This window comes from Thamnophis elegans, chromosome 1 (genome assembly GCF_009769535.1).
Source record: "Thamnophis elegans isolate rThaEle1 chromosome 1, rThaEle1.pri, whole genome shotgun sequence".
NCBI classification, from domain to species: domain Eukaryota; kingdom Metazoa; phylum Chordata; class Lepidosauria; order Squamata; family Colubridae; genus Thamnophis; species Thamnophis elegans.
Window position 1 is genome coordinate 64,500,347 of NC_045541.1, and position 142,638 is coordinate 64,642,984.

Genomic DNA, 142,638 nt, shown 5'->3' on the forward strand with positions numbered 1-142,638 from the left:
ATATCCAAACTCTCACAATGAGGATCATTTGACCTAAGTGCTCACACTCACTGTGTCCACTGCACTCAAAATAAATGTTGTATTTCAACTACTGTACATGGTTAAAGTGATTAAAATGGCATTTGAAGTGGCATGTCATGGTGAGTTGAAATCCTGGCTAAAATGTACACTTTGCAGGTGGCTAACATAACTCTCTTCCATTTCTAATTTAAACTTGGGTGTAATGGATAATCCCACACAAATGGCCAGACCCCTCAAAGAAGAAAACACCTCCTTTATTCAGTAGATACGGCACTGTACAGGAAGCTGGACAATCAGCTCTGCTTTACAAACCACTTGCATTATTCACATACAAACTGGCCTCCCTAATGCCACAAATAATCGTGGAGGTAGAAGGTGGCCATTCCATGCAGATGCAGATGGAGCAAAGATAAGAAGAATACATGACTGATAGTATTTCCTGCCCCACTAACCTTTTGGCTAAGCTATGTCAAGATGGATGCTGAAGAAGCATCCATACTTAACCAGCACAATTCAAAGCAGCAATCTGCAAAGTGATTCTGCTTTCTACAGGGATATGTCAATATTGCTGGATTTCTCCATATACTAATAAGGAGTAGGCATAATGCTGATCCTAGCTGTATCTGTAGTGTTAAACCATCCTGATCCAATTTGGAGCACTAAACCACAGCCACACAAAGGTGCATGAGTTGTGCATTATAGAAAGGCACCATGACAAGGGTGGGGGTTATGGGAGCAGTAGTATCCCAGTGCCACACTGCAGGCAATTGGGTTGGAGGACGAAGTTCTTTTAGTTACTATTCTGCGCATGTGCGCATGTGCTGTAGAAGAAAAGGGAAACTAAAGCACTGGGAAACCACTGACATGATTTGATGTTCTGGTGGTAAAAATCTTTTTGCACAAAGGCACCTTACAGCAGGGTTTCCCAACCTTGGCAACTTGAAGATGTCCGGACTTCAACTCCCAGAATTCCCCAGCCAGCATTCGCTCTGGAAGTTGAAGTCCGGACATCTTCAAGTTGCCAAGGTTGGGAAACCCTGCCTTACAGGTCAATGGTAGTCGTACTCCAGACATCTGGACTACAGCTCTAATCAGCCCAGGAAACAGCACCTGCAGGGTAGCTATTGGAAGTTTTTATTTCTTGGCAGACAACACACTGCAGTTGCAGCTCAACAACATTTCCCCTATCCCATAGATACTTGATAAAACTACTGGGAAAGAAATGATGATGAGTACAGGAAAATACTGAGCCATGAACTAGAAACAAGTCTGTGGAAACTGAGGATATATTATCTGTTTTTGTTTTCCTTCAACCCACTCCCCCCCCCCCCCCGGGGTCTGGCTTTTGTAAACATGAAACATCCCTAGAAAAATCAGCTATGGGATCCTAGACAGCCTAGTCTGGGAAAAATGAAAACAGAATATATAATCTGGGATAATTTACTTCCTTAACACAAGGTAGTGGTTGTCAGCGATCATTACCTAAAAGGCTAAGGCGAAATTAAAATATGGCGTATTGTGACGATGGGCGTCCCACTCCCCCACAAAAAAATCAGAAAAAAATAGTGCTTAAAGAAAAAAAAAACCACAATAGTTTCTACTACTTAACTAGGCCCAGCTAGCCTAAAAATAATATAGAAAGGACAGAAGACCAAGGGCAAGAATGGAAAACCAGTGTTTCTGCAGACAGTTTGAAATAGGGCTTTATCAGTTGAATTGTGAGCTTAACTCTTTTTGTAAAAACATGAAAGTCATCCCTTCTTGAGTTTTTTAAGATAGCTTTTTTTGGCATACAAAATGTAGTATTTCCATGAGAGCTGCATAATTACCATCAAGGCACCCAAAGACAAAACAAAAAGAAAATCGCAAATGGGGCAGCACCAATTTGGAGACGCCAAGCAGGATATTAAGAAGTACTGTACTTAAATATGATATGCCTATCATGCCTCTGATAAGCACTGGTAATCTCCACTCCCCCCTCCCCCCCCCCTCTCTCTCTCTCTCTCTCCTCTCTCTCTCTCTCTCTCTCTCTCTCTCTCTCTCACACACACACACACACACACACACACACACACACACACACACACACACACAAAGTCTTATTCTTGATTCTGGGTCTCAGCAGGAGAACCGAGGGCTTTTAGAGCAGAATTTCTTTCAAAGCTTTTAGGCCTGGCATTATTTCATAAAGCTGACTTAGATCACTTCAGATCCTGGCTCAGGCAAACATTACCATGATAAACCTGTGATCTGATATAGGGGTAGGACATGAAATGAATATAGCCCCCAAGCGATGAGAAATCAATTATGCCCAAAGAAAGGCAAATCCTGTGATAGAAATGATGGCACTGCGAGGGGGTTCTTTTCTTCTAGTCTGGCATCAATGTGGAATGGAAAAATCAAAGATGTATTCCCTTGCTATGTGCGACCGCTTCAGTTGAGTCAGGCTCTGTCAGTGGGTGGAGGAAGCCTGGCCCTCAATTCCTGTTACAAAAATAATCTTTCACAGCCCTTCTTTTCCTGAGTCCAAATCTACATCCTGATTGCATCTTTAATCATGTTGCAGTTTAGACAATGGAGCAGCTCTTCTGGCTGCTGAACAAGATCCACAAGCAGGTCCTTTTCCCAACTGAAGAACATTTCATCAGGCAGGGTGAGCATTGCTTGTCTCTCCCATCTCGTGTGTGCTCTGTGGCATTCTGTGCAGGTCTTGGATGGTTCTCCAACACAGACAACACGTATGTAGATACAGACAATATATGTAAATACACACACACCCAGCCTATGCACAGCGAATGTGTCACCGGTATGATGCATGTCTGGATAGAGTTCTGCCCACCCCAAAGACACCACTGACACCATCACATCGGTTACCCTTGGATTCTGATGTCTAGGCCATGGATCCTTGAGCTAACCCGTATCTTCTAGGGCAGTGTAACTCATTGCTCCACCAGCCGAGACAGGCCCCAGGTCTGGAACCCCCATTGGATCTTCAGCCTTCACAGTTACACCTGAAGTGATGGGGGGAATGTTAAAGCAGAGGTAGTTATTTTGACAGGAAGGATACTGATTTAGTCAGAAACAGAACCCAGTATACACACCCTTCTAAGGTCGATGGCACACCCATTTCTGTATCTACCTCGAAATCAATTAATATATTCCATGACAAAACAGTTCTTGATAGTAACATGCAGCACTGCATTACCACTGGGTGTGTGTGTGTCTTCAATTATGTGAAATCGGCAGCTACATCCAATTGAAGCATCACTCTTTTTCATGAACATGGAATGTGTTTGGGTGCATGTCAATAAGGGATGGGTGGGTTTTGATACATGGTCATTCCTGCTATTTTGCTGTCCTTGACCTTCCTGTTAATGGGACTTAGACTTATATACAGCTTTACAGTGCTTTACAGCCTTCTCTAAGCAGTTTACAGAATCAGCATATTGCCCCCCACAATCTGGGTCCTCATGTCCCCAGTAACTACTTATTTAAGATATGGGAGATTTCTTTTTTTTGGCAGATAACACACCACACCCACTGCTAATACCAGAGAATAAAACAAGCTGCACCTTGTGTAGCTGAGGTGGCAACTCATCTTCTGAGCTCTCTTCCGGGACTGGCTCTGGGTGTCGAGCAGCTTGGCCATCTTCTGCCCAGCCCCCAAGTGGCAGCCGAGCAAAGTGTGATGGAGCCCTATTCACTGGACCAGGATCTGTAGCAGGACAGAAGGAATGGAATGGAACTCACCCATTGCTTGAAGAAAGCATTGTAACTTATTAAGAAAAGAAAATAAGACTAAAAATTACAGAAAAAAATTACCTTTCAATTACAAATGCAGTAAAGGGAAACATTTGGGGAACTTTTCAAGCTTACGATGGTATCATTGTTACTCTTGGCTAGTATTCTGTACGTGATCCTGTTCACCTATAGTTCACATTTCTTAACAAGAAACAAAAGCTAAGAAGCTGACAAGGAGTCTCAGCGCAGCCTCATCTTATGATAAGGAGTGCATCTTGATGTATTTGCCATATTATTACGTCTAAAGAAGTTTTCTATAGGATTTAGCATTTAAAATAACTCCTACCCTTAGTAATCTGGGAGTAATAAAATAACAAGACCCTAATGTATAATTGATAAACAATGGAGTTAATGCAAGTCCTACTAACTGTGGTTTGCAAATCATGGTTCATTGTATCATGTGAACAATTTTCAGTGGTGGCTTATTCAAAAGCCATTTCAGCCCTACTGGCTGAAGAATGCAGGCTGACCAATGATTTACCAGACTTTATACATACCCGAGACACCACCATAACGGCGCTGGAAGCCTGCCTGTAGAGCAGATGCCTCATCACCAACTTGGCGTGGGGAGGCAAAAGGATAGCTGGCTGAGCGAGGCATGGTGCTGCTAGGGGTGTTCCTCTGGGCCTCTGGGTCTTCCTGGGCACTCTCACCACTCTCATCACTCTCCTGCCGGTGCCACAAGTGTCGTTCAAGGTCCAACTGGGCATGCTGCTTGTGTAGCTAAGAAAATAAGTTAATAAACAATGTAGAACTGTGTTTAGTCAAGATTATTGAAAGGCCTCAAGTAAATCTAATTTCAGACCTGAAATTAGTTGCCCTGCAGTCCTACGTATATGTGTTGAGTCCCCACCTCTACATACAGAAGGATCAGTTCTATTCTGTTATCCAAAATGCAAATGTAAGTGCAGCTAGGTTCACTGTATGATGCAGTTTTGCCTGAAGTTTTCCAATATGATCCAGCTTGATTTCTTATGATGTGTTAACTATTTCTCAGATCCCAAGTTCAGTTTGATACTTCAGGATAAAACAAGCTCAATTCCCTATGCTAGCATTTTATAGAAAATTTGAGTTTATAGCAAAACTCACAATCTATGTCCACAATTATAAAAGCACCCCACCAGAAATGTGGATACAGTTTTAAAAGTTGCAGAAATGACTTGAGAAACATTATTTAAATACATGAGTAATCATCAGAGCTATGCAATGATTTGGCTGTGACTGAGAAGTTCTTTGAAAGCATGATTGAACACCCATCTGTGACTCACTAAAACAGCCACACTTGGATCTAGGACAAGATAGCTACGGCAGAAGCTCTCCTGCACCAGTTGGGAATCCTGAAACAGATGTGCCTGTTGTGACTTCCCAGATGAATCCAAAGTGCTGCACAGCTCTAATAACAATATAAATCAGGCTGAAGCTAACTTTTAAAATTAAGATTAAATATAAAATAAATCCCATAGAGTTTATGTTTTCACCATTATATCTTTTACTGTTCTGCCTCCATTTCCTTTTTGTAATGCAGAGCTAATATACAAAGATTTTTCTGGCCTCAAGCCAAGACTTCATAATCATTGGCATCTCCAGCAAACTAGATGCCAAGGTGTCAACATGCCATGTGTACTTTTTATCTTTATTATTATGCATTGTGTTGTTACATGTTATGAGCCACCAAATCTACTTATGATTGGAGCAGGATATTAATGTGCCTTACAAATTAATAAATAAAACATGAACATAACAATAGATATTCACATATTTTAGATTTATATATATTTACATATTAATATATATATATATATTTATGCTGCAATGCCTTAGGCAAACTTACAAGTGGCCACATGTATACAATGACATCTTCACACCACTGTCATTTTTTTCACTTCCTCCTCTCCCCTTCCCCACAAACAGCCCCTGCATAAGTCATTATGATCATATTACCTCATGCATATAGAGAGCATGCAGGCTCATCTCAGTAGAGGCATATTCTGAAAGAATTAGGCTCTGGAGCTGACCTTCCCAAGCACTACTTCCAGAGCTTGCTGTCCTGGCATCCACCCTGCAGCCAAAAGTGAAAGAACGAATCAAGATGTGGTGTTGGGGAAAACAGGCCACTGATGTTCAGAAAGACTGTCTCCCCTTCCAATACTCATATGCTAAATAAATCAACCTTTTATCAATCATATGTGTGTGCTTTGCAGCTCTATTCTAGCTGGGTACACAATCATGGCTTATGATTCTACATCATCCAGAATGGGACTGCAAAACACACGTTTGAAATACAAAGCAGTTTTTGTGAAGCCTTGGAGAAGTGACCAACTTTATGCAGCTTCAATCATACAAAAAAAAAATCTAGATGGTTCAGGAAGGGACAATTAAAGGCTTTAAAATGTTCAGTTTAGAGGGGGAAATGACATTGCCCTCCCCTCCTCTCTACCAGAAAAAGTATCAAGTAAAATTACTCCTCAGAATATACTCTCAAAGCATCCCAGATAAAATATTGATGAAATGGATGATGTCTAAGAATTTTTCCAGCAGATGCTTACTACATACTATTTCTTACCCCGAGCTTGTCATTATACCATGTCCCCGAAGCTGGGCACCATCAGCATGGGAACTACCATGTATTGTCTGGGTAGACTGAAGAGGGGAGAAGGAACGCAAAGCAGATGCCACCTCAGAGACAGCAGACAGATGCCTTGAAGTCTGTGCATCACGAATTGTCTGGTAACCAAGTGCCGAGGAGCCAGCAATCACGTTGGCAATCAGACTGTGTGGCTGCAGACAGAAGAGAAGAGGGATTTTAATTCTGCAGGAAGGGGATTCTCTCCCCATGTTTGTCACTAGAACTTCACCTTTCCAGTTTTAGCTCTGAACCTGCAGTGGGCAGAGCTGGAATCTCTCACTTTCCCATTCTGGAAGCTAATCCATTCACTTAAACCCAACCCTAGAAGGCACGTAGGATTTTCAGGAAGAGATTAAATCTAGATAGTTGACTCTTTACATAGAGAAAAGGAAAGCAAGAGATTCACAATGAGATTCGATGGGAAACCATTATAGAAATTCTACAAAAGGCACCTGAAATTTGTACGAGAATGTCAGTAACAGAAATAACGTGAGGACTGGGGTTGGCTATTTCTAAAGTATTTGGGACAAGGACTTTGTGATTTTCTGAGAGCCACATGAGGCCATTCAACAATGTCACTAGAAGATATATAGCAAAAATGTTTTATTTTTTTCATGCTTTTGAAAATAGGGTGAAAATCATCTGGAAACAAAAACAAATTGCTATGTTTTTATGCTTAAACTCCTAAAAAGGGGGGGGCAAAATGACAGTGTCAGAATTTGGGAATATTACTGAATTGAGGCTGAATTATTCTGGACTGCTAGAAGATGTTGCAGCTCCTAAATCGCCTGATGCTGTTTTAAGAAGTGCAAATGAAAGATGGAATACAAGAAACTCAAAGCAGGGCATGGAAGATTTCAGCCTATACAATGGTTCTCGCAACGAAGGTGGCTTCTTGTGAACTGAGTTAATGCTACTCTGGTGAAAAGAGTGCCAAAGGTGTGAGGAAAGCCCTTATGCAGAACTGGTCAAGTCTTCTTAGAATACATGGAAGTGTTTGGGAGCTGTAGTCCACTGGAGCCACTGCACAGAGCAAATGACTATGCATTGTTGGCATTGTTCCTCAGTTCTTCTCAGCCTAACCAAAAAGAACACTATTCTTGGCTTAGATTCCCAAACAGTTCCCCCATTATCAAAGCCCTATAAAGTGGCACCAATTTTCTCCTGAGATGCAGGACATCTCACAAAAGTAGCTTTGCCATTTGTTAGTTCTCATCATTTTCTATGTGGGTACCTCAGATTCAGACTGTAGTGACTGGATAGAGGTGAACAGGGCATTGTCAGGCAAGACAGCCTGCTGGGCCAATGCCAGGCTGCTATCACGGTGCACCCGCTCCTTTAGCAAGCCAATGAAAGCTGTGCTCTCCCGAGGCGGTTGCCAGTGTGGATTGGTGATGGCAAAATGCATGAGGGACAGCTCTGTCTTGCCATCCTCAGCCTGCTGATAAATGGAGGCTTCTGTCTTCCCAGCTGACATCCACTGCAAAACATAATAGAGCAGAGCTCAGAAAAAATATCAGACTTAAATGTTCCTGCATCCTTACTTACTTGATTTTTTGCAAGTAAAAAACAACAACAAAGGCTTCTCCTTTGAATCATTATTTGTTCCAATATAAGTATTCCTTTTAAGAAACTACAAACAGGGTACATCTGATTTGTAAATCACATTTCATATTGTGAAAATGAAATTATCAAGTATACTACATGGCTAAAATAGTGATTTGGCTTTTACAGTAATTTAAGGTTACAGTAGGAAAATACTATTTCGTACCTTGATAACTTAGCTGACAGTGTGAAAGCTATTACCATCACATGTGAATTGCATTTTACTATTTGATCTCCTCAGTTCTGTGCTCTATGACTTAAACCACTTTTCAGATATACTTTCATTCAATTAATATCCTACTGAAGAATGCAAAGTAAATGGCCTTTTCTGAATTCCTAATTAATTTCCAATTTTTTTCATTTATGCTGGGACTTACTGCAGGATGCCCATGCTGGCGCACATCCATTTGGGCAAAGGAGCAAGTGTCTCCCACACCCACCACCTCCACTGTAAAGTTGCGGAAGAAGTCGATGATCTCCAAAGCTTTGGGCCTCAGACAGAAAATGAGAATCAAGGGCGTCACAATGGGACTAAGCAGCTCTTCCAGAATGAACACCTTTGATGAACAAAGAAAACAAACCATTAAGAATTAGAAAACACCACAGTGAATATTACCAACATAGCTCAGGATGACAACAGGCAAGACTGCTGTTCCAAATGTTCTATACTTAGGCAAGTATATTTCTGGAGATTCCCATATAAACATCTTGTTTATAACTAATAACTTATCAGGACTACTCTTGATTGACAGTGGCCTCCCACCCTCTAACCCCATGATGGCGAAACTATGGCACGCAGAGCCTTCTCTGCAGGCATGTGAGCGATCATCCCAGCTCTGCTCCATTGCGCATGCGCACACACCTCCCACCAGCCAGCTGGTTTCCGGGTCTCTGCTGCGCATGTGCGGGGATCACGTGCTCAGGGGAGTTATATGCACGGGTCACATGTGCACATGCAAGGTGCATGTGGGAGGGTCATGTGTGCATGTGTGGGCCACGCAGGGGGGTGCATTGCATTATGGGAGCGCACACACACTTTTGGCACACGATGACAAAAAGGTTAGCCATCACTGCTCTAAACTATACTATCTTACCGCCTTGTACTGGAAGAGTTGAGCGAATTCATCTCTGGTTTCATAACGATGGGCATTTCCTTGCCAGTGATCAGGCATGTAATGAATGTGTGCCAGAATCACTCGAAGCAGCTGTTCTGGGCAGAAAACCAGGTGTTGGTCGGGAATGAAGGACCTGCAGGGACAGATAGGGTGCGCAAGTCACATAAACTGGAGCCAAGGAGCTCTGCATCCCTTGAGAAGCAGCAGCAGGCAGGAAGTAGCTTGTTGGCAAAGGGTGCATATTGCTATTGTCTACACTTCTTTTTTTTACAGTAAAGGACAGACTACAGATAAAGATTCTATAGGAACTCTTAGTTCAGATACAGCACAGGCAGCTCTAATCCATGTATTCATTGTGAAGGAAGGCAATTAATCTTACAAATTTTCATACCACATTATATTCTAGTTTGAAGACTTTCAGGCTGTATTTCTTTTCTTTCAAAAAGTTTTTATAAAGTGCAATGTTAGTTTACATGTAGGGCAATCTTGTAATAATTCCTCCAATGCCAATTGTTAATTGACACGACATTGGCTGCAGATTACATCTCTCCAGAATCCTTTTCATCCTTTGAACAACTTTATATTTTAAATCATAAAATGTCAGGTTGATTTAAATGCTGATCCATAAACAACAATGTAAAAGAGAAATCTTCAACTTCAATTATTTATACCAATAAAGGAGAACATTTGTAGCTCACGGTTGGAATAAGGGGTCCCTGGTACTCTCTGATTGCTTCCTTGTAGACATTTCATTACCCAAACTAGGTAACCTCAATGCTAATAAGGAGTGGGGTTTGCTCTCTGTTTATAGCAAGTCACTAGAATATAATCTCAGAGCAAACCCCACTTATTACTAGCAGTGATGATGTTACCCAGTTTGGGTAATGAAACATGTACAAGAAAACAACCAAGCTCAAAGAGCACCAAGGACCCCTCAATTATTTATATCCTGTTGGTTTCTTGCTATTTTATCTCTTTATTTGCTCACTCTTCCACTTTCTTTCTCCGCTTCAATTTCCTTAAGAAAACTGGTGACTTGATCACTAGTACTTTTTTCCTCTCAGCTATAAATTTACAGTGTCTGTGCACTTTATAGACAGTGAACAACTGTACCCCTGTAAGATTCGGTAAAAAACCCAATAACACGTGACAAGTAAATCTAAGATTCCTGAAAAACCAGATTTTGTCTCCTGACCTCTCAAAGCTTTATGACGCAAGCTTTAGAATGAATTCAACTTCAAAGCATCCTGCCATCATGATTAATGAATTAGGAAAGGCCTTTGGTTAACTGAACTGAAATACATGAATTGTGAAGCTTAGTTAAGTCTCAAACTTATGGTACTCTAAAACAGGGGTCTCCAACCTTCGCAACTTTACCATGGAGGACTTCAACTCCCAGAATTCTCCAGTTAGCAAGCTGCCTGGGAAATTCTGGGAGCTGCAGTCCTCCAAGCTTAAAATTGCCAAGGTTGGAGATCCCTGCTCTAAAATGTCCTAGACATAAATCAGATAGGGACCAAAAATAAGAGCACTTGCTGTTTAATTTTTTTTTTAAAAAAAAAATAATAGATTGCTTTTAATTACTACCTACATAGTAACAATTATTATCCTCCAAACATAAAGAAAGCCTCCTAAACATGAAAGCTTCAATCCAACCATTCCCACTCACCTACAGACAGTGACAGCCACTCCCAGGATGGTGACAGTTGTGAGAACATGTTCTACAGCTAGTACATCTTCATCATAAATTGTGAGGGCAATGAGGACAGCAAGGATAGAACCAGCAAAGAAGGCCACGTTCTTCGCCACAATAGTAAACAGGGGAGAAATGAAACAGTTCATGTACTTGGAAGCTGGCTTATAGCCTTTGCTGAGTCTCGAGTGCAACTCATGGTCAAGCTCATTAAAATGTCGCAGGTAGCAGCGGCCATAAAGAGACCAGCAACGGGCACCCAGGCTGCCTGGTTCTCTCTTGAGAATTTCAGTGTAACTGAAGAAAGCATAAAGAATCTGCCATATAAGTATAAGTGGACAAAGGAGAAAATTAGCAATGCCAATCCATAAGATACGGGTGCCCAGTTTGTCAGCCAGCTCCATGCGATTGCTACCACGCTTGTACTCAGCCTTCAGACTCCATTCGTTCTCAAAGAGTGAGCCAGGGCCCCAAAAGAAAATGAGTTCAAAGTTGTACTTGAGACCACGGGTATAGAAGACAGTATCTCCCAGGAGGGGAAGATGGAAGCGCACAGGCAGGAGTGACTTGTTCACTATGGCTACCATGTAGTTCTTGAAGCGCAAGATGCGGTGGTAGATGTCCAGTTCTGTCAGCTCCTTCTTATGAATGCAGATCTGGTGCTCCTTTTGGATTTGTATAATCCGTGCTTGTACCTCCTGCCAGGTATAGTAGGGCAAATTGGACTGCAAGTAAGTAGACAGAGGGTGTAAGTGATATGATAAGGGCAATGGGATAACTTTCCCTGAATTGACTGGAAGAAGGCAATAATTTTACCACTTCCTATGCTATTCCAAAAAACCCCAACATAGCCAAGCTTCAGTGAATCATCCAGTCTGAGAATTATTGACTAGATGCAGAACAAGTATTTTTAGTCTTGCATCTAGTCAATTCTTCTGCCTTCTTCCTATATCCCATAGTAAAAATAACACTTATTCTTTATAGAGATCTGCTCCTAAAATGCCAACCACTTCAGAATCATGTAATTCCAAAACCTCTTGTATATCTCATGGAACTTCAGTCCACTTTCTTTTGAACTGTCAGATTTAACTATGTGAAAAAAAACAGTGCAGATTCCCTCCCACAAGTATGTAAAACAAAGGCATCTACAGTAATTTTAAACTTGAAAGGATGACATCATGCACAGCAGCAAAGAAAAAAATTATACGGAGAGCTTTTCTGCATTAATTCATTTGCTTGCTTGTTCCTCTAATTCTGACATTACACAATTAAGCTGAACATTCCCTGGGGAAAGAGAAGCAAATGCTTAATAAAGAGACTCAGCTTCTAAGAGAGCTGGCCAAGGGTCTAGAAATAGATACTGGCAAACCCAGAAAGGCAGCTGCAGTGTATAACAGCCCTGCCACTCAACTAAGTAAATCAGAAGAGCAAGTTGGATCAATGGGCAGAACTAAGCTTCCACCGGATTGTCACCAGACTGGAAAAATCAGCAACACTGCACACAACTGCAAGGAAAGGTCAGTAAGGAACAACACATAGCAAGTAAGGCATTTGGGGAGAGGAAGGGTTTTAAAACATGGAGCAAGTTCTTATCCCCTCTTTATTGCTTTGGCAAGAATCATATATCTACTAACTGATTATAACATATTTACAACAATATTGGCTGATAAACTAAAAAAAAGATTTTTACATGAAGATCAATTGCACCCAAAAGACAATTAAAAGATAATGTGAAAATTGTATTAGATGTAGTAAAGCAGAGGTCCTGAACCTTTCCGGCTCGGTGGACCAGCAGCAGCGGGAAGTGGCGGGGGGGGAGGGGTGGTAGTTTCGTGCATGTGTTCTGCTTGCACAAATGAAGCTTTGCGCACTCTTGTCCGCTGCTTACACGGGGCGGTTTCCAACAGGCTGCAGCCTGGCACATGGCTGCAGACCTGGGGGTGGGGGACCCCTGTAATAGAGTATTTGCAACAGCATAATGAGAAGGAAGTGGCATTGATTTTTCTTGAAGAGGAGCAAACTTTTGATAACTTGGTCTTTTGTGTTCAAAATTTTAGAAGATCTGGACTTTGGGGAGAATTTTATCCAAGGGATAAACTAGTTACATCTCAAAAGACACCTATTATTGTTAATGGTGATCTAACTAAATCATCTGAAATACCGAAGGGGCAAGCCATGGATGTCCTTTGTCATCTTTTTATTTTAGTTTCAGAAGTGTTAATTGAAGATATTAGGATGAGAACATAACAGGGTTGAAAACCAAAAAAAGAGACTTATACACTGAAGGCTTTTGACTTGGTTTTGCAAGAACCTCAGAATAGTACTGAGCACTTCATGAAATGAGGAAACTGAGAGACTTTGGGGCATTAGATGGATATAAGTAAATCCAAAAGTTTTGTCTTTAAAATAAAAAAAATATTAGCACACAAGACCAAGAGATTCTGATGAAAAATATGGCGTCTAAAATTGAGAAGGTTAAATATCTGGGAGGTTACATTGACCAATGTGAATTGTATGCAGTTTCGAATAACTATGTTAAGGTATGGAATGATATTTTTAAAAAAACGTACTGAGGTAGGACAAACAACAATTGTCAGTGTTGGGTAGAATTTGACTGTTTAAGATGAATATTTCACTTAGAATGTTATTTCTATTTCAGACAATATTGGTATTGATGACTGATGTACCACTTAACAATGGCAAAAAAAAAATAAATCAAATCTTTTGGATTGGATTATTAGAATTGTTTATGATTATAGAAGTATTGTGCATTATAGTTAATCTTATAATAAAAGATTGTTGTATTTATACTTGTAAAAAAAAAGAATATATCTACTACCTTGCTGGTAAGTAGAGTAGGATTGTTAACCCAGCATTTTTCCCCCACTGATTAGCAAGATGACCCTGGGATGCCTGCAGAAAGACACTGCACTCTCTGGTAATCATAAGGCCTCTAAACAAAAAAGTCTCATTAAGGCACCTTTTCACTTGTGAATGAACTGTTAGTGAAGTGAATCTCAATAGCTTACCATGGGAATCTTGAGCGCATTCACATAAAAAGAATGTATTTCCCAGTAGCAGCAAATGTTGTAAATGAATTTAATCAGCCGGTGAATCCAAAAGACCCCTGCAATCACTAGGATGGAGAGAAGAAATCCATTGGCCTGGATTCTAGGAGTCAGAGAGGGAAAGAGAGATATGGAGTCAAGCCAGATGTGAAAGAATAGCTCCTGCCTTTATGCTTTAGAAATATGAATAAACTCTTTCTTCTTCCATTACCAGAATTCAGGCAACTCTAACAAATTCTGGAGAATGTGTAATGTTAAGATATCAATTACCAAAACAACTGGGCTGGCAAGACTAATGGGAAAAATATCAAGGACATCATCACATAAACAAAACAAAGCTCTATTAATCATATGACATTACCTACTCACTCCCAGTCAAACCGGTCCTTGATGATTCAAAACATAAATCAAAATATAAATAAAGCTATAATTTATAATTATAAAATATTTTTAAAAATGAATGTACATCCAGATAAACAATACTGCATACATTCAAGTTTAAAAAGATGAACGTGGTCTTTTCAAAGTGGATTTTCTCCCCCTCTGCAGGTGGCTAGTCCATTTACTTGGAACAGAAGACCAAAGATGAGCTAGCTAACTTTATTACAACTGTTGCAAGTAAATAATACATTACAGATTATCATAGATCAAATTAGCCAGTATACATGTAATATTCCATTTCCCAAGTCAAACTGAAAACATTTCTAACCAGAAGCTAAATTTTTCAGCATACATTACTGATGGAGTGTTACCTATTATGAAGCTCAGGAACTTGTTTATCTAGGAGATCTTGTGTTAAGTCTCACAAAGATGAACAAAGGATGTGGCTGTATTTAGTCACTGCTATTTTTACCTGGCACTGCACTCATTGGGAGGCAGGAAAGCATCTGGCAGAGTCACCTTGACTGGGTCACTGGAATGCTGACTGTGATTCACCAGTTTGTTGGCAAAGAGAATATCATAGTCAACACAGCTGACAAGGAATGTAGTAAAGGCCACAACAAAGATGAACTGCCTGTAAGAACAAAGAGAAAAAATTGGGTGCATTTTACTCCCTTCCCCTTTAAAGGACCTGAGCTGACAGAAAGTATCAGGTTTCCAGTGATCAATTTTCAAACTGAGTCAGAACATCAAGATAGGATTTCTTTCAACTGAAATAATTGAAATTGAGCATTGAGAAGCATCACCAACCTAGGTGAGAGATTATTTATTACATTTTTCACTTTCCGTCTGACAAGAAGGCTTAACATAGGAACATAAAAATGAATTCTACACATCCTGGGAACAAAAAATTATACTCACATTAACTCAAAGATCTCACTGATAAGCATGCATGTGAAGCCATTCTTCTGGTGCAGGTTATAGACGTGAAGATTATAGTCAAGGAGAATTGCCAAACTTTTTAGAATCTACCCCCGTTTCAATTGTGACTTACAAATAGCATTTTCTCTTTCATTTTAAACTGCCTTGCTATAATACTAAGTAGTTAACACTTGAGGTAAGGAGTCAGTAACTTTCTTCATAAAGAATTTCCTTTGGAAGTGCAAGTAGTTCTCTCTTAGGAAGTTATGGCAGACACCCATCCATCCTTTCCCAAAGTTACTTATGATCTGTTTTCAAAGTTATGACTGCTATATATTACCACGGTAATGTGATTGCATTTTGGCCACTTGGTAGTGACCCTCAATCACATGGCATTGAAAATTATTTTGCTAGTTTCAGGCATTGATTGCTGGTTTCTAGTAAAATATAGTTCATTTAATAATCGCAGTGACTTTTTATGACTACTCTATAAAAAGGTTGCAAAATCAAGTCAGGTCACCTGGTGACCCACTTAACAACTACAAAGACAGACAATCAAAATTCCAGGATCAATTGTGGTTATTAAATGAAGACTATCTGTATGTACAGTTAACATTCTTGTATCTTTGTTATCTTATCTGTGAGGAATATATCAAGGATGCAAGGATCATTTCTAAATGAAATATACAGAATACATATGTATATATGTATTTATATGTTAAGTGTAATTGAAACTGAAACACACTCAAGTTTTATTCACTTATTTACAATAGTACCCTGTTGAACACAACTAATCTATTAATTATTTCCTAATTTATGTCACTATGGTTTATTATTGTGATACTTTCTTAATCGTGAAGTTAAAAGGCTTCTTGTAAAGTGATTTCCAATTTGGTGTAATTGGAATTTGACTTGGGTTTCAATCATTTTGTCCCTGCAAACAGGTAAGGATATTCGAGAGAAAAAAAGATCCAGATTTTCAATGTGATGCCAGGGAGCTACAAGACAGAGACAAAATTTCAAAAATATTCATTCCAACATTCACCATAGAAGATTTTACAGGAGAAGGAGAAAGTCTGCCAAAAGAGAACCTCATTGCACAAAGAGCTGCAAATACTAGTTTCACTTTAAACAATCTTATCCAAAGGGATTGAGGCATTTGTGTTCCCATTTGTTTTGGATTCTGAGATGAAACATTCCATTTCGAGGAGAAACGGACTGTAAGAATTGCATCTGAAATATCTAAAACCAATTATGGAAACATCCCTCCACTAAATTTAATGAAAATTAGGATCACATTATATAAGAAATGCAGCTCCTCCACCAACATGGGGCACAATCTCCAATTTTCTTTTTCAACATGTATACCACTAGAGCAAGGGTGTCAAACTCAATCACGTCATGTGACGTATCAAGACTTATCACAACTTTTCTTGCTTCTGCAAAACAGCCAAAGTGGGCGAGGCCTGTGTGTGACATATCCAGCCTGCGGGCAGCCAGTTTGACAGGCCTGCACTAGAGTTTTTGACACTGAAGTTAGCAGTCCATCTATACTTACATTTGCTGCCCTCAGGGACATGGACCATCAGATTTTCTTCTCCAGGGGGAGAGTCATTATATGAGGCCTCCAATCGCTGATACTCAGTATCAAAATGAGCCATGTTGTCATCTAAATTCTTATAAACTCTGACATAAAGGGCAGTGAAGGACAGAGAGAGGAGGGATCAGCAATTTGATGTAATTATGAGCCATCAGTCAAATAGGCAGTTCATCACTTCTTCTTTTAAGTTATACTTATGTATAGAATACCAAACAGAATAAAAGAAGAGGAAACTATTAAGAAACTATAGCAACAAGTAGAAAATTATGGATGTTACTAGTTTTTCTTTATGCCCCCTCTTTTTCCTGAAGTCTGAGTGGCTCACCTCTCTGATCACTACTTGAGGAGAAAACAACAAGAAAAAAGACTCCATTTCATTAAAAATTCTGTTCATTGTCCAGCCCTTCAACTTTCATTGCCTCCATGTTTATGAGCTGCAGTCTGTTACAAGATACATTCCTAAAACAAAATAACATATTACATAAGCATAGATTTGACACAAATAGTTATGCTGTATCAAGCTCTCCCTAAATGCAAATGAAACTACATTTTCATAATGTATGCTAATCCCATTGGCCTTCATAAGATTGTTTTTCTAGTTTTATTTTCAGTTTCTTATTACAGCATTAAAATTCACATACGTGAAAAATACATGCTATTTAAAAGTAAATCTTGAGTAATGCAACAAACGTATGGCATAAAATGCTATCAAGCAACCCTTTCATTTAAAAACAAAGCAAAATATTACATAAGAAGTAGGAAAACACAACAGACAAATGACTGTCTCAAAAAACTAATTCTGCCACAAATGCTAAATTCTGGACTGTGAAGTCAACTCAAATTCACCGAGTGCACCAAGGAGAGGATTAATCTATAGTTAGCACTGCTAGTAAGCTACATGCTATTAAAATTGATCTGTTCAACATGCACAAATTAATATAGAATTGAAGCTTCATGCTAGATCAGATGAAAGCTTATTGATCCTAGCCTTGTGGGTTCAATAGACACAATATTCAGATAGACCTTCTAGGGAGACCTAGGGAAAAACTAGGATTCAGACCATAAGGTTTCTGATATTAGAAAGCCAAGATTATTTGTGGCCATTAGTAGACTTCTTCATGAAATTTTAATGCTGTCTGCTTTGGACAATCACTACATTCCAGGGCAAAGAATCTTAACAGCTTCATAGTTTGCCATATCATGCATAATTTTATACATTAAATGACATAATTTCTTACATATCCATCCTTTCTTTGGGACAGTCAGTATTACTGTTGCTTTCTTGCAATGTCCTTTGAGAACCCATATACTGGATTTCAAGTATCAGCACAACAATTTATATTAATTCATTATTCTACAGTACTGTATTAGCAACTTTAAATCAAGCATGGGATTTTTCTTTTTCACAACTGCCACAAATTGAGTCAACGTTCTTTACCGAGCTACACACCACAAATTCCATGAAGAACCCATTGGTGTATATGTATTTCTTCCTTTGATTTTTTTTTGCTCCACTTTATATCATTTTAGTATTACCTTTTATACTAAATTATATGTTCCATTTTAATTCCTATACATTCTTTAAAAGATATACTTTTAAAGAGCTTCACACTTCACTTTTCTTTCCATCACTCTTAACTGTCTAGGTTTTCATAGACAGTGAGAGATCACTATGGATTTTGTGATAGATTGCAAAAAAAAAAAATCTTTAAAAAATCACACACAGAGCAATCCTAGCACTTCTAATAAAGGGAATTTTTACATGCGGTGACTCAGTTGCTAGCATGTAGCTTTGTTGTTGCTGTAAACATAGTAAAACATGGTTTGTGTAGGTTAAAACTGAATGGTACAGTTTTTGAATTTTTATGGTTCTAATGCAGGGGTTCCCTGAGATCTGGAAATCATTTCTGTTTCTCCTGAATAAAAAGGGTAAGAAAGGTTGGTCTATATAATATGGAATGTATTATTTAGTTTAATCCTATTACCATAAAAAATATATTCTTTTACTCCATCATTGTTAAGTTTAAGTTTTTCGTAAGAGATCCTGTTAATAGTACTGGCAAAAAATTATGTAATGTCTTCCAAATCAACTCATATGCATATATATATATATATATACACATACATACATACATACATATACATACACATACATACATACATACACGCATACGCACACGCACACACACACACACATATATATATGTTTTTTATTTAATTTTATTATTTATTTATCAGCACAAATAAAAAACACAAATATAACAAAGGGAACAGTAAAAATATTGGGTTTCTGTTGTGATGGACTCTTGTGATGAGCCAATTGACAGAGAATGGAAGCAGTTAGCTTCCTCCCATAATTGGGGCATACCAGGGGTTGTGACTTTATATATATATATATATATATATACACACATATACATATACATATACACACACACATATAACACATAACACACACATATTAATGTTAATTAAAGAACATGTTATTTAAACTGACATGTTTTCTAAACAGAATATAATTCTGAGCTCTCATAATTTCCAAGTATCCTTAACCTTTTAAAACTTTTTTCAGTTTACTAATTGTTCTTATTTATTTTTTTACTTATTTCATTTTTAAAAAAGATTATTCTACTAAAATCAAACTTCCTTGGCTGTTATATGTCTGTGTGTGTGTGTCACTGAATCTAACAGAATTATTACTATTTCCAGTCAGTTTAACAATATTTATATTTTGCATCATATTCATTTAGAAAACTTAACAACAACAGAACACAAGCCTGCTCCAGTCTTGTGATATTATCTCACAGATTTTAAACAAAATTACTGCAGTTCCAAATGTATTTCAATTGCAAAAAGCAAGAATGCATACCTGGAACTATCTATGTCACCTGTTATATATGTATGCATTCACACGTCTTTTTTGGGTAAGACCACAATCTATCTAGTCAAAAATTCTTGATTTGATTTTGATTTGATTTGATTTGATTTGATTAATATTTGTAGGCCGCCCTTTTCCCTGAGGGGACTCAGGGCGGCTCACATAAAATCGGGAAGGGGAATACAGACATTAAGATAAGACATATAATAAAATAGTAGACAACATACATTCATCATTCGGGAGGGGCAACTATCCTTGTCCCCAGGCCTGACGGGCGAGCCAGTTCTTCAAGGCTGTGCGGAAGGCCTGGACGGTGGAGAGGGTGCGAATCTCTACGGGGAGCTCGTTCTTGTAGTTGCCAGCCGACACTGGCTGGCCGATGGAATACGGAGGAGGCCCAATCTGTGTGATCTAATTGGTCGCAGGGATGTAATTGGCAGAAGGCGGTCTCTCAAGTATCCAGATCCACTGCCATGTAGGGCTTTATGGGTGACTAATAGCACCTTGAAGCGCATCCGGAGATCGACAGGTAGCCAGCGCAGCTCGCGGAGGATAGGTGTTATGCGGGTGAACCGAGGTGCACCCACAATCACTCGCGCGGCTGCATTCTGTACTAGCTGAAGTCGCCGGATGCTCTTCAAGGGCAGCCCCATGTAGAGCACGTTGCAGTATTCCAGCCTAGAGGTCACAAGGGCCCGGGTGACTGTTGTGAGAGCCTCCCGATTCAGGTAGGGTCGCAACTGGCGCACCAGGCGAACCTGGGCGAATGCCCCCCTGGTCACAGCCATTAAAGAATTGTACAAGATTCTCTGTACAAGATACTTTACAAGAATTGTACCAAAGGGCCCTGTTAGGTGGCTAACTGAAAATCAACTAGTGTTCCCTTACCAATATTCTGATGCTGTTGGGTTAAAAGGTCCCAGGAATACGATAGCATGGCAGATGATGCTCTTGCCTTCTGAGCACATGCTTGCATTGTTGCCACTTCTGCACATAAAAACAATCCCACCAAACTTTAGATGCTTCTCTTGGTGTGTAGGATAAAATCTGTCTTTCCTTGTCCTGCACAAAGGCAACCCAACCCACCCACAAGAATCAGCAGCTACCCTGCTGCCTACCATTATTCTGACAAACCGCCTCCATCGTAGCATGACAAAATTAAGGAATTAAGGAGAAACTTCCTAACAGCGAGGACAATTAACCAGTGGAACAGCTTGCCTTCAGATGTTGTGGGTGCCGCTTCATCACCGGATATTTTTTTAAATAAGAGATTGGACAGTCAGTTATCTGAAATGGTATAGGATCTTCCACTTGAGCAGGGGCTTGGACTAGAAGGCCTCAAAGGTCCCCTTCCAGCTCATTCATTCTATTCTAAAATAAACCCCTTCCCAATGCATAAGATCAAAAACGGTACAAAAACTAACCTGTTCCATCTTGCCCTAATGCTGAAGAAACATTCTGTTTGCTTTGTGGCTGGCAAGACCAAGCGGCATGGTGGGGGTCTCTAAGCCTTGAATTTCTACAGCGTTTTTCTCATCTGGTGGGCTGACGCCTGGAGGAACACACACACACATAACCCAAAACACATTTACAGTGGGGCTTCCAACAGGGGAATGGGGGGGACCCCTTATGTAAGTATTAGGAGAGCCGCCTTCTTTTCAGCAATTGCACCAGACCCGCAGAGCGCAGAAGCCGGCAGAGGCCAGTCCATCCGGGACGGGGGGGGGGGGGAACACAGGTGAGCAAAGATGGGTAACCAACCCGCGGAGGACCTGGCCATTGGGGCTCGCTTGCTAGATGGGGCTGGGGTCGGGGGTCGGAAGCCTCCGCTGCCGAGGGACACCCACCCTCTCCCCTCTTTCCCTTTATAGACCGGGCGCGCCTGAGCGCCGGACTATATTCAGGCAGTCCCGAGATGTTTTGTTTTGGCTGCGGGAGCTCCGGTAGGGAGGAGCCTTCCTCCGAGGTTGTTTACCCAGGAGAAGGGAAGCCCGGGTTGGAGAAAGACTCGGGGCGCCTTCTTCCTTCTCCTCCTCCTCCTCGCCGGCTTCTCCCCGGAGCTAAGGAGGCTCTCACCCTCTGCGGTCGCCCCTGGTAACCTGCCAGGGGCGCCGCCGCCACCGCGACTTGGGGGAATTGTCACTCACTCTTTCTCCTCCGCCGCCTTTCCCTCCGTCTGGCGTCTTCCGCTACCAATCAGAGGTCACGGCGGGCCGAAGAGGTAGAATTAGGGCGGACCAATGAGAAAGCCTCTGGGGAGGAGGAAGTGAGAAGGCGAGGATTGTCTTGTAAAGGGAAATCCACGATGACCGGCGGAAGTGACGTCTCTCACCCGGTGACAGAGTCGACGGGCTCGTGGAGCGGGGCGCCTTCCTTGCTCCGGTAGGGCTGTGCGGAGGTATGGGATGGCTTAGACTGCCGCTTTTCTCCCCCCCCCCCCCCCCCACACACACACAACTACCCAGGGTAGCAGCGTTGGGTAGCAGCGTTGGGTAACTGAGCAAGAAGGGGGTTGTGAGGGTGACAATAGCCAGTTGGTGGTCTGTAGGTTAAGAAAAGTGATTATAGAGGTGTTTTGAAATTTAACTCTATACTTATTCTATGTCTTGATTATAGGGAATACTACATACTGTTGTCGATACAGTATTGTTGAAACCAACCGGATAGACAAAGGGTGACGATTCCCACCTGTCTACTAACAAATGTTAAGCTCTTTCAAGGACGTTCCCAGCAGTTTTTCTGATTTTATCCATCCACCTGATCTACTTGAGTCTCATTTTCTTCTTATCTCAACTTTGCCAGCAGTTTTATATAGTCCAACATCTACCCCGCATCACATTATGAAACTGTGTATTTCTTCTTGTAGATAATTGACACAAGGGAACAGTCGTTTTTAAAAAATTCAAGATTGACTGGCTCTTCTTGCAGTCCACGGTTCTTAGAAACAATTCCCACCTCCCTAATTCAAAGGTATACCTTTTTTCTTTCACTCTTCGCATTATCTACCTTTAACAGTTATATATTAGCACTCAAGGATTATACCATTTAACCATCCTTTTTGTTATAGAAATGCTCTTTCATAATATATGTTTGTCTTCCTCTCTAGGATTAATCCCCTTTTACATCTCCACACAGTCAATCTTGAGCCAATACCTCACCATCAGCTGTAAGTTCGCTGAGCATGCTGCTCAACATTATTTAATATTAACCCAAATGTTTTACTTCCTGGTTTTATTTTCACAACCAAATTTGTGTTATCTGCATTTTTCAACGGTGTTCTGGCACTCCCATTAGTCTGATTGCATTGCATATGCTGATATGACTTACACAATTAGTGGCCTAGGTGTACTCACAAAAGCATTAACTTCCTCAAATGTTCTTGCTCTCTTCATTATTCATCTTGTTATAGCCATCTGATTTCATGCCCTACCTTTTTTGAAACTCATTTGACATATCATATGTTCTGTTCAATTTGTCTTTTAAATTTTAAGTAAATTGATGTATATATAGACTCTGGGCCACATCATTTTGTTCCGTATTTTAGAAATGTTAGCTAAAATAATGAGTATCTGGTCTGGTGTGTGTTGTATATAATTTTCTAAGGTGGCTTTTGAAAGTATATTTTCTCTATAAATATGTATCATTCTAGAATCCTGTGTGTGAAAAGTTTTGGTATTGTATATACATCTACCTTTAAGCCCATGTGTTTATTACAGCTCTCCAATGATCAAATGACTACAGTATTTATTATTTTTTATTTATTACCGTAAAATATTTTTCACTTATCCTTTAACTGCCAGTTTTTTCAATTTGTTGGTATTCTTAATTGAGATGATTGCTTGTTCTTTCTTGGAACATACATGTATGTTGACTTATAAACATTTGTTTAGTGACCATTTGCAATACAACAGCATTAAAAAAGGGAGTTAAAATTGGTCCTCATACTTACGACCATTGTAGCATCCCCATGGTCATGTAATCAAAATTGAGGTGCTTGGCAACCGCTATGTATTGCATTGTCCTGGGGTCATGCAATTGCCATTTGTGACTTTCTCAGCTGCCTTCTGACAAACAAACTTAATGGAGGAAGCTGGAGTTACTTCATGACTGCCCAATTCACTTAACTGTATTGATTCGCTTAACAACCATAGCAAAAAAGTTTCTAAAATCAGGCATGACTCATTTGACAACGATCTTGCTCAGCAATGAAAATTCTGTTCCCAATTGTGCCGGCAATCAAATATAAGAAGGATGGTTGATTTTAAGCACCATCATTTTATAGATCTAAATTCCAAACTCATGATCATTCTGACATTATTCTCAGGGTCATTGAGAGTAATGGTAGGTCATTCTACCATATCAAGGTAGTAGGGAATAGCAGCTTAACCTATTTAGGTAAGAATGAAATTATTAGTTGTAGGCATGCTTCTTCCTGTCCTTTTCTGCTCCCTATTGGAGGGGGAGAGAGGTAATTTGCATCACTTTCAAAAGCTCCTGTTGTATTTAATTAACAATTGTCTTTACTGTACATCTGTTCTTGAAATTTGCTGATTTTTGTTCATCTTTTCAGATCATGCAACCTATTGAAACCTTGTCTGTGTTTGAGGCTGTTCAGAAAACAGCTTTAATGAATGGACTTTGTCTTGTCACTGAATCAACAGAAGATATCACTTCTGTGGCAGCTCCAGGTACTGAATTTATGAGCAACAAATGTGATCAATGTGGGTGGGGAGATTTGGCAAATGGCCACTTGTTTACCTGATTTTGATTGGGACAACCATGACCTGGATGACTGAGAATCTCCATAGACAGATTTAAAGTCTTCAGTTTCAAATTGAAATTGGTTGTGTTTTCCATTTTAGTTTGCTTATCTAAACAGGTTCTCTAGAATCCAGAAAATTAATGCTAGAGTTAGCTAGCCAAATTTTATTAGGGCACAATTTGATTATGTTTAATAAAACAAGCCTTTGAACTGGTCAGCATTACCAAATCCATATCTTATATAGTGGGTTGCAATATAGTTTGACGTATAGGTTGAATGGAATATGATCCATACGAAATTTCCAGTGTTGTCCTGAAATGATAGCAGAAAGAGTAATTCTGTGTGGTGTTCCAGGTAAAAGTTTGTTATAATGGATCCTTCTTGGTTAATTCTCAGATAACTGTATTGTAGTAAGCATCTTTCTCAAAGCCAATGAAATTGCTAGAGTTAACTCTGTAAATGACCTCATTTAGACATAACAGGAAACCAATGTTTTCCCACAATGTGACTGAACCTCGGCAGCCTTGAGTTTCTACATTTTCTTCCTGTTCTATTTTTGGTCTACCAGTTAAAAACATTAGGTAGGAACATCTATTTTTAAGATAAAGTTACCATATTAACAAAGAATGGTTTCCTTAGTTGTTACACGGAGCTGAGGTTAATTGTAAAGGTTAGCTGAATATAGAAAGCAAATGCATCTGATCATTTCAGATTATTAAAATAGAAGAAGTGACACGGAGAAAATAGAAGTAAAGCTGAGCTACCACCTGAAATCTTCATGATTAGTAGACAAATTTAGTACATGTGTTTCTCTAGCAACTATTTAAAATTAATTACTCTTAAATAATCTGTTTTTATGTTTGCTACATGGGAATAGTGCAATTCAGATTTTGAGAGAATGGATTTGGGCTTACAAATGTATGGTTCACTTAACTGTCATAAAAACAGTTATCAAATCGGATATGATCACATGGGTGACTTGAATTATGGCCATTATGACTTATAACCAAATTCCAATCCCAAGAGTGGTCATCAGTCAAGAAGTACCTGTATATGAATTTATCTTATTAAGTCAAATGACAGGATTGGGTTTTATTTAAAAAAATCTGTTTTCATTTTAGTTTTAAGGCTGGTATAAATAAATTTCTGTCAGATATAATGTGTTCCTTTCTGTGACTGATGAAGTGCTATGCCTTTTTTCAATGAATTTTTTAAAAGACATACATTCATTACAGGTTTGTGTTATAAGTGCCCATTTTTTGCTGTTCTTGCAGAAACCAAGGAACTCCAGCAAGCTAAATTAATCCTAGAAGTATCAGACCGGATGTATTGTTCTGTTTGCTCAAAGACGTTTGAGAATCGAGATGAACAGGTAGCTATGACTGCAAGTATTTTCTGTACGAAAGAGCAGTCTCTCTTTTGCTTCAAGTGAAATCTGGGGATTTTAAATTATTCCAATCATTGCAAAGGTAGCCATGTATTGATGGGAATTGTTTCTATGTGTATAGACGCATTTCAGGTTCATTAAGAGTTTTTGCCTATTCATCACAAGAAATTTAGTTCAATCTTTTGAACTACTTACTGTTTCTATTCAGAAAGAGCACTATCGGCTAGATTGGCATCGCTTCAACCTAAAACAGCGATTGTTGGGACATCAGATGCTCACAGCAGAAGAATTTGAAGCGAAGACTCAAGCAGGTGAAAAAAAATATACGGATAAGAACCATTATTGCTTGAGGATTCTGTTAATTCTTATGATTTCAATCAACTAATTTCTGGCCTAGCAAAAAGATTCTAATAATCCAGCTAAGAAATCATTAACAGATTAATGAAAGTGATCATCAATTATGTGTTTATTGTTTTTTATCCTACCTCTATTAATTTGTAAATAACTCAAGGCAGCAAACATATAATGCTCCTTCCTTCTCCTGTTTTCCCCACAACAATCCTGTGAGGTGGATTGGGTTGAGTGATTGGCACATAGTCACCCAGCTGGCTTTCATGCTTAAGGTGGGACTAGAACTCTCCTGGTTTCTAGCTGGGTGACTTTACCACTAGACCAAACTGTGTATACATATTTAAACACTATATCAATTATTATGATTGAAAACTATTTTCAATAAATGCCTAAACCTAGCACTTTCTTTTTTGGTACTCTATTCTAGCATTTCATACTCAGTTTGATTATTTAATATTCTATTATCATTGTAGTGTTTGAATCCTTTTTATTTGATTTTAGTGAAACTTCAACCTAGATAATTAGGGATGTTTAATGCTTTAGCTCAAAAAGTCATTTTTACCCAACTGAAATCTTAAGGAGGAAAACTTCTAGCATTAACGTTATGGATTAATTTTTTAGCAGAAGCTCTTTGGATTTTGGAGAGAGCAAAAAAACAAACAAACTTCCAATGATGATATTTCTAGCTTGGTTATCTTTTTTTCCCTCCCTGTTACCTTGTATGCAGATGATGTTTCCAGTATCTCTGGTTCTGATTCCAGTGACTGTGAGTCAAATAGTGAATCTGAATCACAATCTTGTCTGAACGGTGAAAGAAAAGGAATCGGCTACTGCAATCCACGGTCTCAACGTGTACTGTTCAAAAACTCTGAAGCCCAACTCATTTCGGTCTTTCGCTGTGTACTGCTAAACACTACAAAGGCATGTCAGAAAACATTATGGCTAAGAGCCGAATTGGTCTTATTCTAGCTTCTTCCTTTTTTAATCACTAGTTGCCCATTAGCAAATATAGCATTTTAGCTTTTCAGCTGCAAAACACATTGGACATCCAGTCCAGGTTTTAAGTAGTCCAGTGTATGCTGCAGTATTATTAACTGCTGTTGTTTTTTTCCACCTAGTTTTCTGCTTCCATGGGCTGCAGCCTCTCTTCCAAGCATTTTGAGTCTCTGAACAATATTCTTATCTCATCTACCTGAGGTTGCTCTTCAGTTCTAGTGGGCAATACATTAGAATACATGTAGTCCTAATTTAGCAGCCATGATTAGGACTGGCAGCTTGATCATTAAGCAAAGTGATCACTCAGTGAAACCATAACTTCAGCTTTTCTTTGTTTTACAGACCTATAAAGGTAATAAATGTAATAAAAATGTTACTTTTTCATCACTGATATAAGTGTGAACAGTTGGGAAATGAGGCAACTAGGTTTTTTATTGTGATTTTTCTTGCCAGCATATTTCTGACAGGGCTGTTTATGAACTAAAAACATGTTTTGTTTTAAACTTGGAACCAAATAGCCCTTTCAAAATCATTCTGGCTATGTTTCAACAAAACAAGTCCCATGTTGTCCCACTTTGCAATTTTCTATTTCTGAAATGATTTCTCATGGTTAGTTTTCTAGGAAAGAATTGTTTTTTCTGTGGGATGAATGGTTGTGGTTTTCCAACTTCCCATGTTCTTTTGTGGAAAAGAACATCTTTCTGGAATCACTGTTTTTTACTTTTGTATTATGTTGCTTGGAAGTGCAGAACTTCCTTATCGTACATAAAAACCTTAACAGTTTCCAAGGTGAGGTGTGGGAGGAGTAACACATGGGTATTAACCCAGCCGTTTTGCCCTGGAGACTGAGGTAATCTTTTGAGGCGACACCTCTGATCCTCCTTCTTCTCTCCCAGATTAACCTCAGTCTCCAATCCAGAAGGAGTGTTTTCCTGACTCTCCCTCACCTACGAAGACTAGGGGTTTTTTTTGTGTAAGCTTTTTTCTTCTAGCATTTTTTCTCTCTTACCAAGAAGCTCCGATCGCTGCATCTCTCCTCGAATGTGCTCTGCACTGCTAGCAAAAGCCTTGCTGCCTTGTTAGCACGCGTGCGCTCCCCAAGCAGCCGGACGGTTGCGTAAGAGGGGAGGAAGCCTCCGCACCGATCGGAGTGTGTGGAGAGGCCTTCGGCTAGGACTCTGGAGGACTGGGGATCCGCAGGGGATCGCCCCAACGTTCTCCAGCTTCAGAGAGGCTCGGGCCGCAGGTCGGCGGTCGCCATCTTGAATCGCCATCTTGAGCACGTGGGTGAGCGCGTGACCGGCAACCATCTAGGGTAGCTGGGAGCACTCAAGAGGCACTGAGAAGGCCAGAAGAGGCCTAGAGCGGCCCCCACTCTGCCGGTGATCCACAGAGGGGCCTGGATTTCGGCATGAGCCGGCGTTCGAGCCGTGGGTTGCCAGCTGGAGGAAGAAGCACGAGCAGAATAGCATTGCGCTAAACAGCTGAGCCGGCAGAAAGCGAGGAGGGGTGAGTGACGTAATTGTAAGTGCATGGCGGACGCGGCGAGGAGCGGGGGTGCTGGGCCGAGATTCCTAGGCGACCCAGATCCAGCAGAAGGGACTTCCAAGGGAGCCTCCCAGGCCACCAGAGGGAGGTCTCCCGCCAGGAAAGGCACCCCCAGGGCATCCACTAAGGAGACCCATTCTAAAGGGGGTAGAGTTACCAGAGCCTCCACTAGGAGATTTAGGGCAACCATCAGCCCATCGCCTTCCAGGTCACGCTCCCCCCGCAGGCTCCCTAGGCTGGCAGTGGCCCAGGCGACCTCCCCTGGCTCCCCCAGGAGCTCAGGCAGAAGGCACAGCTCTATTTCGCCCCCCCTTTCGCCTGCCCATGCTTCTGAGACGAGGGGGGACCCCTTTGGTCGCAGGGTTTCCAGCCCAGCTAGGCACAGGCTGGCACCAAATTCGCCAGAGGCAAGGGATCACCTGCAACCTCCAGAGCTCCGCCCTGCCCTCCCAGAACTGCCTGAGAGTTTTCCGGAGGTTTTAGCCAGGGCCTTAGCTCAAGTGATGGCCTCTGGGATGCAGCTCCAGTCCCAGGGCTCCCAACATAGATCTTCCTGGGACCAGCCCAGGGATCATCAACTCTTCCCAGAGCCTCTGCTGCCAGAGAGCCCAGGTCCCCTTCTCCCTCCACTGCCAGTGAAGCCTCAGATTTAGAAGAAGGGGAGCTGAAGGAGGTGGGGTTTTCTGAGGATGAAGATGCCCAGTCTACAGAGGCCCCCAACATCACAGGCCTTTCCCCCCCCCTCCTTATTTAGTTCCCTACTCCGGAAGGCCAGGATCACTGCAGACCTGTATCCCCCACCAGACCCCAGGCCGGACAATGCCACGCCTAGCACCACCAAGAGTAGCAAGAAAGGTCCCTTCCATAGACCTCTGGTAGAGGAGGAGGAGATTCCCACTCCAGAGATGTTCCTGGAGGTTCTAAAATCCCAGTGGGTTAAACCAGGATCGTTTCCCAATCTGGGGGGCAATGAGCAGAGATTTTATAACCTCAACCCTACCTTTGCCCAGGCACTCCAGTTCCGGGAGGTGGACAACCTGATCACCACTCTACCCTCAGCCTCAACCGTGGTGATGGGAGACATTGCAAACTGCCTTAAAGCAGAGGATTAGAAGGCAGAGACCGTTTTGCGTAAAACTTTTCATGCAATAACCTGGGCCTTAGGGCGGCCGCTTCTGCATCCTTTTTCAACAGATCCACTGTGCTGTGGCTGGAATAAATGAGAGACGGAACACTGGCCACGGAGGTACGACTGCTGCAGGACATCTCGAAGGTGCTGGCAGCCACGCAATTCTCAGCTGACACCACCCTGGATGCAGTTAAGTATGCGTCGTGGGCCTTATCTTTCTCCGTAGCGTCCAGGCGCTTGCTGTGGTTGCGCCACTGGTAGGCGGAGTCCCGAGCCAAATGGCACCTAGCAGGAGCAGACTACGCCGGGGACAAGCTATTTGGTGCCGCGCTGGATCCTCTTCTGGTGGAGGACAAAAACAAGAAGGTTCTCCCAACCACGTCCAGACGGTCGGATCATCGACACACTCCCTACCCCAGGAGAACATCCTACCGCAAGCTTGATTCCGACGCCCAGAGTCACAGGTACCAGACCCCCAGGTTTCACAGACAAGGGGATAGACTGTTTTCTAGGGACAGATTCAGGGGCAAGTGGCCCTTTTGAGGAGGGGGCGGTCGCCCATTCTGCAGGTTCAAGTGATCCGTTCATGGATCACCCCATTGGCAGTCGCCTCTCCCTTTTCGCGGATGCCTGGGAGCACATCACCTCAGACGAATGGGTCCTCCAGACTGTTAAGCTCGGGTTACGGCTGGAGTTCCGTTCGCAATCCCCTAATAGGTTCCGCACCTTCGCCTCCTCAGCTGATCCGGCCAAACGGGCCCTTAAGGCTAAGGCCATCAAACACCTACTAGATATCAGGGCCATTGAGAAGGTCCCAGAGGGGGAGAGAAGTTCCGGATTCTATTTGAACCTGTTTCTGGTTCCTAAGAGTTCAGGGGGGTGGAGAGCCATCCTGGATCTTAAATGGCTCAATTCCAGGGTGGTCTACCATAGGTTCAAGATGGCTTCTCTGAAATCCATCCTAGAGGGCATCCGACAGGGTGACCTCATGGCCTCCATCGATCTCACGGAGGCCTACCTGCACATCAGAATTGCCCCGGAACATTGCAGGTTCCTTAGGTTTTCCCATGAAGGCAATCACTTTCAATATAGAGCCCTACCCTTCGGGCTGGCCTCAGCCCCCAGGACCTTTACCAAGGTGCTGGCCGCAGGCGCAGGTCACCTGCGCTCCTTCCCAGTCAGACTGTTTTGTTACCTAGATGACATCCTCGTCCTAGCCAGGTCCCCAGCCACAGCAAGGCAGGACCTGGGGACCACCATCGACGCTCTCAGGTCCCTGGGATTCTCTATCAACCTAGAGAAGAGCCAACTGGTCCCATCTACCAGTCTCCAACACCTCGGATCTATTATAGATTCAGGGTCGGGGGAGGTTTTCCTCCCCCAGGAGCGAAAGGACAGCATTGTACAGCTGATTCATGAAGTTCGTAAATTACGCTCTGTCCCTGTAGTTCTTCTTTCCAGGCTCCTTGGGAAATTCATTTCTTGTATAGGGATTGTGCCTTGGGCTCGCCTACACGCCAGAGAGCTTCAGTGGTTCCTGCTTCCATACCAGAAGGCGGGGATGAGCGATGCCAGGTTCAAGGTTCGAGTGTCGCCCCAGGTGTTGTTCTTGCTCCGTTGGTGGTTGACCCCAGCACTGGACAAGGGATCCCTCTTCAAGGAACCAGCGAGGAAGGTACTCATGACGGACGCAAGCCAGTTCAGCTGGGGAGCACACCTGGAGGCTCAGATAGCTCAGGGCCGCTGGACTGCAACAGATCTGCGCCACAACATAAACTGGTTGGAGCTCAGGGCCATCCACCTGGCCCTACGACACTTCAAGACCATGGTGATCGGCCATCACGTCCTGGTCCTGACAGACAATGTGGCAGCCAAGGCCCATGTGAACAGGCAAGGGGGCACCCACTCCAAGACCCTCCGCGACGAGGCCCTCCGGTTAGGAAACTTGGCAGAGAGGCATCTCCAGTCCATCAGAGCGGAACACATCTCCGGGAGGGAGAACCAGCAAGCGGATTGGCTCAGCAGGGAGACAGTCGACAATGGAGAATGGCAGCTCCATCCCAGCGTCTTCCAGTGGATCTGCAAAAGGTTCGGGCAACTGGATCTCTTCGCAACCCCAGCGAACGCCAAAGCTGCCGAACTTCGTAGCGACGTTCCCTTCCAAAGGAGCCATGGACGCCCTCTGCTGCAGATGGCCACCAGGTCTACTTTACGCCTTTCCCCCTCTTCTCCTCATTCCCGGGGTTCTGAAAAGGCTCGTGTCAGAGGGTGCAGAGATGATTCTAGTGGCCCCCTTCTGGCCACGCTGCCCCTGGCTAGCAGACTTGGTGGAGCTGTCCTCAGCTCCCCACTGGAGGATCCCCCCAGGGGAGATGTCCCTACACCAGGGGTCTCTGGAGCATCCGGATCCGGAGTGGCTCCATCTGACCGTCTGGCGATTGAGCGGGAACAGCTGAGAGGGGCCCATTATTCCTCAAAGGTCATTAGGACCGTCGAGGCGTCCAGGAGGCAATCTACCACCCGCATCTACAATGCCTCCTGGGTGGACTTTGCTGACTGGTGTAAGACAAAGGACATTCAACCTGCATCGGCCTCGGTCGCCCAGGTCCTGGACTTCCTACAGGAAGGCCTGGAGAAGGGCCTGGCCCCCAGCACCCTTAGAAGACAGGTTTCTGCCCTTTCCACCATTCGGGGGGGACGGGGACGCTCCACCTTTGTCCCAACATCCGGTCCTCAGGCGTTTCTTTAAGGGAGCGGTGAATCTGAAACCCCCAGTGGTCCATCGATTCCCCACCTGGGACCTATCCATGGTCCTCCAGGCATTGACGGAGGCACCTTTCGAGCCTTTGAGGGAAGTTTCCCTACAATTTCTGACCCTTAAGGTTGTATTCCTGGTTGCCATCACCTCAGCCAGGAGAGTTTCTGAGATCAACGCTCTGTCCAGCAAAGCAGGCCTCTGCACCTTCCTAGAGAACTGGGTCATCCTCAGATTGGACCCCGCATTCATGCCCAAGGTCAACTCTCCCTTCCATAGGGCTCTAGAGATTGTTCTGCCGGACTTCTATCCGCAGCCCTCTAGGGATAGGGAAAGATCTTGGCACAAGTTGGATGTCAGAAGACCCTTACGCATATACCTGAAACGAATGGCACCATTCAGACATACAGAAGCCCTCCTCGTTTCATATCAACCGTCCACCAGAGGTGCCAAGGTTTCCCCGACCGCCATTAGCAGGTGGATCAGGGCGGCCATCTCACAGGCCTATGAGGTACGGGGAATTCAGGTCCCAGAGGGCATCACAGTGCACTCCACCAGAAGTGCGGCCACCTCAGCAGCCTGGGCCACCCAGGCTCCCATAGAGGAGATCTGCCAGGCTGCCGCCTGGGCGTCTCCTTCACCGTTCATTAGGCATTACCGTCTAGATGCCTACGCCTCCGCGGAGGCAGCCTTTGGTAGGAGGGTTCTGCAGGGAGTTCTAGACTCAAGCGGCTCAGGCCCATTGATCCCTCCCTAGGACATCTAGCTTTGGTATGTCCCATGTGTTAATCCTCTCACACCTCACCTTGGAAACTGGCAGTTGGTCTTACCTGAACTGCATGTTTAAAGGAAGTTGTGGGAGGAGTCACTTCCCCCCTTGTTTAGGGTACCCCGCGCCAGGTGCCTGAGTTAGCTCAGTGGTCAGTCAGGGCCAATAGGAAGGATGTGTGCTTGCCTTGTTCTGTTGTTCCTTCCTTCCAGGGCTCTGCTACGACCATTGGTTAATCTGGGAGAGCAGAAGGAGGAGCAGAGGTGTGGCCTCAAAAGATTACCTCAGTCTCCAGGGCAAAAGGGCTGGGTTAATACCCATGTGTTACTCCTCCCACACCTTCCTTTAAACATGCAGTTCAGGTAAGAGCAACTGCCATTTTTCTGCAGGCCAAGAATATCCTAAAGATCCCAATCAGTTTTCAGATGTATGTATATGTGTGTGTGTGTGTGTGTGTGTGTGTGTGTGTGTGTTGTTTAGTTTAACCTTTCACTAACTGAAGAGGTTGCTGTATCTCCAGGGCAGTTTGGAAGAGCCTGCAAATCTAGTGGCTTCCCTTCAGAGGCAGAACCCCCAAACCTCCTGGGTTATCCTGATGGCGGGTGGAGGTCACTTTGCCGGAGCGGTTTTTCAGGGGTAAGAAATAGAGGGTTTTGCTGTTATGGGAAGGGGGGGGGGGGTCTTCTCTGCACTGTAAATCAGAAGTTAGAAGGCTGAACGACACTATGGCCTTGCGCATACCTAACACTAAAGCATTCTTGTTTTAATTTTTGCTTAGGTTATTTGGCTTGTTCTACCAATATAAATCATGCACTACAGTTTATTGAGGGGATGGATGGAGGGATAAATGGATGGATGGAAACAGACAGACAGACAGACAGTTAGACAGCCAAATCTGTACTCCATATGCATATTATGAACACTGGCTTAGCTTTTTTTGAAGCAAAAGGGTGATAAAAAGAAAGGAGATTCCTCAGGCAAGCAGCATACAGTATATGAGAATACTCCCTGGATGGAGGAATCCTTCTCCCCACTCACCCCAATCCTTGAAGTAATTATCACTCTTATACCATTCCTCTTGGGGATTAAATCAATTAACATGAAACCCAGTTTCACTCCCTGTGACCTGGGATTTCAGAAGTCATTTTAAAATTTTGATTAGATAATAAGAGAATTCTACATGTATACTACATGTAATTAGCTTGAACTATAGGACCATACATATTCTTTTTCTTTTAAATGCAACATTTTGTAGTAAAAAAAAAAATCTCTAAAAGTTGTTTTGCGTGTGTGTGTGTCTGTACATCCACACATATATACAGGAACACTGAGTTATAATTCATTCCTTTTTTGCTTAGCTCCAACAATTGGAATTCATCTAAGATACTGTATGGTATCTATTTCCTTCAGGCAAATGTTACAAATGTTTGTATACGTTAGCAGAGAGGGATTAAATTATTAAAAGAAGACAGAATCTACCAAGCTTCTGTAATAGAGAAGATGCCACTGTGCCTCTTATTAAGCTGCCTCTTATTTCACTGCAGGTTGTCTCTGATAAAATGTGGGAAAATAGCATAAATTTCCAGACTAGTACTGATGTTGATGTCATGGCAATTTACATGAGAATTGATGAATGAGGGAATGGTATATTTGGATATTTTACACATTTGTGTAACAAAGGAAGATGTCTGTCTGTCTCTCTCTCTGCGAGCTAGAACCTGAATTCATTCCATTGTGTAGTTTCTTAATGGTACTAAGTATTTACTTCTGCTAAAAGCTTATACTCTCTCTGTTCCCAGGAATGAGATATTGGCACACAAAACTTTCCATCGGTACACGGTGCGAGCTCGACGAGGTACAGCCCAAGGAATGAGAGATGCTCAGGGCACAATGCCAAAATCTGCTGGCGCCTCATTACGGCGCTACAATGAGACTGCTCTCCTTAAAGTAAGTCTGCAGCCAAGAGGGAACCCGCAAAATGAGAGGTTTCAAGAGGTCTCGGATCCTTCGTATGGCCCTATTTCAGAGTGACATTGCCCAGGCCTTCATGGAGAAAAAAATAATCTCTGGGCCTGTCTAGATTCTTATTAGTGATATGTGCATAACCAAGTAATGAAGGATCATTATAGCTTAGCTACACGGATTCATCTTTCTGCAGTTTCTGCATATCAATAAGCTTTCTGCTAGAACTGTGTCTGCATTCCTGTCAGCCTTTCGAGATAGTCCAGGCAAGAAGCACAAACCGTCAGTACTAGCTCTAGCTTTATTGTAAGGTTACAGTAACAGAATCTTGCAGGTCTGAAGGTATTTTTCTCCCCTCTAACCAGAAAACTAGGGAGGTTCCCTTCTGAGACCCCTCCCATACGCCCTTTTTCTTCCTGTGGGCTATGATCCCTCTTGCATAATTGTTGTTTAGGTTACGGCTCTTTCTCCTGCTTACAAGATCATTGTCACAGACCATTATAATTCCCTCTCTGATGTTAAAAAAGGTTCTGTGGGAGAAGAAGATACCTGGATCTCTCGAATCACATTTTGTATTTAAGCTGCAAACCAGGACTTATTGTAGTACCCTGCTGCTAAACTGGCTCACACAAATATTGAATATTGTGGATGAGTTATTCTTATTATATTTTTCTGCAGGAGATACAGGAGCTGCTAATGAGCTGGACAAATTATTTAAAAGAAGCAGAGTGCATCTTCCTTCGTGCTCCACACAATAACCAAGCTCTCTTCTTTAGCAGCAAGCATGGCCCTCTTCTACGAGGTGACCCACGTATCCGGCGTATTCCTTTCAGCACTCGAAGAGCCACCTTCCGTGAGGTGGAACGGGTCCATGGGACTTTAAGTAGTCTGCTGGTATATGGTGAGCTGTCATTTAATTTTTCTCTGTTCTTGGCTTGACTTTTAGCACTTGAAAGATAATTTTTTAGGTCTGTAATGCAGTGCCAGTCAAATAATTAAACTTTCTCTGGAATGATTTCTTTCTTTATTCCCTTCAGCACAACCCAAATACTTGTAACTGCGCCCTAAAAGCTTTGCAAGTAGTTTTTTTAGTCTTATCCTAGCATATCAGAATTCTGTTCTGTCCTGCTCTTGTAAGTTTTCCATTCTATTTTAGAAATTTAGCCCAAAACTATGCCATGGAGGTGCTTTTGGAAGTGTAATCTCAATTTGAGCATTTTAAGGGGAAAGAAACAAGTAAATTAAAATTACATTCTGATTTTTTTTTAATAGGAAATAATACAACAGTGGCAGATCTGACTAGTTCTCAGAAGACCTGGAAAAAAGCAGCTCGTAAGGATGAAGCATCTACACAGCCTTCTGGCACTAGTGAGGAGGGCAGCCATTTTGAAGCTGAAGGAATACATCGTTATTCCTATTCTGTCACCCTTCCTGGTGAGTGTAGATATCTTCTATATCCTTTCTTTCTGACTTCTGGTGTATACAGAACGAAGAGAGTACAGGTAATACTCGACTTACAACAGTTCATTTAGTGACCATTCAAAATTACACTGAAAAAAGTGACCTATGACCACTTTTCACACGACTTTTGCAGCATCCCCATGGTCACGTGATCAAAATTCAGATGCTTGGCAATTGGTTCATGTTTATAGCATAGCAGACTTTACTAATAACTGATGGCATACAGGTGGATAATATGAAACAACAAATGTAACCAGTTCTTTCTCTTCCCTCTCTCCCCAATTTCATCTGGAAATGAGAAGACTGAGCTATGCTCTTTTTTTTTTACAGTCTCTGTAGCAAAGATAGAGGAGGAAGAAGACGAAGAAGTGGGGAAAGAAAATCTGGAACTGGTGGAGGAGACACTAAATTTATTAGATTTACGTGAATTTGAGGTGACACCAAAACAGAATCGCAAAAAGAGGAGGAGGAAACCCAAGACACCGCCAAGTAAGATGTTGAAATAATGACCCTACTTTTAGCATATCTATTAGGTTTATTGCTTTGTGGAATGATCTTCAAGGATAGCAAGCAGGACTATAGGACTAGATTGACTTTTTTTGCAGATCCTCCTTTATTTATAGTCTTGCATACCAAGACAAGGAGCCAATGAACTATAGGTTCTGGGCAAATAGTCTGTAAGAGGTTGGTGGTGTCTTGAAACATCATCTGAGGCATCTATAGTAGGAGATACAATGTGGCCTTCAGATGTTGCTGAACTGCAGTTCTTTTGGGGGGGGGAGATAATGTTTTTTATTTTCCATTTTTTCATTTTCATACACTCACATATATACTGTGCATAGCCAACGCCATACAACATTAAACAATAATCGCAGCAATTCCTTTTGTGAACAATACCCCCCAAAATAGAAACCCAATATACCTCTGCTGAACTGCAGTTCTTGATTTCCCAGCCAACATGGCTAGTGATGAGGAAAGTTAGAATTTGCAGGTTAGCAAATCTCAGGTATAATATCATCTGTTTTTAAATCCTACTGGTGCTAAAATATTAGGCAAGGATTTAAGAAGACTGATTAAAATCAGGGAATCTTCCACTATGTGTTCTGAAACAGAGTCTGGCATGGAGACTTCAGGAAGTGTTGCACCTAGTACCTCAGTATGTAGAGGACCAGAGTCAACTGAGGTCCAAGAACAGCAAGAGTCTCAAGGTGAGTTTGGAACATGTGGAATGTACATTATAGTCTTCCAACTGGCCATCTTGGCCTTTATTCTAATGTAACTATGATTCTGTGCTGACAGGTTGGATCTGTGGCTAGATGCTTTTGGATTGGGGGTGGGTTGTTGTATATTGTTTTGTACTGATGTTTTTATTGTGTTAGCTGCCCAGAAGCCCTTTTTATGGAATGGGCAGCTCCATAAACCCCAAGCATCTTATCTTTCCAAATAATAATCTCAAATGCACCTGAATACACCTTTCGCTTCCTTCCAGATGCTCCCAGCACAACTGTGCAAGATGCCTTATTTACAGCATGTAAAATGGGAGACATTGGAGCCCTACAGCATCTTCTGGGAATGGCTGATAATACAACTGATAACAGTGAGTGCAGCGATAAAGTCACAAAACAGTTGCTCAACACACCCCTGGATGAGAGTGGCTGGACTGTTTTGCATGTGGCAGCAGCAGCAGGAAGAACTGCAGTTGTGCGGCTCTTGTTGGAGAGTGGGGCTGACCCTGCCATCAGGTAATGTCCATCAGGAGAGGGATATATTGAGGCCTGAGTTATCCCCAGTTTTTCACTGTATTTAGTCTCTGCATGGGATCTCACTTGCAAATTTAGCAATAAGCAGCTGAGATAAGCAACAATTAAGTTCTTCTGTCACATCTCTGCCAGTGTCTTAGTTTCCCTTCCAGTCATTATGGGTCCAGAATTTTCATAAATATAAGAAATTAATGCTTTACAAGAGCCAAGGTATTCAAAATTGTTTTGGCATATTTACATGGAGGTTTAAGTCTCCCAAGTAACAAACTAGAAGAGAGTTGTCCTATTTCATAGCTGGAAAGGTTTCCCCATCTTTTTGTCTGAGCAATGATTATCTTGAAGGTGCTCCTTCTTGTAAGCGTTCTATGGTTTTTGTTTTATAAAGCACCCACTGTTTTACACTCCAGGGACAGAAAAGAACAGCCTCCATACTGTGTGTCTACCAACAAGCAAACCCGTAATGAATTCCGTAGATTCATGGGTGAACAGCCAGATAGATACGATTACACCCGAGCTCAGGTGAGTGGAAACAATGTCTTTACCAACTTAGGGAGGAATGATGGGAGTTGACATCAATCAGCTAAAATGCCACCCATTGGTTGTTCATTAATGAAGGAGGTGTGGCCAATGCTTTGCTAACTCAGTCTCAAGGCAAATGGACAAAAGTTAACCCATGCTTAGATTCTCCAAGCAGCGCACAGGAGATGATTAATGTTTTCTTTAGGATCTTTTTTTTTAATTGGGATATCCTCCTGTTCTACTTGATTCACATATGCAATATAACCACAGGTACCTGGCCCTCTAACTGCAGAAATGGAAGCCAGACAAGCAGAACGCCGACGAGCACAGAAAGCCCTACGGAAGCAGCGAGAACGAGAAGACCGTGAAGCACAATTACTTCTGGAGCAAGAACAGGAAGAGAAAAGGCGGTTTGCCCTGCTCAGTGATCGTGAGAAGGTCAGAGCTTAAAGTGGCTTAAAAAGTGATAGCAGTTTTCGTTCTTGTGTTTACTGAAATGTTCTGCTGCAATATAGCAATAGCACCTAGACTTATATTTTATATAGCACCCCATAGTGCTTTACACTATGACAGAGTCAGCATATTGCCCCCAATAGTTTGTTACACCCATGTAACATTGCTGCACTGTAAGTTCTTTTGCCTTCCAAGAAGATTCAACAGGATTCAGGGTTCTGCTTTATCACTTTTAAAGCTCTACACGGCCTGGTAGTAAGTAAACTTGCAGAACTACCTTCTCCAAAGAACACCCCACCCCCCACTCCACACACTCCCATAGAGCATGCCCCAGGTTCCCTCTTAAATCTTGCCACCTTTCGGAAACTAATATTGTAAGCATGCCTTTGGATGGCTTCCTTTGTGCTCTGAAACAATCCCCCACTCACCCTAAGAGAGGCTTTTTCCATACACAAGTTACTTTTTGATTGTTTTTGATTGTACTTAGTTGCCATTTTATATTGATAAATTGTGTATGTTAGTGTTATATAGTTCTTTTACTTTATTGCTTTTATGTTGTATGTTACTCCTAGTTATATTGTGTTGGGTAGCCTTATAAATCCAATAGATTCTGATAGATTCGAGATGTAAGACGTTCTTTTATAGTTTGACATGTTGTCCAAATTCTTCCATCAACATTTTGTGACTGTTTACGTATTGAACTTCATACAGAAAGATGGAACCCATTCTTTTTCTATACAGTGACCTTTTCCTAATTGTTTATTTTCATCCTAGCGTGCTCTGATGGCTGAGAGGAGATTTGCTTCCCAATTAAAAGATGCTGGTGCATCTTTGACCAATACCAGGTATTTTGGTAGGGTGGGGACTTCCTAAGAAATATTGTGTTAAAAAAACCACATGATTTTTCATCTTTTGTGTCTGTAGGCGCTGCTGGTTTTGTGGGGAATCTCTCCTGGGTTGCATTCCTTTCCATTATCTTGACTTCTCCTTCTGCTCCACAAATTGTCTCCAAGCCCATCGACGGGGGGAAACTGCTCCATCCTAGCTGAAGGTTTTGCTTTGGCATCAAGGGACTACAACAGAAATCCCACCTCTATTGTCTGTTGTCACTTTGGAGTGGTGAAATATTAAGCATAAGAGGGAAGTCACAAGTAATTGTTTCCAAGTACTTCATAGGAAGCTAAAATGGACTGCTGTTATTTGAGAAATGAACTTCTTTGTAAGACTGTAGTTTTTTCAATTTTAAACTAGATTATTTAGGAATTGGTTAAAAAGAGCAACTTTTCTTCCCAGATATTTGGGGCCTGCCTCACTGGAATTAACTGCTGATTGGGAGTTCTGTAAGTTAAGAATTGTAATACATTTTTGCTCTGGTGGTTACCGAAAGTTATATTAAGGAATAACTGAACAAAGATCATAGATAAAAAAATGGAAGAATCCTTGAGCCCGTTTTTTTTTTAACCTAATGCTATTTGATTATCTCAGTACTTTCACAAGCGGCAATAGATGTCTTAAGAATCAAGGTAGACCCTTGATCTCCAAATAACAGTGGTTGACATAGTTTGTTCATTAGAGCTTAAGCTACAGTCCGATACTTTATTCGTTTGATTCTTACAAGACAGTGATTTCAACTACATTTCTTTTGCCATGGGTTTCAGAATGTCATAATTGGATAGTACTTCCAGTTTTTTCATGTCTTTTAGGGAGAAACTAGAAGTGCTGTTGAGAACGGGACGGTCAAGAAAAAGTACCTTTGGGTTTGATGGTGCATTCTGCAGTTCCAGCACTACAATAGTGTTGAGTACTGAGGTACTGAGGAGAAAGCCAGGCACAAAGAGAGTTTGCTGGGGGCCACGAACTGGCCAGAAACGGCCCAGGTTAAAACCGTTGATCCAGATCTGGCCCTATTTAAAAAGATAAAAGTGATTTTTAAAAAAGTAATACTTAATCTTTATTTGGGCACCCCAAGAGACTACTGCATTGATTTCATATTTTATTATCTACCCAAAGACAGGAAAATCATTGATGGCAAGAGAAAGTTTACTAGTACAAGATTTAGAAGTTCATTCTATATGTATGTGGATTGCAATTCTATGATTTGAATACATAACAATAGGAAGGCATACATTTAGATGGTAAAAAAATATTATTCTTATTTATGTAATTACTAGCCGATAACCCGGTGTTGCCCGGGTATTTATTTAGAGGGAGAAAATGTCCAGACCAAACATAATTTCTAATGTTGGATTTTCCCCCTTACCAGAGGAAGCCTCCTTGTGGAGTACTGTGAAGCCGTTACCATGGCAACTCCACTGCACTGTACAGTAGAAGCCAGTACAGCAATACAGCACAACTGTATCTTAACAGAATAACACACACCCCCGGATTGTTAGGGGTGTCTCCCCCCCCCTACTCTCCAGAGAGTAAGTCATCTGCGTACCAAGTTTGGCTGAAATTGCTTGAGGCATTCCAGAGTTATGCTGGAGGACGGACGGACGGACGGACATGCACACACACACAGCATTTATATACAGAGAGAGATGATTATGTAATTTGAAATGCTGAATGCGTTTTATAAGAGCTTATAGGAGCAACTAGCGAGCATATTAATATTCTACACCAGATTTCTCAACATTTCCAACTTCGTAGACTGGCGAGTGGGGGTGTTGGTTCCACACTCACAAGTGTGAATGCACTCACCCGCTACTTGCGCAAGTGGGGATGTACGTGCACGTTAACTCGCCACTTCCTCAGCCCGGTTCTGAATGGCTCAAGGCCCAGTAGTGAGCTGTGGCCAGGGGATTGGGGACTCCTGTTTTACATAATGCTAAAATCAGTAAATCTTTATGTTATTAACCCTAACCCAGGGTACTTCTATAAAGTTAACTCTATTTAATTAATTTAAATTACATAAAGCTTTTTTTGGCATAGATGTTTTGTCTTTCCTATTCCCTATTTTGACCTTAATGGCCATTTAATTTTGATAATCCTAAAATAGTAAATAAAGACAACTTTTTACTTATAAACTAATGTTTGAATTTCTTGTAATTATAAAGTGCTTAATGAATATAGTAAAAGAGCTGCAGTTAGCAATCTGTATCATAGAAGCTCCATTGCCTAAATAATGACATGAAGCAAAGAAAGCACCTTGCTGCCGAATGGGAGATAAAATTGTGTTCAATACCTTGTTCCAGCCTGGAAACTTCACATAGGTGTCATAGTTGATACCAGGTGTTTTGAAGACCCCAGTATAGAAAGCAGGTCCTCTGGTGCTTTTGCTTCGTGGGACATATGGAGGCCATTTTTGGGCCACAGCTGAGTCAATATCAAGTGGATAGATGAGCCAGTCACTTAGAATGGTAGAACCCAAAGTAAGATTGTGGGTCAGGCCCTGGGCAAAAAAGAGAAAAGTGCACCAAGATGTGAAAAGAATAGCATACACTTGGCTTTTAATCTGTAGCCATTGTGTGAGAAGAGAGTTGAATCCTGCTGATTGTCAAAACTATCAGCTATTATCTATAAGGCTAAGTCATTTTTCCTGCAGTAGGATTCTTTAAGGTTTTTCCCCTTAAAAGCTGAAATAAAGCTATTGAGACAACTAATAAAAGTTGCACCAGAACTTGCAATGATTGAAAGTGAGTTCATTACACTTTTGCTTTACAGCTCATTTTTCACAAGAGTGCCTAATATTTTACAAGTCTCAAAAAAAAACCCACCCCAAATTCTTTCAAATTACTTATGTTGCTGCTTATTACCTAGAAACTGCTTACTGTTCTGGAAAATACTTAACTTTGAAGTGTGATAATGTAGCTGTCTAGAGTCCATTCCAATCCAATGTACCTCTATGAATAAAAGTTACACTTTACCTACTATTTCCTGTAGTACCTTAAAGTCACTGTTATTTGCTCCAAAGTTGATATGACCCATGCTCTCCACCAGCAAATCCAATGAATCTCCTAGTCGACCAGTTATATTGATGGCATTCACTCTGTCTCGTATCAATGTCCCTTTAAATTCCTCAAGGGAGAAAGAATAAAGGATTAACAATTGAATAGCACTTGTAGAACTGAAGCAAAACCCCTATATCACTCAGCAGCCTTAAGCAATCACTATGAGAACCAGGGACATTTTACCCCTGGCAGTTAAAGGCCTGGATCATATAAATGTCTCCACTTTTCAGCTTACTCCATTAAGTAAAACATAGGCAAGGTCATGGATCCCATTTTCAAGGATGGAGAGCAAAACAGGCTGTGGGATGTCATCTGGAAAAACAGTACGGTACAACATAAAGCCATGGGTCTGAAATATAAAATGAAACTAATGCAAATGTGGACTGCAATTCAAACACCAAACAGGCAAGATCCCCCACCCCCTCAGCTTCTCTGAGTTTCTTGAATTTTCTAGTGGAACTGCTCTTAGCTTCCCTTTTTGATGCCACAGACTTCACTTCTTACCTGCATCAGAGCCTCAAAAGTGAGGGGGAAGGGAGAGTGAAATGGTAGGCCAGGGGAGAGAAGACTTAGAATATCCAAGAAGGCCACACACTGTAAGAAAAAACTGAAATTGTATTTATGCTATTTAAAAAGTAAGATACAAAACACATATTTCCCCAAATCATTTCCATTAAAATATCAAATAATGTTACAAAGTAAGTATACAGCAACGTTAAAACAAGCAGAAAGATAACTATATCATTTTAAAAATGCTTTACCATATAAACATATCACTGTTTAAAAATGAGAAAAGTGGTTTTGCTAAATTCCTGATGTGGGCATGGAGCAAAACATCTCAATACTGGTGCCATCAATACTATCAGACATGTTTTATATATCAACATCTCTTTTCTGTTCCAAAATCTGTTTTAATATCTTTTATTCCATCTTAGGAAACAACATGTAAGACTACAGGAATAGCTTAGCCATTAACCAATTCATGAACATCTGATGGAATACAGTATCTTCAAACTTTAACTTACCAGTGGTAAAGATACATAGCCATATGAAAATTTGGGAGTGGGAGGTGGCATTGGTCCTGCAGGCACACGTTGAAACTGCATTTTTTTAAAAAAGCAAAAGAGATCAAACTTAACATCATTTTCAGCTGACATCACAATATCATCAAGGTGACATCACCTTGCCTTGAACTTTTAAGCAATTCATCTAAATTCCCAGTGTTATCTATCATTTGCTAATGAAACATCACCACTCCCTTGTTCCAAAAATAGCAGTACTATAAGTGGAGGAGAATGAAAAAAATAATTGCTGAAATAAAGAATGGTACATGCAGGTCATTCATTGGAGATTTGGATGTGGGGACCCAAACTTAATTTAACACCCTTTTACTTGATTGCATTATTGAACCAAATTTGGCTATATCATGGTCTTCTGGTGCAGTAATACCAAGCTATGGTACTCATTCCATTCCTCTGCTTCCAGGAATCATGAATAGAACTTACCTCTTGCTTCTAACACTTACTGCCAATAAATTCATATATGCTGATTAAATTCAAAACTTCACTGATATCCTACCCTGGCTTTGACTGCATGTGTGTAGCAGCAAAAGAGCAGATTATTAATAAAGCAAATAGTTTCTTTCAATCAGTATAAAAAGCAGCATTGCCTCTCAATCTGCTGCCAAAAGTGCTGAATCGTTACCTTGCCAATGATGGTTCGAATCTCATATAGCTTTTCTGTAGGATCTCCAGCTTCTGAGAGAGGTGCATCATAGTCATAGCTAGTAGTGATAGGATAATACTTGTTCTTATAATCAGCACCTGAGTAGAGAAATCTATGAGAACAAAACAGGCTTCTGGATTTCTAACTCCCATCTGCAATTAGGTACTTCTATTTTCCAGCCAGAAGCTAAGCCTCAATGTCTGACTGAGGTAGCAACCCAAAGGACCCCAAACTCACCACTCCAATAACCAAAGTTGGTGCCGCCCTGGAACATATACCTAGAAAAAGATCAAGCAGCAGAGTAAGAATTCACTTTTCATATAAGCACTGAGACAATGACCGGTTGTGGAATTAGGAAAAAATGGACAGGTGCTACAAAAGGAACAACAGTTTTGCACACTGGATAAACCATAATGTGGCCTGTCTGGTTTTTGGTTAGAATGATATGTGATTCCAGCCAGTCAGTCATATTAAGTAAGATAAATAGTGAACCCAGAGTAGTCCCAAATATGCTCCAGTTTCACATTACATCTTCATTCTGCTGGAAAATTTTATCTGCTATGTGTGGAAATCATTAAAGAAAAGATTGTGTCTACACTCTCACTCTCTCTCTCTCACTCTCTCACCAAAATACCCATTCAGAATAAGATGAAATTAAGAGCCATGACTTGTATCTTAGACATATTTCATTTCTTTTTATAATCAATTTAATTCTATTGCTTCTGTTCCCCTGCCACTCTCCCATATAGTCTCACGATTACATGTTGACGTTGGCTCCTAATTCTAGGATCTTCTGTAGGCCATTAGTCACAACTGTAGTACTTTTCGTGGAGTGTGGCTCACCCCAATAATCCAGCCAGCCTGTATAATACTCAGAATTCACCTAGGGGAAAAGCATAATTAAGACTTTCATGGAATAGTTTTCAACACCTGAAATGATATGTAAGTTTTGTTCCAACTCAAATGTTAAAATCTGACAGTATAGGATAAATAAGACCATAAAAATAATTAGTTCATATATTATGATTTGTGGTCCATGAAACCATGTACTTCCACAATAATATCCAAGATGTATGTTATAATCAGCTGTGGTGGCTCTGCTCATGATCTCATTTGTTTCCAAAATTAAGCTGTGCAACAATTAGGAAACATACTCCAAAGTAAATACCTCTGGTCACTATGCTGTCTACTTTAAAGTGGTAATTTAATATATAATTGTATGGGTGTCTGTAGAAAAATAATTTTTAAACTGAATTATTGTTCATTTTATTTTTATTGTATTTGCTTTATTGTTATTTTGTATATCACCCTGGCTTCCTTTGGAAAAATGAGTGAAATACAATAAAACATTGTAAAGTACTTCTGAAATACCTAATTATTCTGTAATTAAGCTCTCAGAAATTTTTGTAGATAGGGATGAATCTTGAGGCCTACAGATCTGACATCACCCAAGATCGGCAAATGAAACTCATAACTTGCCAGATACCCTTGAAACGACCGTTGACTTACCTGAACGGTCCTTCTATGTGTGCTGCGAGGGGAATCCAAGCATGGGTTAACTTTGTCCATTAGCCTAGAGACTGAGTTATGTAAATTGGTGACCACGCCTCTTCTGACTGGATGGATCAGTTTTGTACAAAGTCAGCCGATTAATGATGTATAACAATATCAATGATGGCCGTAGCCCAATAAGTAGGAATCGTCATTTCAGAATAAGTCAAGTCACAGTGAGGCAAGAGTCACTCATAGTCAAAGTCACGAACAGGCCTGGCCAGCCGGAGCTGCGGGCGGGTTTGGATTCCCCTCGCAGCACACATAGAAGGACCGTTCAGGTAAGTCAATGGTCGTTTTCCTGTGTGCTGCTTGGGGAATCTAAGCATGGGACATGCCAAAGCAATTAAGAGTCAGGGCGGGAGCTAGGCTGGCCAGAGTCCCCTGAGGAGGGGAGCACCCACTGCAAAACTCGCCGCCCAAAGGAAGCCTCGGCCGAGGCATACATGTCAACCCTGTAGTGCCGGATGAACGGCGATGGCGTCGACCAGATAGCCGCTCTGCAGATTTCTTCCACCGAAGCTTGTGTGGCCCAGGCCGCCGTGGTGGCCTCACTTCTGGTAGAATGAGGAGTGATACGCCTGGGAACTGGACGAGATTGGCTGTCATAAGCAAGAGTGATGCACGCCTTCAACCATCGGCCTATGGTATGGGAAGACACCTTCTGTCCCATGGATGACAGTTGAAAGGACACAAAAAGCGCTTCTGATTGCCTGAAGGACGCAGTGCATTTCACGTAGCCACAAAGAGTCCTGCGCACATCCAGGTGATGCCACTGGCATTCCTGCGGATGAGAAGGATTGGGGCAAAAATCCGGAAGGACAAGCTCCTGAGCCCTGTGGAATAACGTGTTGACTTTTGGTAGACAGGCCGGGTCCAAACGGAGGATGACACTGTTGGAATGGAAAATGCAGAGATCCACCCGAACTGAGAGCGCTGCCAATTTGGAGACCCGCCTGGCTGATGTAATAGCCACCAAAAACATGGTCTTAAGAGTCAGTAGCCGAAGACTGATGGATGTAATAGGTTCGAATGGAGAGGTCATAAGAGCCCTGAGTACTAATGTCAAGTCCCACGTAGGGTAACGGTGCACGGTCTGAGGTTGGATGTTAGCCGCTCCCTTCAGGAAAGCTTTGACCTGTGAATGTTGAGACAAGGAACGTCCCTGACCGCCCCCAATCACTGTGGAGAGGGCCGTAACCTGCCTGCGAAGCGTGTTGGGTGCCAAGCCTTTGTCAAGTCCAGATTGCAGAAAGTCTAAGACTCGGGGCACTGAAGCTTGGAGGGGATCCGCCCCGGCACGGCGGCACCACCTGCAGAAGGCTTGCCAGGTGGCCTCGTAAATACGAGTTGTGGAGGGACGACGGGCCGCTTGGATTGTGTCGATGACCGCTCTGGAATAGTGAAGGTCGGTTAGAATAGCCCGCTCATGCGCCACACGGCTAACTGCAGCAACTGGGGGTTCGGATGTATGAGGGCCTCCTGGTTGAGCTGGATCTGGTCATCCAGAATCCTCCACGGGCGTGAGATCGACAGGTGCACAAGATCGGCGTACCAGGGGCGCCGGGAACACATCGGGGCCACTAAGAGGACCTCCGCTTGCTCCATCAGTATTTTCTGAATGACCGTTGGGAGAATCGGCAGCGGCGGGAAGGCATAAAGAAGGCCGGCCGGCCACGGGCTGCGCAAGGCATCCACTCTCTCCGCCCCGGGAGTCACGTACCTGGAGTAAAAACGAGGCAGTTGCGCATTGTGAGGTTGCGCGAACAAGTCCACTTCCGGACGGCCGAACCGGCGAGAGAGCTGTTGGAAGAGGTCGGGGTGGAGTTGCCACTCTGCATGATCCACTGTGGCTCTGCGCAGCCAATCTGCCTGGATGTTGGAGTCGCCCAATATGTGTTCCGCCAGAAGGGACAACAGTCTGGACTCTGCCCAATGATGCAATTTCTCCGCCTCCAACATGAGGGCCCTGGAATGCGTGCCCCCTTGACGATTGACATGTGCCTTGGAGGCCACATTGTCGGTTAGAATCAGCACATGGTTGTGACTCACAATGTCCTGGAATTCTCGTAGGGCCAGTCGGAGGGCCCGGAGCTCTAGCCAATTGATGGTTGGTCAGCTCCTGATTCGACCAACGACCCTGTGCCACTCGATTCAGGGCATGGCCGCCCCATCCGAAAAGGCTGGCATCTGTCGTAACTTGGATGCAGTCCGGCTCCTTGAATGGGCACCCCTTGAGGAGCTTGGAGGATGCCCACCATCGAAGGGATCCAAGAGGTTTGGGTGGGAGTCGAACTTTGAGTTGTAAATGGCTGGTGTGGGACCTCTGATAGGGGAGCAGGAACCATTGCAGTGGACGTGCGTGAAATCTGGCCCAGGGAACGATGTTGATGCAGGAAATCATCTTCCCTAACATCTGGGAGAGTAGGGCCAAGGGCACAAGCCGCAGAGCTGACACCTGGGCTGCCAGCCATTGGATACTCTATCGTCTTTCCAGGGACAGGAAGACCTCGCATGTGGCGGAATTGATGATGGTCCCTAAGTGAAGCAGTGATGTAGTTGGCTGCAGATGACTCTTGGGGAGGTTCAGTACGAAGCCGTGCCTCCGCAGGGAGTCCATTGTTACTTGTAGATCCCATAGGGCCTGTTCCCGAGACGGCGACAGGACCAAGATGTCGTCTAAGTAACAATTCACTCTCACCGGAACAGAGCGAAGCGAGGCCGCCACCACCGCTAGGAGCTTGGTAAGGTGCGGGGGGCCGATGAAAGTCCGAAAGGCAAGGCCCGGTATTGGAAATGACGGTCTGCGAAATGGAAGCGAAGAAACCTCCGATGTGCCGGATGGATGGGCACATGGAGGTACGCCTCCTTGATGTCGACTGATGTCATCATGTCACCCTGGCCGATGGATGCCAAGATGCTCTTTAAGGACTGCATCTTGAACTTCTGATACTTGATGTACCAATTGAGTCTTTTCATATCTAGAATGGCCCGCCACCCCCTGAGTTCTTGGGTACCAGAAATAAGGTTGAGTAAAACCCTAGGCCTTCCTGCCCTTTTGGAACCTGTTCTATGGCGTTGATGGAGATGAGATGATGTACTTCGGCCTCCATGAGACTGCCGCTTCACTGAGCACCTGGGGACGGGGCACCTGATGAACCGCCTCGGGGGGATAGAGAGAAACTCTAGGGTGAGGCCCAGCCTCACCACCTGAAGGGCCCAGGCGTCGGACGTGGTCTCCGCCCACTGATGAGCGAAGGCCAGGAGACGCTCGCCCACTGGCTCCTCCCCGTGGGAGTCACCAGTACCTCCGAAAGGACCGGTTCCCAGATCTACGAAAGGACCTCCTGTTGTGGGATTGCATCTGATGCTGTTGGCGCCCCCTACCCCGAAACCATCTCTGGATCCAGCCATTCTTACAACTATCGTCCAGTCTCCAACCTCCCCTTTGTGGGGAAGGTTGTTGAGAAGGTGGTGGCCTTTCAGCTCCAGCGGTCCTTGGAGGAAGCCAGTTATCTTGATCCATTCCAGTCTGGCTTCAGGCCCGGCTACAGCACAGAAACCGCTTTGGTCGCATTGACCGATGATCTCTGGAGAGCCAGGGATAGAGGCCATGCCTCCATCCTGGTACTCCTTGACCTCTCTGCGGCTTTCGATACCATCGACCATGGTATCCTTCTGCGACGACTGCGTGAGGTGGGGGTGGGAGGCACTGTTTTACGGTGGTTCTCCTCTTACCTCTCAGACAGGTCGCAGTCGGTGTTGATTGTGGGGCAGAGATCGACCCCTAGGCCCCTAACATATGGGGTGCCGCAGGGTTCGGTCCTGTCCCCCCTACTTTTTAATATCTACATGAAACCGCTGGGCGAGATCATTCGACGGCACGGGATAAAATACCACCAGTATGCGGACGATACACAGTTGTATCTGTCTGCCCCGTGCCAACTCAATGAAGCGATGGACGTGATGAGCCAGGGCCTTGAGGCTGTTAAAGACTGGATGGGGGTTAACAAGCTTGTACTCAATCCAAATAAGACCGAGTGGCTGTTGTGCTTCCCTCCCACTAATTGGCCAAGTGTTCCATCTCTCAGGCTGGGGGGTCAAATATTACGCCCCTCAGATAGGGTCCGCAACTTGGGAGTCCTCCTGGACCCACAGCTGACTTTTGACCACCATTTGTTGGCTGTGACCAGGGGGGCATTTGCCCAGGTTCGCCTGGTGCACCAGTTGCGACCCTACCTGAACCGGGAGGCTCTCACAACAGTCACTCGTGCCCTTGTGACCTCTAGGCTGGAGTACTGCAATGTGCTCTACATGGGGCTGCCCTTGAAGAGTATTCGGCAACTTCAGCTGGTCCAGAATGCAGCCGCACGAGCGATCGTGGGTGCACCTCGTTTCACCCACGTAACACCTATCCTCCGTGAGCTGCACTGGCTGCCTGTTGATCTCCGGGTGCGCTTCAAGGTGCTAGTTGTCACCTACAAAGCCCTTCATGGTATTGGATCTGGGTACTTGAGAGACCGCCTACTGCCAATTACCTCCTCTAGGCCAATAAGATCCCATAGATTAGGCCTCCTCCAAATTCCATCAGCCGGTCAATGTCGACTGGCAACTACCCGGAGGAGAGCCTTCTTGGTGGCTGCTCCGACCCTATGGAACGAACTCCCCGTGGAGATTCGTACCCTCATCACCCTTCAGACCTTCCGCATAGCCCTTAAAACCTGGCTGTCCCGACAGGCCTGGGGCTAAAGACTTCAACCCCACCCGAATAGTACGACTGTTGTGTTTTTAACGATGTATTGTCTTTATGTGTTTAACTTGTTTTGTACTTCCCTCCCCCTGAATTGTGAGCCGCCCTGAGTCCCCCCAGGGAAAAGGGCGGCATACAAATAAAGTTAAAATCTAAAATCTAAATCTAAATCTGGCCCCCGCACGGTCCTGGCTGTGGTCCTGCAGCTGGTGAAAGGCCCTGTTGTAATGGGGAACAAAGGGAGCCGCTGTGTATCCAGAGTAACCGCCCCGAAAGGACTGCCGTCTGTTATATGGCTGTTGCCTCCTGTTATTGCATCCCCCAGTGGAGGGAAGAACCTTGCGTTTGTCCCTGGTCTCTATGAATATGGGGTCACGTACAGATCCAAATAATGCACCGCCCTTGAAGGGCGTGGACGCCAGGCGCCATTTAGACTTAACATCAGCCTGCCAATGGCGGAACCACAACAGGCGTCGTGACGCCACATTGGACACCACAGCTCGAGAAGCGAACTTGGCGGCATTGAGAGTGGCATCCGCCGAGAACTCTAGGGCAGCCATAATCTTGGTGACGTCTTGGTGAAGACGCACCTCATCAGGGGCCAGTCTCTCCTGCAACTGTTTGAGCCAAAGCACGGAAGTTCTATTAAAGAACGATGCCGCAGTAGCAGCCCGCAAGGCCTAGGCCGCCGCCTGGTGGGTCTTACGAATGACAGTCTCAGCTTTACGGTCCTCTGCCTTCAGGCCCTCAGAAATTTCTGACGGAATCAGAGCAGGGGAGGCTAGGGCAGCTACTGGCTGATCCATGGTCGGGAATTGCAGAATGCCTTCCAAATCAGGAGTGGAAGTGTAGAGCTTCCTGTCCCTATTGCTGGGCGGGGCAACCGCAGTCGGTTGGTCCCATTGTTTTTGAATAAGATCCATGAAGAGCTTTGGGGAAGGGACCACCTCCTGCAGTGAGACTGGTTCAGCAAAGAGGCGCTCAGTAGTGTCCAGGCCAACTGCAGAACTGTCCTTAGGAGCCACCTCCCCCATATATGTAGTGGCCTTAGCTTTGTATAATAGGGACTTGAATAATGTGGGCCGAAACAGGCCAGAGGAATTAGGCTAATCAAATATCAGGCCCTCATCATCAGAGAAATCTCTATCTATCACCTCCCCTTCCTCCACCAAGGCTGAATCCTTGCTATAATTGGAGGGAAGAGGTGAAGAAGAAGGCCCTGCTGGTAAATCTGGAAGATTTACCTGAGGAGCCTGGAGAGTAGGCCCACCTAGGGCGCTGGCAACCACCGGGGCCTGATTCCTATGGAGCAGTTCAGCATCCACCCCCCTGGATATAGCTGCAGAGATCATCTGGTACAGATCTGGAGAAAGGCCCTGATCATGGCCTTCAATAGGCCTCAGGCCTACAGCAGTAGGGGTAAAGGTTGCAGAGGGCCTAGAACGTGGCAGAGAATAGGCCGGGAGCGCATGTGCCTCAGTAATGACTGGAGGGAGTTGGATCCCCAACCCCCCCATCCCCGCCTCAGAAATAACAGGCAAAGGGCGATCAGGAGACCAGGCCTGGTTTCCTGCTGGCTGAGGGACTGAAGCTGGTGAAATACATTGAGGTAATAGCGTGGCGGGGGGGGGGGATGTCTACCCTCCCCAGAGGCCTTAGTCACTGTCTTTTTTCTTATGGGCCTTATCCGGAGCCCCGGAGGTCTCCCTAGGCCTCTGGCTGGTGGCTCTAGAGGCGGCCCTGCCAGGCCTTGAGCTAACCCCCGCTTGGGCAGAATGCTGGCTATCGGTAGAGGGCTCTACTATACCTCCTGAGGTGGATTGGTCAGCCATTGCAATGTTAGAAGTGAAAAGACTCAAAGGGCACACAAGCACAGGCTTTACTATGCGATGAGAACAGGCCGCGTGGTCAGCAGGAACAGCGTTAGCACGATCCTCTCACTAGGACAACCAGGGCCGAAGTGAGGGAAGTGGGAGGGCCGATGAGTCAGCAGCCTTTCAGGCACGAAGAACAGCAATGCCCCGAGCTTGACTGCTCAATGCGCATGCGCTGAAAACGGCCCCAAAATGGCGACTGCAACTCGGGCGCCAAATTCAAATCGTTCTTGCAGCCGGCAAAACCACCCTGAGGCTCCCACAACGTGGAGCGCTTCGGCGGTGGCGGCGGCGCTCTCCCAGCGCGAACAGCGGCAAAGGATCAGGGCGGACAGCGCCACGAACGGTGGGTGGCTCCCAGATAATACGGGCTAAACCGCGCCGCGAACGGCGGGTGTCTCCCAGGCTCCGACATGGCGGAAAGTGCTAGGCGCGGTCAGCGGAGCCGGCGGCAATAAACCTCGCGTGGCTGTAGAGCCTCCAAGCTCAAACGCCCCAAGAGCCTACCGCCAAGCCCCCAATCCAACGGCTCCAAATGCCTGCCTCTAAGCCTCAGATGCAACAAATGCAAAGGCTAGCAAATACCTTTCCGAAGGAATAAGGCACAGAAGGCTGGGCAGGCAGCGAACTGCCGCCTCTCCCTCGGCTCGCAATAGTAATTCAAAAATCACAACAATCCCTTGCAGAATCCAAGTTGAAGCCTAAATTTTGTCTCATTAGTCTGGAGAAAATTGGTATACATCTCTTCTGGCTGGACTGAGTTAAAAAACTGATCCATCCAGTCAGAGGAGGCATGGTCACCAATTTACATAACTCAGTCTCTAGGCTAATGGACAAAGTTAACCCATGCTTGGATTCCCCAAGCAGCACACAGGAGGATCAAAGTACTACAATTTCTATTGCTGTAGCACTAACTTACAAACCACAGAGGCAAATAAGGATTTAGCATACACGAATACTTTTGATATCCTATCCTTAGCAATTCCCTGGAAGCATCTCTAAGACAGGGGTGATATTTACTTACCTTCCCTACCACATCCGTGCATGTGCTCGGCCTTCCGCATATGCACTTTGCCTTAAAAAAGGGCCTAAATGGGATGCCGTAAAGCCGGGTTGGGTGGGCCGGGCCACCCGCCATTTCTGCTACCGGTTCGGGAGAACCGGTCAGAACCAGCAGAATACCACCTCTTCTCTAGGTGCTCAGAAGAAATGAACATTATAAAGCCAGATTGCTTCTTCCTACATGGCAAGTCCAATTGATCTCACCAGTGGTCCTCTTGGCTCAACCAGACGCTGCTGTTCAAATGCTTGTGTCACATTTATCTCTGTCAAAGAACAAAAAACAAAGTAGAAGTCAAAGGATAATTCCATTCCAGATCCTATGAATTCTGTGCAGATCATTTAACCTTGCACTACCTGATCCAAAGTCCACAGTGGAATATAAATCTTGCAGGGTCCCACATTGCAGATCAGATTCTTTGATGCCATCAGTTGTGAAAAGCACAACTTCTTTGCCCAAATACAAGCGGAAAACAGCCAGAAGATGACGCATATAGTCATAGTCACATGCGTAATAGCTTCCATATTCATTCTCCACCTGCCTAGAGAACAGTGGGGAATTAAAGGATGGTGACTTAGAGCCCCTCATTTGCCATAGGATCAGCTTTTAATAAGACACATTTGTCAAATGCTGCATATGTAGCAGCTTATGCAGCCCACTTCTCCCATATGATTTCCCAAGTAGATGCAACTGAGCTAGTTTTAAAGGAAGCAGCTTGCTCTCCCTCTGCATAAGTCAGAAGGGTGCTAAAATGTCTTTGCTGTTTGATAGATTGTGTAAAATGTTGGACACTTGATAACATGATTTTAAGATCCAAAAGGATTCCGCTAGGCAAAAATTTGTCAATAGATTCCAGAATTGAATTTTTATAGCCACTGTCTGATCTTCACCTTTTCCAAAAACATTGTTGTTCAGGGTCCATCTGTTTTAATGAAAATGAAAAAACTTGCATTCCCCCTGCCAACCCCAAAGCTGTTCTAGCTATGGGAATTTTTCCTTTTCTGTAGTTCTATTACGGGTTCTTTCACTTTGCTTCCAGCTTGACAAAGCTTGGAGCTGGGGGTAGTGGGGGAGGTGTTGTAACTAAAATAAATTAGTTCATTCCTAGGTCAAGGACATTCCAACTGTCGTCTGGCTGGAGGTGGAGGAAGGAGTTGCCAGGTAATCAGCCAGTGCCTGGATTGGATAATGTGATTTATTGTTTTGAAGAAAGTGAAACTTTTGCTTTTATCTAGGTGGAAATAAGAGTTCCACCTTGAAATTCTGTTTTGAAATGGGGGTCAGAAATCTATTCTGGATTGAAATGTCTAAAATGTCTTATGCTTCACGCACCTGGATACTGATGATGTTACCTCCATTTTGGTAAAGACGAGGTTTTATCTTGGGTAGCAGGACACTCAGCCATTTGTTGACAGCTTGCAGAAAACCTGAGAGCAGAAAGCAACTTGTTCAGCTAAAAATGAGGATACTCTGCTCAATTTCCCGTGTAGTGCTAAGATAGAGCTGGTGATTACAAGGCTGCATACAGAGAAGTCTGGAAGAATACATTGAGCTTTGTTATTAAGTTCATATAGGTGCTCTGCTTCTGCACTAGAGGAAATTCTGTTTTCTTTCTCTGGTTCAGATTTCCCCTTTACCTGGATCAGATGTTCGTAGAATAATATTTGGTTCTGCCAACAGCCAAGATGGAAGGCCACCCTAGGAAAAAAGATATCAAAGTAAACCAATTGTGCAACAAAGGTCAAAGACATTATTTATGCTCTCTTGGGGTGTGTGTGTGTTAAAATAATAATGACTTATCTAAATCTTTACATAGCCCTTACCATATCCCATTCAGCACAGATGTAGGGTCCAGGGCGCAAAATCACCAACAGCCCTAATTGGGCCACTAAGTCCAAGAATCCTTCCAAGTTTCTGTCCCCAGAAAACTTGTAAATTCCAGGCAATGGTTCATGATAATTCCATGGGACATAACTAAGGAATTAAAATACACATTTCAATCCAGAATAGATTTCCAATAGGCAAATAAAGAGTTACTGTAAAATAGGGTAAATAGAACAAAAGCATGCTTTTTTCCTTCTGGCACAAAATATTAAACAATATTTTTGTAGTTCAAGTACATCTTTCAATCCCTATTTCGCAGCTTAGCTTGACAGCAAGTTCAGACATAAGTGATAGCAAGTAGGGAACATGAACAAAAATGTTCTCCCTTGGAATGATGGGCAGAGGTAATTATCCCAATTGTAACAGAAAGATGGTCAGTGGTTAAATATGCTGCTTTATATACCCGTGTTTCCCTAAAAATAAGACCGGGTCTTATTTTCTTTTGGGCCACAAAATAAGCACTAGGGCTTATTTGGGGGGGTCTTATTTTTTTCCATGTATGGGAGGCCCACTTCTGTTTGCTCACGGTGGGGCAACAGGCTAAGCAGTGTACCAGTGTCACTGCCATGAGGCAGGATGGAGCTGCCCCACGCACTCCGCACCAGCTTATCTCAGGGCCCGCACAGCCAAGCCACCCACATTCTGATACCTGTCTTGCCTTGTGGGGGCAGCTCCAGCAACCCCATCCAGCAGGACCTTGCGTGGTCACTGGCCCACTTCTTCTGCTTGTTTGTTGCCACAATGGAGCAGTAGGCTGAGTGATGCGCCTGTGCCACGATGGAGCTATCCCACACGTCCTGCACCAGCTTACCTCAGCCCCCCCCCCCCCCCCCCCAGCCAGGCCATCCACACCTGCCTCACCTCACGGCACCAACACACCACTTGGCCTCCTACTCCACTACAACTGCAAGCAAGCAGAAGTGGCCTGGCAGCCACACTGTTGCACATGGCTGCTGGTGTTGCCACCGTGAGCCAGGTGTCAGGGCATCGATGGCCTGGTTGCAGGGGCCCTGAGGTAAGCCCTGAGGTAACCTTGTGGCCACACCACCATGAACAACCAGATGCAATAGGTAGCCGACTGGCTGCACAAACTCTTAAGTAGGGCTTGTTTGGGGGGTACGGCTTATATTAGGTACACATGTAAAAACACATGATATGGTTTTTTTTGGGTAGGTCTTATTTTGGGGAAAATAGGGTACATGCATAATTAGTGCTATACAGACATACTATATGTGCACAAGGTTATATATATACATATATATATATATATATATATATATATATATATATATATATATATATATATATATATATATATATACACACACACTAATGTGACCTTATGATACAATAAAAGATTTTCATTAATTGGATCAGATCCATTTTCAATAAGCATGAGTTTTTCTGCTCCTAATATTGGGTATAGTCCAAAATATAACCTTCCAATGAGAACATTCGAACATTTAAGATCAGTTTCAGTCTCTAGTCTCTGTTACAGCAAAGAGTATGTCCCAGCTGGGAATCCCTTCTGATGACTTACATTTGTACAGCATTGAGACCACTCATATACATCTTGAGGAGTCGGTCTTTCCAATAAGCTGGTGGGATACGGAAGTAATGGATGCTGCCTGAGATATAACGAAACTTATTTCCATCCTTGAGGAAGCAGTTATTTTTATAATCAATACTGAAGGTACGAACTGCTGCGGTGCCCTGCTATCCAGAAAAAGAGATGAAAGCTTCATATTGTCTTTTTCCATACAATCACAGTACTGCTTTAAGTATTTATTAAGAGTAGGGGTAGGGGTAGAAGATCCATTTGTTCCATGGCCATGATAAGGTATAATTACAGATTTTACATCATTAGCTCAAACAATATATTTAACACTGATTAGCTCCTTCATGTATTTCTGCTTTTCATAAGAGCTTCCAGTCCAATGGATAGCCTAGTATAAAACAATACAACATTTCAGAATGGAAGAACATTATAGTACTGTATACAGTATTTTCCTGAGGTTAATCTCATGTACCTCGGCATGTCACATAAGGTATCCTAAAGTAACTCATATCTCATGCTCACTGCTGCTCCAAATCTTACAAGTTCAAATCTAACATCCCAATCACAATTTATACTTGACATTTAGGTCTGCCCCTCACTTATTCACTTAAACTCTTTCTAGGTTACTGACCGATGTAGGATCTTCTATTGAATCATATTGTGGAGTTACTCATCTCTTTATCTCCTGCTATGGTTACACATTATCAGCCAGCTAATCACACATAATCACATGAGTGTTGAGAATTTATTTTGAAAAATAAATGATTAATTTGCTCTGAGTATATGACTTCGATCATAGTCTAAAATAACTTGAACTCTATAGTGTTCTTTGTTGTGCCCTGAATCACATGATTGTTGAGAATTTTAAATGAGCAGAACAGATTATACTCCATGTATAAGAATTCCAAGATAATTATATTACACAGGAGCTTAATTCAGTGGTACAGCAATCAACTCACTAATTATAAACAGAATACTAGGAGAAAATGGTGAAAAAGTGCCAAAAAGATCTAAAGAAAAACCTGGACTATGAGACTACGTAGAAGATTACAAAGCAGATAGATAATTTTTTTGTATTTCCCTTAATAGTTGAAAAAAATGATTTCAGCATTTCCCCCAATAAAATCCTTCCCTAATTGTTATTTTTGCTTACCTGAAATTGTAAGCCTCCCAAAAATATCATGAGAATATACAGCCACAGCCCCATCTGTTTAACGTTAACTTCAGCCTGGAACAAGAAGCTGCAAGAAGATATCACATGACAATCTGATGGGCAGGCCCTGGTGCTTCCTCTGAAGAGAGAGAGTGATCTGTCCTATGAGTTGGGAGGGGAAAAGGACAGTCAGCATTTTTTTTTAAATGAACTAAATCCAAAACCAGTCATATCAGAGAATACAATACCATGATGTACCAAGGTCCTTCTGAATGCAAAAATGAAAACAGAGGAACTGAAACAGAGCCCTTATTTACCATTACCAAGTATACAGTTTATGCAAAACATACATTTCCTCAAACTAGCAGAATGACAAATAGTTATCTGTAAGATGAGTGTAAAGAAATATAACTTAGTTGATATTGCATTGTATGTTCAAAAGCATCAATTATTTTAAATAACAAATTATACACACTAGATTTAGAAATAACTCACACATTTCTTGTAGATCTAATAAATGTTGAAATGATCAGAGCCAAACATGGTGATTATGAAACAAGCTAATACATACATACCTATTCTGAGAGAGCAAAAGGCTCCATAAGAATATCAAGTATTTTAATTATTAAATAGTGTGCTGCTCATATAATTATATAATCTTCATGCTTTTCAGTGTCCCATTTCACGAAAAGATTTTTCAGTGTTTTATGTCCCATTTATTGAAACTTACCATTGGATGTCCCTTTTACTCACCAGACCTGTATAATCATTGTATTCATTCAGCAACAGGGAACCCATACAGACACCCAAGGAAACCAGTGCATAATGTCCCAGTGAGGGGGCACACTAACCTTGGCATCACCACATTCTGTGCCACCTCATAATGAGATGCTGTTATAAACTAAGGAATTAGGTAGGAGTCACTGAATAGTAAAATTTGGGTAAAACCAATCAAGCTCTAGATGCCATTGCAATCTAAGCCACAGAGGAATTACTTGATCAGAATGTCAAATGTCTGCTATCAACATTAAAATAATCACCATTCCCCCCACCCTTTTTAAGATCCTGTAGTCTCTATTCAGCATAGAGTTAGGGTGACTGGATGAAGCTGAGTATTTACTGACCAGTGCCCTTCCTGACGCTTATGCGGTGTTCATAACAGATTTTTTTCTTTGTGCCCTAGGAAACATCTGCCACTACCTCAGTTTGAATTCTCAACCTTCCCAGAGGACATCTTCACCACTAGGCCACCATGCCACTCATTAAAATAATCACAATAATCATATTATTAAAATTATTTAAATTTTAAATAATTTTATTAAAACTCCCAATTAAATTTTATTAAAACTCCCCACTGAGATATCCAGCATGTTAAAGTAGCTAAAATGACATCTGCACTGAAATCCTTACACGCTGTTCGCCATCATTGCATCCCTACACAGCTATAGTGGAGCAAAAAAGTATTTAGTCAGCCACCAATTGGGCAAGTTCTCCCACTTAAATAGATGAGAGAGGCCTGTAATTGACATCATAGATAGACCTCAACTATGAGAGACAAAATGAGAAAACAAATCCAGACAATCAGATTGTCTGATTTGGAAATAATTCTTTTGCAAATTATGGTGGAAAATAAGTATTTGGTCACCTACAAACAAGCAAGATTTCTGGCTCTCACAGACCTGTGACTTCTTCTTTAAGAGGCTCCTCTGTCCTCCACTCATTACTTGTATTAATGGCACCTGTTTGAACTTGTTAGCAGTATAAAAGACACCTGTCCACAACCTCAAACAGTCACACTCCAAACTCCACAATGGTGAAGACCAAAGAGCTGTCCAAGGACACCAGAAACAAAACTGTAGACCTGCACCAGGCTGGGAAGACTGAGTCTGCAATAGGCAAGCAGTTTGGTGTGAAGAAATCAACTGCGGGAGCAATAATTAGAAAATGGAAGACATACAAGACCACTGATAATCTCCCTCGATCTGGGGCTCCATGCAAGATCTCACCCCATGGGGTCAAAATGATCACAAGAACGGTGAGCAAAAATCCCAGAACCACACTGGGGGACCTAGTGAATGACCTGCAGAGAGCTGGAACCAATGTAACAAAGCTACCATCAGTAACACACTATGCCGTCAGGGACTCAGATCCTGCAGTGCCAGATGTGTCCCCCTGCTTAAGCCAGTACATGTCCGGGCCCATCTGAAGTTTGCTAGAGAGCATTTGGATGATCCAGAAGAGGATTGGGAGAATGTCATATGGTCAGATGAAACCAAAGTAGAACTGTTTGGTAGAAACACAACTCGTCGTGTTTGGAGGAGAGAGAATGCTGAGTTGCATCTAAAGAACACCATACCTACTGTGAAGCATGGGGGTGGCAACATCATGCTTTAGGGCTGTTTCTCTGCAAAGGGACCAAGATGACTGATCTGTGTACAGGAAAGAATGAATGGGGCCATGTATCGTGGGAGTTTGAGTGCAAACCTCCTTCCATCAGCAAAGGCATTGAAGATGAAACATGGCTGGGTCTTTCAGCATGACAATGATCCCAAACCACTGCCCGGGCAATGAAGGAGTGGCTTTGTAAGAAGCATTTCAAGATCCTGGAGTGGCCTAGACAGTCTCCAGATCTCAACCCCATCAAAAACTTTTGGAGGGAGTTGAAAATCCGTGTTGCCCAGCAACAGCCCCAAAACATCACTGCTCTAGAGGAGATCTGCATGGAGGAATGGGCCAACATACCAGCAACAGTGTATGCCAACCTTGTGAAGACTTACAGAAAAGGTTTGACCTCTGTCATTGCCAACAAAGGATATATAACAAAGTATTGAGATGAACTTTTGATATTGACCAAATATTTATTTTCCACCATAATTTGCAAAAGAAATATTTCCAAATCAGACAATGTGATTGTCTGGATTTGTTTTCTCATTTTGTCTCTCATGGTTGAGGTCTATTTATGATGTCAATTACAGGCCTCTCTCATCTTTTTAAGTGGGAGAACTTGCACAATTGGTGGCTGACTAAATACTTTTTTGCCCCACTGTATAAATTTCACCAGAAGACCTTGAGCTAATCATGTTCTAATTAGTTCACAGAGTTTTTGTAGTAACTTATGTGGTGGTGGATTATACATGTTTCCTTAAGTTTTCTAGAGAAACACTTGATATTAAAAATCAATTATATCCTACCTAAAATAAGTCATTTAGAGCTTTTCATGAGTTCGCTTGGCATTATTTTGACAACAGCTCTGTGAAGTATACTGAATACATTATTTTCATGGCAGAATTCAAGAACATAAGCTCTTTTAGGGACTAAATTTCTATAGAGATTCTCAGTCATCCAGGTCATGGTTGTCCCAAAGGTTTTTTTCTCCTCAAGAGGCAACTGGAGTTTCTGGTTTTTCTTTGAAGACGTTTTGCTTCTCATCCAAGAAGCTTCTTCAGTTTCCCTACCATTTAATCAGAGCTGAAGAAGCTTCTGGGATGAGAAGCAAAACGTCTTCAAAGAAAAACCAAAAAGTCCAGTTGCCTCTTGAAAAAAAAAAGCACCGTTGGACTTTTGGGACTAAGTTACAGACCTATACCCATTTATTTAAAAATAAGTGTTTGCTGAATTCAAAGTGGCACTCACATTTTAGGAAATTTTCAGTAACCCCAGTCAAATAAAACAATAGTGAACAATACTGAAACTCAGCACTTTTTGGCTAAAAACTACAGACTTGCTCTTGAACACTCAGTTCATGACTTCTGTCTGCTTTTCTCTTTTTGCTTATCAGTTCTTTCCCACTCCCCGCCCTCTTTTTCCTCTTTCACATACATTTTCTTCTTCCCCTCGAGCCGTTGCTTAGCTACCTCCAGGGCCGCAGAGCAGACGGCGCAGAGTTATAACGTCACCACCAGCGCCGTGGCTCCTGTCGCGCTCAAGCTCTCCAGGACGCCTTCGAGCTCTAGACAGAGACTGGGTGAGTGTGTCGCCCCCTCCCCTCTCCCCCTCTACCGTGTGCCTCCGCGGATGGGCGGGGCGTGAAGATGAGCTTGGTCGACTTTGTGGCTGTTCTTTATTCGAGAGTGGCGGTTCCAGAAAGGGCGACAGGACTTCCAGGGCAGGATACTTCCGTCCCCTGCTTTAGCCATAACTCTGCCTTGGAATTTAATGCACTTATCCACTCTAGAACAAATGACATAACAGTAACTGCGACAGTGCATCTGGTCATGTGCAGAGAGCATTATTCCCATGGCAGAACTCTGCATGCACTGCTTCCCTCGGTGGCTTTTCGATGCACCCCAATCACCGTATATACATTTCTGAACCACTGAATGTGATTGCTGCTCAACGCTTTGCTCTCCAGCTCTGAACTAATATTTACCTTTTATTTTCCCCCACCCTTCTTTTTTTTCTTATGTGCCTTGCCTTTTTAGAATGTAATCCAAAGGGAAGGCTTCTGTCCTTTCATTTTGGATTATGGGTAATACTTAGGGAGAGGGTAATTTACTTGATAACCAAGGGGAAACATAAAAAGAGTTTTATTATGTAGTTTTTAAAAAGTCACACTTTTCATAGGCAGTTAAAGATACTTTTCTTCTGCCTTTCCGTGCCATCAGTTCAGTGTTTGGGAAGATACCAATTACAGTACATTTCATCATATGATTCAACTGGGAAGGAAGTTCTGATTCTGGATTGTTCCATTCCTTGTTGAGATAAACAGTGGCATTTTGTTTTTGTTTTTTCCAAAAATAGACTACAAAAGTTTGGGTGACTGGAGTCAGGCCCTATTCCCTAGTTTTCCGCATATATATTTTTTCTTTGTAGAAGATTCATTCAGTATATATTTCTTGGCTGCCAAACTGTTGACATGCAGCTGGCTGCCATTTTGGAGTTGACAATTAACACTCTCATTGTTCCTCAGAGCATATTTTATTATAACCGGACAGAGAATGGAACATTTGTCTTCACCTGGGCTGGGACGCCTGCAAGTCTGTGCTTTGCCTGCTTTTGTTGCCTTTTTGGGGAGCAATTCTCAAAGTCAATTTAAGATTGCACCATCAAAATTTAGTGGGCATGCCATAGCAGTGCAATTTCTCTTTTTTTCTAATATGCCCCCAAATAAATGTGCTAAACCTAGTTTTACTTTTTTAAACCTCACTTCCCTCTCCCCACCAAAAAAGTAAAAAAGAAGACCTGAAAATTCTGGCCATTGCCCTTCCATGACATTACCAGATGATATTTGCTGTTTTTGAAGCTCCCTGAAGCTGGAGAATATGTTCCCGGTTTTGTTTTTTAGTCTGGCTCCTACCCACAGAAAGATAGCTTATATTACAGCCTGCAATTTGATCTGTCTCTTTTCCTCTCCAATGCCAATGTTACGACCGTGTTTTTTAAGTCAATATGATATTGGAAGAAAAGAAACTGATGGGTGGACAATTCTGTTATTTGGCAAACAACTTGAGCTATTCTCTTGTACTCCCCCTCAGTGCTGTACCTTATGTGAAAGGTCATTGGGCTTCCTACACAGATACTCCATGTTTAGCAACTACTTTGCACAGTGACTGTTCACATTTCTGACTGGTGATGAAAAAGTGACTGCATGTATAACTTTTGCAGATCTGCAAAGCAAAGGAAAGCTGAAATAAGATCAGAAGCACACTTGCCATTTTATTTAGCAACCACTTTGCTTAATGACCAGTTCCAATTGTGAATGTTAAACAAGGACTACTTTACATATGTATCCATTTATTAATATCTTGACAGGAGGCTACCTCTTTTTTTTTCAGCTGTAGGCCTTCACAATGGCTGTACCAAGGTCTGGAACTTTGCTTTCTTATCCTCTATAGAATCTGAAGGATGTTGGAGCGACCACCATGGGCAATGCTCTGTGTATCTGTTCAAGGGGGACCATCACCATCAATAACAAACGCTATCTTTTAATCCACAGGCTTGGGGAGGGGTGAGTATTGGAATCCTTCCAGAGGGATCTTTTAAGATGCTTTACAGTGATTCATTTTGAAATTTCACAGAGGATCCTTTAATCACTACCCTATCTTTTATCTTAGTTTGGTCTATGTTTTATTTTAACTGTGGTAATCAAGTTGGTTAGGAAGACCCGGAAGCGAAGCAGAAAACTTTTACATTACCTAAAGTGCTTCTCATCATTGTTTCCCCCTCACTGCCTTCTCTGACTCCCACTATAAATATTCATGTGGTTCTCCACCTGTAGGAAGATGTCTTAACTGCATATGTTCATGCTTTTAAAAAAGTAGGAAATATATATCTGTATATAGATTTATTTGCCAGGGATAGAATTATTGCATCTTGTAATCTTTATTTATTCCAGATAGGAGAAAGTTGTTCCTTTCAGATTATTCTGATCAGTATTGTCCAACATCCTCACCATAGCTGGGGTCAGTTGTTATAAGCTGCAGTCCAGCAACATGGAGGGCCACTGGTTTTTCTAATCACTTCCCACCGTCTCCAAAATATTCCTCCAAAATTGTCATTCAAGCTTCATTAAAAAAAATATTTTTTGTTCCTCACTTGGTGTAATTCCCTCCAGCTTTTCATCATGAATTGGGTTTCCTGTTGCTCCAAAGAAGGTGATACCACAATTCCTCTGGGTATCTGATTTCATTGCTTACCACTCATTAAAGTTAGAATGTTATTTCTGATACATAATTATATATTTGCTGCGCCTTATGTCTGCTGCTTCTCTTCCTTCAGTAATACCTCAGACCTTCACCCTTCAGGACACTTTTTATATATATAGAGAGAAAAAGAGCACAGCAATTGAGTAGACCATCAGACTAACAATATTTAATATTTAGTTTCTAGTGTTAGAAAATACCATTATAAACTAAGTAGCAAATGTTTTTTAATGATAGAAAATATCAGATTCCTACGGAGCTGGGTGATCTTCCCGACTTCTTTCCAATTAATTAGTTATATTTTGGGGGTTATGCATGACCTCGTGATTGCTAAGCATATTCAGTTGCTGTGCCTTTTTGTACAGTTTATCAGTATTGTGATAAAGAACTAGAAGAACCAGAATTCTGCTTAATGTCATATGACATTTATTTAAACATTTCTCCCTTTATCAAGCCAATAATTTTACAGTGCCACACAAAGTATTTTTTGGAAAAAACAATAACAGCTTCATGAGATTATAAACAACCAGGGTGCACAACATGAACAAGAGTCCTTTCTTGTTCTTCTTCCTGTTGTGGCATGTAGATATCTACCTTTTCTCTATAATCTCATTAATATGTGTCAGCACTGAAGTTATATGAATAGCAACTACAAAGCTGGCATTGATGAACCAGCAACCCTGTGTGGAAAACCCGGGCCTTGCAGCGCTGCAAAGGTGTAAGATGTGGATGACAACAGAACAGGGTCATACTTTAAGAATAAGGATGAACTTTTAAAGTAAAAAAAGACATGGTAGAAAAGAGGAGAGAAAGTTGTTTGGGTTCCATTTACATCAGGATACATAAGTCTTTGTCCTGCTGCCCTGTGGCTTATTCCATTTTACCCCCTGCAGTGGCTTCAGCTATGTGGACCTGGTCGAAGGGCTGCAGGATGGACGCTTCTATGCCTTGAAACGCATCATATGCCACGACAAGGATGATCGTCAGGAAGCTCTGCATGAGGTAGAGATGCACCTGCTTTTTGAGCACCCCAACATCTTGCCCCTCTGTGCACATGCCATGGTAGAGAAAGGATCCAAGCACGAGGCCTGGCTCCTCTTGCCTTTCCTCAAGGTCAGTAACCTCCAGATCAATTTCCTACTTAAGGGATCAGGTGCGGACAGGTTCAGTGGATGCATGCCAAGAAGTGTGTTACACTAGATAAATTAGGTGAGGCAGGGAGAAGAATGGACTCTTCCAGCTAACCTTACTTTCAATTCATGGAAAGGCCATTTCTAAGGTATAGTTAACTAGTCAGGTAGTATAATTAAGATCCACATTCTTACACTAAGAAGACTATTGTTTAATTGCTTTAATTGCTCCAATGGCTTCTGCATATATTTTCTTATGCAATTGCATTTATTTTCCATTTTTGTCTTGTGTCATGGCTTGTGCTCAAAGGTTAAAGTATTTTCCTTTTAAATGAAACTATTTAAAACAACAAATTTCCTGAAATATAACTTGCAGAACAAGGAGTGTGATAGCTCATGTGATTATAATGGTGGGTGGACACTCTGTAAGCCTGCGTTTGAGACTGAGTACTGTTATGTGTCGAGGTGAGCTCCTGTTATTCATTCCAGATTCCTGCTGCCCTAGTAGTTTGAAAGCATGCAAATGTGAGTAGATAACTGGGTATCACTTTGGTGGGCTCATTAATGGGGACATGAAAGGAACCCTCGGTGGGCATCCCCTGGGCAACAGTGATGTCACAAGCTAATCCTTTCAACTCGGAAGCGTCTCGGTGCTTCTGACACGAATACAAGAGGAACAAAAATTAAAATGTGCCTGCTTCCAAAATTTGCCATAATGACACACACAGTAAAAGTTCCCAATAGGATGCCAACAAGTCAAAATAAGGGAGCCAAAATATCTTGATGGCAAACTGATATTCCATCTTCAAAGATTGTGCCCCTGCCAGCTTGTGGAAACTAAGGAAGGACATGGCTGTTCAATGCCTAGAACTGTTATCTAGGCAAAAATGGCTGGGACATGTTTTAAGTCCAGAAAAATGAGGTAATATTTAGAAACAGCTCAGGCAGACATCTTGCTGATGGAATAAAAGAAGGAGGAGGAAGTATACAAAATCAGACTTGCAAGATTCTATTATTGCACTTGATCTCAATAAAGGTAGTTTTAGCCTTCCTGGAGAGTTGATTCCTCATCTGGTCAACCCAGTGGGCTCCAGTGAGGTTGGGACATTGAGCCAGACCTCAGATGAAAAAGATGAGGGATTGTGGGAGATGGGGATCCTTTCAAACTAGTCCCAAAGTGTCCATTGGTAATAAGCAGCAATGGAATCATGATTGGAAATAAAAATTAAATTATTGTACTTTTCTGAAAAACAGGTTTTGGATATTTTGCCATAGCTGGAGTGTTTTTCAAATGCAGTAATACATCCATTTAATTGGATGCAACCAAGGCACATGTAATAGAGGCTGGATCTGCTTTTTCCTTGAAAAATGTAGCTGTGCCCCATCCCCAACTGTACAAAAACTCTGTAAGCTATAGTCATCAACTGAATATCCAGTGCCATACTAACCTCTCAAGGGGAATGTAGTTTTGTGCAGAAGAGACTCCAGCTATCATCATCAGTTGACTTTCCACATCAATGTTTTGGAACCTTTTAAGATGTGTGCATTTCAACTCCCAGAAAAGCATGCTGGTTGGGGAATCCTGGGAGTTGAAGTCCATTCATCCTAAAGATGGTAAGCATGAAAGACACTGTTCTACATGCAGTGCATTTGAAGTCAGCCGAGGTCCTCTCATATCTGTTCCCTTTTCTCCTTCAAGCCAAATCAGAATGTTGTGACTGTAATTCTGCTCAACAATGCTTCCACATTTTCCCTCTGTGGTGGCATCTCTACAACCACAGGCACTTAAGAGTTCTAGGACAACTTATATATTTAGAGCTTGTGATCAAGTAACAAATACATTAATCAACCCTTAGAATAGCATGATATTTACTGTAGTTACAAAACTCTGCATAGTTCTGCTTTAGATAAACTATTTGCTTGTTTCGGATTGAACCAAAAGCAACCAAACCAATATTGATTAAGCCTTTGCAATTGTGAGGTTCAAATAGAAAAGAAGGGTAAATCATCCTTAGGCCAAGTTGGGCCACAGTCTCTTTATAGCTAGGGATAAATCTTTTTCTTCACTCAGTAAGTTTGGAGGATGTGCATGCCATTTCGGTTACCAACTTACCTAGGTTTCTTTTCCAGAGAGGGACCCTCTGGCAGGAAGTAGAAGCTCTGAGAGATAAAGGCTGCTTCATGCCCGAGGAGCGTATCCTGGTCATTTTTCATGGCATCTGCCGAGGACTGCAGGCCATCCATAACAAGGGACATGCACACAGGTAAGAAGCTGGCCTTAGAAAGCAGGGTGTATGAATACAGAACTGAAGTCATGACAGACTGTCAGTCTTTATAATAGGGTTGCTGGCAAAGAGGAGTTTGCAGAGGTAAAGAAAAACCTAAGGCACAGAACATCAGTGTGACAGTATGTTCAGTACAGGAAAGACTTTGATTGGGATATTATTTTTATTCTTTATTTTATTTAGTTTGTCAAACATGTGCAAGATAACAGGTATAAGTACAAACACGGATATGAACAAGGTACATGAGTACGAATAAATGGGGACAGTAGGACAGGGATGGAAGGCATGCTGGTGCACAGACCCTGTATGGACCTCTTAGGAATGGGGTGAGGTCCACAGTAGACAGTTTAAGGTTGAAGCTGTGGAGGTTTGAGTATAAAACAACGGAATTTGGTAGAGCATTCCAGGGGTTGACCACTTTCTGAAAACTAGTTTGGAGCGGTTTACCTTGAGTTTGTATTTATTGTTTGCCTGAGAATTATTGAGGTTGAAGCTGAAGTAGTCATTGACAGGTAGGATGTTGTAGCAGACAATTTTATGTAGTATGCTTAGGTCAGACCGCAGGCGGCATAGTTCCAGGTAGTCCAAGCCCAGAGTTTTGAGCCTGGTGGCATAAGCGATCCTATTGTGAGCAGAGAAGTGGAGTACTCTTCTTGTGAAATACTTCTGGACCTGCTCAATTGTATTAATGTCTGACATACAGTGTGGATTATAGGCAGATGAGCTGTATTCGAGAATTGGTCTGGCATAGGTTTTGTATGCCCTAGTTAGCAGTACAATGTTATCAGAGAAGAAGCTTTACAAAATTAACAACTCTTAATGCCTTTTTGGCAATGCTGTTACAGTGAGCTCTGGGGCTTAGATCGTTTGAGATGAGTACTCCTAGGTCCTTGAGAGAGTGAGGGTTGTCTACGAGGTCATATCCTCCCATTTTGTATTTGGTGTTCTGATTTTTGTTGCTAATGTGTAGACGACAGAGCATTTGTTAGATGAGATTTGGAGTTGCCAGTTGTGTGGCCATTCTGACACATAGTCAAGGTCACTTTACAAGCTTCAAACTTCCTTTAAAGCGGATTTGAAGACTCATGCCTTGGACTGTTGCCAAATGCAGATGTAGGGATCCATTTATATTCTGCTTGCCCCTTTTCAGAGATTTAAAACCAACAAATGTGCTGCTGGACAATGAAGATCAGCCACTGCTAATGGACCTAGGCTCCATGAATCAGGCTCGCATTGAGGTGCGGAGCTCACAGGAAGCTATGACTATTCAGGTATGAGGTTGATCTGTTCGAAGGGAAATGGGGAAGTACCCTTAACGATGAAGGAAAACCATCCAATGAAATAAAACTATTCAGACTAATAAAAGTCAGGGACTTTCACTGATATCCCAGCACCCTTTATTTAATGGCAGAGGAAGGATATTATTAGAAAGTAGTAATATCGTCTGTGCATGCAGAATGATGGCACAACGTCTTTTGTGTCCCAATGTGTTATCTCCTCTTAAAAGAAATGTTTGGGTAGCTTGATGACAAAGTCTAGTTTACATGCAAAAGATTTGAGAAAGTTAGCAGTGGCATTTACAATGACTGTTCCTGTCAATGAGCAGGTGCGCCCAAAGTCCAAACTCAAATGTATGTCATGCATGTTGCATACTCAGAAGAAGGGTAAGATCTCCACTTGTCTAGTTGTGCCTGCTGTCTGGAAGATCATGACCATTGCTGAGGATGCCCCTGAAAGTGAGGGTAGATGTCAGTTTCTTGCAGATCTTGAATCAGAACTGTTCTGTCTGGCTCTGCATTATTTCTGGCTCACTTTACCGTTAAGATATGGATCAGTTTATTTGGGTTTTCAGGAAGAATCTTTTCCTTCCCTACCCAGGGCTGCTGACCAACTTGTTCTCTACCTGCATGGCCTTTATCCCAAGACCTTAGAGTGTCAGAGTTCCAAATAGCATCCAAAAGTAAATCAGAGCCCGAGAGAAAAGACTCCTCAAAGTTCCAATTTATTAAGAGAGCCATGTTGGCACATCTGGGAAAACCTGAATCTGAAAGCTTCCAGATTTTCCCACCCAGTTAAAAGTTCAAGATCCTGCCCCCACACCCACAAATCCCTCACATGGTCCAATTTTCCACTGCCATGCTGGCAGTTCCATCCATCCAGTTCTGGCCAAGTGCAGAGACAAAGGATAACCTTGGATTTCTAGAAAGAATGTTATTATGGCTACATATCACCCAACTCCGTATAATCCCCCCTCCCATTTTCCCACAATAGAAAATGAATAGTAGAAAGTGTGGCTATACTTCAATATAGGCAAACACTGCTCTATAGTCATCATTTCAACAGCAGGCAAGCAGAAGCAATAGAAACAATTACTGTAGTGAGATCTGTTCAGGAGGAGATATTTGTAGATTATGGGATTTGCAAATCATAACTTCGGTCTCGAGTATTTTGAAAAAGGCTCCATGTATTGGATTGATAGAAGGGAAATGGGGGAGTACCTCTAATGATTAAAGAAAACCATCCAATGGAATAACACTATTCAGACTATAAAAGTCAGAAACATTCATTGATATCCCAGCGCCCTGGGGTATCAAAGGTGGTCCAAGGTGAGATTTATTTTCTTTTTTTCCCCTGAACAGTGACTTTGCTAGATCTCTCTTGGCTTTTCCTATTTCCTATTTTTAAAAAAAATCTCTCTTGAACTTAGTTTCTAGTGACTGTAGGTATGCATCCACCTAGTTCTCATGTGCTCTGTTTGGGGAATCCAAGCATGGGTTAACTTTGTCCATTAGCCTTGAGACTGAGTTATGCAAATTGCCGCCCACGCCTCCTCTGACTGAACTGGTTCAGTTTTTTAACTCAGTCCAGCCTAAAGAGACGCAAAATTATTCTCTCTGGATTACTAGACAAATTCATCATCATTATTATTATTCAGCTTGGATTCTCTTCACCAGCTTGAGCTCCTTTCGCGGAGCGGTAAATTGGATTTTAGCGTTCCCGGAGGCTTCAGGGCCAGGGAACCTATTTATTGGAGGCGAGGGCGTGTCATTGTTCGTTGTGGGAAGGTCGGCTTGCTGCCTTCGTTTTGTCTTGTCGAGGGAGGCTGGGGATTGGTTTGCCACCCAACCCGCTCTAGCCACTGTCCGTCGCCCCCCTCCTTCTCCCCGAGGTTGCCTGGCAACGCCATATGGCTGGGCTCCCTGTATTACCTCGACCTCGAGAGCCTCTGGAAGCTGCGGCTGCGGTTGCTGGCAAGATACGAGGCAGGCTTTCTCCATTCTGGCGGCAGTCTTTGTACCTCGCCGATTTGAATCGCCCGCCCCCGCTGTTGGTTGCTGGGGCCATTTTGGAGTCCTTTTTGCGCCGACAAACAGTCTGGCTGGGCGCGGCTTCATTTTCTCGCCCGCAGTGACGTAAAATCACCAGATTCATTGCTCCATGGAGGTTGGTTCACCACCATTCTACTGGAGCATGAGTTTGATCTCTCACGGCCTTCTGCTTCGATTGTGATCGGCATTTGGTGTTTCGGTGAACATGAGCTTGAGCCCTTTCAACCTAGCTTACATAACGGATTGTTCTATTACCAGGGGCAGCGCTGGGGCTTCCACCTCTCCTCAGTTGTCCTCTGATGCCACTGGGGACTCATCTAGAGTGGGTAGGACCACCACCAGGGCCGCCAGCCACAGATCCCGCCCCACCTCCTGCCAGGGCCGCTAAGCGCACCAGTAAGACCAAGAACGGGTCTAGGGATCCCTCAGCCCCCAGGCCACCTCCCATCCTGCTGCCTGAAGGGCCTTCTACCTCCGGCCTAACTGGAATTCAAGGTTGGTCCCCAGACCTCCCTCTCCCTCAGGATCTCACAACTGCAGGATCTGACTCAGGCCTTCAGGGCTGGTCTGATCCTTCTGAGCCCAGACCTGGCTACCTCCTGTTCAGGGGCCTCAGCCACCTTTACTCCCATGGCTGCTAGCAGCAGACCGGAGGATACTTCAGAATTTGACCTCTCCCCTGGGCTCAGGGACATGATTGCCACTGCCATATCTAGGGGAGTGGATGCAGAATTACAGCGTAGGAGTCAACGCTCTAGGAATTTAATTTCTGCCAGAGATTTAGACACCTCTCAGGCTGATCCCCCTTCTCCCTTGCCTTCCATCTGCAGCGAGGGGTCTGTTTTAGGGGTGGAAGGTAAGATTTTGGATTTAGAATTATCAGATGATGAAAGTCTGATTCAGGATAAGGTTCCTTTTTTGGGCCTCTTCAGACCAATCCTATTTAAATCTCTACTTTATAAAGCCAAGGCCACCTCCAATTTGGGGGGAGCAACCACCTAGGCCAGTACCGAGGTGGGCCTTGATCCCACAGAGCGCTTATTCGCTGAACAAGTACAAGAACAAGAGGCTATTCCAACACCCAAATTGTTTCTGGACGTAATCCAAAAACAATGGTCCCAGCCCACTGTAGTCTCGCCCCCTAGGAATGGTGATAGAAAGCTTTATTCTTTCATTCCGGAATTGGACACCATTTTGCAGTTTCCCACTGCTGACCCGCCAATAGCGGCCTTGGCTTCCCTGGCCCTCATTCCATCTGAGATCTGAGACTGCAAGGCAGAGCTCGTTATTCGCAAAACGCACCAGGCGGCTGCCTGGGCATTGTGTGCCGCTACGGCAGTCTCGTTCTTCAATAGAACTTCCTTAGTTTGGTTAAGACAACTACAGATGTTAGGTCCAGAGGACTTGCGCCTTCATCAGGATGTGGTCAAACTGGTGGTGGCCTTAGAATTCTCTTCGGATGCCACGCTCAATGCGCCCAAGTTCGCGTCCTGAGCTGTGGCATCCAACATAGTTTCTCGTCGCCTGTTATGGCTACGCCATTGGCAGGCGGATGTACGATCCAAATGGTGCCTTGCCTCCACCCCCTTCAAGGGCGGTTCCCTATTAGGAGCAGTGCTGGATCCTATACTGATTGAAACAAGGGACAAGCGAAAGGTACTTCCTTCGACTGCTAGGCGCACGGATCAGAGGCAACAACCGTATCCTCAAAGGCAGCCCTTTTGTATTGGGGAGTCGGGGTACTCCTCCCTCCCCTACACCCCTCTATCTAATAGATCCTTTTCTCAGTCCCAGGACAGGTTTCAGGACAGAGCCAATACTAGGGACAGAGGTAGAAACCAGCACCAAAAGCAGGCCCAGGCCTGGCAGCCCTTTCGTGGCGCCAACAACCGGTCTTTTCGTAGGTACCGATGACTCGCTAGAGGGTGGCCCTATTGGCGGACGCTTAACCACCTTCGTCCACCAATGGGAAACCACAACCTCAGATGCCTGGGCTCTTCAGACTGTGAGGCTGGGCCTCACTCTGGAGTTCCTGGCCATACCCCCGAGATGTTTCATCAAATGCCCGGTGCCCAGGTGCCAGGTAAAGCAGCGCCTGATGGACACGGAAATCCAGCATCTCATTTCCATCAAAGCAATAGAACAGGTGCCAAGGGGGCAGGAGGGTCTAGGTTTCTATTCCATACTCTTCCTAGTTCCCAAGACCTCGGGAGGATGGCGGGCCATCCTAGACTTGAAAAGGCTCAATATCTACCTAAAGTACCAAAAATTCAAAATGCAATCACTCAAGAGTATTCTGGCGAGCATTCGCCAAGGCAATCTCCTCACCTCCATCGACATCGAGGCATACTTACACGTGCCAATACACCTGGCCCATTGAAGGTTTCTGCGCTTCCACTTCGCGGGGTGTCATTTCCAGTACCGCGCCTTATCAGTGGCCCCGCGGACCTTCACCAAACTGCTAGCAGTGATCGCAACCTCACTGAGGTCAGTTCCCGTAAGAGTCAATTGTTATCTAGACGACATCTTAGTCTTATCATCTTCCCGGGCCCAGGCTTGTCGCGACCTACAGCTGACTATCGACACCCTGCAGGATCACGGATTTGTACTGAACTTTCCAAAGAGCCACCTGCACCCGACCACGTCTCTTCTGCATCTCGGGATGGTCAGCAATTTGGAGACTTGTGTGGTGTCTCCCTCTCAAGAGAGACAGCAGAGCCTGCAGTCCCTGGTGAGTCAAGTGCTCAATCAGAGGTCTTGTCTCAACTTCTAGGGAAGATGATATCTTGCATAGATGTTGTTCCTTGGGCAAGGTTCCACACACGACCACTGCAGTGGTATCTCCTCCCATTCCAAAGGGCTCACACCAGTCACTCTCAGGCCAGAGTTCACTTACCAACCAAGGTGTCCTTGTCGCTCTGTTTGTGGATGTTGTCCTGCATCCTCAAAGGATGCCTCTTCAAGGAACCAGGGCGGATTGTAGTTACAATGGATGCGAGCCAATTCGGGTTGTTGGACTGTCCAGGAGCTGAGCAACAGCATCAATTGGCTGCAGCTACGGGCTATCCGCCTAGCTCTCCGAGAGTTTCGAGACCTGGTTATATCCAATCATGTGTTGATACTCACTGACAACGTGGCCTCCAAGACGCATGTCAACCGCCAAGGGGGCACGAGGTCCAAATCCCTGATGATGGAAGCAGAACTTCGGCACCACTGGGCGGAAAACCATCTGTTGTCAGTCTGAGCAGAACACATATCCGGCACTGCGAATGTCCAAGCAGACTGGTTGAGCAGGGCCATGGTGGATCAGGTGGAGTGGCGCTTGCACCCAGCCCTGTTCTGAGAACTGTCCCGCCGCTTTGGTCACCCGCAGGTGGCCTTGTTCGTTCAACCCAAAAACACACACCTGCCGCAGTTTTACACCAGGTTCCAGGTACCAGGGGCAGAAGGCACCGATGCCCCCCACAGCCCTTGGCCGGAGGGTCTCCTTTATGCTTTTCTGCCTCTGCCAATTGTACCACTGGTCATCCAGAAGATTCTGGCGGAACAGGTGGAGGTGCTGCTGGTTGCACCGATGTGGCCACGGCGCCCCTGGTATGCAGACCTCACCCATCTGTCCATCTCACGTCCATGGAGAATTTCGGACAACCTGATATCCCTCTCACAAGGAGCCCTTGTCCACCCGAATCCACATCTGTTACAATTAGCCGTGTGGTACGTGAGCAGACGATCCTGAGTCAGCAGCATTTCTCTGATAAGGTCCTGAGGCATCCTTTGGACAGCGCGTGCTGCAAAGGGTAGCTTATTCGGCTATGGCACCAGACCAGCCTCACTCCCGCTCCTGAAGTCTATTGCTTTGCCATCTCCCATGCTTGGATTTCCCAAGCAGTGCACAGGAGAACGACAATTGACTTACCTGAACAGTCCTTCTATGTACGCTGCGAGGGGAATCCAAACCCGCCCTCAGCTTCGGATGTTATGGGCCTGGACTTCAGTTTTTCCTATGACATTCTGACTTACCTTGACTTCTAGACTTATTTTCCTTCTCTCAAGCTGGCTGATCCTTCGTGCAAAACTGAACCAGTCCAGTCAGAGGAGGCGTGGCCAGCAATTTGCATAACTCAGTCTCAAGGCTAATGGACAAAGTTAACCCATGCCTGGATTCCCCTCGCAGCGCACATAGAAGGACCGTTCAGGTAAGTCAACAGTCGTTTTCTTTTGTCAAATACATGGGAGTAGTTTACCAGAGACTTCTGCTGGAATGCCCCCCCCCCCACAATCCCCACTTTAGTCTAAAGCCCTGAAATTTCCTACTTGTTTCCCACCGACTACTAAGCAAATACTGCTATGTATTATATTTAATACTAGTTGATAACCCGACATTGCCCAGGTATTTATTTATAGGGAGGAAATGTCCTGATCAAACGTAATTTCTAATGTTGGATTTTCCCCCTTACCAACTCCACTGCGCTGTACAGTAGAAGCCATTTAACGGCAGTACAGTGGAAAACATTTTAAGGCACAACAGGCTATATCTTAACAACGCACAACCGGAAGGGTGTTAGGGGTGTCTTACCCCCACAGTATTTTTTATCCAGAGAGCAAGTCATTTGTGTACCAGATTTGATTGAAATTGCTCGAGGCATTCCAGAGTTATGCTGGAAAACACACACATACACACACACACACAGAGCCATTTATATACTTATATATAGATTAATGCCCTTAAAGTATTTTTTCCTGTTAACTATTCCCCGATTCTGTAGGAGAAATCTGCTAGCAGAGAAGAGTTGAGATATTTCTCCTCTTCCCAGACTTTGTCTTAGATTTATCTTCCTTCCCCTCTTGATTCCACAGGACTGGGCTGCCCAACGCTGCACCATCTCGTATCGAGCCCCAGAACTGTTCAATGTTGAGCGTGAATGTGTTATTGATGAACGTACTGACATCTGGGTAAGGATCATCACTTCTCCTTAGAAAATGTAAATAATACTTAATATTACTGCAAATACATTCAAGTATACCTTGTACAGAGGAGGAAAACCTTGTTTCATTGTTCCATGATCAGCTTTTTGCTCCATAGGCTCACTTTACCTCTGCTTAGTCCTTAGGCTGTGTTCTCTATTGCATGATGTTTGGTGAAGGACCTTATGACATGATTTTCCAAAAGGGGGACAGTGTGGCTTTAGCTGTTCAGAACCGCCTTACAGTGCCCAAGAACACCAGGTAAGCATTTGCTACCTAGAAGGTGGGAAGGGGGGGGGGGGTTGTGGCGGCTCTCAATCCAAGGACAGATTGAACTAAATTGGTTCTAAATTTCAGGTACTCCCCAGCCTTGGAACACCTCCTCTCTTCTACAATGATAGTCAATCCTCAGGAGCGCCCTTTTGTTGCTGACATAATCTGTCAGCTTGAAGCAATACAGCCGCCTCTCACTGGACATGATGCCACACGCATCTGAGACCACAGGACGTGCAGCTAAAAACAGAAGCAACTGGAGGCATTTTGGCCCAGGTGGGACCTCAAGAGATGAAGTCCAGAGCAAACACCTGAGAAGACGTCATGCTGAAGGCCAGTCTTGTACTTGGAGGAACTGTCTTACAATGGGACTGCATTAAGGACGATGCTCGTCTTTGGGACTCACCCCCTGACTCTTTCCTGTATCTTACCAGGCTTTGATGGCTCCAATTCTCAGCCCTTATCAAATGCCTCCACAAAGCATGAAATTGCTCCAAGGGATCAAAATTCCCTTTCTTTGTGAAAAAAATGCTCCTAAATTTGTGCCTGAATGTACTAAGTATGGATTGATACTGAGATTGTTTTGATAAAGGCATGCCTTCAGGGCCTAAATGTTAAATAAAATGCAGCCACCATCTTGGACTTTTTTAAACCACCAGGATGATAAAAATGTGATCCAGCAATAGCGTTGTTTATTTATCATATAGCGTAAATACTGCTCAATTGCACATTTCCCCCTCATGTTTCTTACGTATTTAATCACATCTTCGTGGTTATTCCAGATTTTTCATTTTTGCAAGCCTTAAATAACTGCTTGACATTTAGATACAAAAATCTCTTTTTTTGGTATTATTTATGTTAATTGTTAATTGTTTTGAGGGACCAGATTCACATAGGATAGGAACTTTTATTTTAACTCTCTGAAAAGTTGATTGTTTCCACGGTGATAGATATGTACAGGAGTTCCAAGATGGAAATGTCCGTTTTAAGTGTTTTGAGTTTGGAACAAAATACCCAAATTGAGCATTTTGTCTCATCAGGTTTCCTTTTGAGCTAAAACAAAATGGAGCAGTTTCAAGCATTTTACAATTATTGTGAATATGTCACTAGGAGGCAGTGTAATAACCAGTTCATCCATGTTGGGACCCATCAGACTGTCAGATCTTTTTCTAGGGTTCAGACACTACCAGATGAATCTATAGATTATATACAATGCATTACCTTTAGAAGTTATCCAAGTCCTTGCATTCAGTGGTGTTTCAGGAAAGTACATATATAGAGAATATATACAGTATTCTGTACACCATTCTGAAGAGAAGCATTGCTACAATTTCCTAGGAGACTCAAGTCCTGTGATTGACTTGTTTTACCCATTATAATTGGCTTAAGGCCTTTCCCTCAGCATAGCTGATAAAAGTAACAAATACTGTACGACCTTGCTTCTATTGACAGAGAATGGGATAGAGGAACAAGCAGTAATTATTTAAACATGGTTCAGAGATAGATGTTGCTGCAGCAGCATGTGAATTAGTTGGGCTGAGTCATACCAGTTGTCCTGTGAATTCAGAGACAATTCTGGAGGCAATCAGTTTTCCACCTGATGGACTAATGTTACTTGCATGTCTGCAAGTAATTTATTTATTATCTGATATAGAGAAGAGCTCCTAAGATTGGGTTGTTTACCATTGTGTTGTATTCTTCTGCAGATAGGGCGGCTTTGAACATACTTGAATATGTGCTGTGTGCACTCTATTACCCAAATGTTGCCAATAACACTTCAGAAATTGGTTCATTGTTATGCAGATGCTGCACTGTATGGCTTTTTTCTTTTAGTTGAGCACATTACATGCCCTCACTGAGGCTTGAGCTCTCAGGCTGCATGCTAAATGCCAAGACCGTTCATTTTAGTTTATTATGTACTCCTGGCTGTTGGTCATAGGCAAAAGTGTGCACTGTGTACATTATGAAGACAGAAGTTTCAAACTCGGTTATTGAAGTGAATATTACACTTGTAGCACTTCTGGACTCTTTGTGTAAGCAGGCTGAAAAAAAGGCAGCATAGAGTTTTTATTGTCTTCTATGAGAATTTCATTTATTTCATTTCATTTCATTTATTAAATTTATAGGCCGCCCAATCCTGGAGGACTCTGGGCAGCTTACAACGAAAGAAAAAAGAAAAGCAAAATAAGTAAAAATAGTTTAAAATTCACAACACACATACGTTCTAATCGGGGCTGGACCTTAACACTAAGGTCAACAGCCCCAGGCCTGCCGGAACAGCCAGGTTTTAACGGCTTTCCTGAAGGCCATGAGAGTGGGTAAGGTCCGGACCTCTGGGGGTAACTAATTCCACAGGGTTGGAGCAGCCACAAAGAAGGCTCTCCTCCGGGGGCCCGCCAGCCGACACTGTCCGGCTGACAGTATCCGAAGGAGACCCACCCTGTGGGATCTTATCGGCCGTTGGGAGGTGTATGGCAGTAGGCGGTCTCGCAGAAAGGCTAGTCCTAAGCCATGTAGGGCTTTAAAGGTAATAACCAACACCTTGAATTGCGTCCAGAGACCAATTGGCAGCCAGTGCAGCTCACGGTGTAATATGGGTGTATCTCGGTACACCCAATATCGCTCGCGCGGCTGCATTCTGGACTAGCTGTAGTCTCTGAACACTTTTCAAGGGTAGCCCCATGTAGAGCGCATTGCAATAATCGAGTCTTGCGGTGACAAGGGCCTGAGTGACCGTCTGAAGTGCTCCCCTGTCCAAGTAGGACCGCAATTGGTGTACCAGGTGAACCTGGGCAAAGGCCCCCCTGGTCACAGCCGACAGATGGTGTTCAAGTGTCAGCTGCGAATCCAGGAGGACCCTCAAATTGCGAGCCCTGAGGGGTGTAAATTTTCACCCCCCAGGATCAAGGACGGACTGTCTGAACTGTCCTGTGGGGGCAACATCCAAAGCCACTCGGTCTTGTCGGGATTGAGTACCAATTTGTTCATCCCCATCCACATCCTGACAGCTTCCAGGCATCAGCACATCACGTCCACCGCTACACTGAGCTGGCACGGGGCAGATAGATACAATTGAGTATTATCTGCATATCGATGGTACTTTATCCCGTGCCGTCGTATGATCTCATCCAGCGGTTTCATGTAGATGTTAAATAGGAGGGGGGACAGGACCGAACCCTGCGCCACCCCACATTTGAGGGGCCTGGAGGTCAACCTCTGTCCCCCGACCAACACCGACTGCGACCTACCGGAGAGGTAAGAGGAGAACCACTGTAGAACGGTGCCTCTCACTCCCACCTCCTCCAGACCATGGTCGATGGTATCGAAAGCCGCTGAGAGGTCAAGAAGCACCAGGATAGAGGAATGCCCTCTATCCCTGGCCCGCCAGAGATCATCGATCAGTGCAACCAAAGCGGTTTCAGTGCTGTACCCAGGCCTGAAACCAGACTGAAAGGAATCCAGAATTAAAACATGACTTCCTTTTTCCAAAAACAATTTTTGTATATCACATCACCGATAGTTACCAGCAAAGAATAGCAGTTTTTTTCTAGCTATAGAGTGAAAAATGACAGAGCAAAGAACTTGTATTAAGTTCTCATTATATCCCTGTGACAAGAGTGCAGTTTTTTGAAACTGGTACAGGATATTCACACCATTCTGAATGTTATTTCATTGGAATGTAGCTCAAAAGAAAAGGTTTTCTTTTTCATACACTCATGTAGCACATATGCAACATGGATTAGTTGCTTTTTAAAGCTTTGTGGCATAGCAAGGTAAGTCTGACTCTATTTAAAGAAAATAAATCGGTGACATTAATACCAGTTTCAGGAATAAAACGTATGTCCTTACAACACCGATCACTTTTTAAAGGTGATGGTGCTTCTAGCTTTCATTTCTGTGATATAACCCAGTTAGAACAGAAATGGAGGGAAGAGACTACTAGTATACAGTCTGTATAAAAAGATGGCATATACAATATAGATTTTTGCTGAACCAGGCATGGTAGGGGGTGGGGTGTCAGTATACTATGATTACTGTAACTCCTTTTCAGTTTTCCCTATCAGTTGTGAAACATACATATCCCTGCCCAACCTAGAGTAGCTTTCTTCTGAAGCAGTGGCCCCCAACATCAGAACAGTCAATGTGCTAGCAGGAATATTAGAATTTTAGTCTTTGTAAGTCTCTTCATTAAGACATTTGAATTTACTCAAAGGGGGATAACATATCCAAGGAAAATGCAGGAAGGCAATAAGATTTTAACTTTTTTAGAGGATGCAGCACGAAGGCTAATTGTACCATATGTACAGTAGCTGTAAAATGGAAACTGATCAAGAGATATTTTTGATTAAGGGCCAAATGTAGCAGCCAGGAATATGCAAAATAATATGACTTGGGGATGGCAAAGCTACCACGGCTGAACTTGACATGCTGATTTTGATGACATGCCAATATTTACCCACCCCCCAAAAACCATGTCCTGTTCTTGCACAATTTTCAGATACTGTGGAGGCTGTATGAGAATGGGATGCACTCAGATGCTGCTTCCAGCTCCACCAAAAACCTCGCAAGAACAGGTGCATGCTTTCTTGCAATATTCAGAAGCTGCACACGTATGCGATGTGCTCTTGCATGATCTTCTGGAAGTCACAAGAGGACCATGCACGGCCTCTGAAACCCCTGAAAATCACAGAACTGGGACAGAATTTGGTAGCTGCAGAGGGTGTCGAAGAGGATTCTCCAAAATTGCTTTAAGAACAAAACCCTTGTGCAACCTGAAGGAGCCTTGGGTAGACCACAGATACCCATCTACAGAAACGGAGCTCCGCCTATAGTGGTGCAGATCCTGTGGAGCACTGGCCATGGGCCAACTGCACCTCAAGGGAATGAGGTGGCCTTTTTTTAGTGGTAGCAGTGATGCTAGGGCTGAAGACAAGGCCCAGGTCTCAACTTTGGGCCCACCCTTGGCTCCTCTTCCCCGAAGGGGGCAGCAAATAGAGAATTGCGCCTTTGTTTATGAGATACACTAGCAGAGTTAAGTATTTTCTGAACATTTGCTATACAAGTGATTGTGAACCTGGCTCAGCATAACTATTGAATGCAGTTACTATTGCACTGTTAAAGCTAACAAGATCTCAGCTTGAGCACAGTCCCATTAAGATTTTCTGAACTTTTTTCTTTCATGGGTTTCAATAAACAAAAATCAGATACATGCTCAGACTTAATGTCTATGATAGGTTTGGGCCAATCACAGTGCTTTTAATGGAATGGCTTGGATTTAAAATGTTACTTGGTAGTTTGTTGGTTTTTGCAACATTGTAGCCTGGCATCCTATTCTGACACCTGCAGTTCATAAAACATAGTATTTTAAAAGGCAACTTTTATTCCCAAAATATATAAAGAAGTATAGAATTTCCACAGCTGGAAAATAGGTGAATAATTTATTGTTCAGAAATAAGCTCAGTTTCTTCAACTAATTCAATTCTTATTTTAAATCAAAATGTCCTCATTCTTTGATTTAAAGTTTTGTATCAAAAGATGAATTTGCTTTTGTGGGAAGTGATATCGAATGGGTGCAGACATAATTGTTTCAAGGTAATGTGCAAAGTCTATATTGTAACCGAAAATTTTATTACTTTGCCAAAATTATCAGTAGAGATGGTGTGTTTTTTAGGCTATGCTGTTCAGTTTACAATTACATATATTTCCTTTGTCAAGTAAGGCAGCCAGAACTACTAGACAAGCTCTGAGCAAAAATTGCATTAGATAGAAATGCTCCATGTGAATTCTGTCTGGGACAAACACATCACTGTAGTTTAGATACAAGTCAAGCTTGCTTTAATGAAGAAGACGGTCCAGACAAAGTAGAGCATTTATAGCTATTCTTCTCCCTCCTCTTCCTCTTCATATGAATCAAGGCCCACCTCTTCATAATCCTTCTCTAGAGCGGCCATATCTTCACGAGCCTCAGAGAACTCCCCTTCTTCCATCCCTTCCCCAACATACCAGTGCACGAAGGCCCGCTTGGCATACATTAGATCAAACTTGTGATCCAGGCGGGCCCAGGCCTCAGCAATGGCTGTGGTGTTGCTCAGCATGCACACTGCCCGCTGAACTTTGGCTAGGTCTCCCCCAGGAACTGCAGTGGGAGGCTGGTAATTGATGCCCACTTTAAAGCCTGTAGGACACCAGTCTACAAACTGGATGCTGCGCTTGGTCTTAATGGCAGCAATGGCAGCATTGACATCCTTAGGCACCACATCCCCTCGATACAAAAGGCAGCAGGCCATGTATTTGCCATGGCGGGGGTCACACTTCACCATCTGGTTAGCAGGCTCAAAGCAAGAATTTGTGATCTCAGCCACAGAAAGCTGCTCGTGATAGGCCTTCTCTGCAGAGATGACCGGAGCATAGGTAGCCAGAGGGAAATGGATACGAGGGTAGGGCACTAGATTGGTCTGGAACTCTGTCAGGTCTACATTCAGAGCCCCATCAAAGCGCAGTGAGGCAGTGATGGAGGACACAATCTGGCTGATAAGGCGGTTGAGGTTTGTGTAAGTTGGCCGCTCAATGTCCAGATTCCTTCGGCAAATATCATAGATGGCTTCGTTGTCCACCATGAAAGCACAATCTGAGTGCTCAAGGGTGGTATGTGTGGTGAGGATTGAGTTGTAGGGCTCCACCACAGCTGTGGAGACCTGTGGAGCTGGGTAAATAGCAAATTCTAATTTGGATTTCTTGCCATAATCAACAGAGAGACGTTCCATCAGCAAGGAAGTAAATCCTGAGCCAGTTCCTCCTCCAAAGCTGTGAAAGACCAAAAATCCTTGGAGTCCTGTACATTGGTCAGCCTGTGAAAAAGAAATTATCACCCATCAGTTTGTATGTCTTAGGTTACAATGCAAAGTATTATTCTTACCTGGCAAATCTGAACAAGAAAACCCATTCCACTATTTTATTTACTTTCTACAGATTTCTGTCTCAACAAATTGGTTACTTGGAGGTCATTTTCTTGTGCCTCAGGATATTAGCCCCAAATCATTAACTACACACACAAAATCTCCTTATACAACCAAGCCAGGCATGGCATCTTTTCTGTTTCATAATTAATTAACAGCAAGTAATTTTTCAAGGTTAGAAGGCAGCACCTGGTATTACTATTATGGCAACCAATTACACAAGGTAACAGGGTTGGCTAGAGTGCAATGAAGAAATTCACTGGAATGTCAAGTATAGTTCAAGTGTCCTGAGAACTTGCGCTTGGTTCCAGGAAGGAAGAGGGACTGCTTGCCAATCAGCTGCAAACCCCTCCCCCCACATATCCTTCCTCCCCAGAGATTCAAAGAAGCTTCTGACCACAGTTAGAAGCAAGGGAAAAAAAGAGCGAGCAAGCAATGAGCAGATAAAGAGGAACTAAAAAGAAGTGATAAAAGTTTGGAAGAGCAAAGACAACAACATTTTGAACTGAGAGTGCTTTCTTAGGAATTAGTATATAAATCCAGAGCAACGTTATTACCTTTACAGGGGAAGGAGCACTTATGAATAGGCGGAGATGGGTAGAGCAATGCAGGGACATGAAAGGTATAGGCCCCAAAGCAGTGTTTCTCAACCTTGGCAACTTTAAGCCGTGTGGGGAATTCTGGGAGTTGGAGTTCACATATTTTAAAAGTTGCTGAGATTGAGGAATACTGCCCTAAAGGAATAATGAGTGGCTGAGACAAAATTAGAATTGGGGAACATCACATACAGTAACAGTGATTAGAATCAGGGGGACAGATTATTCTTTCTAGTCAGAATGACGTAAAAAGACAAGGGTGAAGCATAAAGGAAGAGTTCTGTATTTCCCATTCATTTGCATTGCACTCAGCATCCTCAACTTCTAAAGCCCAACAACATGAATAAATGGAATAATGAAATGAAATACAACTACCCACCCTCCAAAGAAGTGTAACATGGCAAAATAATGCCTAGAATTATCCAGAAAGTGCATAAATAACCAACAGCCATCCTGGACCACGAAGCTCCGCTATCCCAACATCTCCACCAGTTTTAGGCAGAGTTCCTTCCATTCCTCCAAAAAGTCTAAATCCCCCCGTCATGCATTGCAGTTATTACCAGTTTGCGAATCCTATCCAACACCAAGTCAATGATCTCCTTGCCAATGGTGTAATGTCCACGGGCATAGTTGTTGGCAGCATCTTCCTTTCCGGTGATTAGTTGCTCTGGATGGAAGAGCTGACGATAAGTGCCAGTACGAATCTCATCTGGAAAAGGTTAAGAGGATGGTAATATAAAGTTTATTACAGTGTAATGTATATTTTCAAGCAAAACAACTATCAAACTGAAGAATTCAACAAGACATGTAAGGAAGGGTTATTGAGTGCAGCAAAAATCTTGCAGAAGCTTAAGACCCAGAGGACTTACAGGCTTCTCATTCTAGGACAGAATCACTTTATCAAGAGGCTACTTTACTGAGTTCTTTCAACTGAATGTCTCTGTGGGAACTGAACAAGGAGTTGGTAAGTCAAGTTTCTTCTCCCATAGGAGCCACACTGAATGGTAATTTTGGGCACGGTAGATACCATACATGTAAGAGTGAACTGGAGAAGAACGTACCTATAAGAAATTCAGACTAAAACCACATATTCTGCTCTGTCCAAGGAAGAACTGAATGAATCTGAGCCTATTTGAGAAGAGTTACTGCTCTTATCCTCCAGGAGGCTTAAGAGTCAAAAATTTCCATAGATTTACTCACCAATCACAGTGGGTTCCAAGTCCACAAAGACAGCCCGGGGGACATGCTTCCCAGCACCAGTTTCACAGAAGAAAGTAGTAAATGAGTCGTCTCCACCACCAATGGTCTTATCACTTGGCATCTGTCCATCTGGCTGAATTCCATGTTCCAGGCAATACAGTTCCCAGCAAGTATTGCCCATCTGCACGCCTGCTTGGCCAACATGGACAGAGATACACTCACGCTACAAAAAGAAGAAAAAAGAAGAGAGATTTTTCAGAGTGGTATCACAACCAAGGCATCAAGCTGTGAGTTTGATAGAGCTAAGATATATCATCTTGTGTACCATTACTGGTGGAAGGGGTTTACGAGGCCATTGGCTCAACGGGGTATTCTTACAAATTAGAGATGATTTTCTTTTCATTTTTGAGAATGGGATATCAGGAATATTTCATTTGGAATTTTAATGAACACTACATCCATATCAAACCTGTATTTGGAATGGAATTGTTTCTATATCTGCTGAAGAAAAGAGCAATAACAATGCAGCATAAGAGATAACAAATGCAGCTCGTGACCCGTCAAAACCGCGCTCGACTAAACCGCGCCCGATTAAACCGCGTCGCTGACATCATCAACGGGCGACAACAGCCAGCACGGAGAAAGAAGGGCGTTTTAAATAGCACTTTGAAAGCAAGCCGATTCAACTTAAGGTAAGGGTTAGCTTTAGGGTTAGGATTAGGTTTAGGTTAAGGGTTAGGTGGGTTAGGTTTAGGGGTTAATTTTAGGTTTAGGTTTACAGCGTGCTTCTGTCTCTGCGCTGTTGTCGCCCTGTTGATGAAGTCAGCGACGCAGTTTAGTCGGACGCGGTTTTGTGGTGGAACCAATGCAGCTTAGCTGCCTATGTACTTCTGCAATTACAAGTTATAGTAACAGGGATAGTACTTACTTAGGTGTTAAGTGTAATACCAAAGTAACTGTTTTGGAAGGGAATAAATGAGCTTGAGCTATTCATTACATCAAGAAGTTTAGGTGACCATTTCAAAATGAAATGGCGGCAATTCCTGAAGTCAGCAAAACAGGAAGCAGAGTTAAGAAATCTATTGCATAACAAAGCCGCAAGAAACTTTGTACAAACTGCCAGCCTGTGCACTTCCACGCCTTCCACTTCACATGTGCAAATAGAATTTCCTTTTCATACCTACATATCAATAGCCTATAAAATGCTAGCATGTTCATTTCCCACATTATACATAGCACACAAATAAGTTTAAATTAAATGCCCCTCTCTCACAGATACACTCTGGCAGCACCCAAAGTAAGAAAACATGTTAGGGCACAACATCTTCCCTCTCCCTAAGGCATGGGTGGGAACTTATGGTCCTCCAGATGTTGCAGGACTTATCATTTGCCATGAACTGCTGAGAGTTGTAGCTCAGCAAGATCTGGATTCTTTTCTCTGAAATCCAAATTTAAGTTTAGACATTTCCTACCCAATAAAGTATCAAGACAGTGGTGATGTTCACTGTAGCAGATTTCAGTTCAGAAGTTCAGAAAGAAGTCACAACTGCAAAGATAGCAAAGCTCATTGGAGCTCAATCAAGAAAGAAATACGAAGAAGGAAAAAGGACCCTGTTATTCATCATCTCCCTAAAGACATTTAGGTCTAAAAGCCAAGCTTCCCTGAATTATCTGCAGCCCTGCAACAACACCCTCAAGTCCACTATACTGTGGAACAAAGTGATCAAGATGGTTAAAGCCAAATACCGTATTTTTGGAGTATAAGACGCACCTTTTTTCCTCTAAAAGATGCTGAAAATCTGAGTGTGTATTATACACCAAATACAGCATTTTTTCCTCCTGAAGCCCTGCCCCTTCACCAAAATGGCCATGCATAGCCTTATGGAGGCTTTCAGACAGCCCCTGAAGGCTGGGGAGGGCAGAAATGAGCAAAAAACGGGTCATAAGACTATGCATGCAACCTTTTGACAAAAATAAATGGCCCGTGTTCGCGAAAAACAGGCTGGTTTTCTTGCTCATTTGTGGGGGCCCCACCCCCACCCCCAAGGCTAATCATGCCTCTTTTTTTGGAAAAAAATGGGCCCTTTTTCATGAAAAACAGGCCGTTTTGGGGAGGTTTGCAGAGTACAACCCCCCCTCCCTTTCAGAAATCTGTTTAGTTAGAGTGGTTGATGAGAATTATATTGATCAAGTGCTGTCCCAGCAGAAACAAAGTTTTAGGTGCTACAGGTTGTCAGCTATTTCCTTCTCCAGCACATGGATAAATACACCTGGAAACATCTACCTACCTACCAACCTACTTACTGTATTTCTCTCTATCTCCCCCCTCTATCTACCTATATACCTACCTATCAGGGACGTGCAGTCACTAGAGGCAAGGGAGGTGGAGCCTCACCAGTCTCCTCAGGAAAAAAAAAGAAATTTAAATATTTTTTTAAATAATTAAAGCCAAGATAGTTGCTACCAGATTCCAGGTCACAGTGGCTTGGTGTCTGCTTAGTGTTAACCAAAGCAGGAGGCGAGAGAACTCGGGGCCTCTTTTCCATAAGGAATTTTTTGCCTTCTAAAAGTTAAGAAAGAGTTAAAAGGCAAAGAAGTTCAGATGCAAAAGAGGCACTAATTCTCCCGCCTCCTGATCTGGGAGCAGCGAATCATGTCTTCTTGAGCACGCTTACTTTGGGCGGGTTATTTCGGAGGGCGTGCGTCAGAGGAGAGGAGTGGGGGAGAAGGAGGAGGCTCGCTCTTTGCTGCAGACCTGGGCGCTTGGCAGCTCCCGCGATGCAAAGTGCCCCGCCGCCCCCCCGCCTAGAGAAGCAGCGCTGCCTTGTCTCACAGCCGGGGCTGCTCCGGGCCGCCGGCCGCTGGCACGCACTCCTGCGAGAGCCTCTGCGCAGCGCCGGGAGGCCGCGGAGAAGCTTCGCTCCACTTCTCACCCAGCCTCCCCCCAGAGGCGATCCGGGACTTCCAGCAGCGGAGCCTGGAAAAGCAGGCCGGGGCAGCGGGTGGGCGGCAGCATCGGGGACTGCGGGGCACTTTGCATCGCAGGAGCCGCCAAGCGCCTTTGCTGCAGACCCGGGCGCTTGGCTGCTCCCGTGATGCAAATTCCCCCCCCCCGCCGAGGCTGACCCCTGCCCTGCTGAGCTGCTTCGCAAAAGGATGCCCAGCTGAGCCTCACCAGGTATAAACCTCACCGCACGTCACTGCTACCTATATACTCTTTCTCTCTCTCTCCCTACCTATCTACTGTATCTCTCTCTATTTTTCTCTCTCTATCCCTCTACTTATCAACCTACCTACTCTCTTTTTCTCTCCCTACATATATTGTATTTCTCTATCTCTCTCTATTTCTCTCTCTCTAAGCCTCTACTTATCTACACTCTCTCTCCCTCCCTCCCTACTGTATTTCTCTCTCTATCCCTTTATCTACCTACCTACCTACTCTCTTTATCTCTTTATCTCCTTATCTACGTACTGTATTTCTCTCTCTCCCTCTCTGTATCTACTTTTTTAAAAAAATTGCCTCTTCAAAATCTGGGTGCATCTTATACTCCGAAAAATACAGTAGATATAGCTCAAAGATTTCAAATGTTTGCTGGTGAATGTGTGCCTGCTGATGTTTAGTGGATCAAATATTTAGTATCAGGGCAGGGCAGCTACCGTGTTTCCCTAAAAATATGTCAGGGTCTTATATTCCTTTTACCTACAAAATATGGCTTGGGCTTTATTAGGGGGGGAGGGTTTATTGTTTTGGGGTTGCCGGGCGGCTGCTCTCTTGCGAACGGGCTCCCAAAGAGTCGGGCACAGCCTCAGGGGCGAATGGCTGTGTTGCGCTCTCACAGCAGCGCAACACAACAGCCATGAAGCAACCACGCTCACAAGCAGTCATCCAGCAAACCCCCTTTGCAGCTGGGCACAGCGCCATTCACTGACCTAGCGGTATCGCCAAGCCGCGTGAGTACCTGTTTGCCACGGCCCGGCTCCTGCGGCTTGGAGTGAATGGCTGTCCGTGGTGCCAGTGAATGGCGCTCTGCAAGGCTGGAGAGGGGGGGTGCGCGAGCAGCTGTTCCACTCTTGCTCACCCGCCTCCCAGCCTCACGATGCATGGCCCAGCTCTCATTACAGAGCCAGGGCAGCTCCACTGCCACCATCCCAGCCTGGCTTTTTCCATGGCTTCCAACCCGAGTCTTTCGGCAGTGGCCGCTCTGGGCATACGCTCTATGGTTGTGGGCCAGCTGCCTGCAGTGTACAACCATAAAGCGTGAGCCCAGAGTGGCCACTGCCAAAACACTCGGGTTGGCAGCCACGGAAAAAGCCAGGCTGGGATGGCGGCGGCGGAGGTGCTCTGGCTCCATGAGAGCTGGGCCATGCATTGGGAGGTGGGTGAGCGAGAGCAGAACAGCTGCTTGCGCAATCCCCCTCTCCAGCCATGCAGAGCACCATTCACTGACATTTGGAAGGCACCAAGCTGCGAGAGCCGGTGAACGGGCGCTTATGCAGCTTGGTGATACCCCTAGGTCAGTGAATGGCGCTGTGCCTGGCTGCAAATGGGGTTTGCCTGGTGGCTGCTCGTGAATGTGGTCGCTTCATGGCTGTTGTGTTGTGCTGCTGCGACAGCACAACATAGCCATTCGCCCATGAGGCTGTGCCCGGCTCTTTGGGAGCCCGCTTGCAAGAGAGCAGCCGCCCGGCAACCCTCCTCTTCAGCTGGGCACAGCGCTGCTCACCAACCTAGCGGTATGCCAAAGGTGCCAAGCAATGCAATCACCTTTGCCTCCCCCCCAGGTTCCCGCGGCTTGGCATCTTTGGGATACTGCTAGGTTGGTGAGCGGCGCTCTGCCTGGCTGGAGGTGGGGGGTTGTCCAGGGGGCTTATATTTTTGTCCACCAGAAAAATGTGGCATGCCTGTATTATGAGGACATGTCATATTTTCGGGGAAACACGGTATTTGTTGAAACAGTCTGCTGAACCACTTTATCCATGGAGTTGCTAACCTCCTTTGTGAGGTCATCGAAATTAGGTACTGCATGAACCTGAGCACATATAACACTGTTTTAAATAAAAATGTAATTCCAAGATGGCCATATTATCCATCTTTCCAAGGAGAAGGAGTGAGTTCAGAGTAAGTAATGCTTGGATAGAAATGGTCTGGTTTAATTTTTTTTTAAGTGAGAGAACTTTAAACCCAAGGAGAGGTGGCATCTGAATACTGTATGTGAATAGGATACTATATATGGAATCTTACTTATAGTTTTAAAAGTAGGCATTCTCTCTGAAATGGTAAAACCATATTTGTATTCCAGCTGCAAATGTACATTATGGAACTAATTGTGTTTCTTCATAGTGGTAATTTATTCATATGGAGAATGAGGCCTAAGCATCTATCAGATTAGATCCTACTCAGAACCCCCTTCACTGGATCCCTGGTAGTGGGGAAAATCAAGCAAACCTGACTCATAGATGATGCCGATTCCAGAAGGAACATAAACCTAGACAGACGTTTCCTTAACCAGTCAAACATTCTAAGAGTTTCAATCCTAACACACAGAGAATGCCACGTTGGTCAAAGGTGTTTCACAGCTGTGCTGTACTCTTTTACAGCTCCCTTCTAGAATGCATACAAACAGAATCATAAAACCAAAAACACACAACCATAAGGACAAACCAGTAAGCCATTGCTAACTGGGAGAGGTGAGCCAGATTGAGATGATAAACTATTCTTGTCCCAAATGAGTGACATAATTGCCCCATAAAACTCTATGCTAGTTTTGCCTGTATAAGCCCCTTCCCCCATCATACAGCATCTCTCATTCACTTATTCAAGGCACAATTACCCAAGATAGCATTCTCAAGCTATTTATACTGTACATTAAGAGCTCAAATTAAGTAGTGTAGTACAGGGGATAAAACCAGAGGCAATATAAATCCATACGGAAATTAATTCTTGGCTATAGTCCCAACTCCACAGAAGTAAAATATTACAGTTTTGTGACAGAGTAAAATAGTACATAACATTAAATTAAATTTGGAAATAAAATCATGTTTAGATTTTCCAATCCCTTCCAGGCTTGTTAACTAAATGAAAGACATTTATTTTAAAGGGGGAAAGGACTTAGGTACTCTTACACAAGGTGATAAAATCCTATTAAACTCAATATCAAGTAATTCTATAAAAATGATAGGAGTGCATATAATTATCTTCATTCCTTGCAGAATAAACAGAAAAAGAGAACAAATACCTTATTTTTTTAACTTGCTGAGTCATTGAATGTTACCAGGGAACACATAGGAAAGACATATTTGGTAAAAATTTGTGTCATTGCAAGGCTCTTACTGATAATTAATGAAGTGTTTTTATTAGCTGCATATTATTTGTTCAGTACTATACTCACCTATCAATTTGCCATACTCTATAACCATGGTTTTATTTGGGTTCCCACCCCAAACCCCCAATTCCCAACAGCATCCATAACCGATGCTGACAAATCCAATTGCACCAGTACTATGAATCATCAAAATTCAGAGAATGATGTCAGGGAATAGTCCCTGAATACAAGTTCTAAAGTCAAGTTTAATCTTTGCTACAATTTGCTACATGACCTTGAGCAAATTCTTACCCTCAGTTCCTCATATGGAAATACTGGCCTATCATGCCTAGCCCATAAATAAAAGAATTACTGAATGGCATCTCTGGAAATACTTCATACACTTGCACCTCTGAATAAAAGTGTGCCCACTAACATCCCGATTGGCTTATTGCTTTTTAATCCTCCCAATTAAAAAAACACCACTCTTTAACAAAGTACACCTCTCATTCTAAGGTATTAACGGTCTGATTTGAATGTTATGTGAGTGCAGACAATACAGGTAGTTGACTTACAGTTCATTTAGTGACCATTCAAAGTTACAATGGCCCTGAAAAATGTGACTTATGACCATTTTCTTCTTCCTTTGCAGCATCCCCATGGTCATGTGATCAAAATTCAGATGCTGTTTTTCAAAGTCGTGTGATCACCTTTTACAACCTTCTGGCAAGCAAAGTCAAATGGGAAGCCAGATTCACTCAACTACTGGGTTGCTAACTTATCAACTGCAGCGATTCACTTAACAACTGTGGCAGGCAAGGTTGTAAAACGGAGCAAAACTCACTTAACAAATTTCCCACTTGACATAAATATTGGGGCTCAATCGTGGTCGTAAGTCGAGGACAACTGGTAATGGCAAACAAGTTGGATGACTTAGCATGCTATAAATCCAATCAACTGTGCTTTATTCAGCAAACTACAAAACAGCAAACCAAGACAGTGTAATGTGTGAACCAGATCTCTTACAGGCCCCTTAGAACAAATTCAGCGATTTTGCTGTGTAGAAAAAGCCCCATCGCCAACGATACAGATAAGGCGGCCGGGAGGAACGCTTAAATGGCGCGAATATTCGTAACTTTTCCTTCCGAGATTCGAATCGAGAGCCGTAATTGGCTAGCCAAAACGAACAAGCTATTTAAAAAAAAGCCCTGGCTTCCGCTTTCCACACCCCATTCGCTCATATTCACAAGTGACGCAGTTTAAAAAAAAACGGCAACACTTATGCAAAAACGCCCCAGCCTCCAGGGAACTGGATCCCGGAGCTGGGAGAACGAGTCTGCTCCTTGGAAAACATAGGCAACCACCCACCCACCCACCAACTCGTCCCCACGCCCGCCCGGCCGTAGTGGCAGAAAGGGGGGCTGCTTCCCGCTCGCTGAGACTGAAATACTAAATATAGGACACCCTTTCTCAAAGTACAGATCCCCCCCTCCTTCACGAAATGAAACAGGAGAGGCAATTACCTACTTTGGCCAGAAGCCCGGCCAGGGGCCCAGCTATTTCCAGCTCCAGAATTTCGCTGGAAGCCGATCGGAGGAGCGTCACAGCCCGATGCTCCCTTCTTTCTACCTGCCTATTAATAACCTCTTACTCCCCCATCGGCGAGTATTGGGGGGGGGGGAGACGAGTATAGAGGACCATCTGCCCCACGAGTCACGACTCTGCAGAACGAGAATATTCTCTCCCCCCCCACCTTCGCTCGGTTCCTTTGCCAGCCTCCCTTGCCAATGAGCAAACCTGCGCCTCAAACCCAGCTGTTCCTGCTCTTTGCACCAGCGCGGGGTAGTAAGAGAAACGGCGAATCGAGTGAGTGCGCAAAACTACTAGCGTTAGAGGCCTGGGCCTCTTTCGCCCCCGCTCACTCCGCGTGTCTAGAACACGCGCCTGCATTTTCTCTTGCCGCGCGGTCATCCCCGTTCTCTTTGCTCTCCGCATAGGCCAGGTGAGGTGGGCTGAGAACTGGAGGAGAGCCCCCACCACCACCACGGACAACCAAAACCTTCACCTTGACCGGAGAGCGGAAGAACTCAAAAGCGAGCCCAGCCTGTTATACCGGACGGCCACAGTCTAACCCTGAAGCGTGCCAGCTTCCGCGCGGGCGGCCTAGGACGCGTGTCCCATTCGGTAGCGCAGGGAGGCTTTGCTACAGTAGTAGCACCCGAGACGCTTACACTCCCCATACACCATCACTTACCATGGTGTAAAGTATGGCGGGGCTGAAATCTCACGCTGAGTCGGTGCGACGGAGCCTCGGTGAGATGCAGCTGCGCCTAGTGTAACTCGCTCTACCGCAGTGGCCTTATAAAGGAGGGGCGGGCAGCCCTGCCAGAAGGAGGCGTGCCTAAAAGGTCGCTCCTCCTGAGCCTTCGTGGTGAACTGGCGACGCGGCTCTTAGGAAGGGAGGCGTTCGTTCTCAACTGGAAGCGGGGAAGGCCAAGCTTGGAAGGCCACCGTGCTAGATGACCCCCCCCCCCCTTCAATTTTTGATGGAGGCCACACAACTTTAAAGAAACGGCCTTCTCTCTTCTTCTCTATGGTAGCAATTCAAAGTATGGGGACTGTTTCCCTGCCCCCCCCCCCCCGCCATTACTTTTATACCGGATGATTTACCACTAGGATTAACGAAGATCAGAATAGCTATTAGCAGAAATCTGCAGAAGGTTTATTACAGGCATATTTTACATCCTGTAAAACCTAATGTAATTATTGGGTAATATATTCCAATTCAGTACTCCATTTTTTTAATGCTGTCCATTTTTTATTTTTGGTATTAATAAATTGTTCTGTCTCAGTAAAAGCCTTCAATAACATTCAACAACTGAAGTTTCAGAGGCAAGGAAAATTTCAGGGTCCTACAAGATATAGAACACATGTTTTAACAATATGTATTTCCATTTAGCTTTCTTAGTAAACCATTTTTTCTTTTTCCCTAAATAAACTATTTCTTTGCTTTCTAAGTAAATTGTATCAGGAGTTTTGAAAGTTTCATTACTGTATTCAATAACTGATAAACAGTAACAATCTCATGAGTCCATATTCCTTCACACACACCCAAAAGTATTACCAGCCAGCTTGAAATGGATTGCTGTCAAAATCAGCTTTAAATATATAAGGCCCTGCGGACAACATCTGGCAAGGTTGTCCATAAGGTAAGGAGTAGTTGTACCTTAAATATATGGTTTTATATAGCTATGAACGGATTATAGCTTCCTGAACAACTCAAATGGCTCCACTTCAGATACAATGAAAAACAACTCACAGCTACATAATTGCTTTAGACAGCAACAAAAAGGCAAGAATAAGCAGTTATTGCAAGAGTTGTCAGTTGAAAGGTGCTTCACATCAAAATCTGACCTCTAAGCAGTTGCGAGAACACAGGGTACTTGTAAAGTGGTACGCTTCGAGTGCATCTCTGCTCTGTTCTACTTAAAGTAATTATATTCAGCTGAATGAAACCTATTCCTAGCTTAAACAGAGGACTACAGCCATGCTTCCAGTTATTTGGTTGTGTTCATAAAATGCTAAATCTAAAGTTCATTGAAAAAAAGTCTATACAATTGACTTGGTCCACATAAGATACGAAGCTGTAAAAAAATTGTCTGATCATCTTTGAATTACCAATACTCGATAAGAATTCACCACCTGCATTTTGTAAAATGTTTTATTTGGACATTATTTCCCCCTTCTTCGCTTCATTGGATTATCTTGGTTTTAGCATTCCTCCTGGTGGAGGCTGGATCTGCACATTGTTCTAAACTATTATATAGTTCATTTTCTGGTTAAGCTTATTGTATGAATTCAAACACTGTGCGTTACAAATCATAGTACTGTATATGATTTATTGCAGCGATGGCGAACCTTTTTTGGCTCGTGTGCCATAAGTGGGGGGAGCGCAGGAGGGGTAGTGTGTGGGTGTGCCGCACCCATAATGCAATGTGTGACCCCCCCAAGTGTGCATGTGCACATTACAGGCGCAACCTCCCATTTTTTGCATGCTTTTTTTGCCCTCCCCAGGCTTCAGAGGCTTCATAGGAGCCTGGGGAGGGTGAAAACAGCCTCCCCCACGACCCGGAAGCCCTCCGGAGGCTTCAGGGACCTTCAGGAGGCTTCCCTGAAGCCTCCGGAGCAATCAAAATGACCCTCTGAGCAAACAGGAAGTCCGTTCCTGAACTTCCAGTTTTCCAGTAGCGCCAGTTTTTTTGCGCTCCAGAGGCTTCAGGGAAGCTCATGAATAAGATGACCAGATTTTCAGATTGGTAAAGAGGGACACCTTTGACCAGGGGGCGGGGGGTTGATTAAAAATTTTATACAGAGCAACAAAAATTTTCATACAACGCAAAAATAGTATTATAATATTTTTTTATTTCAACATAACTACAGTTTACAAATATAAATTGTAACTGTTGCCAAACATCAAAATTTTGATCACGTGACCATGAGGATACTGCAATGGTCATTAAGTGTGAAAATGGTCGCTGTGTGAAAAATGGTCATCAGTCACTTTTTTCAATGCCATAGTAACTTTGGTCACTAAACGTATTATACCACCTTTCTTGCCACAGTTCTTAAGTGAATAACTGCAGCTGGTATTTTGTATTTTGGATAGAATCTTTTTTTAAATAGTCTAAGACAATTTTAAAAAAGAATCCACACAGAATAAAACTATTTTTAAAAAATCGTATGCACAATAAATAAAATATTATTTTTAAATAAATTTAAAAAGTAAAAGAAAAAAACCCGGCTCACTTACCAGCTGGCAGGCACTCCAAGTCAATCCAGAATGATGTAGATGTTAATACAAAGAACTGAGCAAATTAAAATGGTGAAATTAGTCCCAGGGAAATATTTTTCAAAGAAACCTTGCCACCATTTTTCCCACACGAGCCAACCTCCAACCTCCGTGCCCCTCCCCTCCAGGAAATCCAGGAAGGAACAGTCGCTACTACTCTAGCCAAAGTATTTCCTGGAGCTCTATGGTACTGGGTCATCTTTTTTTATAAAAGTAAGTAAAAGGGGCGGGGGGGGGTTTCCATTTTCTTGCTTTAACGTTTTAATATCTTCAATGAAAGTACTGAGACAGAGAGAGAGGTTAGACAGAGTGTCTTTTGTCTTGCCCCGGTTAGGATTTCTTAAGCAAATCCACTGCGCTTTCAACATGAAGCCAGAAAATCGGGACTTTTTTAAAATGCAGCAGGACACCGGACAAATTGTTAGAAATCGTGACTGTCCCGCCAAAATCGAGACGTCTGGTCACCTTACTCATGAAGCCTCCGGAGGGCCTCCGGGGGGCAGGGAGGCTCTTTTCGCCCTCCCCAGGCTCCTATAAAGTCTCTGGAGCCTGGGGAGGGCGAAAAGTTGCTTTAAAAGGTGAACTCAGTTGGCCATACGCGCTGGCCAGCTGACAGGGCAGCACCTCACGTGCCCTGAAAAATGGCCCCACATGCCACCTGTGCCATAGGTTCGCCATCACTGATTTATCGTGTTGTATGGACCCAGATAATTCTGTGCCTTTGATTCAGTGTTGACTCCTAGTGACTACATGGGCAAGTCTATGCAGTTTTCTTGGCAGCATTTCCAGAAATAGTTTGCTACTTCCTGCTTCCTAGGGTTGGGAGAAAATGAATGCCCCAAAGTCATCCAACTAGTTTCACACCTCACACAGGACTAGAACTCATGATCTCCAGTTTATAATCTGGTGCATTAAACACTGCACCAAAGTTGCTGTTCACTAATTGTATAACCAATTACTACTTCCCTCTTTTTTTACTACTTCTTTTAAAAAAAATCAAAATAGTCCAGACACATTAACCTTATCTTGCTACTTAGTATTTTGAGTTGTGCCTTTCAGTTCTGCTTTGATGTAATCTTTTATTTTATTAAAACTATGACCTAACCATGCCATGCTGATTTTCACAACAGCATTACATGAAGTTAATAGTCTCACAGCCTTGCTAAGAAAGAAATGTTTTGGTTAAGCTCTGGAAAGTCCTTTCAGATGAAGGAGGTCAGGAGAACAGCCTTAGGAAGGAGTACCCATATACAGGGCTCAACTAATTGAAAAATCTTCAACTAGACTCCAAAAGGTAGGATTTGGGGAGTGGTAGGGCATGTAAGGGATCTCTGATGATTTCAAAAGATGGATGCTCCTATGTGGAAAATATTACTCAAAATATCTTAGCCTAAAACTAGAAAACTCACTCTAGTCAGAGTAAGCAAAGTAGCACCTGACCAACCTTATCTCAGGGCAGAAGCCAAACAGAGTAAGACTGGGCTAGCATGAGAGGCCACCAAGGAATCTCAAAGATATAAGATAGACATAGAGTTTAAAAAATAGCCATGGGAAACTCCTTCAATAGGGTCTCTTAGAGCAGTGCTCCCCCCAACCTTTTGGGCACCAGGGACCGATTCCGTGGAGAGAGGTTTTTCCACGGACCGGAGGGGCCATGGTTTTGTGTGCTGCCTGCATCCTGCGGATGGGCGGATTGCTTGTTTGCATGGCCCAGTTTCTGGCATGCCACAGCTGGTACCGGTTCACAGACTGCAGCTTGGGGATCCCTGACTTAGAGAGCTGAGTAACATTGTCTGGTGGTCATCAAACTCATTATCCTTTGAGGCAAAATAGAGCTTGTGGGCATCTTTCGGTATACGTGCTTTGCAAGTACAGTATTTTTTTTAAAAAAAATTTTTTTAGACAGACAAGACATAAAACATAAAACCATCTTCCGTTACATACAGTGTGTCGATTGGTTACAAGGTTTTTATGCATCCTTTCCATAGTTATCACTTGCAATTTGTATAAATCACATAATATCAAATCGAATATGTTTGTATACATTATTATCATTATAAGTATACGTATAATCTTTATTGTCATTGTACTTAAATACAACAAAATTGGTTATACCTCATTTGTTTGACTATCACTATTCCTTCATTTTAAATAAGATATACTAAATATTGGGTTCATTTATATTATAACAATTTATTACATCATCTTCAATCTATCCAATAATAATAATAATAATAATAATAATAATAATAATAATAATATAAGAAAATTTTTGCATTTGACTGATGGTGATTTTGTCAAAACAGTTAAAAATTGACAAAATCACCATCAGTCAAATGCAAAAAGCCGCACTGCTTGGACCTGCACGCATATTACGAAAATACGTTACGACGTCCTAGGCCCCTGGGTGGGGCCCGACTAGTAACCAATGCCAAATCCGGCGAAACAACTGGCCGCTGTGATACAATTGTATAATAATAATAATAATAATAATAATAATAATAATAACAACAACAACAACAACAACAACAACAACAAACAACATCTTGCCAGTAGAGCAAAAAGGCAACAAAAGAAGGAGCAGGGGCACAAAAGATCAGCTTCTAATTGATAAAATGATATTAGAAAATTGTAAGAACAGAAAAACGAACTTGAATATGGTCTGGATTGATTACAAAAAGGCATTTGACTCACTGCCACATAGTTGGATCATAAAATGCTTAGAAACAACTGGCATTAGCAAAAATATTACATCCTTTACTGAAAAGGCAATGAAACAATGGAGAACTGAGTTGGCAATAGGGAATGAGAGCTACGGAATGGTTAATATCAAGCGAGGAATTTTCCAGGGTGATTCACTTTCACCTCTTCTCTTCATCATCGCAATGACCCCACTATCAGTAATCTTAAAAAAAATGAAATTAGGCTACCAAACAGCCAAAAAAGCTGAAAAAATTTCGCATTTACTATATATGGATGATTTGAAACTCTATGGAAAGTCAGAAATAGAAATCCAATCATTGACAAATACAGTCCGAGTATTCAGCACCGATATTTCAATGCAGTTTGGCATGGAAAAATGCGCCACTGTATCCATAAAAAGGGGCAAAATCACTGCATGTGAGGGAATTGAAATGCCCAATGGCCAACTAATTAAATGCAAAGAAAATGAAGCCTACAAATACTTAGGCATTCTGCAGTTGGATAACATCAAGCATGGAGAAGTAAAAACTATTGTCAGGCGAGAGTACACCAACAGAGTTAGGAAAATTTTGAAATCTAAATTGAATGGTGGAAATACAATCAAGGCCATAAATACCTGGGCAATACCAGTTATAAGATACACAGCTGGTATAGTTAACTGGACACAAGCTGATTTGGACCTTTTGGACCGAAAAACCAGGAAACTAATGACAATGCACTACAGTTTACATCCACGTGGTGATACTGATAGACTATATCTGCCCCGAAAATCAGGTGGCAGAGGATTATTACAAGTGAAGCAAACAGTTGAAGAAGAAAAACATGCACTGGCTGATTATTTAAAAGACACTCAAGAACATCTATTAATCGAAGTAAAGAACAAAAATCTACTGAAGGCCCAACAGACAAAACAAGAATACAGAAAAGATGTGATAAAATCAAGAATGGAGAGTTGGCAGAACAAAGCACTGCATGGTCAATTTCTGGAAAAAATAAAAGATAAAGTGGACAGTGAACAAACTTGGTTATGGTTAAAAACAGGTACATTAAAGAAAGAAACAGAGTCACTAATCCTGGCTGCGCAAGAACAAGCTATCCGCACAAATGCCATTAAGGCCAAAATCGAAAAATCCTCTGATGATGCCAAATGCAGACTTTGCAAAGAAGCTGATGAAACTGTTGATCACATACTCAGCTGCTGTAAAAAAATCACGCAGACTGATTATAAATTGCGGCACAATTCAGTAGCACAAATGATCCATTGGAATTTGTGCAAAAATTATAATATTAAAACAGCAACAAACTGGTGGGAACATCAGCCTGAAAAAGTCACCGAAAATCAGATGGTCAAGATCTTGTGGGATTTCCGTATACAAACCGACAAAATACTGGCGCATAATACACCAGACATCACACTGGTTGAGAAAAATAAGGTCACAATCATAGACATCGCAATACCAGGTGATAGCAGGGTCGCCGAGAAGGAACATGAAAAAATCGCAAGATACCAGGACTTAAAAATCGAAATTCAACGACTATGGCACAAACCAGCAGTGGTAATTCCAGTGGTAATTGGCACACTGGGTGCTATTCCAAAAGCACTGGAATTACATTTAAAACAGTTAAAAATTGACAAAATCACCATCAGTCAAATGCAAAAAGCCGCACTGCTTGGATCTGCACGCATATTACGAAAATACGTTACGACGTCCTAGGCCCCTGGGTGGGGCCCGACTAGTAACCAATGCCAAATCCGGCGAAACAACTGGCCGCTGTGATACAATTGTATAATAATAATAATAATAATAATAATAATAATAATAATAATAATAATAATAAATCTTTATGTTATATTCAGTATCATTCTATTATTCTTGTATTGATAACATTCTCTAGTATCTTTCATTTCCATGTTTTTTATCTAACCATTGATAAAATAAATCCCATGTCTTATAAAATTGTTTATCTTCTTGTTCTCTAATTTCAAATGTCAATTTACTCATTTCAGCACATTCCATTATTTTATGAATAACTTCCTCCTGGCATTTCATTTCATCATCCTAAAACCATCCAATAATATTACATCTTTATATTATATTCTATATAAAATTGTTTCTTTGGTTACAAAACTTTTGAGCATCCTCTCCATAGTTCCCACTTTACAACTTATATAAAATTTCATATTATCAATGTAGTATACAGTATATATGCATTATTATCATTGTTAATCATTTATTTGACTATAACTATTATTACTTCATTTTATGCGTAATATTCTAAATTTAACTAAATATAAATTAGTTTTATTATAGCATTTCATTACATCATTCTGTATCCTTCCAATAGTAGTGCAATCTTATATCTCTTGCCATTTGTAGTATTTGTGTTCTAATTGCTTTCTTGGTAGATCTTATATGGACTTCTCTTGGCAATTTGTTTTTCATTGCATATCTTATAAAGATTTGAAACCCTTCATCTGTTCCTTCCATCAACTTTCCTTTGGTTATCACTGATGCTTCTTCCAAAATTTCTCTCATTACTTCTGCCAAATTTTCTCCTTTTTATTCTTCTATGTTTTGGAGTCTGAGGTAAAGTTCCAATCAGTCAATCTCCCATTTCAGTATTCCACTCCTGTCTTTTCCAACCACGCTCAATCTGCTGTCAATATCACCAATTTTATTGTCTCTTTGTTCATCTTTTTCTTCAATTTTTAGAACTCTATCCTCAAATTTCATCATCATTTGGTAAATATTCTCATTTTTTTTCATCTATTTTTTCTGTTCTTTGTTCAATATTTTCCATTCTCTTTTCAATGCTCTCTGTTCTTACTTGTATTTTTTGAATTTATTGCATAATCATTTGTAATGTTACTTCTTTTTCTTTTTCATGTTGTGCCATTCCTCCAGATAGTAAACACTGCCACTATATAATTCAAAGCTTTTTTTATTAAATTCCAAACAAGTTCACTGTATTCTTTCAAGTTAAGGCTTTCTTTTCACTCCATTGCAGCTACTGATAGTACCCCAGAGGAGCACCTGTATAAACAGTTCTTGCTCTTCCCGCTATCATTTTCAATAAACAAGCTCAGAAACCTTGAAATGTAGATCAAATATTCAAAGAAAACAGGAAAAATAATGTTTCCAAGTCTCTAACTGGCAGTGTTACTTCTTTTCTTCTGCTTTTACTCCCCTCTTTATATTCCAAACTTAAGGAAAAAAGTTCTTAGGGGAAAAAAATTCAATAGAGCATTGAAAAGAGAAAAAGAGAGAAAGTCTTAATCAATAAATATTAAAAAAAGAAAAATAGAAGAAGAAAATAAAAACCGGTCCAGTTTAAAAAGTAAAAAGCATTTGTAAAAGTTCCATCCATAAAAAAGAAAGAAAGAAAGAAAGCACATTGTTGTTGCCCAGCAGGAGCTGTTGGAGCTGCCGCCAGACTCCGATGGTGAGGGGTCTTATGAGTTGGCCCTGGAGAAGGTGGAGGACCCTGGACAGGGTGCCGACTCCGAGCAGGGCGAGGAGAGACTGGTTGGCCACCAGGTGGCACCGGAGCCTTGGATCAGAGGGAGTGATCCGGAAAACACTTGTGAGTTGTTTCGGGATGCACGCCGTCGAAGGGCTACTTGGCGGCAAGAACAACTGAGTATTATACAAGATGATTACGCTCAGCTGATGCTTATTAAGAGCCTCTCCTGATTATAAAAGAGACTGCTTGTGCCACACCCTTTTGCAGAAGTCAACGTTCATGATTAAGAGAAACCAACTTGGAGAATTGGTTTGCTGTGAGAGCTTGTTTGCATTGGCCTAGGTTTCTGGACTTGCTGCCAGAGTGCTTATTTCGTTGTTTATTTTGGGCTTGCAGCCAATGAGAGACTGGACTGATTAAAAAACATTCTCTTTTACGTTTGTTTTGGCTTTCGTTCCTGGACGGAGGAGGGGGGTCAGAACAGCACACTAAGTTTGACTCAGGCTTAATCTCGCCATTTAACTTCTTCTGTCTTCGATTTTAACTTTACTTTTGATCTTTTTGGGTGTTCTCTTCTCTAATAATAAAATTTATCTCACCGATTTGACACACTTTCTCTCCCACTTTTCTTCCATTCTGGAGCTGTCCCAACTTTCAGCAGCTTCAGTGCTGCTTCTCTGTGGCTGGAAAAAAGAGCTTCTCCTGGATGTACCAGGGACTTTGCAATGTCCCTGGGATCAGCAGGATATGCCCTTCTCTATCACCATCTCTACGGATGGTTTAGGTCCAAAGGGACCATCCAGCGGCAGAGATACTGATGGCGATCTTTGAGTTCCAAGATCGCACGTCGTATCATCGCAATGTCATCTCTACCTTCCTGCAAGTACAGTATTGAAATAAGGGATCACTTTATAAATTCTTCGTGCAGCACATAAAGGAAAGTGGAGTAGCCCCTTTTCATCAGAATGACTTTTTCACTAGGGCCATCCTTTTGTCTCCAGTGCTGAAGAGACTCTGCCATATCCCAGCACTGTTTTTGCTTAGGAATATTGCCTATGGTGATGGCAGGCCTGGACATGTGGCCCCACTTTTCTTGTGCATCTCCAGCTGCGCTTGCTGGAACAGGTATTCTTTCCCTTGGGTCCAGTCTCTGCAGAAAAGGCATCCTGTCTAGAAGAGATGCTAAGAATAGGCCAGCTAGGGAAGCATCTTCAGGTTTTTATCCTGGATTCAAGCATGGCCTTTTTATGTCTTCTAATTTATTAAGAAGGCAACTCACCCAAAAATCCAACAACTACTACGTATCTGGTTTTATGGCGTCAATCTCTCCAGTTCTCCAGTCCTCTGGGCCAGTTTTCAGGAAAGCCATGTCCTATGAAATCTGGAGAGAGAAAGAAAATAGACTTATTTATTAACTCAATCCCACAAGCAGTCAGGATTCACCTGGGAAAAATCTCCCCCCACCCCCATGTTCTCTACCATTCACTTGACTGCCCTTATCTCAGTTCAGAAGCCAATCCGAGTCAGACTGGGCTAGTAGTAGGATGAGCGGCCACCAGGGAATATAGGACAGACTTGGAGTGAGACGAAGTGGAGTGTGACAAAGACAAACCCTTAAGTTGTTCTTGACATTCAGGAGCTACATTCCATAAGTGGGCTGCGTTCTCCTTGCCTTGGGCTTAGCATTTGCATTTCTGCTTATCTTTTAACAAAAAGCTGCTGCATAGACACTGAAATTAGCACTTAGTAGTGCAGCAAACCAGTGTAGAATGATGATGAGGTACAGGTGGGAATAGTATGCTTTTTTAAATCTGCAGATTTTTCTTTGGGATCGATTTTGCATTGCTCATGCCTTCCTGCATTAAACATTTGCTCTCCATCTCTGCCCTCTTTTCTTCTTCTGCATATACTGCTCCATGTAGGCACTAAACTAAAGGGGACATAATAACTACCTCCAAATGTTTGAAAGACTGTCTTTTAAAAGATGAAATAGATATATCCAAGATAAAACCAATCATCAAATATAGAAGGTAAAATAAACAGCTTATTAATAGTAATAAAATAGAAAGCAGCTTCAATTTAAGGTAGGAAAAACAAGAAAGTCATTTTGATGCCAGATGAGGGGCATAAGGTGAGCCTTCCATAGCCTAGTGTCTTCCAGATGTGCTAGAATCTACAAATAGGTCAGGCTGACCTATAGGTAGATTAATGTTTCTTGGAAGAATTGTAGCAATACAGCTTGAGTCCTTAGCATGCTTCTTATATATCACTGTGGGTACTTCAGGAAGGATGTTTATTTATTTTTTGGAGGTCAGGGATTATACGAAGCCCTGGGGGCAGCTCATTCCAGAGGGAAGGCACTCCCACAGAGAAGGCTCTCCCCCTGGGGGTCGCTAGCCGACACTGTCTGGCCGATGGCACCCTGAGGAGGCCAACTCTGTGGGATCACACTGGACGATGGGAGGCTACCGGTGGCAGTAGGTGGTCTCTCAGGTACCCTGGGCCTAAACCATGGAGTGCTTTAAAGGTCATAATTAGTTCCTTGAATTGCACCCAGAAGAAAACCGGCAACCAGTGTAGGCCACCTAAAAGGGGTGTAACATGGGAGCACCTAGGTGCCCCCATGATAACCTGCACAGCCGCATTCTGGACCAGTTGAACCCTCCGGGTGCTCTTCAAGGGCAGCCCCATATAGAGAGCGTTACAGTAGTCCAGGTGAGAAAGGACGAGAGCATCCAATCCAGGAAGGGGCGCAACTGACGTACCAGGCGAACCTGGTAAAAGGCCCCCCTGGTCACGGCCATCAGGTGTTCTTCTAAACTAAGTCACGTATCCAGGAGGATGCCCAGATTGCGGGCCCTGTCTGAGGGGGCTAAAATTTCTCCCACTATCATCAAAGATGGAACAAGATGCACAAATCGGGATGACGGAAACCACAGCCACTCATCTTGGAGGGATTGAGCTTGAGCCTGTTCCTCCCCATCCAGATCCACACAGCCTCCAGGCATCGGGACATCACGTCACGGGCATCGTTTGGGTGGTTTGGGGTAGAGATGAAAAGTTGGGTATCATCAGCATATTGATGATACCGTACCCCAAAACCACGGATGATCTCACCCAGTGGTTTCATATATATGTTGAACAGGAAGGGTGAGAGAACCAACCCCTGGGGCACCCCACAAGTGACGCACCTCGGGTTTGATCCCTGCCCTCCAGTCAACACAAACTGTGACCGATCCGACAGGTAGGAGGAGAACCACCATAAAACGGTGCCCCCCACTCCCAACCTCCCGAGTCGTTGCAGTAGAATACCATGGTCGATGGTATCAAAAGCCGCTGAGAGGTCTAATAGGACCAGGGCAGAGGAGCAGCCCCTGTCCCGGGCCTGCCAGAGATCATCGACCAACGCGACCAGTGCCATCTCCGTGCTGTATCCGGGCCTGAAACCCAACTGAAACGGATACAGGTAGACAGCTTCATCCAGGGACTGGGGAAGCTGACGTGCTACCGCATTCTCAACAACCTTTGCTACAAAGCGAAGGTTGGAGACCGGGCGATAGTTGGCTAAAGAAGCTGGGTCCAGGGAAGGCTTCTTAAGGAGGGGCCTGACCACCGCCTCCTTCAAGGCGGTGGGAAAGAACCCCTCTCTCAACGAAGAGTTGGTAATCGCCTGGAGCCAGCCTCGTGTCACCTCCTGGGAAGCCGAGACTAACCAAGAGGGACACGGGTCCAACACACAAGTTGCAGCACTGAGTCTCCACATAATCCTGTCCATGCCCTCGGGGGTTACAGGATCAAACTCATCCCAGATGGTCTCCACAAGATTCATCCCAGTCAACTCGCCCGAATCTACCCAGTAAGAGTCCAAGCCTGTCCAGATCTGAGCAATTTTATCCTGCACATACTGAACAAATTCTTTAGCCCTACCCTGCAAGGGGTCTTTCCCAGCTCCTTGGTTAAGTAAGGAGCAGGTCACCCTAAATAGGGCGGCTGGGCAGTTATCTGCTAATGTAATAAGAGAGGAAAAATGTTGCAGTTTTGCCGCTTTTATCGCCACTAAATAGGATTTAATACAAATTCTTACTAGTGTTCGATCAGATTTGGACCGGCTGGCCCTCCAACCACTCTCTAGGCATCTTTTCTGGCGTTTCATCTCCCGGAGTTCCTCAGTAAACCAGGGAGCTACCCATGATTGACACCGGGTCAGAGGCCGCAAAGGCACAACACGATCCAAAGCCCCAGTGGCTGCCCTATCCCAGGCTTCCACTAGGGCTTCAGTCAAGTTGTGATCAAGGGATTCAGGAAAAGTCCCAAACTCCATCAGGAACCTTTCAGGGTCAATCAGGTGCCTGGGGCGGAACCATCTAGTCGGTTCCGCCTCCCTGCGGTGAGGGGTAGCAGTATGGAAGTCAAGCCTGATGAGGAAATGATCCGACCATGACAAGGATTGGATAGAAATATCCCCTAAATGTAGATCATTCATCCACTGCCCAGAGACAAAAATCAGGTTGAGCGTGTGTCCCCCATTATGGGTGGGGTCTTGAATTAACTGAGTTAGGTCCCTAGCCATCATGGAAACCATGAACTCCCGAGCTTACTCAGATGTCTCGCCAATGGAAGGCAGATTGAAATCCCCCAGGATCATAAGCCTGGGGAAATCAACTGCCAATCCACCTAACACATTCAGCAGCTCTGGCAGGACCAATTAAACGTAGCAGGGAGACAGGTATGTCACAAAAAGGCCCACCTGAATTCAAAGGCCCCATTTCACAAAAAGGGACTCACACCTGCCTATCTGAGGCACAGTGACCTCCTGAGGTCTGGGACTTTCCCTAATAACCACTGCCACCCTCCCATTCCTGCCCTGGGCTCTTGGCTGGTGCAACGCCCAGAAGCCTGGTGGGCGTAATTCACTAAGGAGAACACCCCCTCATGGCCCAAGCAGGTCTCCGTAATGCACGCCAGGTCCACTCTACCCTCTTGTATGAGGTCGTAAATGAGGGGAGCCTTATGTACCACAGACCTGGCATTAAGCGACACCAGCCGGAGACCAGAGTCCTGTAATCCCGAGCACCCAGGGGTGTGAGAAGGGTCATGAGGGTCGGAACACGTGATCGCTCTTAAACAGCAAACCCGTGTCCCCGAACATAATTTGGCCCTCGGCCCCCACCATATCTGCCTCTCCCACAAACATTAGAGATGGTGAACCCCCCCAATGGAATGGCTTAATGTCTCCCCCAGAATCCCAACCCTTCCCAGCACTCCTGACCCGTGCCCATTAGTTAGCTCTGACCTGTGCCCTGGCAGACTCCCCCCTAAGCCTGTCTGAGCAATCTGTATCCACCACCACCCCCGCCCTCCCCTTAAAATTTGATTTAAAAAACCCTGTAAAAAACCCCTAAGAAGTCTCTTCTTCACATGCCACCTCTCGGGATTCCAAGATCCGTCATTAAGGAAGCGTCTTGATAGGCAAGAAGGCCATCCCCAGGAAAGGGGGAGTTCCCAAAGGGAATAAAGTTCTGTCGCAGAGGATTCTTCTGCCTATAATATAGCATCAACTCAGGAGAATCTCTCCTTATCCATATAGGTATTTATATCTTTTCTGGAGAATTGGACATTTCCAAAGAGGTAGGGAAGCAGATGTTTCTCAACAGGACTGCCAGCATCTGTCTCCATTGCCATGCCACTTGGATTGTCAATTCACTAACATCTAGAAAGCCATTTGTTGCCAATTCCTGCACACAAGAATGAATCTTTGATGCAGAATGAGTCAGTGGGTTCATTCCCTTGAAATGGTGTTATTAATGCAAACCTGAGGCAAAGAAATAGGAAATATTCAACTCGTATGAGCTGACTTCAGCATTACACAAATTATATTTTGAACTATTACAAATACCATTTGGACTTTGGATCAGGCAGCCAAATATCTTAAGCCCACACGGCAACAGATCAACTTGTTCTGCTAACTGCATCTCCCTTAAATCTTAATGGATTCTACTGAATATCCAGCACCAATGCAGGCTTTTTCAGTCCAATCCAATTCACTTGTTTCTGAACAATTGGAGTCCTCTGGCCTGATCCTAGCCAATTGGGTATGCTGGTTGGTGCATCACACACAGTATATAAAAAAAAGAGATGCATTTAACTGTAATTCCCTGAATTGAAGCCAAACTTTTATTTCCCAGATCTAGAATCACCTTTTCGGTTAGCAATTTACAATAAAATAATACAGGGCCATTCTAGATTAAAGTGATGGGAAAGGGAGAATTAACATCAGTTCATACTGTGTACGTGCCCAAATTGTTACAATGTGATATGTCTGTGACTCCTCCTCAAAACAGATTATTTTTAGGACATGTAAAAATAAAACATCTTCAATTAATGCAAATATGACAGTTTTGGAATTACTCTGAAATCTAATCACTAGCATAGATTACAAATTTAAAATGACACCTTTATCTTGAGTCATACAAATTATTGCCAATAGTCATTTTCATTTTAGTATTGAATATTCATACTTTTATTAGTCATGAATATGAGAACACAGCTGTTTGAGTCTAATAAATCAAGTCCCCAGGGTCTAATTCTTAAGGATTTGTCTATGCAGTGGTAGAACAGAGTAAATTTAGATGATATATATTAAAATACTTTTTTCTAGTGACCAAATTATGATTTTCAGATTGTGTTCAACTGTGGTTCAATCCAATCAACCATAATTGTCTAGGCCAGTGATGGCTAACCTTTTTGTAAAGGTGTGCCAACATTGGCAGAGGTGTGCCCATGCGCTATCATGTGCACGTGCGTGCATGCCCACAACCACAATTCAATGCGGCCCGCCCACCTGTACTTGTGCACATGACCCCCATCCCATGCATGTGTGTGTGACACCCCCCTGCACCATGGAGAAGTTTTCACCCTCCCCAGGCTCTGGAGGCTTTCCTGAAGCCTGGGGAGGGTGACAAATGGGTCCAATGAGCCAACCGGAAGTTTGGAAACAATCCATTTCCGGCTTGCAGAGGGCCTCCAGGGTGCCGGGGGAGGCTTGCAGAGGGCCTCCCCAGGCTTCAAGAAAGTCTCCGGAGCCTGCAGAGGGTGAAAAATGGGCCAACAGTGTTAAATATTCCCCCCTGCTGAGAGACTGAAAGAGGTTTCCACCGAGGTCCTCTGTTCCGGTGGGAACAGAGGTTGAATCTCATTGGTCAAGAGGTCTGACAGATCCCTTTAAAAGGGGATGCTGCCCGACCATTCCTCAACAGAATGTTTACTTGACTTGCAATAAAGAGCTGTTGTTTACTGAAGCCTTTTGTGCCTCCTTTACCTGATCTAACACTGGCGAAGAAGGGGGGATTGGAAGGCAACTGGGCAAACAAAGGGAGCGAAGCCTTGCAAGTACATCCAGCCCAGAGCATCCCGTGAGGCATCAAGCTAACCATCGCTGAACAACCAGAGAGAACCAGAATGGCTATGCACGCCCCACCAACTCTGTACAATCCAGCTGCTGAACACTGGGAATCATACATGCTACAATTCGAGTGTTTCCTGGAAGCAAACAATCTCACGGGCATTCCAGAAGCCCAGAAAAATAATTTGTTCCTAGGGTACTATGGCAGGGAAGTATTCGAGATGGCAAAAAACCTCTCAGAACCGACCCCTCTACAAGCAGTATCCTGGTCTGCACTACAACAAATGCTGAAGACCCACTATGTGCCAAAGCCATCCAAATATGTTCACCGGTATCAGTTCAATATCCGGAACCAGAAGGAGGGCGAATCGATCAACGAATACGTGGCGGCGCTCCGAAAAGCAGCAGCCTACTGTGAGTTCCGTGAACTGGACCACCTGATTCTGGATCACATAATTTGTGAGGTGCGAGATCTCAATCTGCAGAGAAGACTTCTGGCTAGATCCAACCTCTCTCTGCAGATCGCACTAGACAAAGCTAGAGTATCTGAATCAGCAGCCCAATCAATGAAGACCCTCCAGTGCCACAGTGCACCTCCGGACATGCAGAAAAGTACCTGCATCCACCATGAGACCACAGAGCCCGAGAGCTCTGAGAGCGAGGAGGAAGACAACTACAGCATGCGCAGTCGCCGAACAAAGCTGGCGCGGAAATTCAACTCACAAATTCTGCCCTCCGCCAGCTGTGGAGGAGATCATGTCCAATCATCCTGCTGTTTCTGCGAAGCCATTTGCCAGCGATGCGAGCGGAAAGGGCACATCGCCAAGGTGTGCCACAGCGATTTTCCTGCAACCGCAGAACAACCCAAAACTGCAAACAGCGACCCAAATCAGGGGGTGGCAGAAGTACCCACGGAGTTCAGAGGAAGACGATAGAATCGACAACCTTACATCTGCCATATGAAGCCGCCCTGGGCGTATAAAAAAGCTGAATGTCAATGTTCCAGTTAGACAAATCCGTACCATTTGCCCCAAAAAACTGAAAGTCACTGTCCTCATCGAGGACTCTCCATGCAAAATGGAGATCGACACTGGGTTGTCACTGACCATAATTCCATGGACAGTCCTGAAGCAAACGATCCTCAAGCTACAAAAGAGACACCTCAAGAAGCCCTGACATCCACCTACATGACTACCAGGGGAACCAGGTCCCCATCGTGGGCCAAGGCACCTTCCGGGTAAGCCACAAGCAATTCTACAAAAAACTCCCCGTGATGGTGGTCAGAGATGACCTTCAGAGCCTGCTGGGGCTTGATTGATTCCAAGCTCTGGGAATGGAAGTGACCGGAGTCAACTCCCTGAAGGAGGATTCCGCTGAAGCCATTTTTAAGGAGTTCGAGGACGTCTTCGGCACTGGTCTGGATGAGTACAAAGGAACCCCCAATTCCTTTAGCTTAGACCCCACAATAGCCCCAATTAGAATAAAGTGCCAATTGTGACACCTGTCAAGCGTGGCGGGTCTGTACGCATCTGCACAGACTATAAATGTACAATTAATAAAGTGCTACAACAAAGCGCTTACCCTGTACCTGTTGTACAACACCTATTGCATTCGCTCAGCCCAGGAAAAATCTTTGCAAAATTAGATATGGCACAGGCATACCAACAATTGCCAGTAGATGGCGTTACCGCGGAGGCCCAAACCATTGTGATGCACAGGGGTGCATTCAAATGCAACCGCCTGCAATTAGGTTTTAGTATCGCCCCCGGACTGTTCCAAAGCATCATGGAATGACTTTTGCTGGAGATTCCAGGAGTTGTCCCCTATTTCGACGACATCTTGGTATCAGCCGCAAATGAAGCGCAACTTTTAAAACGTGTACGAACAGTTTTGGCTAGAATCAGAGACAAGGGCCTCCTCATCAAAAAAGAAAAATGTAAAATCAATGTACCAAAAGTCAAATTTCTAGGGTACATGATCGATGGGTCTGGGATCCACCTGACATCACAAAAAATTAAAGCCATTAAGGAAGCCCCCACACTTCACAATCAGAATGAACTACAGGCGTTCCTCGGACTCCTTAATTTCTACAGCATCTTTCTCAAACAGAAAACAACAGTTGTTGAACTACTACATCGTTTCCTAGCCAAGAACGCGAAATGGTCCTGGGGCAAAACGGAGGCCACCGCATTCGCCGCTGTAAAAACACTCTTATCAGCAGACTCGTTCCTAGTACAATACAGCCAGACCCTGCCTTTGGTGTTGACCTGTGACACTTCCCCCTTTGGTGTCGGCACAGTCCTTAGCCATTGCATGCCCAATGATGCTGAAGCCCCCATTGCATATTACTCCAGGACGTTATCCGCTGCAGAGCGGAACTACAGCCAACTGGACCGTGAGGCTTTGGTTGCAGTAGCCAGAGTAAAGAGATTCCACGAGTATCTCTATGGCCGGGATTTCGAACTGGTCACAGACCACAAGTCTTTGTTAGGATTGCTGGCTGGGGATCGCCCCATCCCGGTATCACTATCTCCCCGGATGACCAGATGGACAATATTTCTAGCAGCCTATTCCTATCGCCTCATCCACTGACCGGGCACCACGTTAGGGCACACGGATGCTTTGAGCTGCTGCCCATTGCCTGAAGTTCTCGCTGACCTCACCCCCGAGATGTTGGTCCTCCTCATTGACTGCCTGGAAACCAGACCCGTCTCATCCAGTGACGTTGCACGCCACTCTGCAAAGGACCCCATAATAAAGCAAATTTTGAACTGGGTGTGGAGGGGGTGGCCCAAGGGGCCTATTGGGGCTGAATTCAAAATGTACTTTTCCAAGCAGGATGAATTGTCAGTTTTTAACAGTTGTTTGTCATGGAGGGACAGGGTAGTCATTCCCAAACAATTGCGCACAGCAGTCCTTGAAGCACTGCATGAAGGGCATCCTGGGATTGTTAGAATGAAGTCTCTAGCAAGGAGCTATATTTGGTGGCCTAACATGGACAGGGACATACAAGAATGGGTGGCTACATGCACGCCCTGTCAGGAGTCCAGACCGGCTCCCCCGGAAGTGCCCACCAAGGAATGAGAGCGCCCACAAGCACCATGGTCCAGAATACACATAGACTTGCAGAAGTATTAGGGGGCCCAGGCCTAAATCCCAGCCTTAGAATGCTTGAGTTAAATGGCCTGCCGAAGAATGGGGTAGCTATGGGGGTGGGAATGGGGACTACGGACACGGGAGTGGGCCGGAACATTACGGTCATGATGGGGAGGGGCAGGTATGGCGGGAACTTCAGGACTAGCCATTACGGGGGAAGGAGGGTCCGCTACGTCACAGCGATCCCCCCCTTCCGGCCCTATTAGTTCTACTCCAAGGCCAGATGGTGAGAGTTGTCAGAGTTGTCAGGGCCCTGGTCTCAGGCTGCTGTTGCTAAATGCCAGGTCTGTGGTGCACAAGGCTCCCCTCGTCCAGGACCTAATATTAGACGAGGGGGCAGACCTGGCATGTATTACTGAAACCTGGCTGGGCCCGGAGGGAGGAGTCCCCCTCACTGAAATGTGCCCAGAGGGTTTTCAGGTGCTTCATCAGCCGCGACCCCAGAAAAGGGGTGGGGGAGTGGCTATCATCGAGGGTCTTTAGCACCTCGTAGGATCCCTGCTCCGGAGCTTGTCGGGTGTGAGTCCTTGCTGGTGAAGTTGGACCTTGGGGGTCAAGTGGGCTTGTTGCTAACGTACCTTCCTCCCAACAGCATTGCAACAGCCCTCCCCTTGCTCCTTGAGTCCGTAGCCGAGCTGGCGGTTGAGTTCCCCAGGCTTATGGTACTGGGGGATTTCAACCTGCCTTCGCTCGGTGATCACTCTGACGGGGCGCAGGAGTTCATGACTTCCATGACAGCCATGGACTTGACCCAAGTAATTCGGGGCCCGACTCACTCAGCGGGTCACACACTTGAACTCATATTCCTCTTGGAGCAGTGGAGATATGATCTAGATGGTAGAAATTGGAGAAGGCATATAGACCAACCCCGTAGCCGTGTGTCTAACTCTGCGCGTAGACAACCAAATATAACTTCTGCACAAACCGAAAGAAGCTACACAAAAAATAACAGTTCCTCCAAACCCAAGGAAAGCCCGAGAATATCGGATGACTTATCTGACTTCGATGCAGGCCCACAGCGAGCTCCGAGCAAGTCAATGCTAGAAGCTCCAGTCCCGACCTGTGAAAAGTTCCAGGAGGTTCCACCAGGTGGGTCTGCAGGAGCAACAGGTCCGTCCGACTTGTGTGAAGGAAACACCAAGACTGATTTGCGAAGGTCAGGCAGAGCTACGCAAAAGCCCGCCTACCTGCGTGATTACGTCACTAGTTAGATTGTTCCATCCTAGAGGGGAGGGGTGTTACATATTCCCCCCCTCCACTGACAGACTGAAAGAGGTTTCCACCAAGGTCCTCTGTTCTGGCGGGAACAGAGGTTGAATCTCATTGGTTAAGAGGTCTGACAGATCCCTTTAAAAGGGGATGCTGCCCGACCATTCTTCAGTCGGATGTTTACTTGACTTGCAATAAAGAGATGATGTTTACTGAAGCCTTTGGTGCCTCCTTTACCCGATCTAACAAACAGGCCAACAGGAAGTTCGGGGGGCTTTCCTGAAGCCTGGAGAGGACAAAAAATGGGTCCAATGAGCTAACCGGAAGTTTGGAAACAATCCATTTCTGGCTTGCAGAGGGCCTCCGGGGTGCCAGGGGAGGCTGTTTTCACCCTCCCCAGGCATCAGGAAAGCCTCCGGAGTCTGCAGAGGGTGAAAAACGGGCCAATGGGCCAACAGGAAGTTCAGGAGGCTTTCCTGAAGCCTGGGGAGGACAAAAAACAGGTCCAATGAGCCAACCGGAGCTGCTGGATGTGTTAGCTGGATTGGTAGTTGATTTCCCCAGGCTTATGATCCTGGGGGATTTCAATCTGCCTTCCATTGGCGAGACATCTGAGTCAGCTCGGGAGTTCATGGCTTCCATGATGGCTATGGACCTAACTCAGTTAATTGAAGACCCCACCCATAATGGGGGACACACGCTCAACCTGATTTTTGTCTCTGGGCAGTGGATGAATGATCTACATTTAGGGGATATTTCTATCCAACCCTTGTCATGGTCGGATCATTTCCTCATCAGGCTTGACTTCCATACTGCTACCCCTCACCGCAGGGAGGCGGAACCAACTAGATGGTTCCGCCCCAGGCACCTGATGGACCCTGAAAGGTTCCTGATGGAGCTTGGGACTTTTTCTGAATCCCTTGCTCACAACTCGACCGAAGCCCTAGTGGAAGCCTGGGATAGGGCGGCCACTGGGGCTTTGGATCGTGTTGTTCCTTTGCGGCCTCTGACCCGGTGTCGATCCCGGGTAGCTCCCTGGTTTACAGAGGAGCTCCGGGAGATGAAACGCCGGAAAAGACACTTAGAGAGTGGTTGGAGGGCCAGCCGGTCTGAATCTGATCGAACACTAGTAAGTATTCATATTAAATCCTATTAGCGGCGATAAAAGTGGCAAAATGGTAACATTTTTCCTCTCTTAGTACATTAGCAGATAACTGCCCAGCCGCCCTATTTAGGGTGACCTGCTCCTTACTTAACCAAGGAGCTGGGAAAGACCCCTTGCAGGGTAGGGCTAAAGAATTTGTTCAGTATGTGCAGGATAAAATTGCTCAGATCCGGACAGGCTTGGACTCTGACTGGGTAGATTCAGGCGAGTTGACCGGGATGAATCTTGTGGAGACCATCTGGGATGAGTTTGATCCTGTAACCCCCGAGGGCATGGACAGGATTATGTGGAGACTCAGTGCTGCCACTTGTGTGTTGGACCCGTGTCCCTCTTGGTTAGTCTCGGCTTCCCGGGAGGTGACACGAGGCTGGCTCCAGGCGATTACCAACTCTTCGTTGAGAGAGGGGTTCTTTCCCACCGCCTTGAAGAGCCAAGGTGGCGCAGTGGTTAAATGCAGCACTGCAGGCTACTGCTAGATCAGCAGGTCAGCGGTTCAAATCTCACAGGCTCAGGGTTGACTCAGCCTTCCATCCTTCCGAGGTGGGTAAAATGAGGACCCAGATTGTTGGGGGCAATATGCTGACTCTCTGTAAACCGCTTAGAGAGGCCTGAAAGGCCTATGAAGCGGTATATAAGTCTACTGCTATTGCTATTGCTATTGAAGGAGGCGGTGGTCAGGCCCCTCCTTAAGAAGCCTTCCCTGGACCCAGCTTCTTTAGCCAACTATCGCCCAGTCTCCAACCTTCGCTTTGTAGCAAAGGTTGTTGAGAATGCGGTAGCACATCAGCTTCCCCAGTCCCTGGATGAAGCTGTCTACCTGGATCCATTTCAGTTGGGTTTCAGGCCCGGATACAGCATGGAGACGGCATTGGTCGCGTTGGTCGATGATCTCTGGCAGGCCTGGGACAGGGGCTGCTCCTCTGTCCTGATCCTATTAGACCTCTCAGCGGCTTTTGATACCATCGACCATGGTATTCTACTACGACGACTCGAGGGGTTGGGAGTGGGGGGCACCGTTTTACGGTGGTTCTCCTCCTACCTGTCGGATCGGTCACAGTTTGTGTTGACTGGAGGGCAGGGATCGACCCCGAGGTGCGTCACTTGTGGGATGCCCCAGGGGTCGGTTCTCTCACCCCTCCTGTTCAACATATATGAAACCACTGGGTGAGATCATCCGTGGTTTTGGGGTACGGTATCATCAATATGTTGATGATACCCAACTTTTCATCTCTACCCCAAACCACCCAAACGATGCCCTCGACGTGATGTCCCGATGCCTGGAGGCCGTGCGGATCTGGATGGGGAGGAACAGGCTCAAGCTCAATCCCTCCAAGAGGGAGTGGCTATGGTTTCTGTCATCCCAATTTGTGCATATCGTTCCATCTTTGATGATAGTGGGAGAAATTTTAGCCCCCCCAGAGAGGGCCCGCATTCTGGGCGTCCTCCTGGATACGTGGCTTAGTTTAGAAGAACACATGATGGCTGTGACCAGGGGGGCCTTTTACCAGGTTCGCCTGGTATGTCAGTTGCGCCCCTTCCTGGATTGGGATGCTCTGAGCACAGTCACTCATGCCCTCATCCTTTCTCGCCTGGACTACTGTAACACTCTCTACATGGGGCTGCCCTTGAAGAGCACCCGGAAGCTTCAACTGGTCCAGAATGCGGCTGCGCGGGTTATCATGGGGGCACCTAGGTACTCCCATGTTACACCCCTTTTAGGCGGCCTGCACTGGTTGCCGGTTGTCTTCCGGGTGCAATTCAAGGTACTAATTATGACCTTTAAAGCGCTCCATGGTTTAGGCCCAGGGTACCTGCGAGACCACCTACTGCCACCGGTAGCTTCCCATCGTCCAGTGCAATCCCACAGAGTTGGCCTCCTCAGGGTGTCATCGGCCAGACAGTGTCAGCTAGTGACCCCCAGGGGGAGAGTCTTCTCTGTGGGAGCGCCTGCCCTCTCGAATGAGCTGTGCCCGGAGCTTCGTATAATCCCCGACCTCCGGTCCTTCCAACGCACCCTAAAAAGTTGGCTTTTCCAGCAAGCCAGCCTGGCCTGAACAAAACAAAATAAATTATTGATCACTGTTAATTTTAATTCATTTTTTAAAAAAAATGTCTGTCAATTTTAATTGGGTTTGGGATATTCTATTTAATTTTTTTTAACTTTTGTATTATGTGTTTATTTTAATGTTGTACACCGCCCTGAATCCTTGGGAGAAGGGCAGCATATAAATCTAATAAACCTAAACCTAAACCTAAACCAACCGGAAGTTCAGAAACAATCCATTTCCGGCTTGCAGAGGGCTTCTGGGAGCGCTGGGGAGGCCGTTTTCACACTCCCCAGGCTTCAGGAAAGCCTCCTGAAGCCTGGAGAGGGTGAAAACGACCTCCCCCGGAACTCTGGAAGGCCGAAAATCAGTTGGCCAGCGTGCGCATGCACGCTGGAGCTGACAGCTCATGTGCCGGAAAATATGGCTCCGTTTGCCACGTGTGGCATGTGTGCCATAGGTTCGCCATAACGGGTCTAGGCTAATAGGAAACTACAAAAGCATAGTATGGATTACCATGACTCCAGCCACTTGCCCGCCCATTGCTCTCCTGGTCTTCCAGTTCCTTAACTTCCAGCACCCCACTTTTCTTTTCCTTAAAACAACAGTCAGTGTACTTAAGCGGGTGTGCCCACATAGTGTAGTGTGAGGCTGGAAGTGGCAGAATGTGGAATGGTGGCATGACATGGTTGATGTGGAGCTAATTCCTTTGTCTCATTTTAATGGCATTTAATCAAGTACCTTCTCTACCCCTGTGTTCTTTTAGCCTGGGAGCGGAATAGACATTTCCAATCGTTTTCTTTACTTATTAACAGTGTGGCAGGTGGCCAAGGGAGTGGGAAGGGAAGGGCAATAGATTTAGTAAAGGAGAGTAAAACATAACACAGAGAGTATTGCAGTGATTGCCAAGTACTTAGTAGAGAAATGCAATTCAGCCCAAGATCTGCCTTAGGTAAAAAAGAATCTTAGGCCCCCTTCTTCCCTAAGGCAATCCGGGAACTTTAATTGGCAAAAGTTGCTGTCCAGATGAATCACCAACCCAAACCTTGATTTGCAAAACATTCCGCCCAGAGAGAGCTTTGAAAGCAAGTTAAGATCCTCTTTTCTTTGAAAGAAATGTCAAAGGGCTTTTATCTCAAGAGCTTATTCTAATACAGAAACATAGAAAACTGATGGAAAAAGACCCAGCGGTCCATCTGCCCTTTGATGTTTATTTATTTATTGAATTTATATAGCCCCCTATTTGCCCATGGTGATTCAAGGGGGCTTACAGAATATTAAAACTCAATAAAACTAATTTAAAATATCAAATAAATTAATATAGAATAATATAATAAAATCACCCCCACTCCCTGCCTCAATGACAGCAGATCACACGAGCCATTTAATGGCTCCATCCCGCTCTGGGTTCCCCAGCCCTGCTGATAGAACCAGATCTTCAGCGCCTTCCGAAAGAGTGTTAGAGTGAGGGACATTCTAATCTCTGGGGGAATTATGTTCTGGAGAGAGGGAGCCACCATGGAAAAGGCCCTTCTTCTGGGTCCTGCCAGGTGTATCTCCCTCGGGGATGGTACCTGCAACATTCCCTGCCTCTCGCTCTGATGGGTTGGATAGATGTGACCGGCAAGAGACGGTCCCTCAGATAACCTGGTCCCAAGCCATGAAAGGCTTTAAAGGTGACAACGAGCACCTTGAATTGCACCCGGAAGCAAATCGGAAACCAATGCAGCTCCTGCATGAGAGGTAATACATGTGGACACCATGTGGGCCACTGCATTTTGCACCAACTGGAGCTTCTGGGTGCTCCTTAAGGGCAGCCCCGTCTAGAGCGCATTGCAATAGTCCAGACGGGAAGTGACTATGGCATGAGTGTCTGTGAGTAGGGATTGTTGATCCAGGAAAGGGCGTAACTGGTGCACAACTCGCAGTTGTGCAAAGGCCCTCCTGGCCACGACCGCCACTTTCTCTTCAAGAAGGAGTTGTGAGTCCAGGAGAACCTCCAGATTACACACAGGGTCTGTTTAGGGTAGTGCCACCCCATCCAAGACCAAAGATGGCAATTCTCCCTGAGCCAATGAACCCCAACCCAAATGGGTTAGTCAGATGTTAAATTGTTAGATGATGGGCATGTGTTAATCCCAAGCATGTTTAAACTTGTTTAATGATGACTGACTGACCCATTAACTGGACTTCCCTCCTGATTTATCAAACTCCTTTGCTGCCAGTTCGAGGTGACCCTGAACAGCTTACAGCAAGATAAAGCATGCAGACATTTGACCCTTATAAATATAAAAGCAGATTAAATTAAGGAAATTAAAATAAGCAACCCCCCCCATACCCGGGGTTTGAAGGAGCGGTGGGGGTGCCTTCTCTGTTAGTACACCAGCCACCTCCTTGTGGTGTCTATATGGTTTAGTGGAGAGAGGGACAAATCCCACTATTATGTAAACACTTTGTCCACAATCCACCCATAGAGTTGCAGAAGAAACAATCATGTTTATGAGAAGGCAGCTTTGGAGAACTAAAATCTTGGGCAGGCAGGCAGCCAAGTAAAAAGGGGGAGAGTTTTAGGAGGAAATGATTGGTTGATGCAAGAATTTCGTCTCATTAACTAGCATTGCCTTTACTCACCCCTGGAACTGCAGAAATAATGAAACTGTGGAGGAAAACCAACAAATCATGAACAGTCTAGCAAAAGGAAATTTAGATTGTGCAGAAGTCAGCACAGAAAAAGGAGTTCATTTGCTTTGGTTGCTCAGAAATAGAGAAATAGAAAAGTGTTTTTAAAATGGAGTTCATTCAATACCATAGTCACACCAAATGCAGAGAAATGCCAAACAGTAACCATTCCAGAAAAATCCATACCAGATTTTGCACTAGATCAAGTAATAGGTGGGAGGAAAAAATAGCTGGAAATTGGTTGGTCTGTGTTGTTCTGTAAACTGCAGGATTAAATTGAGTTTGCAAAAGCCACTCATTTTCAAAATTGCTAGGAGAGATAAAGCATATGTGCAAACAACCAATTCTAGTTTGTTCTGTTGAAAGAAATGTCCTTCTGAGTTCGGCTCCAAGTGGGGAAAAAGACACTGGAGACATGGAGGCTGCTTGGAAAGATGGTTTATTGGTGGACAGGACCGCATGGCTTGAGTCCTGAACAGAAAAGGTGATCACATGCTTCAATGTTGGTGGAGAAAAAGAGAAGGAAGGACTGAGATGCTGAAAGTCCCTGGTTTTATGCCCTCTCTGGCCTTTGATCTTGAGCTTGTCTGATTGATTGTCAGACTCACATGGGGCCATGCAGGGGCAACCCTCTAGGCTGCGTTTTGAATCCAGGTTTGTTTGAGTTCTCAGATGCCATGTGGTGAGTTGGGTAAAGTGCCAATATTATCATGCCTTAATCTAAGGTGACCAGACGTCCCGCTTTTGGCGGGACACCCCCGCTTTTTGATGCATTTTCCCGCGTCCCGCCCGCTTTTTAAAAAGGCACGCTTTTTTTGGCGCTTGCAGCTCCCGCCCATCAGCTGCTGGGCTGGCTCATCGTTCTGTTCTATGCTACCACCTACAAATTTAAACCAGCTCACTGATTGGCTGGACTCCTTAGCTGAGGACGCATGCGCGAGTCTCCATTTTATTTCGTCTTTGTTTTGGGCAGCTGCGCTTACTCACTGGTGGTGAGTAAATCATGTTTTGTATTAAATTTGGTACCGTGGGAATCGGGAGGCGCTGGGCTGGGGGAAGGAGACAGCCCCCTTGCGGAGTTCGCAGCCAGCCCCTGTGCTGCGCTGGAACGGGCGGCAAAACCTTTGGAACCACGTGGAAGTTCTCGGGCGGCTGCTCCCAGCTCTCCTGCCCCGGAGGGAGCAGCCGCCGGCGGCGGCGGAGGAGGAAGCAGCCCGGCGTCGCTGCTCGCCGCGCGCTCCTTCGCTCGCGGCCAGGCTTTGGTGCTGCCTTTCCCGCTCTGTGCGTGCTGCCCAGACCAGACCTCTCTTCCTTCCGTGGAGTCCGTTCGTGAATCCATGGGATTCGCCGCGGAAGGAAGAGAGGTCGTGGCAGCGGCAGACGCCAGCAGAGAACGTCCCCTCGCTTCTGGGCCTCCCCGCTGCTGTCCCGACCTCTCTTCCTTCCGTGGAGTCCGTTCGTGAATCCATGGGATTCGCCGCGGAAGGAAGAGAGGTCGTGGCAGCGGCAGACGCCAGCAGAGAACGTCACCTCGCTTCTGGACCTCCCCGCTGCTGTCCCGACCTCTCTTCCTTCCGTGGAGTCCGTTCGTGAATCCATGGGATTCGCCGCGGAAGGAAGAGATATCGGGGGAGCGGCGCCGCCAGCAGAGAACGTCTCCTCGCTTCTGGGCCTCCCCGCTGCTGTCCCGATCTCTCTTCCTTCCGTGGAGTCCGTTCGTGAATCCATGGGATTCGCCGCGGAAGGAAGAGATATCGGGGGAGCGGCGGACGCCAGCAGAGAGCGTCCCCTTGCTTCTGGGCCCCCCCGCTGCTGTCCCGATCTCTCTTCCTTCCGTGGAGTCCGTTCGTGAATCCATGGGATTCGTCGCGGAAGGAAGAGATATCGGGGGAGCGGCGCCGCCAGTAGAGAACGTCCCCTCGCTTCTGGGCCTCCCCGCTGCTGTCCCGATCTCTCTTCCTTCCGTGGAGTCCGTTCGTGAATCCATGGGATTCGCCGCGGAAGGAAGAGATATCGGGGGAGCGGCGCCGCCAGCAGAGAACGTCCCCTCGCTTCTGGGCCTCCCCGCTGCTGTCCCGATCTCTCTTCCTTCCGTGGAGTCCGTTCGTGAATCCATGGGATTCGCCGCGGAAGGAAGAGATATCGGGGGAGCGGCGGACGCCAGCAGAGAACGTCCTCTGGCTTCTGGGGCTCCCCGCTGCTGTCTGTGGATCAATGGGATTCTGTTAAGGTTACAATTGGATGTGTTGGACGAATCTTAAAAGATGAAACTTTTATTAAAACGTTTGACTTAACTAATAAACAAACTAATCCAACCTAAATGTAGAGGAGGAGAAGAAGGGGGGGTTTAAAAAGAGCAGAGGAGGACTTCCTGGGGGCGTGGCCTGTTGCCGAGGAGGGCTCCACCGAGCTCCTCAGAGATCTGGTCTGTATATGTAAATAAGATCATAGATAGCACCCCTTTTTGGCTAAGAAAGGGGCAGGGAGTAGCTCTGTAGGCTAGGGTCTATTCGTAAGCCACAGCCTTTTTCTTTTTTTGGCTGTGGATAGAGATTAGATCCAGCCGGAGCGGAGCTTTTATCTCCAGCCAGTTCTTCTCAGCTGCCTTTTTTTTTTTGGCAGCCCCAGACAGGCTAGCCCCCCCCAGGACAAAACAAAGTTTTTTTCAAGCTAGAATTGATACGGGCGGGTCCCACCCCTGTGAGATTTATGTTTTTATTACTATCTTAAATACCAGCACCATTTGTCTTAGAGACTTCTTTGTCTAAATGGATTTCAAAATGGCGATTTCTCTCCGTGGATGATTGATAGTGGATATACTTAGCCGGTTTTACCTTCCTGCAGACCGCTCCTTAACAAAATAAACTCTTCTTCTTTGGAAACAGAGGGGAGCAAAGCGCTGCTTACTTGTTTATTTATTATGGCACCCAGGTCAAAGAAGCGCCTTGCTACAAATGTGTCTAAAGAATTTAAAGAATTTTTACTGGAACCACAGCCTTTGTCTCCTATGCCTTCTACTGGAGAACTTTTAACACAGGAATATTTCTTTAAAATGTTTAATGATTTTAAACAAGAAATTAAGGAATTTGTATTGGAACTATATGATGATTTAAAGTCTAAAGTTAATCAAATGAAGGCGAACACGTTTGCAGCCGTGTCTGCCCTGTCAGATTATTCTGCTGAAATAGAGAACAAATTGGAAAGTTTGGAGAAGGCTAATTTTAATTTGACTACCAATATTCAAATTTTACAACAAAAAATTAGAGACACTGAACAACAGCTTATGATGATAAATTTTAATAGGAAGGCATTTGCAATAAGAGTCAGAGGATTCCGTGAAAAGGAGCAAGAGAATCTGAAACAGACCTTTGCTGAAGCCTTCAGCCATGCGGTGGGAAGCCTGGGACTTAATTTTGATTGGCAGATTCGGAAAATCTATCGCCAGAACTCATTGATAGCGGAACAGCGACAGCTCCCGAGGGACATAATTATACATTTCTCTACAAAAGAATCTAGAAACGCGATTGTGCAAAAGTTTCATAACAACAGTCTCCGAGTTGATGACCAGGACCTGATTGTCTTCAAAGATATACCTTTCCAGATGTTGAAAGCAAGAAGGGACTATACCTTTTTAACTAAAGAGCTTAGGAGTCAACAGATTCGATACAGATGGGAGGCCCCTGCCGGCATCACGGTTACATTTGAGAATCAAAGATTTCGTCTTAACTCTGTTTCGGAGGCTCAAGATTTCTACTGTAGGACTTTGAAGGCGGGACTTCACTTGGAAGAGAGGAGAGACAAGCGGAAGGAGAAGGCAAGCGGCAGGCCATGTGGCTGCAAGATGGAGGGGGTAGCCTTTCCTCCCTCGGAGAAGCAGAAAAACGGAGATCGAGAATTTAGACATTTCAAAATATTCGCCAAAGTTAAGGACTGAATGGGGGTTTGAGACCTCTCTCCGGTAGAAAAAGTGGACTAATTCTTATCAGAAGGGAAAGCTGGGTGAAACTACTTTGAGCTAGATTTTAAATTAACGTTAGCATAAATTTGATAGTGGTAAACATTAGACAAGCAAGGGATGAGGGTAAAATATATGTGGAATGATTTACGTTGTTTAAAGCTTATTAGAACAGAAAGCAGGTTGGGATTATCTTAAGATAGGTGTAAAAAGAATGCGGAATGATTTATGTTGTTTAAACTTTGTTAGAAGGGACTATTTTAAAACAGAAGGTTAACTGACTCTTGCTGAAAGTATTATTTGAATATGTGGAATGATCCATGCTATTTAACTTTTATTAGAAGGGAAAGTTGGTTGAAATTGCTTTGAGTTAGATTTTAAACAAATGTTAGCATAAATTTGATAGTGGTAAATATCAGACAAGTAAGGGATGAGGGTAAAATGCATGTGGAATGAACTACGTTATTTAAATCCTATTAGAAGAGAAAGTCGGTTGGAATTATCTTAAGATAGAAGTTGATTTCTGTGTAAAGTAATATTTGATCTACGCTGCTTAACTTTACTAAGAAGGGGAAGCTTGGCTAGATTATTTTGAATTACTGTTTGAAAAGGAGGTTAAGAAAGATCATTTACGCTGTTTAAATTTTACTAGAAGGGAAAGCTTGATTACTCTTCTGCAAAGTAATTTGAATATGTGGCATGAACCACGTTGCTTAAATTTTATCGGAAGGGATCATAAGGTTTAGGAAGAGGAACGGGAGAGTCTACAGAAGGTTGGGGTAAATAGCAAAGAAGTAAGAGACGAGAATAAAATATAGATAGAATGATTTATACTATTTAAGCATAGATAAAGATGGGGGGCTGAGATCAACACAAAGAGTGGTTTCTTTTTTTTTCTTTTTTTCTTTTCTCTTTTCTTTTCTCTCTTCTTTTTTTCTGTTTTTCTTTCTTTTAACATATTACTTTTATTTTTTTAATCCATATGTATACAAGATATTTTAGACAGAAGGTAGTGCCAGGTGTGGGCCCTGGGAAGTCGGGAGGATTAGGGATGGGGATTTGTGGGGGGTGGGGTGGGGGGGTGTTAACATAGTCTTAATAAGAACAAGAATGTATTTATATACGGTGGTTCTTTTTTTTCTTTTATTTTTTTTTTCCTTGGTTCATTTTACTTTTATCAGATCAAACAACACTCGAATAAAGGCATACACCAAGGAGGGAGGTAGAGGGAAAGAAGAGGGAGGAGTAAGGAAGGAGTAAGGGGAATGTAAGGAGGGTGTCTGGGGAGTAAGGGGAGAAAGGTTTGTGGGGAAAGGGAAGTAGGAGGGGAGTGTTAGAGGGAGAAAGGAAAGTTGGAGGGGGTAGATGGGGTGTATGGAGGATGGAAGGGTTAGGTGGGGTTGTGAATGATGAGTTGTGTTTCCTTTTTTTGTTCGTTTTATCTCCTTTTTTTTTCTTTTCTTATAGTAAATACCCTGTATATAAGTGATTGCAAATGGAATGTGAAAAATGAATAAAATATATTTAAAAAAAAAAAAAGAGCAGAGGAAAAAGAAAAGAAAGCATGAAGAAAACATAAAGAAAGGGATGGGAGGGAGGGAAGGAAGGAAGGCAGTTTATGTTGAAACAGAAAATATTATATAAGGAAGAAAATGGAAATAACTTAGGAAGGAAGGAAGGAATTGCACTTAATATTGAAGGAAAAGAGAATGAAGGAAAAAGTATTGGAAGGATTGAAAGAAGGAAGGAGGAACAAAGAATTACACTTAATATTGAAATGGAAAAGAAAATATAATGAATGAAAGAAGAAGTATAGGAAGGAAGGGAAGGAAGGAAGGAAGAAACAAAGACTGTTGAAACAGAAAAGATAATATAAGGAAGAAAATGGAAAGACGTATAGGAAGGAAGGAAGGAAAAAAGGAAGACAATATTGAAATGGAAAAGAATATAAGGAAGAAAATGGAAAAAATTATAGGAAGAAAGGAAGAAATGTACTTAATATTGAAACAGACAAGGGAATGAAGGAAAAAAATATTGGAAGGATTGAAAGAACAAGGTTTTCCTTGTATGGGATTGATAGTGTCATTCTTAAATTTATTCCCCAAAATTTTTCCCATTTGTCTAGTTCAATGTTATAGCCAAAGTTCTGTGCCCATTTTATCATTGGTTCTTTTACAGTTTCCAATTTCCTCTTCCATTTGATACTTCAAGAGGAATTTGTATATTTTCCCTATCATCTTTCTGTCCAGACTTTGAATAATTTTATTCAATTTGTGTGGTTCTGTTTCAATACCATATATTTTAGTGTCTTTATTGTATTTAGTTTTAATTTGGAGGTAGGTTAGCCAGTCACCTTTCATATTCTGATCTGCCAATTCTTCAATTGTTTTTAAATTTCCCTGTCTGTCAATTAGATCTCTGTATCTTAGAATTTTGTTCCAGTCTGTAAAATTTGGGTGTGTCGTTCTTTCTGTTGGTGATAGCCAATTTGGGGTTTTCACATAGTGGATTTTTTTTATTTTGAGCCATTGTTGCAGTAAAGTTCTAATTAAATGATTTTGAAAGTATTTGTGCGTTTTATGTTTGTCATTCATTCCATAAGAAATTATGCCAGCCTGCCTGCAGGTCATGGCCTTCTAAGATCAGAATTCTTTTATTCTTTAACTCAATCCAATCCTTCATCATTGCCATTGTTACTGCAGTTGCGTATATATAGGCTCCCTGTGTGCTTCCATCCATCCCTACGAAGATCTGCTGACTCTGCCTGCCTGCTGGTAAGTGAGCTGGGTTTTTTCTTTTATTTTTTTAATGTATTTTAAAATAATATTTTATTTATTGTGCATATGATTTTTAAAAATAGTGTTATTCTGTGTTGATTCTTTTTTTAAATTGTCTTAAACTATTTAAAAAAAGATTCTATCCAAAATAAATTGAAACAAGCCATTTTTAAAATTTCTATGCACAATACTTTGAAATGGACTCAGGAGTCATGATTGACACTGAGTGAATTTGCACTTTTAATAATCAGGAAGATACAATGGCATTGAAAAAAGTGACTGATGACCATTTTTCACACTTAGCGACCGTTGCGACCATTTTTCACACTTAGCGACCGTTGCAGCATCCTCATGGTCACGTGATCAAAATTTTGTTTGGCAACAGATTCGTATTTATGCTGGTTTCAGTGTCCTGGGGTGACCTTTTGACAAAAAAATTTTTTTTTAATCAAGCCCCCCCCCGCCCCCCCGGTCAAGGGCGTCCCTCTTTTCCAATCTGAAAATCTGGTCACCTTAATGTAAAGGTAAGGTGAGCATACGTCCCGCTTTCAGCAGGGCAGCCCCTCTTTTGAACAATTTGTCCCACGTCCCGTTTTTTTTTAAAAAGTCCCGATTTTTTTTAACTTACAAAAAAGCTTCCAGCCGCCAAGGCTCTCCTAGCAACTGGGAGCATATATTCTTCTTCGAGCCGAGCGCATTCCTACCCGCGCGTCCCTGGGAGCTGTTGCCAATGGCTGAGGGAGGAGAAGACTTTACTCCATGGGGACTGGCTTGGCCTTCTTAATGGCCCATTGACAAAAAGTGGGGGGGGAGGCAGGAAGCTGCAGTAAATTTCTCTTTAAAACGTTTCTCATTTTCACATCCAGGGAAATATAATATTCTGCCTTTTCAATATTTCCTAGGATATTTCATTTTTCTGGGAGAGGGCTGGGTGATATCTTTCCACAGTGGAGATTCGTACCCTCACCACCCTCCAGACCTTCTGCACAGCCCTCAGAATCTGGCTATCCCGTCAGGCCTGGGGCTAAGACTGTAACCCGCCCGAATGGTATGAATGTTGTGTTTTTAATTATGTATTGTCTTATATATTAAAAGTTTGTCTCCCCCTCCCCCTTGGGTTGTGAGCCGCCCTGAGTCCCCCCAGGGAAAAGGGCGGCATATAAATAAACTTCTACAATCTACAATCTACAAGTTCAATAAGGTGCAATTAGGCAAGCCATGGTTTAGCTAAATGTGCAAACCTATTTTTGTGTGTGTTTGGAAGTGGGAAAGGTTTTTTTTTTGACTGGTCAGAATCTCTTTGAAATTATAAATTTTGATAGATCACAATCTAACTTTTGCTCACTATTGGAATAAAATCATTAAATCGTCACACTATTCTACACTACCCTACAAATGCTAATATGGGCTGCTAGCCCAAAATATGTTGGGAAGCAAAAATAAATAAAATCCAACTGGTGTTTGTTAAACTTAGCCTATTTTCCTTGGTTGTGTCATGAGATCAAAATGTAATTCTCAACTTTTTGCTAAATCATGGTTTCCCTGCCTCTCGAGTACAGTTCCTGTGCTTTTGAAAACTATCCAGCACACAGGAATTCATCCAAAACATTTTTATTCTGGCTGTCCATAGTACATTGTAGTTGTTGAACTAAACATAGCTGTGTGTTTAGCTGGCCACGCTGGGTGAAGCTGCCTGTGTCCTGTTTGGCAACCTATCAAGCGAGCAATTTCGGCTAATGAGGTGAAGATGGAATGCATTTTACCTGCATTTCATCTTTTGCAATTAAAGACGTAGCAGCAAGCAAATAGAAGAAGGCAGGGAGAGGGCCCGATCCAAAGAAACACAAAGAAGAAATAGCAACAAGGTGGGGAAAAAACCTGGCAGAATACAGATGTTCAGGTACTGCTCAATTTATGGCCACAGTTGAGCCCCAAATTTCCAGTGTCAAGCAAGACATTTGTTAAGTGAATTTTGCCCCATTTTGCAACCCTTCTTGTCACAGTTGTTAAATGAATCAGTGCAGTTGTTAAGTTGGTGGCGTGGTCGTTAAGTGAATCTGGCTTCCTCAGTGACTTTGCTTCTTAGAGGATCACGAAAGTTGATTACATGCCCCCAGGACTACAACCGTCATAAATATGAATCAGTTGCCAAGCGGCTGAATTTTGATCATATGACTATGGGGATGCTGCAATGGTCATGTGTGAAAAATGGTCATAAGTCACTTTTGTCAGAGCTGTTGTAACTTTGGATGGTCACTAAATGAACTCATTTTACCCACCTCAGAAGGATGAGTCAATCTTAAGCCTGGTGAGATTCGAACTGCCAAATTGCAGTCAGCCGGCAGTCAGCAGAAGTAGCCTGCAGTACTGCATTCTAACCATCATGCCACCGCAGCTCATACCATGTTCTTCCTTGTCAAAGGGGTGTGTGCCAATGCCAGCCCTCTAGTCCAGTGTTTCTCAGCGTTAGTAACTTTAAGATGTATAAACTTGAACCGTGGGAAATGCTGACTGAAGAATTCTGGAATTTGAAGTCCACACATCTTAAAGTTGCCAAGATTGAGAAACAATGTGGTAGTAAGTAAATTTTCCTCAACAAAAGAGTTTGATGACTTCAAGGTTCTGAAGCTGACAATTCCTCATACATGCAGTAATATAAATTAACACCAGAGGACACTGCTAAGTTAAAATTCCTCAGCTTAACAATGGAGCATTGAATTGCAAAAAAGCAGTATAGAACTGCAGCCTGGCTAGGTTATTGTAACACACACACACACACACACACACACACACACACACTTCAACAAAAAGTGTTGATTACCTTAAACCATTGATCCTCCTCAATCTTAGTAAAACAATAATTGGCAACAGAAGCAGATCATGAGCTAGTTGCTAGCAAATTCCCATCACACAACACAACCTGACACATTTTATTGTTATGCAGATCAAACAGTCACTTACTCACAAGTTATACAATACAATATAATACAATAGCAGAGTTGGAAGGGACCTTGGAGGTCTTCTAGTCCAACTCCCTGCTGAGGCAGGAAGCCCTGTACCCTTTCATTCAAATGGCTATCCAACATCTTAAAGACTTCCAGTGTTGGGGCACTCACAACTTCTGGAGGCAAACTGTTCCACTGATTAATTATTCTGTCAGGAAATTTCTCCTCAGTTTTAAATTGCTTCTCTCCTTGATTAGTTTCCACCCATTGCTTCTTGTTCTACACTCAGGTGCTTTGGAGAATAGTTTGACTCCCTCTTCTTTGTGGCAACCCCTGAGATATTGGAACATTGCTATCATGTCTCCCCTGGTCCTTCTTTTCGTTAAACTAGACATACCCAGTTCCTGCAACTGTTCTTCATGTGTTATAGTCCCCAGTCCCCTAATCATCTTTGTTGATCTTCTCTGCACTCTTTCTAGAGTCTTCACATCTTTTCTACACCGTGGCGACCAAAACTGAATGTAGTATTCCAAGTGTGGCCTTACCAAGGCCTTATAAAATGGTATGAACACTTCACATGATCTTGATTCTATCCCTCTGTTTATGTAGCCTAGAACTGTGTTGGCTTTTTTCTGCAAGCATAACAGCAAGCAGAGAGACCGTGATCTTGCCATTCAATTCCTCCTGCTCTAGTGCTGCACAATATATTCTTGCAAATGGAGCTAGGATTATAATGTGTGTGCCCTAATAGAAAGAAAAGTCGACTTTCTCTGATCACGTTTCAAGAACAGGGTATATATACTTGCTTTGCTGAAGGCTCTAGGGTTGGGGCTTCTGCTGCTTGGCTTGACAGAAAACTTCAGGAGGGATCCGTTACAATCCAAAGAACGAAAGGTGCTGGATGGAAGCTATAGCTAAGCCCATAGGAATCACTGTTGATAGGAATCACTCACCGGCTTCTCCAAATTAAAACTTGCTGGAATCATTAAGTTAAAAGCAGAAAGAAGCACTTACCCCTTTTGAACAGCTGCTGTTTGTCCTGTTTGTACCCCTTTTGAACAGCTCCTGTTTGCAAACAGGCCTCTGGTTCTTTCGAAGCAGCTCTGTGTTTAGACTTGTCTGTTGTCTTGGAAACAAAGCCAGACATTGCCTCCTTGGCTTCATACCATGGGTGGGCAATGCTGCTGCTTGCTCCTCCTGAGTCCCAGAGACAAAAGTCTTAACAAGTCCAGACAAGCCCTATCAATATGAGCTCTGTTGTGGAGTTGACGCACCCAACAAGCAGCAGATGAAACGTAAATGGCTTGTGTGCATGTGCACACAAGGAGAAAGCCAGGCAGAAAATAGAATGCAGGACCCACTCCTGGCTTAACCCATTCCTCTCATCAATCTGATGCTTGATGACATGGGGGAGACCAGCAAGGGGATAAAGGGCAGAGCTATGTCAGTTTTAAATATTCCTGATGAATACATACAGATTCATGGTATTTATAGCTTTCTTTTTAATTTTAATGGGGTGATAACCCGGCGTTGCCTGGGTATTTATTTATAAGGGGAAAATGTCCAGACCAAATTTAATTTCTAATGTTGGATTTTCCCTCTTACCAGAGGGAGCCCCGTTGTGGAGTACTGTGATGCCGTTACCATGGCTACTCTGCTGTGCTGTACAGTAGAAGCCATTTTAAGGCACAACAGGCTGTATCTTAACACCAAGGGGTGTTAAGAGTGTCTTTCCCCCACAGTATTTTTTTCCAGAGAGCAAGTCATCTATGTACCAGTTTTGTTTGAAATTGCTTGAGGCGTTCCAGAGTTATGCTGGAACACACACACACACACACACCTACATCTTTATATAGACTAGACACATGACATATTGTTCCGGAAATATTTCCTTATCAAATAATTCCTCATTTTTTGCTTTCAACAATGTACTTGAAAGGTTCTTAAAAGATCAGGAAGTTATCCAGAGATGTAGTGTGGGAAGTTATCATCCAGCCCTCTCCCAGAAAAATGAAATATCCTAGGAAATATTGAAAAGGCAGAATATTCCTCTCGATGTGAAAAGAAAGAAACATGTTTTAAAAGACAGAATAGTTGCCTGTAGCTTCCTGCCCATCCCCACTGTTAATGGGCCATTAAGACGGCCAGGCTAGTCCACTTTACATAATAAAGACTTCACCAGCAGCTACAGGAAAGCATGATAATATTGGCCCTTTACTCAACTGACCACATGGCATCTGAGAACTCATCCATACCTGGATTCAAAACACAGCTTAGAGAGTAGCCCCTGCATAGCCCCATGGGAGTCTGACAACCAATCAGAATACATTTCTTACACAGGAACAGGAAACAGAGAGGTGGGACTAAACAGGTTATAAAAAGCATAGCAAGCCCCTCCCTCGGCCCTTCTCTTCTTCTCCACCAACATTGAAGCATGTGATCACCTTTTCTGTTCAGGGCTCAAGCCATGTGGCCCTGTCCAACAATAAACCATCTTTCCAAGCAGCCTCCATGTCTCCAGTGTCTTTTTCCGCACTTGGAGCTGAACCCAGAAAGACATTTCTTTCATCAGTAGCTTTCTTGAAAGTGGCCAGTTTTGAATGGTATAGCACAGCCAAACATCAGTAGTTGACCACATAAATATTTTATGACATTTTGTATGATGTCAAAATGTTTTATGATAATTTTTATGCCTTAAAATTTGCCAAATTTTAATTCCATGGGAGTCATGGGTCCCATTGGATTCATTTTGTAAGATGGCCCATTTTGACATATCTTGGCTAAAATCTTTTTCCCCAAGGATACATTCTTTCACCCAGATAAAGATTGCAGGCACAAGAGATTCAATACTACGTAGAGATTTTTCTTTTAGTGTTTCAGTGGTTAAACATTAGACAATATAAATCATGCATAGTGGGATTCATTTGAATGCAGTGGCAGTAAGCTGTTTTTAAAATTACTGCTCCTATAATAGAATAACAGATTGGAAGGGACCTTGGAGGTCTTCTGGCCCAACCCCCTGTTCAAGCAAGTGTGGGAAGACACCCCTCCCTCTTCCTAGAGAATAAAATATTTTGGGGAATATTAAAAGAGGCAGAATATTCTATTTTTCCAAAGGAGAAATGGAGAAATGTGCTCTTAAAGGCAGAAAGCAGTCCCGGTCCTCCTGCTATAGGAAAACTGAAGCTGCCTCAAGCAGAGCCCTGAAGTCTTTAGAGGCAGATATTTTGCGCCCATTAAGAAATCCAGGCCAGCTTATTCTTAAACAAAATGCCTTCAGCCCAGCTCCCCCAGAAGGCTGGAGCTGATGGGGTTAAGAATTTGCATCCCCCTTCCAAATTCCAAGGACAGGATATGACCTTTAGGACATAATAAGATTAAATCACCACCATTTAAATAGTAAAAGACACAAATCTCACTACATTTCACAACCCCCTGGACCATCTCAATCACCAAATCCCAGAACTCTATAAAAACCCATCCACTCACTCAGCTATTTTGTCAGCCACCCCAGAAACATGCGGCTGTCACTGAAGTTTCTGGAAACCAAATAGAGACCTTCTTTCCAACCAGCCAGCCTCCATTTTATTTCCAGGGTCTTTCTCACAGTTTGGAATCAGACTGGATTTTTCTTCCTACACAGAAAACCCTACACCATTTCAGACAAATGGTTATCCAACATCTTCTTTAAAACTTCCAGTGTTGGAGCACCCACAAGGTCTTGAGGCAAGTTGTTCCACTGATTAATTGTTCTAAGTGTTAGAAAATTTCTCCTTAATTTTAGGTTGCTTCTCTCCTGGATTAGTTTCCATCCATTGCTTCTTGTCCAGCCCTTAGTATAAGGAGGGAATGACTAAACTCACCCAAGCCTTCTGTCCACTCAGAATTACACTATCCTACCTCTTGTTTTCTTCATATCCCAAACTACAGGTTGCCCACATCACAATTACCAACATTACCAAAACAAATAAAAAAGTGGAAAGAATTAGAAACAAAGACTCCATTTGTTATTCCAGATGAGGAGTTTCATATGCCACCCTAGTCTACATTTATAGATTTTTTTATAGATTTTATTTAGCATTTATAGGCCGCCCTTTTCCCTGAGGGGACTCAGGGCGGCTTACAATAGTAAGGGAAGGGGAGTGAAAGACAAAATACAGAAAAAAAAAAAGTGAAATAACTAAAAAGTACTAAAACACAACATTCACTCAGCATTCGGGAGGGGCAGAAGAGTTTATCCCCAGGCCTGACGGGCTAGCCAGATCTTGAGGGCTGTACGGAAGGCCTGGACTGTGGTCAGGGTACGAATCTCCACGGGGAGATTGTTCCATAGCGTCAGAGCAGCAACTGAGAAGGCTCTCCTCCGGGTGGTCGCCAGTCGGCACTGACTGGCGGATGGAATACGGAGGAGGCCCGCTCTATGCGATCTGATGGGACGCAGGGAGATTATTGGCAGGAGGCGGTCTCTCAGATAGTCAGATCCACTACCATGGAGCGCTTTATGGGTGGTAAGTAAGACCTTGAATTGCACCCGGAGATCTACAGGCAGCCAGCGCAGCTTGCGGAGGATAGGTGTTATGTGGGCGAACCGAGGTGCGCCCACAATCACTCGCGCGGCCGCGTTCTGTACTAGCTGAAGTCTCCGGGTGCTCTTCAAGGGCAGCCCCATGTAGAGCACATTGCAGTATTCCAGCTTAGAGATCACAAGGGCTCGAGTGACTGTCGTGAGAGCCTCCCGATTCAGGTAGGGCCGCAACTGGCGCACCAGGCGAACCTGGGCAAATGCCCCCCTGGTCACAGCCGATAGATGGTGATCAAAACTCAGCTGTGGATCCAGGAGGACTCCCAAGTTGCGGACCCTATCTGAGGGGTATAAGTTTTGTCCCCCCAGCCTGATTGATGGTACGGTGGTCAAATTATTGGGAGGAAAACACAACAGCCACTCGGTCTTGTCTGGGTTGAGCACCAGTTTGTTTGCTCTCATCCAGTCCTTAACAGCTTCCAGACCCTGGTTCATCACGTCCACCGCTTCATTGAGTTGGCACGGGGCGGACAGATACAATTGTGTATCGTCCGCATATTGGTGATACTTTATCCCGTGCCTCCGGATGATCTCGCCCAGCGGTTTCATGTATATGTTAAATAGGAGGGGGGACAAGACCGACCCCTGTGGCACCCCATATGTTAGGGGCCTCGGGGACGATCTCTGCCCACCCACCAACACCGACTGCGACCTGTCCGAGAGGTAGGAGGAGAACCACTGCAAGACAGTGCCGCCCACTCCCACCTCCCGCAGTCGTCGCAGAAGGATACCATGGTCGATGGTATCGAAAGCCGCTGAGAGGTCAAGGAGAACCAGGATGGACGCAAAGCCTCCATCCCTAGCTCTCCAGAGATCATCGGTCAATGCGACCAAAGCGGTTTCTGTGCTGTAACCTGGTCTGAAGCCGGACTGGAAGGGGTCAAGATAGTTTGCTTCCTCCAAGGTACGCTGAAGCTGGAGGGCCACCACTTTCTCAACAACCTTCCCCACATAGGGAAGGTTGGAGACTGGACGGTAGTTATTAAGAACAGCTGGATCCAAAGACGGTTTCTTCAGAAGGGGTCTCACCACCGCTGCCTTAAGCTCGGTGGGGAAGTGCCCCTCCCGAAGAGATGCCACAACAACCGCTTGGATCCAGCCTCGTGTCACCTCACTGCTGTTGGCAACCAGCCAGGAGTCTACAAATAGTTTTGCCAATATCTTCAGACTCACTTGGTCCTCACTTTCATAGGCTGGGTCCATACAAACATTAAACCATAACACGGCTTGTTTGGTTTGGGCTTGATGTGTTGTGTGAACACAATCATGGTAGTTTGTAAATCCTTGGCTTGGCATACTGTGGAAAAATAACCGGTGATAAATTTACAAAGGAGTTATAAATAAACCCACAGTAAACTTCACTTACTTAAACAACATAAGGGGGTGAAGATGTTCATCAAAGTGAGGATCCCCCTCTCCTCTTCCTTATGCATATTTGAATTGATAAGTTGAAATGAACCATTGTTCTCTTTTTAAATAATACTTATGGGACTCTGCATTTCATGGACATCATTTAGACAGGACAGAAGAGCTATTGCAGAGCTGTAGGCTGATTTTGTCAGGAAACATATCTTGTCTCTTCAGTAAGCCTCACAGGACAGAAGAGACCTATGCTACATTTCCCACAAAGTAGATACTACTGTATTATCTCTTTTAGCCACAATCAGGCTAAGAAGTGGGAGAAGTGTATTACTATTCTATATTTTCTGCTCAGGCAGATTTGCTTTCCTTGTGGCATAATTTCCATGCTCTGAACCACATACACTATCCCAGGGGTTTCAGGCTGAGGAAACTGTTCATTGAAAAAAAACCAACAACCCCAGAATCTTGGACCAAAAGGCAAACCTCTAGCAGCTGCAATTTGATGTCTTGAAGTGAACTTTTTTTTTTTTTTTGCATTCTAAATGTCATTAGTGTCTTGCAGAACCTCATTGCATTCTCATGGCATCCTGGGCTCTGTTGCACACTTTTGAAAAACCTAGCAGCCTATTTATTTATTTATTTATTTATTTATATCCTGCCTTTATGATTTTTACAAATAACTCAAGGCAGGGAACATATAACCAAACCCCTTTCCTCATATGTTCCCCACAGCAACAGCTTTCTGAGGCGAGTTGGGAGTGACTGGCCCAAGGTCACCCAGCCAGCTTTCCTGCTAAGACAGGACTTGAACTCATGGCCTCCCCGCTTTCTACCCTGGTGCCTTAATCTCTAGATCAAACTGTCTATCTAGCTAGTATAAGAGGTACCATAATTATTACTTTGCTTATTATTTTAGTAGGCTTATATATGCTGCCCTAGACATGCTCTCCAGACTAAAACACAACAGCACAAATATAATGTTACAATAAAATAGTATAGTCATTAACATCCCATGTTCTGAAGAGCAACCAGGGAAATTAAACAAATAAGACAATTAAACCAAAATACAGTGCAAAATACAGTGATGTTTAGAAGCCACTAAGTTCAGCCTTGCTTTGGCCAGGCATCTTGACTGAACAACATAATGAGCATTTTCTGTGGCAGGAATATTGTTTGTGCTCCCTCTCCAACACATGTACACAATCTGGGTTAGTTATAACAGAATTGTTAGTTGTAACCAAGGCTTAGCTTTGCTTTCATTACTGATTACTTGTTGAGCTGGGCTGTAACTCAGTAACCATTCTGAAAAAGCTAACCTGAAGCCGTTTCTAACAACAAAGCTTTATTTTTCTGCTGGCAATGCTATAAAAGCGAGCCTTGCAAAGGGCAGCGTAATTCCCATCCTTCGTCCTCTGGGCTCTTCACTTGCCAGGTCAAAGAAGTTTTGCAAGATGGTGAGTCTTACTTGGACTGCTAAGCTTCCCTGGAGATAGAAGGGATCTTTGATTTATTTTTTGTAGTTTTCTAGTTGTGATTCTCATTCTCTCTCTCTCTCTCTCTCTCTCTCTCTCTCTTTCTCTCTCCCTCCCTCCCTCCCTCTCTCTCTCTCTCTCTCCGCGCGCAATATGTAATGCAAGTCTTTTCTGTGGAAATCCAGGTTTGCCCTGAAATAAATCTTAAAAAATATAATGCATAAAAAAGAGAGAAGAATAAACATTTCATAACATCGAAGGGGAATAACTTTCACTAACTTGAGCAGATCTGGATCTAAGGTTGTCTATTCCCAGAATTCCCAGGAAGTTGCTAGAAATTTTGGGAATTTCACATATTTGAAAGATGTTCAGGATGGAGAGGTTGAAGTTGCTGGGGGTGGGGCGGGGTATTTTTCTTTTCCAGCTTATTTTATTTCTTTTTAAAATTTTGCTTAGTTTTTGTTCCAATACAGGTTATATCAACACTATATTTTTGAAAGCACTTTGGGTGACCTGTGGTTACTTAATCACAATGCCCCAAAACAGATTTTGGTAACCCACCAGGCATGTCCTCGATTCAAAGAAGAGCATTTTGGTGGGGAAACAGAGTGCTAGACTTGCAGGAGTGGAGTCAAACCACCACCAGCCTTCAAATTCACTCATGATCTGAAACTGAATCATCATTTCAACAAGGGCTTTCTAAATACAGGGGTCATTTCCAGCTTAAGAAATATGGAATAAAACTGTAGTCTGTAACACTCCTATGTGCTAGGATTTCAGTAGCTTTACTATGCTTGGGGTTTACGTTTGTGTGTGTGTGTGTGTGTGTAAGAAAATGTGTTTTCAAGTTTGGTAAGGACAAACTTGAAGGATGTAAACTGAAAGGCAAGGTATAAATCTAATGCAAATAAATGTATAAGAAAATGCGCATAAAGTTACCCTTCTTGGAGAAGAAAAAGACGACAGTGCAAGATTTTAAAATATAAAGTAACATATCTAAAACCGTGATGGTGAACTTATGGCACAAGGAGTTGTATTTGCTGGAACGCCAGCCTTCAGCTCTGACGCACATCTGTGTGCCAGCCAGAAGAAATATGGAATAAAACTGTTGTCTGTAACACTCCTATGTGCTAGGATTTCAGTAGCTTTACTATGCTTGGGGTTTACGTTTGTGTGTGTGTGTGTGTGTGTGTGTAAGAAAATGTGTTTTCAAGTTTGGTAAGGACAAACTTGAAGGATGTAAACTGAAAGGCAAGGTATAAATCTAATGCAAATAAATGTATAAGAAAATGCGCATAAAGTTACCCTTCTTGGAGAAGAAAAGACGACAATGCAAGATTTTAAAATAAAGTAACATATCTAAAACCGTGATGGTGAACTTATGGCACAAGGAGTTGTATTTGCTGGAACGCCAGCCTTCAGCTCTGACGCACATCTGTGTGCCAGCCAGCTGATTTTCCACCCTTCCGGAGGGCTGGGGGGAGGCTGTTTTCAGCCCCCTCAGCCTTCAGGAAAGCCTGTGAGGCTGGGAAGGGCGAAAACGGCCCCAAAGGGCCAACGGAGGTTCGGAAATGAGGCCATTTTTGCCATCCCAGGCTTCAGGAAAGTCTCTGAAGTCTGAGGAGGGGTCGTGTGCACATGCTCATGGGGGGGGGCATGCACGCATGCGCAGGTGGGTGGGGAGGATTGAATTGGTGTGGGCATGTGTGCGCAATTTTGGCACGCCATAAGAAACAGGTTCGCCATCCACTGATCCAAAAGCAGCCTCCTGCCTTCCTTCCGATGACATATTATTGGACACACGGTACTGACTTTGCAGATGTCTACCTGCAGACCTTGGGCAAAAATATTCCTTCAATTTTTCTGTTGGTCTAATTAATTAGCTACAGCAGAGGATAAATTAAAGGAAGATACATTTTGTCCAGCTCTAGGAGGTTTAGCAAAAGGTCATTTTATCCCAAGTGGTTTTCTACCACTCCTTTGTCTGCATCTCTTGGAAACCTGAGAGAGGAGACTGTTCTGTCCTTCTAACTATAAACTTTGAACCTGTCTGAGTACAGAATATTTCCCAGATAGTGTGCCAGGACTAAACTATTGGACGGGAATAGAATGTGTGCCAGAATACCCAAGCCAAGTAGCAGGGCCAGGAAGATCTCAGGAAATGTGTAATAACCTCCCTTGCCTAGCAGATTATTATGATAACCAGTGTGCTTGGCCTACAGACTCTAGGAATGCTTCACTGCTTAGAAGATTAATCATCCATCATTTTGGGATAGCTCACCACATTCAGCAGTTGCATCACTCTATTCTGTACTCTATTTCTGACCCCAGGGAGCTTCTACACTGATAAGGGATTTTGCTTGTTTTTTCCTCAGCGTGAATGCATTTCTATCCATGTCGGCCAGGCTGGTGTGCAGATTGGCAATGCTTGTTGGGAACTGTACTGTCTGGAGCATGGAATTCAGCCAGATGGGCAGATGCCCAGTGACAAAACTATTGGAGGGGGAGATGACTCCTTTAATACCTTCTTCAGTGAGACTGGGGCTGGGAAACATGTGCCTCGAGCTGTTTTTGTGGATCTAGAGCCTACCGTGATTGGTGAGTGGTCCCTATTAGGAGGGAAACCTGTTTCAGTCATTCTGAGGTAAAGCTGTGTGATTTTGTCTGGGTACTTTTCAGAATCCAAAGATGGCCACACCATTGGATTTTGTGGTATAGATATAATAAATTAAAATTAGCTATTGTATGCCCCCAAATTTCAGCACAATTTTTTTTGGGGGGGGGGGTCTTTATGATGCTGTAATCTCTTGCTGAGTGTTACTGGCCGGACGCCCTTCCTGTTGCCAATGCTCATTGTGCTCAGAGAGAGAAATATCTGCCACTACTTAGGATTGAACTCACAGCCTCCTGATTGTGAAGCCAGAGCTCCACCTCTAGGCCACTGCACCATTCCCCCAAATTTCTGTACAATGACAGCGGTTTATTGGATAGTTAAGAACTCCATGTCTTCTAAAAAGTTTCTCAAAGCTTCACCAGTACCATACTTCTAGCAACCATAATAAGCCTTGATCTCTCAGGAAAGCAGCTAAAAATACTACAGATAAATAAAAAGAAGTATGCAAATTTCAGAACTCGAGAAGAGTGTTGATTAAAATGGGAATGATCTGATCTATTCTGTACCTTGAATTCTAGATGAGGTTCGGACCGGCACATACCGTCAACTCTTCCACCCAGAACAGCTGATAACCGGAAAGGAAGATGCTGCCAATAACTATGCTCGTGGTCACTACACTATTGGCAAAGAAATATTGATTTGGTGTTGGACAGGATCCGAAGCTGGTAATTGAAACTGATGATAAGGAAAGCTGTTGGTAGGATTGGTTTGGCTTTGTCCTCAAGAATATAGAAGGGGTCCCGGTTAATTTACAGGAGTGGAGATTATGCATGGCCAAAAGTCTTGGATATGCTTCAGGCCACTCCACCTAATTTCCTAAACCCAACTTACTGTTCCCATTTGTCTCCCCCCCCCCATTTCTCCAGGCAGACCAATGCACAGGATTGCAGGGATTTCTCATCTTTCACAGTTTTGGAGGAGGCACCGGATCAGGTTTTACTTCCTTGTTGATGGAGAGGCTCTCTGTGGATTATGGCAAGAAGTCCAAACTGGAGTTTTCCATTTACCCAGCACCTCAAATATCAACAGCTGTGGTGGAGCCCTACAATTCAATCCTCACCACACATACCACTCTTGAGCACTCAGACTGTGCTTTTATGGTAGACAATGAAGCCATCTATGATATCTGCCGTAGAAACCTGGACATTGAACGCCCCACTTACACAAATCTGAATAGGCTGATTGGCCAGATTGTGTCCTCCATCACTGCCTCTCTGCGCTTTGATGGGGCTCTGAATGTAGACCTGACAGAGTTCCAGACCAATCTAGTGCCCTACCCTCGTATCCATTTCCCTCTGGCTACCTATGCTCCGGTCATCTCTGCAGAGAAGGCCTACCATGAGCAGCTTTCTGTGTCTGAGATCACCAATGCTTGCTTTGAGCCTGCTAACCAGATGGTAAAATGTGACCCCCGCCATGGCAAATACATGGCCTGCTGCCTTTTGTATCGAGGGG

The 142,638-nt window shown here is 43.8% G+C and overlaps 6 protein-coding genes across 19 annotated transcripts in view; 3 read left to right on the plus strand and 3 right to left on the minus strand.

Annotated features, from left to right (window-relative positions):
• Positions 1-256: 256 nt before the first annotated feature.
• On the minus strand, positions 257-21,930 carry ATG9A (autophagy related 9A). 5 transcript variants are annotated; one of them, XM_032217707.1, is made up of 19 exons: positions 21,857-21,930; positions 21,134-21,261; positions 20,598-20,696; positions 17,157-17,290; positions 16,790-17,024; positions 16,186-16,229; positions 15,232-15,296; positions 14,783-14,944; positions 13,891-14,032; positions 10,838-11,586; positions 9,148-9,301; positions 8,431-8,610; positions 7,683-7,928; positions 6,386-6,600; positions 5,764-5,881; positions 4,320-4,545; positions 3,594-3,736; positions 2,077-3,032; positions 257-2,029 (listed from the first exon to the last, which is right to left on the minus strand). In XM_032217707.1, exons 5-18 carry the CDS (start codon positions 16,890-16,892, stop codon positions 3,027-3,029), a joined length of 2,553 nt encoding a protein of 850 aa, XP_032073598.1. In that variant the 5' UTR covers positions 16,893-17,024; positions 17,157-17,290; positions 20,598-20,696; positions 21,134-21,261; positions 21,857-21,930; the 3' UTR covers positions 257-2,029; positions 2,077-3,026. The 5 variants fall into 5 exon arrangements, with proteins under 5 accessions (XP_032073598.1, XP_032073575.1, XP_032073591.1 ...); XM_032217684.1 differs by having other exon boundaries at positions 16,790-16,917; positions 21,857-21,929; XM_032217700.1 differs by having other exon boundaries at positions 16,790-16,917; positions 21,786-21,872.
• Positions 21,931-22,019: 89 nt separating this feature from the next.
• ANKZF1 (ankyrin repeat and zinc finger peptidyl tRNA hydrolase 1) lies at positions 22,020-40,999 on the plus strand. Of its 5 annotated transcripts, XM_032217748.1 has the most exons (19): positions 22,026-22,107; positions 22,326-22,383; positions 22,576-22,679; positions 22,816-22,875; positions 24,280-24,397; positions 25,746-25,843; positions 26,067-26,169; positions 26,937-27,130; positions 33,927-34,042; positions 35,206-35,353; positions 36,047-36,269; positions 36,641-36,802; positions 37,160-37,318; positions 37,942-38,037; positions 38,319-38,571; positions 38,997-39,108; positions 39,379-39,546; positions 40,336-40,406; positions 40,486-40,999. In XM_032217748.1, exons 5-19 carry the CDS (start codon positions 24,283-24,285, stop codon positions 40,604-40,606), a joined length of 2,139 nt encoding a protein of 712 aa, XP_032073639.1. In that variant the 5' UTR covers positions 22,026-22,107; positions 22,326-22,383; positions 22,576-22,679; positions 22,816-22,875; positions 24,280-24,282; the 3' UTR covers positions 40,607-40,999. The 5 variants fall into 5 exon arrangements, with proteins under 5 accessions (XP_032073659.1, XP_032073618.1, XP_032073628.1 ...); XM_032217768.1 differs by lacking the exon at positions 22,326-22,383 and having other exon boundaries at positions 22,020-22,091; XM_032217727.1 differs by having other exon boundaries at positions 22,022-22,107; positions 22,326-22,679.
• A 127-nt stretch (positions 41,000-41,126) lies between these two features.
• GLB1L (galactosidase beta 1 like) lies at positions 41,127-62,964 on the minus strand. 3 transcript variants are annotated; one of them, XM_032217777.1, is made up of 17 exons: positions 62,886-62,960; positions 59,067-59,228; positions 57,896-58,071; positions 56,295-56,445; positions 56,109-56,169; positions 55,804-55,898; positions 54,828-55,008; positions 54,678-54,736; positions 45,998-46,119; positions 45,474-45,514; positions 45,216-45,334; positions 44,537-44,611; positions 44,016-44,105; positions 43,747-43,860; positions 43,447-43,578; positions 42,746-42,952; positions 41,127-41,465 (listed from the first exon to the last, which is right to left on the minus strand). In XM_032217777.1, the coding sequence occupies exons 2-17, from the start codon at positions 59,118-59,120 to the stop codon at positions 41,193-41,195; spliced, it is 1,950 nt and encodes a 649-aa protein (XP_032073668.1). In that variant the 5' UTR covers positions 59,121-59,228; positions 62,886-62,960; the 3' UTR covers positions 41,127-41,192. The 3 variants fall into 3 exon arrangements, with proteins under 3 accessions (XP_032073668.1, XP_032073675.1, XP_032073684.1); XM_032217784.1 differs by having other exon boundaries at positions 57,896-58,068; positions 62,886-62,959; XM_032217793.1 differs by lacking the exon at positions 41,127-41,465 and adding an exon at positions 42,028-42,373 and having other exon boundaries at positions 62,886-62,964.
• STK16 (serine/threonine kinase 16) lies at positions 62,938-78,372 on the plus strand. Of its 4 annotated transcripts, none has more exons than XM_032217816.1 (8): positions 62,944-63,030; positions 64,841-65,013; positions 66,601-66,820; positions 68,968-69,101; positions 70,273-70,393; positions 77,309-77,404; positions 77,556-77,677; positions 77,774-78,372. In XM_032217816.1, exons 2-8 carry the CDS (start codon positions 64,928-64,930, stop codon positions 77,910-77,912), a joined length of 918 nt encoding a protein of 305 aa, XP_032073707.1. In that variant the 5' UTR covers positions 62,944-63,030; positions 64,841-64,927; the 3' UTR covers positions 77,913-78,372. The 4 variants fall into 4 exon arrangements, with proteins under 4 accessions (XP_032073734.1, XP_032073707.1, XP_032073725.1 ...); XM_032217834.1 differs by having other exon boundaries at positions 66,601-66,709; XM_032217826.1 differs by having other exon boundaries at positions 62,978-63,030; positions 64,901-65,013.
• A 4,736-nt stretch (positions 78,373-83,108) lies between these two features.
• On the minus strand, positions 83,109-95,101 carry TUBA4A (tubulin alpha 4a). The gene is made up of 4 exons (XM_032217805.1): positions 94,998-95,101; positions 86,442-86,664; positions 85,802-85,950; positions 83,109-84,537 (listed from the first exon to the last, which is right to left on the minus strand). The coding sequence occupies exons 1-4, from the start codon at positions 94,998-95,000 to the stop codon at positions 83,566-83,568; spliced, it is 1,347 nt and encodes a 448-aa protein (XP_032073696.1). The 5' UTR covers positions 95,001-95,101; the 3' UTR covers positions 83,109-83,565.
• A 36,519-nt stretch (positions 95,102-131,620) lies between these two features.
• Positions 131,621-142,638, plus strand: part of LOC116508980 (tubulin alpha-1D chain-like) — an 11,504-nt gene continuing 486 nt past the window's right edge. Inside the window, 6 exon segments of the mRNA XM_032217852.1 lie at positions 131,621-131,655; positions 140,885-141,107; positions 141,702-141,812; positions 141,815-141,844; positions 141,885-141,889; positions 142,050-142,638. The exon segment at positions 142,050-142,638 is cut by the window's right edge and continues 486 nt beyond it. Of these exon segments, the coding sequence (XP_032073743.1) occupies positions 131,653-131,655; positions 140,885-141,107; positions 141,702-141,812; positions 141,815-141,844; positions 141,885-141,889; positions 142,050-142,638 (961 nt within the window). The 5' untranslated portion in view covers positions 131,621-131,652.

Bases quoted from the DNA above. Each gene is read 5' to 3' on its own strand.
- ATG9A (XM_032217707.1), bottom strand. From the start codon at position 16,892: ATGGCTCATTTTGATACTGAGTATCAGCGATTGGAGGCCTCATATAAT. The intron at 14,033-14,782 runs GTAAAAATAGCA...TCTGACTCCTAG, and splicing joins CCCAATGAGTGCAGTGCCAG to AATCCAGGCCAATGGATTTC. The intron at 5,882-6,385 runs GTAAGAAATAGT...TTTTGGCTGCAG, and splicing joins GGTATAATGACAAGCTCGGG to GGTGGATGCCAGGACAGCAA.
- GLB1L (XM_032217777.1), bottom strand. From the start codon at position 59,120: ATGGGGCTGTGGCTGTATATTCTCATGATATTTTTGGGAGGCTTACAA. The intron at 54,737-54,827 runs GTAGTGCAAGGT...GTTCTTTGACAG, and splicing joins CACTGTGGACTTTGGATCAG to AGATAAATGTGACACAAGCA. The intron at 45,335-45,473 runs GTGAGTTTGGGG...TTCTCTACTCAG, and splicing joins CAACTTTGGTTATTGGAGTG to GTGCTGATTATAAGAACAAG.
- TUBA4A (XM_032217805.1), bottom strand. The intron at 85,951-86,441 runs GTGAGTAAATCT...AACCTTTTCCAG, and splicing joins CTTGGAACCCACTGTGATTG to ATGAGATTCGTACTGGCACT. The intron at 84,538-85,801 runs GTAATAACTGCA...TCTTTTTCACAG, and splicing joins TGGATAGGATTCGCAAACTG to GCTGACCAATGTACAGGACT.
- ANKZF1 (XM_032217768.1), top strand. From the start codon at position 24,283: ATGCAACCTATTGAAACCTTGTCTGTGTTTGAGGCTGTTCAGAAAACA. The intron at 27,131-33,926 runs GCATGTCAGAAA...CTGTATCTCCAG, and splicing joins TACTGCTAAACACTACAAAG to GGCAGTTTGGAAGAGCCTGC. The intron at 40,407-40,485 runs GTATTTTGGTAG...TTGTGTCTGTAG, and splicing joins GCATCTTTGACCAATACCAG to GCGCTGCTGGTTTTGTGGGG.
- STK16 (XM_032217816.1), top strand. From the start codon at position 64,928: ATGGGCAATGCTCTGTGTATCTGTTCAAGGGGGACCATCACCATCAAT. The intron at 65,014-66,600 runs GTGAGTATTGGA...TACCCCCTGCAG, and splicing joins ATCCACAGGCTTGGGGAGGG to TGGCTTCAGCTATGTGGACC. The intron at 69,102-70,272 runs GTAAGAAGCTGG...GCCCCTTTTCAG, and splicing joins AACAAGGGACATGCACACAG to AGATTTAAAACCAACAAATG.